Source organism: Choloepus didactylus, chromosome 21 (genome assembly GCF_015220235.1).
Source record: "Choloepus didactylus isolate mChoDid1 chromosome 21, mChoDid1.pri, whole genome shotgun sequence".
In the NCBI taxonomy this organism is placed as follows: domain Eukaryota; kingdom Metazoa; phylum Chordata; class Mammalia; order Pilosa; family Megalonychidae; genus Choloepus; species Choloepus didactylus.
Window position 1 is genome coordinate 20,956,462 of NC_051327.1, and position 134,695 is coordinate 21,091,156.

The following is a 134,695-nucleotide window of genomic DNA, read 5'->3' on the forward strand; positions in this document are numbered from 1 at the left end:
GGCTACCTGGGGCAGGGGATTGCTGGCTGCAGGACGTACTGTGCAGTGCCCAGGACAGTGAGGAAACTGTTTCTCAGGGAAGAGGGAGCATTCAGAACTGTTTAAACAGAGGAATTCCTGGGGCCGCATGGGCATTCCCAAGACCAGGCCCATGCAAAAAGGATCAAGGAGGCCACTATGCTATGGCCTGGAGCTATTCTCCAAACTCCTTGTATGGGTAAGCCCTGAAGGATAGCACAGGTCAATCTGCAGGGACTGGGAAAAGTATTTTCCTTGTTCCTTCTCTTTCTTTCCTTCCTTCCTTTTTTGTTTTGTTTTGTTTTGTTTTGTTTTGTTGTTTTTTGTTGTTTTGTTTGTGTTTTTTATTTTGTTGTTGTTGTCAGCATCTGGCATTCAAGGAAAACTGTCATAAAACTAACTGGATACAAGCTTAAGAAATAGAGGCCTCTGAGTCTGAATTCCAGAGATAACACACTAAAATATTTAAACACACAGGTTTCAACTAAAGTCTACAAAACATATGAAGAAGCAATGGCCCAGGCAAAGGAGAAGACTAAAGTACTGGAAACCATCAATGAAGAGGACCGGACCTGGAAAATTCCACAGACTTTAAAAAAATGGTCCTAACTATGCTTAAATAATTAAAGGAAAGCATGGGAAAAGAACTGAAGTAAATCAGGTAAGTGATAGATGAACACAAAGAGACTATTTATAGAGAGATGGAAATTATGAAAAGGAAACAAACAGATCTGAAGACCGCAATAACAGAAATTAAAAATTCCCTAGAAAGTTTCAACAGTAGACTGAAGCTGACAGAAGAAAGAATCAGTGAATTTGAAGACACTGCAAGTGAAATCATCCAGTCTAAGGAGTAGAAGAAGAAAAGAATGAAGAAAAGTTAACAGAGCCTGAGGAATCTGTAGGACACTATCAAGTGTACCAATATATACATTGTGGGAATCCCAGAAGGAGACGAAAGAGAGAAAGGGGCAGAGAGAATGCTCAAAGAAATAATGGCTGAAAATTTCCAAAATTTAATGAAAGACATGAATATTCACATCCAAGATGCTCAATAAACCCCATATGTGATAAACCCAAATAGACCCACACCACACCATACTGTAATTAAACTGTGGACCACCAAAGATAAAGAGAGAACTCTGAAAGCTGCAAGTGAGAAGCAACGTGTCACATATAAGGGAGTCTCAATAAGACAGTGTCGATTTCTCATCAGAAATCATTGAGGCAAGAAGGCAGTGGGAAGACATTTAAAATACTAAAAATAAAAAAAATTGTCAACCAAGAATTCTGTGTCCAGTAAAACTGTCTTTCAAAGTGAGGAAGAGATTAAGACATTCCCAGATAAACAACAGCTGAGGGAGTTTGTTGCCACTAGACTGCCCCAACAAGAGATGCTAAAGAGAGTTCTCTGGGTTGAAAGGAAAGAACAGTAGACAATAGATCAAAGCTGCGTGAAGAAATAAAGATCTCCAGTGAAAGTAAAGACTTGGGTAAATATAAATGTCAGTACAATTGCATTTCTGGTTTGTAACTCCACTTTTCCTATGGGATCAAAAGGGAAATGCATAAAATATAATGATAAATCAATGGGTTTGGACTCATAACGTATAACCTTGTAATCTGTGACAAGAACTACATAAAATGGGGGGATGAAGGGGTACAGGAACATAGTGAGTGTATACTACTGAAGTTAAGTTGGTATCAAAGCAAACGAGACTGTTATCAATTTAGGGTATTATATTTAAGCCACATGGTAACTACAAAGAAAATATCGGAGACTATGCAAGCTTGGAGGGACAGAAATGAGAGTACAGGTTGGCAGGGGTGGGGAGCAGGGAGGATGGGGAGTAAATCCAAAATGGGTGTAGAGTTTCTGTTTGAGGAGATGGGAAAGTTTTAGTAATGGAAGATGGTGAGGGTATCACAATATGCTGAATGTGATTAATCCCATTGAATGGTATACTTGGGAGGGGTTGAGATGGGAAAGTTTATGTTGTCTCTATTCCCACAATTAAAAACAGAAAGAAAGAAAGAGCAGTTAAAGAGACAATGACAATTAAACAATACATGATCCTGGCTGGGATCTCACAAGGAGAAAAGGCTCAAAGTTACATTATTGGAACATTTGAAAAATTGGCATACAGACCATAAGCTTTATATCAATGTTAAATTTCTTGAACTTGATAACTGCACGTAAGGGGGTTACAGAGGGGAATGTCCCCATTCTTAGGACATGTACATGGCAGTTTGAGATGCAGGATGTATTCAGCTTACACTCAAGTATTCAGAAAATGGAGGGGTGGGGGGAGAGACAGAGAGAAAACAATACAGCAAATGTAGGAAAATGTTAAAATTGGTAGATCTGTGTATCTGGGGAAGTAGGTGTATGTTGGAGTTCTTTGTATGGAGTTTGTATTATTTTGTAAATGTCGTGTACATATTAAAGTATTTCAAAATAAAAAGTTTAAAGACATGCAAAAAAAAAAAAAAAGTTAAATATAGAATTACCATTTGACCCAGCAATCCCACTTCCACATATATATCCAAAGAGAGTGAAAACGGGTTGCAAACTGATACCTGAGCCCCGAGGTTTATAGAGGCATCATTCACAATTGCCAAAGGCTGGAAACCATCAGATGTCTATCAACAAATGAATGGATAAACAAAATGTGGTACATACACACAATGGAATAGTATCCAGATATAAGAAGAAATGAAGTTCTGAGACATGCTGCAACATGGAAGAACCTTGAAAACATTATGGTCAGTGGAATAAGTGAGGCGTATGTTCTGGTTTGCTAGAGATGCTAGAATGCAAAATACCAGAAATGCTTTTACAATGGGGATTTATTAGATCATAAATTTACAGTTCAAAGGCCAAGAAAATGTCCCAATTAAGGCCTCAACAGGATGACACCTTCTCTGAAGAAAGGGATGGCATCTGGGCTTCCTCTGTCACATGGGAAGGCACATGGCTGGAGTCTGCAGGGCCTCTCCCAGGTTTAGCTTCTGGTTTCAGTTGCTTTCTCCAAAATGTCTCTGGGCTTCTGCATTAGCTTCTCTCTCTCAGCTCCTGTGCACCCTTGCTTATTTCCCCCAGGGCATTTCTCTCTAAGCATCTGGAGGTCCTCTCTTACCTTCTCTGGGGCAAACTCTGGGCTTCATCTCTTAGCTTAGCATCTCCAAATGTCCCTTCTGTCCACATCTCCCAGCATCTTGGTCCGTGTTGGCTCTGAGTTCTCTCTCGCTCTCCCTGAGCTCTCTTAAGGACTCCAGTAAACTAATTAAGACACACCTTGAGTGGGTGGGGTCATATCTCCATGGAAATAATCTAATCAAAAGGCCCCACCCACAATAGGTCTGCCCCCACAAGAGTGGATTAAAATAACATAGTCTTTCATGGCGTACATAACAGATTCAAAACAGCACAGCATATAAGGACAAAAATTGTATAATATCACTTATAGGAGATGACTAAGAACAGCAAATTCACAGAAATAGAAAGTAGATTACAGGTTCCTGGAGAAAGGCCAGGGAGAGAGGGGAAGAGAGACTGGTTGCTTGTAAAATAAAAAATAATAATAATAACAAAATAAAACAAAACAAAATACAAAATAAAACAAAATACTTTTGGAACATGGGCTCTAAAAGTAGTAAGATTCTTGTCAAACAGTGTCACCCCTACCAAAGAGAAGGATTAGGTTTCCAACTTTGTCTTTCAGGGAAAAAAAAAAAAAAAGATCATTCTTTGTTCTTTGTGAAAAAAAAAAAAAATGCTCCATGTAATAAAATAATTGCTTGTAAAACTATGAGGGTTCACAGGCATTTTTGCAGAAGACATTTATTCTTTTGGGGGCCATGGCCCCCAAATCAGAGCCCTAGGCTGCCTTACCCTCAGTCTCATCTCCCCACCCTTCAGCCGCCCAACCTTGTACGTTGGTTCCTGGATCAAAGGCTCTAACCAAAGTCTCCTTACATTATTCTGCTGGAAAGTCCTTTAGGGCTCCCTCTTGCCTAACAGAGTGTCCTCAAAGGGTGGGCCACCTCAGAGGGGAGGAACCAGGTGCTTGGAAGGGATGCAGATCCCAGAATAAGAATCTCTGGGGACACAGACGTGGAATGTGCATTTTCAACAGGTGCCCTGGGAGGGGTAAAGGACATTGAGGTTTGGGAGCCAGGAATCCGGATGCTCTGTCAGGGACTGGTCCGCACAGCCCTGCTGGCCCAGCCTGACCCACTGTCCTCACCCACAGTGACCCTCCTGCCACGCCTGCCCTCCCGGGTTCTCCCCGCCACCTGGGCTCCCACCTCCTCAGTGAAGGCTCAGCTCCCCCAAAACCCACCTCATGCACAGCCCAAGTAGAGCCATCGCTCCAGAACCACCACACACCCACCAGTCGGCCCAACAGCCCACCTTGTGAGGTCAGGACGGGGCTCTCCTTCTTCCTCACTGGGCTCCATAAACAGCTGCCGAGAAATGAACCGCTGGATGAGCTCACTGATGCGCAACAATCAGCATAAACAAACTCAGAGCCAAAATCCAGAATATAGGGTAGCAGGGGCTGGGATGGGGATAGGGAATGGGAAGTTAAGGCTTAAAATGTATGGGGTTCCTACTTGGAAGGATGGAAATGTTTTGGTAATGGACGGTGGTGACGGTAGCACGACATTGTGAGCACAATTAACAGCACTGACGTATAGATCGGAATGTGATTAAAGGGGGAAATGTTAGATTGTATATATGGTAATAGAATAAACTTTGTTTAAAAAAATCCATGGAACTGCACTACCCAGTGGACCCTAACTTAAACCATGGTCTACAGTTAATAGTGCAAATATAAAAATGTGCTTTCATCAATTGTAACAAATGTACCACACCAATGGCAGGTGTTAATAATAGGACGGTAGATGGGAATCCTGTTTTTTATGAATGATTGTTCTGTAAGCCTACAACAGCTCTAATAATAATAATAAAACAATGAAATGGATGGAAACTGGAGACCCTTTGGCTGCCTCTGAATTTGAAATGTCCACACCTGGTCTCACGTTCTCCACCATGACCTCCACGGGCCGCCACGGGCCACCGCTGCTCCCCTCACACCTCCACTCCTCGTTACGTGGCCGCTGTGTCCGTGGTGTTGGCTGGGTGCCTGGCATTTAGTAAGACCAAGATAAAGAGTGGATGGGTAAGTTATTCTCTCAGTCACCAGGTCTCATCACCTTGCCTTCCCAGGATCTTGGAGGCCAGCCCCTCCCTCCATCCCCGCTGTCCCTGGCTTGGTTCTCGCTTTCCTTACTGCAGGAGCCTCCCAGCAGCTCTCCCAGCCTGCAGCCCACCTGCCCCAAGCCCCTGCCAGCCTGGGACTATCCTCCCCCCCAGCTGCCCGAGGGCTCTTCTGCAAGGATAGGAGCCTACGTGCCCCCAAACCACCATTTCTCCACCACCTAGAGCAGCATCTCCCAAACAAATACTGGCTTTCAGCCGGGGCATGGGGGAGGCTTTTCGGTGGTAGCTGAGTGAACAGAATACATTTTAATAATTATTATGTGTTTTCATATCTATTAGGGAAAAGTTTTACAAGTAGCACATTAAGCCCTTGGATTTTATGGCTATTATTTCAGAGGACAAGGCAGAAGTTGATGACATCAAAGTGCTCCAGACGCTAAAGCACACCTTTAGTTTCCAGCCTTCAGTGACAGAGCTGTTTGGAAAAGCTGTTTGGGAAAATGTCTGGTGTGGACAATTCAGATCAGTGGTAAGAATTCCCATATACTGAATTTCCACACTCAACTCCTTTCCAGGAACAAGGAAAACACCACCTACTGAAAAGAACCACTCAGATGCAAGGTACATATGTCAATGTTCCTGTGAATTAAAATCAGACCTGTGTTCTCTATTTCTGTGTGGGCCTGGTTGGCTTTTTCTGTGAAACCCATCACAGAACAGTGGTTCAATGTGGAATTTTTAAAGTGTAAAGGAGATGACTGTGATGGAAATGGGACATGACTCAATCAGTAACATGACTTCAGGTATGTGTGAAGATCAAAGAACAAATTGCAGGTGACTTCTGTCAAAGTCTTAAAAGTCACTATCTCGTGAATCTGGTCCTAGGGTCGTGGGATTGAGAACATCTTCTTGACCAAAAGGGGGATGCGAAATGAAATGAAATAAAGTTTCAGTGGTTGAGAGATTTCAAATGGAGTCAAGAGGTCACTCTGGTGGACATTCTTACGCACTGTATAGATAATACGTTTTAGGTTTTAATGTATTGGAATAGCTAGAAGTAAATACCCGAAACTAGCAAACTCCAATCCAGTAGCCTTGACTCTTGAAGACGATTGTATAACAATGTAGCTTACAAGAGGTGACAGTGTGATTGTGAAAACCCTGTGGATCACACTCCCTTTATCCAGTGTATGGATGGATGAGTAGAAAAATGGGGACAAAAACTACATGAAAAATAGGGTGGGGTGAGGAAGATGATTTGGGTGTTCTTTTTTATTTTTATTTTTTATTCTGATTCTCATTCTTTCTGGTGTAAGAAAAATGTTCAAAAATAGATTAGGGTGATGAATGCACAGCTATATGATGGTACTGTGAACAGCTGATTGTACACCATGGATTACTGTATGGTATGTGAATATATCTCAATAAAACTGAATTTAAAAAAAAACTCACCATCTCAAAAAAAAAAAAAATCAAGATAATATGATTTAAAGTATTTGAAGTTTTAACATTCACATCCTTGCAATGAAAGCAAGAATGTGAATGTTATTCCATTGTGTCCTATCATTGGAGACACTCAAAAATTCTCATATAAAGCTCAACTCAGGTCCCTCAAGAATTACCCACAGAATTACCATATGACCCAGAAGTTCCACTTCTAGGTATATAGCAAAGAAAATTGAAAGCAGATACTCAAACAGATATTTGTATGCCAATATTCATAGTGCCATTATTCACAAGAGCCAAAAGATGGAAATAACACAAACACCCATAAGAGATGAACAGTTAAACAATGGAATATTTTGCAGCCATAAAAAGGAATGAAGTTCTGATACAAGCTACAACATGGATGAACCTGGAAAACATTAGAACTGAAAGAAGCCAGACACAGAAAGGTCAAATATTATGTAATTCCACGTACATAAAACATGTAGAATAAGCAAATTCATAGAGTCAGAAAGTAGATTCAAGGTAGCCAGAGGCTGGAGACAGGGGGATGGGAAGATATTTCTTTACAGGGAAAGAGTTTCTGTTCGGGGGGATGAAAATGTCTGAGAATAGAGTGGTGATGGTTACACAACATCATCAAGGTAATTAATGCCACTGATTGTACACTTAAAAATGGTCAAAACAGCAATTTTTTTGTTATATTATTTTACCACAATAAATAAAATTTTTTTAAATGCCTTTCAACTTTCCGAACTTGGAATGAGTGAAATCAGATGCACGGTAGTCCTCGACTCCTGATCCAGCATTTCCTGTGACTATGTGTGCTCAGTTGAACAATCTAAATTTGTCTTTATGAAGCAAGAGGCCCTAGACATGCCAGGAGCAATAAAAGTGAGTAAGATAGAGAGCCCAGGGCAAGCAGGAGTACTTTTACTGACTGAAGGACATGGTCGTGAACTTATCTGAGAGGCTCTTGACTATATAAAAAGGCATTCAAAATTGTGTTGTTGTTGTTGTGTTTTTTAAAAAAGAAAGAAAGAAGAGAAAAACATTCTAGAAACTTCTCCATCTGGCACAAATGACCAGGCTCCTTGAAACAAATGTCACATTTTGGTCCTGAAATACAGTCGATCCTCCTTATTTGTGGATTCCATATTTGCAAATCCACCTACTTTCTGAAATTTATTTGTAACCTGGATCAATACTCGTGGTGGCACTTTCTTGGTTATTTGTGAACATGGGTCTCCCGATACGCCATTCCCAGCTTCAGCAGAAGTGATGCTCAGAGTTGTCCCTGCCTTGGAGAAGGGCTGGGGTCCCTCACCCACACTCCTCAGTGTTAGCCGCTCTGGGGGTCCTCAGCTCTCAGGCACTTCCATTCTCTGAATCGGTGGCAGAGCTGCAGGTGCCAGATGCAAAACCCACTGAAGACAGGATGGGGGGTGGGGGGTGACGCACAAATCTGTAAAAGGGATCCATCCAATTAAGGATGCCCTTTTGACCAAAAGGGGGAAAAGAAAGCCAACAAAATAAGGTTTCAGAGGTTAAGAGATTTCAAATAGTCAAGAGGCTGTCCTGAAGTTTACTCCTATGCAAACCTCACCTAGATATGCCAAATGACCACAGTATGATAAGCCCAAGTCAACAGTAGTCCTGAAAGCCCTAAAGAATACCTGGATGCCTATCTGAGACGCTATTAAAATTTCACTCACTAAGTTTATTCTTCAGAAACTTAAATCCTTCAGAGAGCTGCCATGCCAGCTAAGTCCCAAAACCCAGAGACAATAGCCTCATCAACCAGATGTGTCCCCTCTGCTCATAAAGTCGACACCCCTTTTCAACATGAACAAGTTAGGGTGGTCACTGCCTAGACATCCCTGAAGTTCGGGAAAGTGATTAAACTAGAGGAAGGGGTAGAAAAGACAAGACGGAATTTAACAAAGGATTATGAATGCTGAATCTCTATATAACTTTTCTCTTCATAGTTGCTAGGGTACTGGAATAGCTAGAAGGAAAGAATTGAAATGGTGCAACTGTAACCCATAGCATCCTTTGAAATTTGTTCTACAGCCACTTCTTAAATGATAATTTGAAAGTTATCACTTTTCTGTACATATCTTATATTTCACAATAAAGAACTGAAACTGTAGAACTGTAACCCATAACATTCTTTGAAATTTGCTCTAACTACTTGTTACATTTCACTTGGAAAGTCATCACTTCTATGTATATATGTTATATTCTACAATTTAAAAATATATGATTAAAATAAAAAGGGGGATCCATCCAAAGAGACCCAGATAGAGCATGACATGGCTCCAGGCCACCCAGACCCATCCACATCTCACATTAATTCACTCCGTGTGGAGAAAATATACAGAAGGAGAGTTGGCGTTGGAAACGGCCCCACGGCTCCGTCCTCACCCCTCACCCTCAGCACTTCCCCTGGTGTGGGAGGCTCAGAGCCTCAGCGAGGTCAGAGCCCTTGGCTCAAAGACGTGGGATCCCCATCCCCCCGTGGGTGTTCACTCAGGTAAACGGCTCTCTGTCCATTTGGGGCAGGGCTGAGGAAATTGCTACCATCCACACTTACTGTGGCACCGCAAAGTCCTTCCTTGGGGCACTTGGCTCTCCCCAAGTTCGGCAGGGGCTGGCCCTGACCCAGCTCACATCTGGAAGCTGGGAGAGAGATGGTGACTTTGCATGAGGGCAGCAGCACTAGGCAGTGGCCTTGCATTGGCTGTGAGTCAGGCAACGCCCTCGTGGGAACCATCACTTTGGCCCCCACCGGGGTGGGCCTCCTGGTTGCCATGGCGACCTCATGCCCATTACAATCATCGGGTCCACTGGGCCTGGTTAACTGCGACATCTGGTCACTGCTAACCCGGGGACCTCCCATCCCCGTGAACCCGAGGGGCATCTCCAACGTCAGCCCTGGTCTGTGGAGAACAGACATGACCGAGCTTCTCCAAGACGCCAGCACCCCCTCGCCAGCCCACTCCTCATCTCCCTAGTGAAGGGAGCACCTCGGGTCCCCCCCAAGGAACACGAACAGCAGTGGGGTCTTTGGAATAAAACACATCTATTTTCTCTGGGCCCTTTGATTCTTTCCTCAACGCTTGGCCAAGGCAGTCCCGGCAACTCCAGCTCATTGAACATGGGCCGCCATTGTCCAAGCTTCCTGAGGGCCCTCCCAGCAGCGCATCAGAAGCAGCTCCAGGTGGCACTGCCAGGGCACTGCATCCCGGGTCCCAGGAGTATGCTCCCAAATCAAGGAACCCTCTCTTCTCCAGCCAACATCCCACCCATCCCAGTCCACCACCCTCAAGATCCGGCCCCCAGCATGCTCTCCTGATTACTTCTGGCAGGTATTAGCCTGGTCTTGCAGCTCCTTTGGTCAATAACCCCTTCCCTCCCTTGGCAGGACCAGCTCTTCCCCAGCCAGGCCATGCTGAGACTTGAACTCTGTCACAGGTCTCGTGGTCAGCAGGGGAGGGTCCCAGATCTTAAGGGGGGCAAGTATTGTCTCGAAAGACATCTGCCTCAGTGAGACCTCTTCATTCTCTTCAAGTAGGGGGGAGCAGCCATGTTTAGCAAGGGGAAGAGGGGTGTCCCAGAGGGTTGTGGGGAATCTGGGGGTCAGCGTTCCCAAGCACATCCCACCCAGATATCCCCATCCAAGTTGGAGGGTCTCACTCTTTCCACAGCAGGCCCTGAGTAGGGTTTAGGAGACCTCAGCAGTTCTGCAGCCCTAACAGTCAGATCCTGGCCCTGGTCTTCAGGAGACTTCCCGTGGCTGCCTGGGGGGTGTCTGTCACCCTGTGCCGTGAGTTGGTTACTGTCAACCTGAGCCTGTCATTTTCCCTCATCATGGCACTGAATCTACTCAGCAAAACAATCCACAGTTCTTGTGATCATTTCCCCCATAGATCTCGAGCGCTCGAGGTAAAGGATGAGCCGGGGACCCCTTCCCGCCCCGCAGCCAGTTCGTCAGTTCAGCAGCCGGGGTGCCATCGCCACTCACCACCATCAGGAGCGTCCCTGTGCTGTCTGATGAGTGACGGCATCTTAGAATCCCACCTGTGGGCTCCCCTTCCTAAGAGTGTTTTCAAGGTCATTGTCTGAGGGCAGGTTCCCGAGAAGCAAACCTCAACAGGAGAATTTACGTGGAAGTGATTAATTAAGGAAGTGCTCCCAGGGGAGGCTGAAGCAAAAGAAATGGGACCGGGAAGGAGAGGAAACAGTTAAGATGCAATCCCCAGCGGAGCCCTGCAAGGGGGGGGCTTCACCCTGACCCTGCAGGGAAATGCTGGCATGTAACTGTCACCCCCCAGCATCCCAACCAGCAGCAACAGGGCTGGGCCAGCCCCCTCCCCACACCTGTCTGTCCCCGGCTGAGAGCCCCATGGGGAAGGCGAGTCGCTGAGCAGGGCTCAAAGTGTCCCCAGCACCCAAAATGAGCGGAAGGGGCCTTCAGGCCCCGCAACACCCCCTCTGCAGGGTCATCCAACAATGGCAAACTCACCACCCCCAGCACTCCAGTCTCTACTGAACTGAATCGTGAGGAAGCTTTACGTCTTTACGAAACGTCCAAACTGATCTCGACTGTCAGCTTTATCTCAGCATTAAATCCCCTGAACTTGATAACTGCCCTTAAGGTGGTTACATAAGTGAGTATCCTTGTTCTTGGGAAATGCACATGGAAATATTAAGCGTTCAAGGAGCTTGATGTATACAACCCAACTCTGAAATGTTTAGAAAACAGTTAAACAAGTAGACAGGCAGATGGACACATGGATGGGTAGATAGATGGATAGATGGACTTGATTTGTGAAACGGGGTAAAATGTTAAAAGTTGGTGGATCTGAGTTTCTGGGTGGGGGGCAAGTTGGAGTTCTCTGTCTGGGTTTGGTTTTGTTTTTGCAACTGTCCTGTAAGTTTGAAATTATTTTTAAATAAAGTTAAAAAAAAAAAAAAAACTGGCCTCAAGTGCCTACGCCCTGGTTTTAATCCCCAGGAAGATTTTATTGAATAAGCTCATTCCCCAGCCAAGGGTCCCAGGCATAAGCTGTGCCAGTGCAGCCAGCACGATTTTCCTTAGAAATGAAATCCAGTGGCAAGACCTGAACTCCAGAGGTGAAAACACAAAGACAAGGGATTGACTCATTTTTATTTATTTGTCACTTTCCGTTTCTCGCTTGCCGATGGGTCTGTAAAATGGAACAGGCGGTGGTAGTAAAGGCAAGGCAGGGAGGAAGGAAGAGGTGGGATCTAAGCAGCCACAGGTGGGAGGCCAGGGTGAGGAGGCGGGGCTTGCTTCGGGGCCAGACATGGGGGGACAGCCTCCTTCTCCACCTGCCATCCCCCAAGCCTGGGCAACTGCGGCCAGTCTAACGTCCCCCACCCTAGATGATCCTGAAACTGTCAGGAAGATCATCACTGTTGTTCCCAATTCTTGTCCTCATCTTTCTCCCCTAAGTCTCAAGACCCCCAACCCCAGAGCATCTGAGAAGTCCAGAGCTGGTCAATCCCAGGGAGGCCGCGGCAGGGACTACCCCAGAGCTCCTTCTGGAGGGACCCATCCTTGGAAAGCACTATGCTCGGGCCACGGGCTTTTACTCAACAGCACATTATGGGGCCGCTGTGAGCATGGGAATATGGCAGCAAATAGACCAAGAGTCTGCACCCCTGCATCCCTGCCTCCAGCGGAACCGCTGGCTACCCTGGAGAGAAGGTTTTCCCTTTAGCCCAGAACAGGGCTTCCTGGCACTTCCACTCTGACCCTGTGTTTATGAACACAAACATTTTTTCCATCAGAATTATATCCAGCCTGATGAATTATCATTCCAGAAAGTTATTTTCAAGACAAGTGCCATTCAGGGCAATTTTTTGCCTTGATCAATTTCCTATGTAGTGCACAGAAGTTATCTCCTTTTTTTCCTCCTCCTTGAAATCATTTTCACCAGGATCAAGTCTTTTCCAGGTGAGTTTTACCACCTGCATTTGATTCCCTGGTCAGTGTTCCATCGGTACCAAAGGTCCCCAACAATTCTGCCCCTCTCTGGAGCTTTTTTTTTTTTTTTTTTTTTTTTTTTTTGTGGCTCTCGTTTCTAGCAAGTGCAATTCTCCGAAGGGAAAAGTTTGGCAGATCTCTCATGGGCCATGTGCTTTTCTCTTGTTGATTTGTCCTGGGGGTTATGTAAATGCATGAATCTGCGGTACTTCTCAGTAAATCCAGGAGAAACTTGCAAGGCTTTTCCCAACGATATTCCAGGATTTTGAGACACAGAGAGAGAGAAACCACAAAACGGGGTCAAAACGTCCTGCCCTGCGCAAGGCTTCCTCGGCGGTCGGGAAAAGGGCAGGCCCAGTGGCCTCCGACCCCACCTTCCCAGGCTCTGCCCCTTCCCCAGCCTCACGGTGCCTTGTCCGTGGGCGCCGTGACCACCGCGGCCTGCTCTGGTCTCGGAGGCCCAATGGCGGCCGCGGGCCGCGCGCTGCGGAGCAGGCCCAGGCCCCGCGAGCGGCCGGCGCCGTGCAGCTGGCGCTCGTGGCGGCGGATCTGCACCTTGTGGCGGAAGCGCTCGCCGCAGTCCTCGCAGACGTAGGGCTGCTCGCCCGAGTGCGTGCGCCGGTGGCGCAGCAGGTTGGAGGAGACGCTGAAGCGCTTGCCGCAGTCCCCGCAGGCGTAGGGCCGCTCGCCCGTGTGCGTGCGCTGGTGCTGCACGAGCGCCGAGCTCTCGCTGAAGCGCTTGGCGCAGTAGGAGCAGGCGTAGGGCTTCTCGCCCGTGTGGATGCGCTGGTGCGTCACCAGGTTGGAGTGCTGCGAGAAGCCCTTGCCGCACTCGCCGCAGCGGTGGGGCCGCTCGCCCGTGTGCGTGGCCTGGTGCCGCACCAGGTCGGTGCTGCGGCTGAAGCCCTTGCCGCACTCGCCGCAGATGGTGGGCCGGTCCCGGGCGCGCCGCCGCCGCCGCTGCCGGGCAGGGGTCAGGGCCGCGCTGCCCGCCGGGCCTGGGATGGCCACCACGGCCGATGTGGCCACGGCCGGCAGCACCATGAGCTCCTGCAGCACCACGTAGCCCGGGGGCGCCACCACCACGGTGGCTGGGGCCCCCGGGCCCGGAGCCCCGCCGCCCCCCGCCGCCGGCACGAGCTCCAGCTGCAGCTCCGACGGGACGGGGGTCAGCTCCAGCTGCACCTCCTGCTGCTGCGCGCCCAGCTCCACGGGGGTCAGCTCCAGCTGCACCTCCTGCTGCTCCAGCTGCTGCTGCTCCAGCTGCTGCTGCTGCTCCAGCTGCTGCTCCAGCTGCTGCAGCTGCTCCTGCAGTTTGAGCTGCAGCTGCCGCTGCTCCTGCTGTCGCTCCAGCTCCTGCTGCCGCTCCAGCTCCTGCCGCTGCTGCTCCAGTTCCTGCTCCGACCCCAGGTCCACGGGCATGAGCTCCAGCTCCACTTCCTCCTCTTCCTCCTCCTCCTTTGGCGCCAGTGCATGGGGCTGCAGCTGCTGCTGTTGCAACCGTTCCTGCTGTTGCTGCAACAGTTGCTGCTGTTGCAACTGTTCCTGCTGTTGCAGTAACAGCTGTTGTCGCAGCAGCTGCTGCTGTAACTGTTCCTGTTGTTGCTGTAACAGCTGCTGTTGTTGCAGCTGCTGCTGCTGTAACTGTTCCTGCTGCTGCTGCAACAGCTGCTGCTGCAATTGCTCCTGCTGTTGTAACAGTTCCTGCTGTGGCAACTGCTGCTGTTCTTGCACTTGCTGTGGCTGCATCTGTTCCTGCTGTTGTTGCAGCACTTGCTGCGGTTGCAGCTGCTGCTGCAGCTGTTCCTGCGGTTGTTGTAACTCTCGGTGTTCTTGCACTTGCTGCCCCGGTAGCTGTTCCTGCTGCGGCATCAGCTGCAGTTGTGGCTTCGGTTCCTGATGGTGCCTGGACTGATGTTTTTCCTGCTGCTGCCTGTCTTGCTGCTGCAGCTGCAATTCCGGCTGGTGTCCCAACAGCTGGTTTTGTGGCTGCTGCCGTTGCGGCTGCTCTCCCTGCTCTTGCAGCTCTGGCCGCTGTTCTGACTGCTGCACTTGCAGCTCCTGCTGCCCAGGCTGGGCTTCCCCTGTGACTTCCCTGGGCCCCCCTGGGGCGGAGGCCGATGGCCGTGGTGGGCTGCCGCTGCCCTCCGGAGCCTCCTCTTCCTCCTGGCTCTCGCTCCCTCCGCTGCCACCTGCAGTGGAAATGGCAGGAAGCCAGGAGACAAAGACAAGACAGCTGTCTGGTCCAGACCCCCAGGCTGTCCCCCTCACTCTGCCCCGTGTACAGCCGCTCAAGCTTACACTAACAAGGTCCCAGCAGGGACCCAAAGGCCCGGAATCAACTGACAATGGCAGAAGCTAAAATATCCAGAGGGGTGGGGTGGGCTTAGAAGCATGCCCAAAGGACGCCTGGTCATCTCACTCTGGACCCCGGCTCCCCCAGCCCCCACTCTGGGCCTCCCGCCACACAGGCTCCAGGATCTTACATCTCAGCACTGACACCCACACAGGGGCTTCCCTGAACCCCTCCCCTGCGAAGTCTCTGGTGCTTAATTACCAGCCAGTAGGAATCAGTGAACCAGCCACTCCAAAGGTCGAGCTATCGACCCCGTGCTGAGCTCTGACCTCACACCGAAAATAAATGAAACTCATCTTCTCTGTAAATAATAAAGTACTTTTGCAAAGTTGCCTAGAAGCATTACTATAAGCAATTTCTCAAAGTCACCACAGTAGCAGAGAGGACACTGGTTTGGGGACGGGAAGTCCTCAGTTCGAATCCTACCTCCACCAGTCGGCAGCCGTCCGCCCCCTGCCCGCTCTGAGCCCTGGCGGGCAACCATGTGATGAGACCCACACCTTGAGTTTAACAAGTGGAGCAGGAAGGACCCTGGCAAACTCCCTGGGATCTGGCAGGTGCTTGAAAATCCCTCTCCCTGAAGGTTACAAATTCGTTTGCAAACTAACCAGAAGTCTGGAAATACCAAGTATTCAGCTAGCTCCATTAGAAACAGCCTAAGGATTGGAAATGTTTAAGATTGTTATTCCAGAATGGCAAGGACTCACAGCCCCAAGTCACATGGAGACTGGCCAATTACCTAACCCCTGGGAACCTCAGTTTCCCCATCTGCAAAGGGAGATAAATCCTTTTCAGGGAGGTCGTGAGAATCAGAGAGGATAAATGTACAGTCCCTTCATCGTTCGAGGCACAGAGTAAGCTCTGGGTAAATAGCCATCACGCCACTGCACGTCCCACTATTGGCACGATGCCCACATTCAGCTTCTCATTTTGATCGTTACCATTGTGTTATCAGAAAATCACAGCTCTTGTCTAAATACGTGAGCCTTGGAGACTCTCTCCATTCCCAAGTCTCATTTGAACCTCTGTTCTTCCTACAGCATCTTATTTTCAATTTTGTAATGGAAAGCAATGGCTTGATTTACAAAAGTGTGCTTTATGGTCACTTTCCCAGGAATATACTATTGTACTAAAGCTACAGGAAATATATGTGCATGTGATTTCCTTTTAGGAAAACATTCCTGGTAACCCTGGCTCAGGCTCACTTATTGGATGTCTTTTTCATATATACTCATGCCACTTGGGGCTGTGCAGGTGGTGGCTGAGGACACTGGGAAAACCTGGGTCCCCAGCAAGTCAAAAGCTGGTAGACCCTCCCTTCTACCCTCTCCCCTGGGGTGTGTCCCCTCATTTCTAGACTAGTGTTGGTTTCTTGAGTACCAGCCACTCCTGACTTCCTGGGACAGGCTTTCAGCTTTTTTTATTTTAAACAAAGGTGTTTTCATAAACATATAAGTGAGTGTAGTCTGATGTGTATACCTTTGTAAGATTTTTGCCAGTTAAATAAATTTATAGATCAAAAGAGTCCTCATTTAGTCCACATGCCCTACCCACCCCCATCCGACCCCTCACCCTGCCCCAACCGCTCACTCAGCACCTTAAAAACACGGGGCAGAAAATCAGCTCTGGGGAGTGCAGCCATCTAGATGGATTGTTTTGTTCAGAGCAGGTTGCAGAGGTGCAAACGGGATTTAGAAGTTTCTGCAGGGTTTGCCTCTGGGCATCAGGAAGTGTTGGGGGAACAAAGGAGGACGGAAGGAGAGGGCCAGGAAAAGTGGGTGAGGTCAGAGAAACTCCCGGAATTAGTCTGGAAGTCCTGTGCAGTGGCAATTGGGAGAGGACGGTAAAGCCCACCTGACCAGTGGGGAAACAGAGGCAGCAGGTCCCAGCCAGCACTCATCTCGGGGGCTGGTTGAAAGTGTCAGCACCCCAGGGAGACCCTCACCGCCAAGACTTCAGCATGAAAGAGCCACTCGGAAAATGCTGAGGCAAACCTGCCAGGGTTACTAAAGGCAGCTGTGCTTTGCAGGCAGGAGCTGGTGGGGCCTGCCCTCAGGCCCTAAAACCCCCCGATCAGAGCCTGCAGACAGGAGGCTCCCACCCCCCTAAGGCCCCCTCTCTGCCGCGGAGGCCCCTCCCAGCCCCTCACCTGAGAGGGTGTCAGGCCCCGGGCCCCCATCCTGCAGGCACCGCAGCTCCAGCACGAAGGTCTCTGTTGCTGGCCCTAGCTCCATCCTGGCGGTCAGATCCCGGGGAGACGGCTGTGCTGGAGGCAAGGAAGGGAGCTGATCAGATGGCGCGGCAGTGCTCCGAGCCCACAGCCTGGGGGCACCGCCACCGGAGAGCCCTCCATCCCGGCCTCATGTCCGGCCCAGGGTGGGCAGCTCCACCTCACTGCAAGGGCAGGACAGTGCAGTGCCCGGCCATCCGGCAGTGAGGACAGCACCGAGGCCCAGGGCTGGGGTAGGTGGCAGCAGCGCCTGCACCACATGACCCCTGCATGGAAGCAGTACTCCCTTTCCTGACGATCCTGCAAGGTTCACCATTCAGCCCGGTGCTAGAGGGAGGGTGCTGGGGCAGCCCGAGCCACTGCACCCCTGGAAGCGGCCTGGTGGGAGCCAGCCCCTGGGAAAGGAGAGCTGCGGGAGTCACAGGAGGACTGACTGGGGCAAGCTTGCAGACAGAAGGGCACGCAGCATGGGTCCATCCCACAGCCCACCCCCCACCCCACCCCCGCCCCCCTGCCCAGACACCCTTCAAAACACCTGCTGGTTTCTGGCCTCCCAGGCCACCTGTGTCAGGTGCCACCTCACTACATGGGGATGCAGGTTTCCGCAGAACTACAATCCCTGGAACCAGCCGGGTGCCGGCCTGTCCCTGTGCTCCGGTTTCCCTGAGGTCTGAGGGGATCCCGGGCCTCTCTCCTTTACGCACTGCCCTGGGGACCCGCATCCACCCCGCAGAGGTGTCCCCACGCCCGGTGCCCTCTCCCCAAACGGGCCACCTCTAGCTCCCTCTATCCCTCCAGAGCCCAGCAGCGAGCCTGGGCCCGCCCACCTCCACCTGCCCGCGGGGCCTCACCTGGTACAGCATCTCCCGCCCCGCACAGCCGCCTCTGCGCGGGGGACGGCGCGCCCCGCAGGGGCTGGAAGGCGGAGGCCGGGGCGCTCAGCCCGCTCCCTCCCGCCGCGCCTCCATCCAGAAGGAACCCGGGAGGCCCCGGCCGGCCTCGGGGGCCTTTCTGGAGGCCGGGCGGGGGCGGGGGCTGCCGCCGTCAGGGCTGCCGAGGTCGCCCCGGGAGCGCAGAGGGGCGCGCGCGGAGTTCCAGGACGGGGGGCGCGTCCCAGGGAAGTTGCTGGAGACGCTCGCGGCTGGGCCGGGGAGGGGGGCGCGGGGCTCGGAGCTGCCCAGGCGCGCCGGCGACACCGGTCCCGGGCTCAGCCCAGGTCCGGCCGGCGGCCACAGGTGCCCGGCTGCTGCGCCCAGGGCCGCCGGGGGCCTGGGCCGGGCCGCGCTCACCGGGCCGGGGGGCGGGCGCCCCGGCGGGGCCCGGAGTCCCCCGATCGCTCGCCCGCCCGCGCGTCCGTGTCTGCGGGCGTCCGTCCGGGCAGCGGGCCGGCCGGGGGCGGGGGCGGCGGGGGCCGGCACAGGAAGTCCCCCGGCAGCCGCATCCTGTCCCCCGCCCCCGCCGCCGCCCCGCGCCCCGCGCCCCCCGCCGCCGCCGCCGCCGCCGCTCTAGGCCGCCGCCAGCTCGGTGCGCTTAACCCGTGGCGGCCCAGGGCTGCGCGCGGGGCCGCATCCCCCTGTGCGCAGGGGGCACGGCTGCCCCCGGCCTCCCCAATCGGGTCCGGGCCACCCCCGGGAGGGCAGGCCGAGCCTCAGGGCGCTCCTGGCCCTGGGTGCAGTGGTGGGTAATTAACACTCAATCAAGTGACAGCTAATGATGTCGCCCCATCCTGGGGCCAGCAGGCCCTGGGGAGGCCTCCGCGCTGCACACCTTGAACCCCGCACTCCAGTATCCTCCGGAGGTTGGGGGGTGGTTGGATCTGACCAGTGGGGCAGTCGGGGCCACCCTGGCCCACCTGGCAGAGCTCATCTGGGCCCTCGGTGGCATTTCTGCTCCTTCCTTCCATACACAGGGTGCCACCTCGGAGGCGGGCACCCTCTCTCCAGCCTCCTTGGCTTCTTTCTCTGGGTGGGGGCCTCCCCCTCCTCAGGGAGTCCTGCCTGGCGTCCCTTTCTCCCATCACTTTGCTTTACTGTCCTGGCACATACCTCTCTAATCTGGCCAAGGGTAGAGTCTGGGGATGTCCCACGGATGGGGGACAGAGCTCTCCTATGGTCCCAGCCCACTCCCTTCCTTACTGCCTCTCTACCTGGTCCCACCAGGGCCCCTCGTCCCAGTTTCAGATTCTTCCTTTCCCCCACAAGCGCCAGAGTTTGGAGCATCCCCTTCAGGCCCTTGCCAGAAAAAGCCTGCGCACTGTCCGGTGGCTTCACCCCCCGACTTTCGGAGCTCCAGAGGGCAGAGGCCATGTCTGACTCATCAGGGAACTAAGTGCAGAAAAAGAACTTGGGTTCGCAGGGACCTCTTCCAACCAGGTAACTTTGGGCAAATCTATTACCTGTGAAATGCAGATAGCACCCTACTGGCCAGGAGGATGGGTGAGGCATTACCCTGCTGGCCAGAACTGTGAGTGAGCCTTTCCCCTGAGCTGGGAGGGCCTGGGAGCAGAGCTGCCCCTCTCCCAGCAGAGCCTGAGCCCTTCCTCTAGCTGACCCCACTGCCTCCCCCTTCCTCTTGGGAGACCTCAAGTCCCAAGGACCCCACACTCCTTGAATCATTAAACTCTTCCCCTGCTGGCTTCTTTCCAACAGCATTTAACATCCTCAGGGCTCTCCCATCTTATAAACACGGCCACCTGACTTCTCTCTCCTGCCCTTGGTGGCCAAACTTCTGGAAAAGATTCTCTGCAGTAGTTTCATCATATCCTCATCTCCCTCTTCCTCCTTTTGTGACTGGCTTCTTTCACTAGCATAATGTTTTCAAGGTCCACCCACATGGTGGCATGTATCTGAACTTCTTTTCTTTGCTGGATAATATTCCATGGCCCAGACAGACCCCTTTTGTTTATCCATCATCTGTGGATGGACGCTGAGATGGTTTCCACCTTCTGCTCCTGTGAATCATGCTGCGATGAACATGGGTGTACAAGTATCTGTTTGAGTCCCTGCTTTCAGTTCCTTTGGGTCTATACCTGGGAATGGGATGGCCGGGTCATATGGTAGTTCTATGTGTAACTTTTTGAGGAACTGCCAAACTGTTTTCCACGGTAGACACTTCTAGTTTGCTAATGCTGCTGGAATGCAAAACACCAGAAATGGATTGGCTTTTATAAGAGGGGGTTTATTTGGTTACACAGTTACAGTCTTAAGGCCATAAAGTGTCCAAGGTAACACATCAGCAATTGGGTACCTTCACTGCAGGATGGCCAATGGTGTCCAGAAAACCTCTGTTAGCTGGGAAGGCACATGGCTGGTGTCTGCTCCAAAATTCTGGTTTCAAAATGGCTTTCTCCCAGGGCGTTCATCTCTAGGCTGCAGTTCCTCAAAAATGTCACTCTTAGTTGCCATTGGGATATTTGTTCTCTCTCAGCTTCTCCGGAGCAAGAGTCTGCTTTCAAAGGTCATCTCCAAAATGTCTCTGTAAGCTGAAGCTCCTCTCTCAGTTCCGGTGCATTCTTCAAAGTGTCCCTTTTGGCTGTACCTCCTCTTCAAAATGTTGCTCTCAGCTGCACTGAGTTCCCCCTATCCGTGAGCTCATTTATATGGCTCCAGTGACTCAACTTAGACCCACTCCGAATGGGCGGGGCAACACCTCCATGGAAATTATCCAATCAGAGTCATCCCCCACAGCTGCATGGGGCGCAGCTCCAAAGAAGCACTCAAAGAATTACAATCTAATCAACACTGATAATGTCTCCCCACACAAGATTACATCAAAGATAATGGCGTTTGGGGGACACAATATATTCAAACTGGCACAGACACCATTTTACATCCCCACTAATTTTAATTTTGTGTATCGGGGTAATACACATACAAGGTTGAATAAGTCAAACAGTTCTACCAGCCATTGAACAAGAACAAAAAATCTCTCCTCTCGTCTGCATCCACTCAGGTTGCTCTAGCATTGATTGCCATGTTTCTAAACAACGTGCTTATAATGCTATTATTTGATTTCTCCATTTTAGGTGGTATCTATTGCATCCATTCCACTCTGGAAAATGCAGATTTCACTTTTTAAACCACATCCGTGCTCATTTCCCCAATATGGTTTTATCACAGTTTTGGTTAAATCTGTGTTTACTGTTTTCATAACTACATCTGTGTAAATATTCACTGCTGAGTCCAGACAAGTATTTTTATTAGTTTCCTTCTTGTACCGACTCTTTGTTCTTCCCAGAGTTAATCACTCTCCCTCTTTTGTTTTTCAGTTTCTTTCAATTCTTTCTTAGAATCTCTTGATAAGTCTTTCCCCAACCCACCACTGGTTCTATAAATGCCTCTTGACCCAATTTACCACCTGGTTAAACTCATCAGAAAATCTATCCATTTAATTTTTATTCTTCCCCTGGAGACAGCCCTCCATGCAGGAGATCTGAGGGGCACATTTTTTTGGCCACCATGGCTAAATTACAAGAAGGAATCTGATTGGCTCAGCTTCATTGGGCTGTCTGGTCCACACTGGCCAAGGCTGAGGGATCAGATCACACTGCAAGCGAGGCTGGGAAATGGAATCCAGCCATGTGCCCAGCCAGCATCTTACTTCTATAGAAGAAGAGAATAGCTGGTAATCTCAGCCTTGCGAGGTTAGGAAAACACTGCATCTTAGGGCTCTGGTAGCTCAAGACTGAGGAGGACAGAGGCAGAAGTTCGTGCTCTGAAACACCTAGGTCAAGCTGCACCGATGGAGAAAAGTGTGTTTAACCCCATTTTATGGCTGAAGAACTAGGGCTGGAGTTTAATTAACTTCGAGGCCACACAGCTAGGGGTTCAGAGCTGGGGTCAGATCTTGTCTGTGGGCTTCTAAAGCCCATGCTCTTTTCCTTCCCATTGAACTAATTCCCAGCCCAGGAGTCACTGAGAAAACCCAGGCTGGTGGGACTGAGGTCAACTGGGGTCACTACACAACTGTCAGCAATGACAATTGGAAACACCTTAAAACTTTATTTTCTTTATCTCATTACAAAATTAATAAAGTATGTTGCACACCATTGAAACATTTATTCATCTGACAAACATTTACAGATTGGCTTTCACATGCTCCTTTGACCACTGCTGTCCAATAGGAATATAAAGCAAGCCACGAACATAAGCTTTTTTAGTAGCTACATTTTTAAAAGTAAGAAGAAATAGGTGAAATTCATTTCAGGGATATGTTTGATTTAACCCAATCTTCCATTTCAATGTATAATTGAAATGTATCATTTCAATGTATAATTGATTTAAAAAATTATTAATGAGAAATTTAACTTTTTTTTTTTTTTTGTATGACTTCTAAAAGACATCTCAGTTTGGTCCAGCCACCCTTCAAGTGCCCCATTGTCATACGTGGCTTGTAGTTTCCACCTTGGACAGCTCAACTCCATAATTTAGAAAGCCGAAGCATCTAGAGACAGCCACCCTTAAAAGCTAAGTGCACAGTCTTCCAGATTTTTCCTATATAAATACAGAGATGTATATATTTGTGAATTATTCCATTGCAGGTGAAAGCAAACCAACTTGAACTGGCCTGAGGAAAAGAAGCTGTGTGGGGTTACCTTCTGAAAAAGCCCAGGGTACAGAGACCATGCTGAGGCACGACCAGATCCAGGGCTCAAACATCACCATTAGAACTCAGGATCTCTCCCTCTTGATGTTGCTGTTGTTTTTAATTTTTAGTGTGGGAAGGTATATACAACACAAAAATTTCCACTATAACCATTTTCATGTATAAAATTCAGGAATATTAATTACATTCACAATATTGTACTACTGTCACCACCATCCATTACTAAAACCTTTTCATCACCTCACACAGAAATTCTCTACCCATTTAGCAATAGCTCCCCATTCTCCCCCCACCTCCAGCCCATGTAACCTCTAATCTACTTTCTGTCTTTATGTATTTGCTTAGTCTAGATATTTAATATAAGTGAAATCATACAGTATGTATCCTTTTGTGTCCAACTTATTTCACTCAACATGATGTCTTCAAGGTTCATCCAAGTTGTCGCATCCATCAGCACTTTGTTCCTTTTCCTGGCTGAGTAACATCCCATTGTATGGATACATCCCATTTTGTTGACCAGTCGTCTGTTGATATACCTGGGTTGCTTCTACCTTTCCGCTATTGTGAATAATGCTGCTATGAACATTCATGTACAAATATCTTCCTGAGTCCATGCCTTCAATTCTTTTGGTTATACACCTAAGAGTGGAACTGCCAGATCATATGGTAATTCCATGTTTAACTTTCTGAGGATCTGCCAAACTGTTTTCCACTGTGGCTGCACCAGTTTACAGTCCCACAAACAATGTACAAGGGTTCTTATTTCTCTGCATCCTCACCGACACTTATTTTCTGTCTTTTAGTAATACACATACTAGTGGATGTGAAATGGTATCTCATTGAGGTTTTGATTTGCATTCCCCTAATGGTTAGTGATGTTGAGCATATTTTCATCTGCTTATTGTCCATTTGTATATCTTGGGAGAATTGTCTATTCAAGTCCTTTTGGGTTGGTTGTCTTTTTGTTGCTGAATTGTACCACTTTCCTCATATATTCTGGATACTAAACCTTTATCAAATAAATGGTTTCCACATATTTTCTCCTGTTCTTAAGTTGTTTTCACTTTCTTGATGATGCCCTCTGTGCACAAAAGCTTTTAATTTTGATGAAGTCCAAATTATTTTTCTTTTGTTTCTTATGCTTTTGGTATAAAAGTTTAAAAATCCATTGCCTAACCCAAGATCCTGAAGATTTTCCCCTATGTTTTATTCTAAGAGTTTTATGGTTTGGGCTCTTTTATTTAGGTCATTGATCCATTTTGATGATATCCAGTTGTCCCAGTACCATTTGTTGAAGAAACTATTCTTTCCACGTGGAGTGGGCTCAGTATCCTTGTCAAAAGTCAACTGGCCATAGATGAGTGGGTTTGTTTCTGAGCTCTCAATTTATGCCACTGGTGTTTTTGTCTGTCCTTATGCAAGTACAACACTACTTGGTTACTGTAGCTTCATAGTAAGTTTTGGGAAATCAGAAAGTATGAATCCTCCAGCTTTGTTCTTCTTTTTCAAGATGGTTTTTGACTATTTGGGCCCCTTGACATTCCATATAACTTTGATCACTGGCGTTTCTCTTTCTGAAAAAAGGACTGATGGAATTTTGAGATGGATTGCATTGAACCTGTAAATCAATTTGAGGAGTATTGTAATCTTAACAATATTAAGCCTTCCTTTCCATTAATTTAGGTCTTTTCTTTCTGCAATATTTTGTAGTTTTCAGTATACAGGTCCTTTATATCCTTGGTTAAATGTATTACCAGATGTTTCATTCTTTTAGATACTATTGTAAATGGAATCTTTTTCTTGATTTCCTTTTTGGATTGTTCATTGCTGGTGTATAGAAACACAACTGATTTTTGCATGTTGCTCTTGTACCCTGCAACTTTGCTGAATTCATTAGCGCTCATACTCATAGCTTTTTTTGTGGACTCGTTGGGATTTTCTCTGTATAGGATCATGTCATCTGCAAATAGAGATAGTTCTACTCCCTCCTTTCCAATTTGGTTGCCTTTCATTTCTTTTTCTTGTCTCATTGCTTTGGCTAGAGCGTCCAGTGTTGAAGTTGTTGAATATGTTGAATATATTGAATACGTTGAATGGAAGTGGTGAGAGCAGACATCCTAGTCTTGTTCCTGATCTTAGGAGAAAAAGTTTTCAGTCTTTCACCACTGAGTATCATGTTAGCTATGGATTTTTCACATATGCCCTTTAATATGTTGATGGAGTTCTGTACCGGTTTGGATGTATTGTGGCCCCCAAAATGCCATTATATTTAATGCAATCTTGTGGAGGCAGATTGATTAATCTTTTTGGTTAGGGTGTGACCTTTTGATTGGATATTTCCATGGAGATATGACCCACCCAACTGTGGGTGATGACCTTGCTTGATAATTTCCATGGAGGTGTTGCCCCACCCATTGAGGGTGGGTCTGAATCAGATCACTGGAGCCATATAAATGAGCTGACAGACAGAAGGAATTCAGAGCAGCTGTGAGTGACATTGAGGAGAGCAACTGAGAATGACATTTTCAAGAGGAGCTGCAGCTAAGAGAGGACAAAATGCCCAAGAGCAACATTTTGGAGAACACTGTTTTGAAACGTAACCTGGGAGCAAGCAGACACCAGCCATGTGCCTTCCCAGCTAACAGAGGTTTTCCAGACACCAATAGCCATACTTCAGCGAAAGTACCCCCCTACCTTGGACACTTAATGGCCTTAAGACTGTAACTTTGTAACCAAATAAACCCCCTTTATAAAAGCCAGTCCATTTCTGGTATTTTGCATAATGGGCAGCATTAGTAAACCGGAACAAATTCCCTTCTGCTACTAGTTTTCTGAGTGTTTTTATCAAGAAAGGGTGCTGGATTTTGTCAAATGACCTTTCTGCATCTGTTGAGGTGGCCATGTGATTTTTTCCTTCATTTTATTATGTGCTATTACATTGATTAAATTTCTAATGTTGAACCACCTTTGCATTGCTGGGATAAACCCTACTTGGTCATGTGATATAACTCTTTTTATGGGCTTTTGGACCCAGTTTTCTGTTGAAGATTTTAGCACTCAGGATCTCTTTGTTTCTCAGCCCTGTGTTCCTCTGTGCCAGCCACACTCTCTCCGAGTCCCTCTGCCGGGCCCTCCCCCATCAACTGCAGATTTATATCCTCCCAGCTTCAAGTGAAAGAGAGATTCTCTTTCCAGGAGTTCTGAGTAAAACCTTGGGATTGAGTTTCATTAATTACTCTTCTTGGGCCAATCACAAGGGCTGCAGTGCTCAGCTCTGCCAGATCTGGCTTATGTTCCCAGCCCCCGGTATGAGGAATGGAGCTGGGGCCTCAGTGGTGAATTTGAGTTGCTATTACTAGACGCAAAAGAGGACTGGACATCGGGTGGGCAAAACCAACAGAGAGCCATTGTATTTTAAGCATTGTGGCTTAAAACAATAGACGTTTATTGTCTCACAATTCTGGAGGCTGGACGCTTTAAATCAAGGTGTCAGCAGGGCTTTGCTCTCTCCAATGATTCCAGGAAAAATCCTTCCTCTCCTCTTTCCAGCATCTGTTGTTCCAGCATCCTCAGAGTTCCATGTCTTGTAGCCACATCACGGCACCTTCTGCCCCTGTCTTCACATGGCCTTCTCCCCTGTGTGTCTCAGTCTCTACATCTACTCTCTTGCAAGGACACCATTCAAACTGGATTAAGGGCCTACTCTACTCCAGAATGACCTCATCTCAATACTAATTAAGCCTGCAACAACCTTCTTTCCAAATAAGGTCACATTCTGAGGTACTGGGGGTTAGGACTTCAACTTATTTATTTTTGGAGGTGGGTAGGGGCATAAGTCAACCAATAACAGCCAACATACCCAGAATACATTATTATTTATTTATAATTTATGTAGTTGAGATCATAATTTGCATACTGACTTGCAACAACATGTTTTTTAAACTAAATATATTTTGGATGTCTTTCCATGTAGGACACTGATCTACTCATTAAAAAAGAATTCCCTCTAGCCTCCAAGGGCTAGACCCTACTGATAAATACCTATACTGTTTCCTGTGTTTTGTTACTACGAACATGTTTGTATATGAAATTTAATTCAACTGTGAGAGTTCTTCTGTAAGATATAGCCACAGACATGGAAGGGCTGACCAAGGATAAACAATGCTTTAAATTTTGATGAATACTGCCTAAGGGACACCTGACAGAGTTGTACTGATTTATATCATCACCAGTCAAGAAGGCGAGTGCCTAGGCACCCCACCCCACCCCCCACTCTGCTATATCAATAATACTTTCGGTCCCAACACTCATCTCCTTTAACAAGAAGTGCAATGGTAGGGAGTTGTAGAGTTGGTTAATTCAGTGGCCAAACAATACCTAATGACCAAGGCTCTTCCCAAATTCACAAGAGGATTACAAGATAACCCTGCCTCAGAACAGATGGACCACATCCTCAGCAGCAACGCCCAACCCCAAAAAGTGTGTGTTCCTACTTCTGGTCCTCTGGGTTTAGAGAAAAACTTTCTGGAAACCACCCACTCAGACTTGCCCCCACTTTGGCCAGAAGCACATCCCCTGCCTATTACTAACCCAAACTCAGACCAGAGGGGTGGTGGATTAAAGCTGTCTGCACCCCATAAAAACATGTTTTTAAACTTAATCCATTCCTGTGAGTGTGAACCCATTGTAAGTAGGAACTTTTGATGAGGTTACTTCAATTAAGTTGTGGTCCAACCCAATCAGGATGGGTCTTAATCCTATTACTGGAGTCCTTTATAGCAGAATGAAATTCAGACGCGGAGAGAAAAAGTCACGAGAAGCCAGAAGCTGAAATCAATGGAACCCAGAAAAGAAGAGAAAGACCGAGAGAGATGACCATGTGCAATGCCATGCGACAGAGGAGCCCAGGGCCAAGGATCACCAGCCCCAGAACACCAGTCTTTGGGAAGAAAGCATTGCCTTGATGGGGCCTTGATTTGGACTAGCCTTAAAATCGTGAGCTAATAAATCTCCATTGTTTAAGCCAACCCATTGCAAGGTATTTGCTTGAAAGCCAAGGGAACTAACACAAGACGTGTAGAAGGCCAGTCTGGTTTAGATCAATCACAGTGCACCCCACGGGAGGGGCCTGGCCTCCCCTGAGCGGGTGGCTGTTTAGTACTCGCCCCACCTCAGGTTCTTTATCAAGAAGACGGACATGGATGACCGACAGGAGGAGGCCAGTGATTCTACACACACACTTGCCAACAAAACTTTTTAATAACTGCCAATGTGCTAGGCATAATTACCTCATTGCTTTAATTTGCATTTTAAAAAATCTTACTGGTGAACTTTATTTCATTAGCTGGAAAAGGATTGGTACAATTAGAACACTGTATTTTAAAGTAACTTGAAAAATGCTTTCCTGAGTGTTTATGCTACCAATCCGGATTGGGGTGTTATGGGTCCAATTGTGTCCCCCCAAAAGACACGGGGAAGTCTTAACTCCTAGTACTTCAGGATGTGACCTGATTTGAAATGGGATGCTTGCAGATGGAATTAAGTTACAGATACAGCTGAGATGAGGTCATCGGGGAGTGGGGTGGGTCCTTCATCTGATACGACTGGGGTCACTACAGGAAGAGATCAGACCTGGAGACAGACAGAGCCAGTGAGAACAGAGACCCAGTGAGAACAGACAGAGCCAGTGAGAACACCATGTGAACGCAGAGACACACAAACGGACGATGGCCAAGAGAAGATGGAGGCAGAGAAGAGAGTTTGTGGCCACAAACCAAGGACGGCCTGGGGCCACCGGAAACCGGAAGAAGCAAGGAAAGATGCTTCCCTAGAGCTTTCGGAGAGAGAGCCCGGCCCTGCCGACACCTGGGTTTCAGACTTCTGACCTCCAGAGCCATGAAAGGATAAATCTGTTGTTCTAAGCTGCCCAGTTTGTGGTACTTGGTTACGGCAGCCCTGGGAGACTAAGACATGAGTTAACTTAATTTCTTTCGTTGTTTGGTCTTCCTGTCTGACTTAATTATATTAAACACATATATTGGTCTAAAGTCAAAACACCAAAAAATGGTATATGGTTGTCTTGTCTCCAGTCCTGTCCCCTCACCTGCTCCTCCCTCCTTCCCCTAGGCCACTTCTTTTTATTAGTTTCTCCTTTCACCTTCCTTGGTTTCTAATTATTATGCCTCTTTCTTATGCAAAAGGTAGTACACCATGAACACATCTTTGGGGCTTGCTTTTCCTTTTCCTTAACAATAAATCCTGGTGGTCACTTCGTAGAAAAATATATCTTTTTTTCTTTTTTTTAAACAATGTTCTAATACTCCAGCTTGTGATAAAATACCTATCTGTTCATAAACTTTTGGGAAGTTTTCCACTTGCTATTACACACAATGCTGTAATGAATAGCCTTGGGCATATATTATTTTGTATTTTTGCCAGTGGATCTTTAAGTTAGTCCTAGAAGTAGATCCCCAAGTCAAAGGACTGATGCATATGTAATTGAGCTAAATAATGCCGAATTTCCTTCCAAAGGGGTTGAACCATTTTGCATTCCCACCAGCTCCACTGAATTATTTTAGGTTCCTCTATTTTTTATCTGGATCTTTTTCAAATCTGTTAGGTTACTTTCCATAATTTGCTTTTCCCTGTAGATAATTTCAAACTTGACTTTTATTTCTTTAAACAAAGTAAGCCTAACTGTTTTATAGTCTGACTCATCATTCTGACATTTGATGACTTTGTGGATCTGTTTCTACTGTTGGTTGCATCTGCTGGTTCTTGCTCATGGTGCCTTGCTTATTTTTTTCTGTATACTGTTGTTTTTTAAAAAATCTTTGTGGGGCTGTTCCAGTTTGCTAATGCTGCTGTTTTGCAAAATACCAGAAATGGATTGGCTTTTATAAAGGGGGGTTATTTGGTTACAAAGTTACAGTCTAAAGGCCATGAAAACGTGTACCTTCAACAAAGGAAGGCCAATGGCATCTGATGATCCTGGGTTGTGTTCTAACTCCTCTCTCAGCTCCTGTGTGTTCTTCAAAATGTTGCTCCTGGGGCGTTCTGTCCCCTTTTAACTGCAGCAAGTGTCTGGGCCTGTGTGGCTCTTTTAAAGTACTCCAGTAAATCAATCAAGAGCCACCCTGAGTGGGTGGGGCCACACCTCCATGGAAATAATCTAATCAAAGGTATTACCCACAGTTGGATGGGTCACATCTCCATGGAAACAACCTAATCCAAAGTTTCCAACCTAATCAAGGCTAAATACCTCTGCCCCTACAAGACTGCATAAAAGATAATGGTGTTGAAGATGGCAGCACAGAGAGGAGTGGAAGCTAGTTTGTTCCCCTGTAACAACTAATAAACAACCAGGAATAACTAGTAAATAATCCAGAATAACTGCAGGGGGACAAATGTGACCATCTACTCATCATACATCAACCTGAATTGGGAGAAATGCCCAAGATCACAGCATAAAATCTGTAAGTAAAAACTGCAGATCCAAGCTGGGAGCCCCCTCCTCCCACGGCCCGAGCTGCAAAGCCTCGTGGTGCTAGAGAGCAGTTTTCTCCAAGCAAGTGAATACAGCTCAGCTGAGCTCCAACTAGGGTTTTAATTAACAAGTGTGGACTGCTCGATACAAGCTACGGATCCCCAAAAAGCAGACAGAGGCTTTGGGTGAAGAGTGACCTTGGAGAGCCGGAGGGTCACTGTGGACTAGCCCTGAAGGCAACTTTCTGTCCCTGTTTTGGCTCAGTGGAGAAAGCCTCAGCCATTTTCAGTTCCCAGCGCTCTGACCCAGATAAGGGTGGAGACAGTACAGGCAGAGGGAGAGGGTATTCAAATGCTAATGACCTCTCTCTAGAGGGTCTGTCTTCCCTGGGAGGAGGGAGGAGAGGCCTAGCTCTATTACCCGCCTTCCATTCAGAACCAGACCCCAGAGTCTGGGGGAAAACAGCCACAGTCCACACCTCCTTACAACAGTCTAGAGTTATAGGATGACTGGCACCATCTCCTGGGTGGAAAAACACAATGACCTGAGGCCTTACAGGGTGTACCAATTTTCTAAGACACACCCTCAGGGAAATCAGATACTGAGTAGTTCTTCCTTTTGGGACCAGAGCCCGTTTTGGTCTGGGAAAACCTGATTGGGGTAACCAAGGAAACCATGCCTAGACAACAGAAAACTACAGCCTACACTAAGAAAAACAAAGTTATGGCCCAGTCAAAGGAACAAACTTACACTTCAACTGAGATACAGGATTTAAACAACTAATACTAAGTCAATTCAAAAAGTTTAGGGAAGATAAGGCAAAAGAGATGAACCATATAAAGAAAACACTGGGCGTACATAAGGTAGAAATTGAAAGTTTGAAGAATCTATGGAAATGAAAGGCACGACACAAGAGATGAGAGACACAATGGAAGCATACAACAGCAGATCTCAAGAGGCAGAAGAAAACACTCAGGAACTGGAGAACAAGGCACCTGAAAGCCTACACACAAAAGAACAGATAGAGAAAAGAATGGAAAAATATGAGCAATATCTCCGAGAACTTAAGGACAAAATGAAATGCAGCAATGTACATGTCATGGGTGTCCCAGAAGGAAAAGAGAGGAGAAAGGGGCAGAAGCAATAATAGAGGAAATAATCAATGAAAACTTCCCATCTCTTACGAAAGACAAAAAATTACGGATCCAAGAAGTGCAGTGTACCCCAAACAGAATAGATCTGAATAGGCCTACGCCAAGACACTTAATAATCAGATTATCAAACATCAAAGATAAAAAGAGAATCCTGAAAGCAGCAAGAGAAAAGCGATCCATCACATACAAAGGAAGCTTGATAAGACTATGTGGATTTCTCAGTAGAACCATGGAGGCAAGAAGGAAGTGGGGTGATATATTTAAGATGCTGAAAGAGAAAAACCACCAACCAAGAATCCTATATCCGGCAAAACTGTCCTTCAGATATGAGGGAGAACTTAAAATATTCTCAGAAAAACAGACAATGACAGAGTTTGTGAACAAGATACCTGCTCTGCAGGAAACACTAAAGGAAGCACTGCAGACAGAAAGGAAAAGACAAGAGTGAGAGGTTTGGAAAACAATTTTAGGAGATAGTAGCACAGCAATGTAAGTGCACTGAGCAAAGATGACTGTGAGTATGGTTGAAAGAGGAAGATTGGGACCATGTGGGACACCAGAACACAAGACAATGGATAAAGACTGGGACAGTGTAACTCATGGAAACCTAGGGTGCTCAATGATTGTAATAAAAGGTACAAGTATGTTTAAAAAAAAAAAAAAGATAATGGCATTTTGGGGGACATAATACATCAAAACCAGCACAGGGGCTCTTCTGAGGCCTAGGATGAGTGACTTCCCTCCAGAGGATTTGCATTTTCTTCTGCCAGGGACCTTGGAGTGCTACAAGTCTAGGGATCCCCTTCAACTAAGTTCAAAGCAGGAGGGTCCCTGGAAGAACCTGGAATGCCAGCCTGGGTGAGGACCAGCCCATGTCCCTCACTTCACAGGCACAAGATTTTTCTTTTGCTTTTTCCCACACTCAGCTCAGTGCTAAAGCCACCTTCCCTGCTGTCTTCTGTTAATTGTGACACAGGGTATAGCCCTCGGGGTCCTAGAGCAACCTCGCGGTTCTCCTGTTAGATGCCCACCTTAGACCCTCAACTAAAACCCATGTTTTCTGGGATGGTGGCAAATGCCTTCAGGGTCAACGTGGCTTTGGTACACTTTACTTTTCTAGGTCACTGCCTTCCCTCACATGCGGGTAGCTGAGCTTGTGCCTCGACTTACCAGGCCTGGGCCAGGGGACCTGATATCACCCCCTGGGGAGGGTAGTAGGTACGGGCGTGAGTGCCCTCTGCAGCCCCCCCGAGCCTGAGGAGCGAGGTCAAGGCAGCTCCCTTTTCCTCACCCAAAATGCCACTGGCAGGGGAGGCTTGCCGGAGGAAACCGCCTTTCTCCCAACTGCCCTTTCCCCACTTCCTTATCTTACCCACATACTCCCTTGTGCCAAGGCCACTCCTGCCACCGCCAGTGCGCATGCACCGTGGCCAAAACAACCCCCGCCCGCTGCAATGGCTCCTGCGTCCTCTCAGAACCAATCCTAGCCCCTCTTCCTTCAATATTGCCATTTTAGGCTACTTCACCTCCTTTCCAGCCCTGCCCTTCTTACCAGCCTATATAACCTGTGATCACCCCTGAATAAAGTCTCTTTGGCGCATACTCCTACTGGATGAAGAGTGTTTTTGTCCTTATCGCCGCCCTCCACACCTTGCACGCCTCTCGCCGAGGACCCTGGCCACGTCCTCCGCCTCGCCCTCGCCTCCGGGAAAGAGCCCCCGCCGCCGGTACCCTTTAAGCAGCCCCGAGAGCTGAGGGCTCGGCTACCGGCCGCCACTCCCCCTAGAAGCAGTAACCCCGACCGCACTCACACTTGACCTGCTAGCTCCTTATAGTCTTGTCAGCCCTTCAATATGTCATATTTTTGTATCTTATCCAGTATTTTTAGTTATTTTAAGCCAAAGGTTTGATCTGAATAACCCTGGCCCACCATTACCAGAAACAGAAGTTCTAACCTGCACATAAAATACTAACCTTTAATTAGCAAAGAAATCCATGACTACATCACCCTTATAAAAAAAGGAAAATAGGTGCAATAGTGACTGGCCTGCATGGCAAAAGGGGGCTCCCCTTACTTATGATGGTCAGGGGTAATTCAAGTCTTGGGGCCTTTTATTATGACTCTGAGAAACTTTTTTTTAATTGAAAATTTAAAAAACAAAACTGAAACTTGAAAACTCTACAGATAAGGCAAAGTCGCCTTTGGCCATTTCTCCCATTTCCACTACCTTCTCCAGAGGTATCCACTGTTTTCAGTTTGGTGTTTTGTTTCTTTGTCTTTTTTTTTTTTTTTTTTTTTTTCAAGTTGTCAAGATCTTTAACATGGGATGGGATGGGTGACCTGAGAAGCTACTAAGAAAGGCCGAAGACTGAAGTTTCACACACGGAGCCTTCAACGGCATCAAGAAGCTGCCTCACCCCACCCCAAGGGCCACAGCGGGATGGCACAATTCCTTTGAAGAAAGTGTGGCCCCTACTTTCTCACCTGTCAGGAGATCACTTTTACACAATGATGGCTTTTGCACCTCTAAATGTGACATCTTACCTCAGGTGGTAACTTGTGAAGACAGCTTTTAGTTTGATAATCATACTTCCCACATCTTGCATGGTCATTGGTTTTAACATTTAAAAAAAATTTCTCTTCAAGGATGAAATCCTGAATGTGCAGCGTTGTGGCTATAAAATTAAACAGCTCCCATGTTTCAAAAGTTAATTGGCATGTAACGATTGAGGGACAGATTAGCAATCCGAATTATTTCTTTTTTTTTTTGTCCTTCAATACTCTCTAGTTTTGCCTCCAAACTGAGACTTTACAGACTGTTTTGCAGCCCACTTTTAAAAGCATGTCCCAAGATGCACACCTGTGATAGAACCCAAGCCACGAGAAGCCAGTTCTTTCTGTTTCAACTGATCATCTCTTCCTTTAATATTGAGCTCCAACTCAGGGCTGCTTGCTTCCGGAGGGTGCAGGCCAGCTATTTCCCCAGGGATTGGCTCCTCTGAGGACCTGGAAGTGGCAGGCTCTCTGGCTCAGGAATGCTGCTCTTATTTGGTATCTGGACAACAAGGCTGCTTTTGATTCTGTGCCACCCCAGATGCCACTGTAACATTCCAGAACATGCAGTCTCTCGAGAGCTCCCGAGAGCCCAGCCCCCAGCTTCAGTGCACCTGCCCACCAGCCGCTGTCCCTCCTGAGGCGTGGCCACCGTGGGTCCTAGACCTGGCAACCCCTTGATGTGTATCATTTTTTCCATTTTTCTACACCTTTACATACCTATACACATGCCTCTGGAAATCTGGTATCATTGTGCCTGTTTTTGTTTTTTTTAAGTTGCCTGGTATATAACTCATAACGCTATGCAATTTTTTTTTTCACTTCACAATATTCCCAGAGGAGTTGGGGTGTGTGGTTTTTTGCGGTGGGGTGAGGGTGCTTTTTCTTAAAGTATAATGGCAGACAGGAAAGTACATGTAACGGCACCACTTGATGAATTCTGACAAACTATATATACCAGTTTAACCAGCAACTCGAAGCCTCTAATCACTAGTCACCCTCCACCACTGCTTGACTTCTAACCCCAGAGATTAGCTTCCAAACACGGCTTTTGAAATTAAGAAATATAGCACTTTAAGAAACCATAGTTCTTGTAACCCATAACACTCTTTGAAATTTGCTCTATAGCAACTTGTTAAATTGTACTTTTAAAGTTTTCACTTTTCTGTATATATCTTATATTTCACAATAAAGAACTGAAACTGTGGAACTGTAACCCATAACATTTTTTGAAATTACCTATGTAACTATTTGTTAAATTGTACTTTGAAAGTTATCACTTGTCTGTATATGGTTTATATTTTATAATAAGGAAAAAACTGAAACTATGGAACTGTAACCCATAACATTCTTTGAAATTTGCTCTCTAAATACTTAAGTTGTATTTTGAAAGTTATCACTTTTATGTATATATGCTAAATTTCACAATTTAAAAAATATATTGAAAAGCAAAAACAAAAAATAAACATAGTCTCATCTTCTCTTGAAACCTTGGAAAGCCCCGGCAATGCCTGCCTTGGCCCGAGTGCCCGCACGTGGCAACGGTCGGCCTGTGTGCTCTGTGGTTCAGCTCAGTCCCCCGTCCCTCCTGATGCCTCCACCGTGAGGTTGCACCCATTTAGGTGGCCTGCCGGGCCCTGAGGGGCTTCTGACTTCACAGCTTCTGGTCAGCCAGGCCCCCACTGGTGGCTCTCCAAGCTGTTTCTGGATTTTCCTTATTAAAAACAATATCACACCTGGCATTTCCCACTCTTAGATGTGCGTATGTCCACACAAAAGCTTGGACACAGCAGCATTTTTCAAAACAGCCAGAAAGTGGAAACAATTCAATGTCCACTGACTGATGGGTGGATGGATAAACAAAACCTGGTACTTACAGGCAATGGAGCATCAGTCATAAAAACGAATGAGGCTCTGATACGTGCTGCAACATGATGAACCCTGAAAACGTGCTAAGTGAAAGAAGCCAGATGCAAAAGACCAGAGTCAGATTCTGTTGACTCCGTTTACATGAGATGTCCACAAGAGGCAAGTCCCCAAAGACAGAAAGATCCATGGTGGCCAGGTGCAGGGGAGGAAGATGGGGAGCGACTGCTGATGGCCACAGCCTATTTGCCGTGATGAAACGGTCTCAAATAGATCGTGGCAATGGAGGCACCACTCTGTGATACTAAAAATCACTGACTTATACACTTTAGAAGGCATGTGAACTATGCTAAAGATGCCACTTAGAAAACAAGCGATACTGCAGGGAATATCTCTTCGTTTCCGGAGTTGCTGGGTCACAAGGCCATTTTGGTTTTTCATTTCTCCTGAGTGGCCAAACCAACTCGCTCTACTGCAGACAGCGAGAATAACTGTTTCCCCACACCTTTAGCTACACTTTCTATGTTGCCACCTTGATGGGGGAATGAAAAAAATGGCATCGCACTTTAACTTGCACTTCCCTGGTTACTTCTTAGGCTGAGAATCTTTTCATCTCTGTTGGCCATTTGTATTTTCTCTTCTATGAATTTTCTGGTCATTCCCACTACCTGTTTTTCCTATTGGTATGTCTTTTCATAATTTGTAGTTTTTAAAAATATATTCGACAGACATACTTTGTGCTATATGTTGCAAATGTTTTCTGATAGATCAATTTTTAATGTATGTGAAACATCTGGCAAGCAAGTGCCTGACTTAATTACTAAATAGCAGGTATTATTTTCATTATTAATAAGGAAGAAGGAAATATTGGTGAAGGTGTGAAGTCTACATTTTTAATTGGCTGATTTAATTAACATACTGCTAAAAAGACCTACAATATTTTTCCTTTCTTTTTTATTTGGCAAAATAAAAAAGGGGATTAGATCTCTCCAGCCCCTGGGAACACCTGGTGGTGTCCCCCGAGACAGCAGGAGAACCCCAGCTTGGAGGCCAACTCGAACCACCAAGTGATGTGGGCGCTTCTTTCCCACCCTTTTCCAAAGCACCTGGGCCCAGGGTGAAACGCCAGCACTAATGTCTTCAGTTTCATGTGTGTCCCACAAAAGAGACGGAGGTGGACATTCTGCTTCAGCAGACTCACACATCAGCAAGAAACAGACTCACGCAGGGAAGATGAAATTAAACTCAAAAAAAAAAAAAAGAAAATCTCCTTTAGAGTTCACAGGTTTCAAAAACTCTTTGAAGCTGGTCCCCAGCACTTTTTTCCCACTGCAAACCCATCCCTACGCCCTGGCCAGGGCTTTTGGGACACGGGCTCAGCACCGGGGTGCCGAGGGAAGGCAGGTGCGTGTCACCCGAGGAATCACATGTGGTCCTCCCCGAGCAAGGACGGCCCTCAGTGGGCCTCATCTCAAGAGAAGCTTTACATCCCAGGTTTGGAAAAGAAGCACACACACACACCATCAGGGACAAGGGGGACGGCAGCCACGGTCTGGGCTCCCAGGCCATCGTTTTCAACTAGGAACAGAAGGTAAATAAACTGGCGGGGAAAATTCTTCCCTGGCTCAGCTGGCCACTGCAGCCCCCACCCCAAAGTCCACATTTCGCTGTGACCACCTCTCACGTCTCACATGCGGGTGGGGGTGTCAGAGTGACATGACTACTGATAGCTTTCCTTCCTCCAAAAATTAATTCGTAAGAACAAGGAGTAGAACGCTTCCAATTGTGTACTAGAAAAAAAAACAATTCCCAAGGGCTGTATTTTGTACCTGAGGGAAGAGAGAATACATTCCTTGAGCAAACCTACCCAGAGGATGCTCACATGCCGGCACCCCCAGACGGCCACGGGCTGGGACTTGGGGTCTGTGCTGCTTCTGTCAAAAGAAGTGAGCAAAAAACTGTATTCGATCTTCTTACCATAATCACTGCGGACTGTGCAGAAAACCACTGCAGCTCATCTTTAGAAAGGTTTAAAAATACATTCCATAAAGTGCACAGAACTGTTTGTTTAGAAAAAAATTTATTTGAACATATGAAAGGAAAATTTAGAAGCCTCCATAAAACAGAAGTCCCTTTCCTAGGTGGCTGGGCCCCTCCCGGCAGGTCCCCTGGCCAGGGCCAAGTGCTGGGTATGCAACTTGCAATCACACACGTCAGCTTGGAGCTCACGGAGCTGCAAGTCGCCTGTATTTATTACAGGGACGAGCCACATTCCTGAGGAAGAAGCCAGACAAATGGACTCGGAAGCCTGCTTCTTGTGCCAGGGTCACTCCATCGTAGGCTCCAAGGCTGTGGGTCTCAGCTCGTGGAACTGGTGGGCGTTAAAAGGCCCCATCACTCTGCAGAGGGCTGTGTGCTTCCCTTCTGCACCTTCGAGACTGTGGCCAGGCAGGAGGCGCCTGGGTGGCGGCAGCTCAGAGCTTCTGTACCGATTCGGTCCTGCGGGTGGGGAGGGCACAGGGGCTCCCCGGGTCCTCTTCAGGGAGGCGCCCTCATGCCAGGTGCAGAAGGCACAAGGCCACGGGGCCTAGCGGATGGGCCTGAATGGAAATGTCACGCCCGAGAGGAAGGTGTGCCCGGGATGGGTGGGCAGGGCAGCGTGGGCAGCAGGGTGGGGTGGCACGGCCCCGTAGCCGAGCGGAGGGGTATGGATGTGGGGGTAAAACCCGGGGGGAAGTGCCGTGTGGGGCGACTGCTGCACCGGGCCGGAGATCACCAGCTGGAGCAGGCTGCAAACACAAGACGAAGTGTTAGCGCCCCAGCTCCAGACAGGAAGCTCAGGGGACGAGTGTCCTGCTGGGTTCTGTGCGAGGGGAAAGGGGAGGAGAGAGGCGGCCTGGATGTGGTGGCTGCTCTCAAAGGCATGGACCAGCGGAGGCACCAAAAGGCATGCATCTTTGGTGCAAGGCAGAGAACCAACCCTTCCAGACAGGCAGAAACTGTGAGCACAAAGGGGGTGGTGGGTATTTGTGGGGAAGTGGGGAGGGGGTTGTGGTTCTGATAGGGACCCTGCAGACAAGACCATAAGACGATGCTGGATTTACAACCTATCATTAGTTTAATGCCCCGAAGATGCTAAAATGTTAAATAAAAGCTGTGCACACAGAAGGGAAATATTACAAAGGGATTATTGCAAAAGCGGAAAAAAGTGCCAACTGACACTAACATGGGGACACCCCGGGATTGCCTTAGAGTCCAGACAAAGAAAGGAGGAGCGTACGCTCCCAAGGGAAAGGCATCCTGTGGACATCGCCCTTTTGGCTGGCGCACCGCTGCAAGCAGGCCCGCCCCGCGCCCCTGTGCCCACATTTCCACGCCTGCACCCCCTCCCACGCCTCTGTACCTGCCCTGCGCCACCTGTGCCTGCAACCCCGCCTGCCTGGTTTTCCTGTCTCTCCAGCCGCCTGACCCTGAGCAGTCCTTGTCACAAGACCCCAGCGCAGGGTGTCATGTGCCCCCACCCAGGGCACCAGGACACTGTCCCTCTGGCTGCAGCTCATGGCCTCAGCATCTGGCCAGTCCTCAGGCCTCACGTCATGCGTGTTTCCACCTTGGCCTGACAGGACTGACCAGACCCAACCAGACCCGCTGCACCTGGCAGAGCCGGTGGGCTGGGTTCTGGATGCTGTGGGTGCCCACAGGGCAGCTTCTGCCAGCAAAGCTGGAGCTGGCTCCCGTGCCCTCTGTCTGAACTGCCTGCCACTGCCAGCCAGGGAACCCCACACCCGAGGGCAAGACTGAGGTGACAGCTCCAAGGAAGAACCTGAATAACTCTACCACTTCAACTCAGCTATTTTCAGCCCCGTGAACCCCACCTGCGTGCACATCTGCAGCATCCACAGGGCCCTGCCCTGCCTGGTGGGCATCTCCTTACAGGGTCTTCACCATCGCTCTTTTTAAGGGACACACAGTGTTCGCTCCTTCTGATGTATCACAGCAAATTCACTAAGTATCCCCTACGTTGTGGGACAGTCAGCTGGCTCCCAGTGTTTGCTACTAATAATACTGCATTTGCACAAAACATTCTGTGCACATAGCTTTTTGCTTCTTTTCTAAAGATAGAGTCACAGAAGAGAAATTCCTAAGTTATTAAAATAACAGTAATAGTGACAGCGGCCAACACTTGTTAGAGACTCCACCATTTCCGTTGTTGTTACTCATTTAATCTTCACCAAAACCCTGTGGCAGGGGGAAGGAGGCACAAGCCAGGTACTTGTAATCATGATATTACGGGTGAGAAACTGAGGAAGAGAGAGATTAGGAACCTGCCAGGATCACAGAGAGGGTCAATAGCAAGGCTGGGATTCTTATCACCCTCTGACCGCACAGTTCCTGCTTTTTGCCGCTATCATCACTGCTTCTCTAAAATTGTGACAACCACCACCATTCATAGAGAGATTCCCATGTGCCAGGGACTACACTAAGAAATGTACAAACTTCGCCTCATTTAATCCTCACTACAACCTGTGAAGCAGACAATACTACTGTTCCCATTTTACAAGGGGGGACCCCATGGCTCAGAGGTTCAGGGACTGCCCAAGTGGCAGGACAAACAGCAGAGAGAACTGTGCTCAGAAGCTGGGCCTGCGACGCCCGATACCAAAGCACGTGCTTAACAACACGTCAGGCTGCTGCAGAGCTGTGGTTCTGAGGACTTTCCTAAGGGTCGTGCCAGTTCATGACATCACCATTAGATGGCTGCCATCTGCTCAGTGGGCGTTATGTGGCACTTTCAGTTTGCTCTGGTTTTCTTTCCCTGACTCCCAACAAGGTGGGCGCTTTTTCTTATGTTATTCTCTGCACAGGGTTCCTCTCACATGAGTGAGCCTACCTCACCCACTCCCCTTTGTCATCTGGTCCCCATCTGTCATCTGGTCCTCGAGGGGCTCCCGATGCAGAGAGGCTCTTGGCACTGCAGACCAATGCTCCCCCAGGAAGCCGGCGCAGAGGCTGCCATGCTCACCTCCCCCCAGCCCAGCTCCAAGTCTTAAGTGGACACTTACTTATTATGGGGCAGCCTGGAGCACAGCGTCCTCAGGTCATCTGGAATTAAGTAGATACAGAGTTAAGGAATAGGCTGGAGACAAGGTGAAATGTTCACCAGCTTTCTTTTCAAGAAAGCTCGCAAGATAATGATAGTGCTTTGTACATTTGCCTAGCATCATTTATAAACTATTTCTCTTTTACTTCAACTTTTCCTTTAACAAACTGGGCCCAAGAGAGAACGCCTCACTTAGGAAAGGAGGCTACTCTGTTGGCAATTTCTCCAATGGCTGGAAGCAGCCCAGCGGCAAGGCCCTCTGTAGAGCCAGCATCAGGCTATAGCCCCCAGCCTACTGAAACCTTCAGTTCTTGCAAATACGTTTCCAAGCTAGTCTCAAAAGGGTATCCCACCACTGCCCACTGTTCTCCCACAAAACCTTGAAGAAATGGGGCTGCTGCTTTTGGGTCAAGTAATCAGCTCAGAGTCCAATGGAAAACCAAGAGACAAGAGAGAGAGCTGATTCCTGGTGCCATGATCCAAGTCCAATCTGCCCCACCCAGCACCTGAGGATGGCACCCAAGGGTGTCACTGGCACCGATCATCCTCCTGGTGGAGATCAAGGGTTTAAATGAAGAATTAAAGACCCCCTCCCCCCCAAGGCAGGAAATGGGAATGTCTTGTGCCTTGGTTGGGGCAGTCATTACACTCTGCACTTCTATCTGTGAAGCATTTTATCATAAGCACATTACACCTCCATAAAAAAGGACTGCAGGGAAAGAAAAGGAAGCCCCAAGAGGGAAGAGGTGTCCGCGCTCTGGAGGGGGTCCTGACACCGAGGTAAGCACAGGGGCTGGGCCAGGGTCTTCCTGGGAAAGGAAGGGGGGAGGCCCTGTGTTCTTTCTGACAGTGCCGGGGGTCTGCAAAAGCACCCACCTCTTGTGCACAGCAGGGCGCCGGAGGCCATGGCCACCTGCAGGGCCTGGGCGAGCCGGTCCAGCGAGAGCTCGATCTCCCGGCAGGCGTTGAGGGGGTTCAGTTCATCTGCCAGCCGGCTGATCTCCTCCACCAGGGGGACCATGTGGTCAAACGGGACCAGCCCCAGGCGCCCGTACAGGTTCTTCTCAGTTAAGTGCCCCTGGAGCATCATGAGAACCTGCAGGACGCTGAGGTGGAGCTTCGAGTACCAGATGTGGGCGTCCAGGTCCAGTCCCGCGCCCGAGTCCTTGGCCACTTTGCTGCTGATGTGGCCGTTGGCCATGGCGAGCTTATTCTTCCTTTTATAGGCCAGCGGGGCCTTCACACACCAGCGGACCAGCCCCGTGAGCGGGGTGAGCTCTAAAAACCCGATGGGGAGATTGGCTGCGATCGGGGTATTTAAAAAAGTGATGAGAATCAACCTGGGGTCCTCAAAAATCCAGGTGACTATCATTTCGAGCAAGTCCAAAGGTGGGATGAGATCATCTGCAAACAAAGACCCAGTAAATCAGGAGGGTGTGCAGCCTCCGACAGAGCGCGAGGAGAGACAGCCGTCCAAGCTCATGGCTCTCACCACCTGACATTCCTGTGCAGTTCCCACTTGTTTCTCTATTTTTCTGTCCCCTCTCCCAGAACTTCAGTGCCGTGAGGGCTGGGACCGCCTCAGTCAGTGTCATGTCTCCGGGGCCCACAACTCTGGCCAACAGAGAGGCTAAATAAACATGTGTTAGGTCAACAATCCCCTAGAACTCCATTGTGTCTTGAAGAAATGCCATCCTGTGTGCCCATTTAAATAAAATTCCACTTTTTCTGTCCAACACTACTACCACACGTCACCCCTTCCCTTTCAGTAGGTTTCATCCCGGTATTCGGTGTCTCCTCCATAGTCCCCAGGGACAGCTATGGTGGCCTTCAGAGAGCAGCTCAGAGTCCAGTGACCTGTCAGCTGCCAAGGCCACCCCCAGCCCCAAATCTGGAACCACTGTGTGAACAACAACATGACCTCCCTGCTCCTGGAGACCCGGCACGTTCTAGAACATACACAGAGAACAACGGTAATCAAAACCAATGCTGATAAAGGGGAAGTGAAATGAAACAAAGTAAGATTCCAGTGACTGAGAGATGTCAAATAGAGTCGAGAGATCACTCTGGAGGGCATTCTTATGTGCTATATAGATATCCCCCTTTAGTTTTTAGTGTACTGGAATAGCTAGAAGGAAATACCTGAAACCGTCTAACTGCAACCCAGTAGCCTTGATTCCTGAAGACGACCGCCTAACTATGCAGCTTACATAGTGTGACCGTGTGATTGTGAAAACCTTGTGGCTCGCACTCCCTTTATCCAGTGTGAGTAGAAAAATGGGGACAAAAACTAAATGAAAAATGGAGTGGGATGGGGGGAGATGGAATGCTTTGGGTGTTCTTTTCTACTTTTATTTTTATTCTTATTTTCATTCTTTTTGGAGTAAGGAAAATGTTCAAAAATTGATTGGGGTGATGAATGTACTATATGATGGTACTGTGAACAGTTGATTGTGCACCATGGATGATTGTATGGTATGTGAATATATCGCAATAAAACTGAATTTAAAAAAAAAAAAAAAAAAAAAAAAACAACCCAATGCTGAAATTTATTCTGTTTATAAGAGCCAGGCACTGGCCTAAGCCCTTCACACAGAGGAACTCGTTTAATCCTCAAACAGATGTACTATTCCCATGTAAAGAATGAGGAGACTGAGGCACAGTGATGACAAGTATTTGCCCAAGGCCTCATCGGAAGTCTCTGGTGGCCCGGCTCTGACGGCAGGCAGCCTGGCTCCAGGGCCAGTGCTCTCCATCAGGCGGCACCATCCAGGGGCAGTGAGCGATGCCCTCAGGCGGGCTGCGTACAGGGGGCTGAGTCTTAGCTCCTGTCTCTGGACTGGCCCCCCACATCTCCTGGAAGAGCCAAGGGTGACAGAGCCCCTTCCCAGCTGCAGAGGTGATGCAAAGCCGAGCAAGAAAATAAAGTGTGGTGTGAGCGAGATACCTGTTGGTGTAAGGTTTCCCACTGCTGGTTCTCAGGAGAGTCTGGCCCTTAGTCCTGAGTCACGTCCCATCTACTGTTCTGGTGGGAAAACCTCCCTTCTGCCATGAAACGATGGCAACAGGAGATAGCAGTCACTGTCCACAGTCCTTACTTGACAAAATACAAGTGGGCAATCTGGTGTGTGACCCTTGGTTCTCCCTGAAATGTTTCTGTCCAGGAAGCACCACCCCTCTCTCACCCTCTCCCCATCTAGACTGGGTGTCCAAGAGCCCAAAGGCAGCAAGTGCACATGTGTGCACACCCTGTGTACATGTATACCCACCCATGGGTGTACTCTGAGTGAGTCCTCAGTCTCTAGAACCTTCCTATTCATACACCCGAGTTCCCTGCACCACTTGGGCAGGAGGAGGCTCTGGTTGGCTGGAGGAGCTTCTTCCTTTGCGAGGTCTGGAGGCACAGATGCCCCAAGAATGCTCTCCTGTTCCCAGAAGCACCCAGCAGGAGCATCAGTCCCCATTCTGACAGCGGCTCCAGGCCAAGCCTTCTAGGGCCACTGCTGGGAGCTTGTGACTTGAGAAATCACCACCACAACAGGACCAATAAATCACCTTAGGAGAAAAATGCCATGTCTCATATCTGTGCTAGTGTCTCAGTGGTATTCCCTGAATATGATTTCCTTTGCCACATGTTAATTCACCCATTCTCCACATGAAGGCCAATTTCTGTCCGTGTTATACTGGAATAACGGGTGACTTGAATGGGCAACCAGGAAGCTGTAAACTGGGTTTAAGTAATCTTTCTGCTGGAAAATGAAAGCCCTGAATACCATCCCCAGCTATAATAGCTCTTACAAAGCCTTTGCAAGAGAACGCCTGGAAAAATCCTGTGCTGCTAGCCCAGCACTGCCACACAGTGCCTGCTTACCATTCCAGTGGCAAGTGCTAGGAGAAAGCATGACTTTGGCATGCAAATACGGTACACAGTTGCCAAACTATTTCCACGCTTATTTTTTCAAGAAAACTAAAAGGTCTATCAACAAGGAAAAAAAAAGCTACAACTAAAAAGAGAATCAAATATAATCAGGGGGCTGGTGGGAGACACTACTGGGCTGGTAGGAAACGTCATTTCGGGCTCTCAAACTCCTGCTCTAGCTACCGCCCAGGATAACGCTAGGGACTATTTGTCGGCCCTCTGAGTAGCAAGAGCCAAGGGCAGAGAAGGAACCTGGGACATGGAGCACACCAACCACTCCGAGTCAGGCAATGAGGTATCGCGAGGGAACACACCCTTTTAGCAGACTGCCTAATGGACGGGAGCCCTTGCCTTTAGATTTGGATCCAAAATAAAAACACATTTCAGAGAATGCGAGGCCAAAACACTCACTGGACATTTCACCCGGGTGTTCAGTGGAAAGAAAAGTGGCAATCTGCTCCAGCTTCTTGAATGGCAACACCCTGCTGAAAGTTTACCTGATGACAGGTCATAAAGCGCAGTGACGGACGTTATGAACTGGCAGCAGAAGCGAGGGCTGGCACTGAATATCTGCTTCAGCGTCTGAACGGATCCCGGCACCAAACAGCAGTAGTCATCCACGAGGGCCCTGGCTAACCTCACACAGTAAACCACAGGCGTCCGCTGCAAAGAAGCCATAGTCCAGGTAACTACAGGTTTTGTGAGCTCACAGACAAGCACCTAGGTATCTACAGGGAAAACCACCAGAACTGGCAGAATCACTTCCAAGAGGAGAAAGGAGGTTAGCCACTTACTTTAAAGCAGGGGTCAGCAAACTAATGCCCCAAGACCAAATGCATCCCACCATCTGTTTTTGTCAATAAAGTTTTACTGAAACACAGCCGTGATTGTTTGTTTGCATGCAGCCTATGGGCCTTTCTTGCACCGTGAGGGCAGCATGGAGTACTTGTGAAAGAAACTGTACCACCCTCAAAGCCTAACATATTAACTATCTCTAACAGAAAAAGCCTGCCAACCTGCTTTAAAGTTTATTTAGGACAGACTGTTTCTGACTTCAAGTGAAGAAATGGCAACTTCTGTAACTCTACAGGATGCCATGTGAGATCCCACAGGTAAAAACTAACAGCTGCTACCACCGTGAAGATTTAGGCGAGCTTGAGAACTATCACACAATTAAAATATTTGTTTGGAGCAGAACTTTCTACATTTCTCTTATAATTTTATCCTCTTCAAAAGGTTTCTATAATACTTTCAATTCCTATATTATCTATTATCTCCTTTCCTTTTTCCCTTCCATGCATATGCTAATCTGTAGTTCCTGCCACATTCAACAGATGCTCAGGGTGCTTCTGCTCCAGGGCCCCCACTTGGTCCCTTGAGAGAAACTCCAAGGAGACATGCAGGCCAGACTGTTCACTCAGACCGTCATCTGCCCCCACAACACCAAACCAGTCACTGAGAACTCCAACTTCTCTACCTTTGCTCAGGAGGAAGCTGTAACCTCTCACCTCAGCATGGCAAACCCTGACCCAAACCACTAAGACCCTTTCCTGCCAGTGACACTGGCTTTCATTTCATTTTGCCAAAATGCCAGCACAACTGTGTCACAAGAGATAACTGAAGAATAATAAGATGAATTAGAAGGTGCTAAACTCAGTTTCAATAGGTTATTAAGGAATAAAGGTAATCCTGAGGTTAACTATGATACACATGATCAATCCAGAAACTGGATTGGTGAGAATTAAGGTACAGACAACACTGAGACTTTCCTATATACTACAAATAACAAGAGACTTTCGCTAGCCAAATTTTGAGGATAAAACAAGATTACAAAAAGAACACTGAACTAAATTGAAAAGAAAAAAATCTGTTTGAGTCCTTGGGAATGAAACACATCTGTGCAACTGAATGTAGAGAATTGTTAGCTTGGTTGAGGAACAGATTAGTCAAAAATTTTTGGTTAATAACTCCTCTGAATGGATTACCAATTTTTCAGAGATTTTGAAAAGGAAAAAAGCAAAACAAAATGAATCTTCCACAACAGCATCGAAAACTAAATCTATTGTATATATAAATTATTTCCGTTGACACTTAAGAACAGTCTAGAAGGCCCTTCTTATATCCATTAAAATAGCCATCAACTTTATGGCACCCCGGAACAATGCAAAACAATAACACAAAATGACCTACATGCTTTCTGACCTAAATGGAAAGAAAAACAGCTTCTTAATAGCAGATAAGCTTTACCACAATTTGATATATAATGACCTCTAAAAAAAAATTCTATCTTTCAGACTGCATGCAAAGCTGTTTAGCTGTTTTCAAAGTGCTACCTTATTTTCACATAAGAAAAAAATAAAAGATTTCACTTGTTTTGAACATGGGGGCTTTTTCTTTCTTTCTTTTAAATTCATTTACCATTACAAATTACTGTTTTCTCAAGAATGGTTACCATCCTGTATTCAAAGTAAGCCTGGGGTCCAAGCGTCAGGACACAGGCCAATGACGACCAAGAAGATAACATATATGGAAAGAGCCTCTTCAGAAATCCAATTAAATGAAACTTCCCAACAGTAACCAGAAGGCGCTCAGGAGGAAGACTATTTCCAGAGCTGTACCTGGAGCCAGGAGGCCGCACACTCCAACACTGGGACTCGACACACAGCCACTGCCATGGAGACCAGTTTTCCCAACAAGCCCATCCGGCTGTCATCGGCTTTGTTCCCCTGGGGACTGAAAAGGGATGAGAAAATAATCTGCCGGACAGAATCCTTGGTTTGCTCCTGGAAATAATTGCACATGATTTCAAGAAGCTGAAGTTCCTGGAGTGAATTCAGTCTCTGTAAAACAAATCCAGGAGAGGCTGTAAGAAATTTGGCTTTAATACACTCATGAATCCATACAGTAAGAAAACAGGAAACATATTATTTTATTCATGGTACTTTTCACCCTTCTGAAGCCCAGATCCCAGGAAGTAGAACGCTACTGTTTGTCTCAGAAAAAGTCATTATACAGCATTATACATCATCCCTGGAGAACTGAGGACGATCCACAACGGTTTGGGGCTCTCCGTAACAGGAAGACACGTTTTTGGTGAGGTTAGTGGGCTGTCCCCAAAGTCTCCTCCTTTAGCACCATTGAGACAAGACTGTCACACTCCCTGCAAAACAGGCACAGGCAATGCCGCAGGACTCCAGAGAAGACAGCTTTAGGCGCAAGGCGATGAAAGCCTCAAAAAGTCAAGGGCGACAACCAAGCCCCCCGACACGAAAGGCGCTTTGGGTTTGACAAATACCTGTCACCGCCAGGGCCCAAAACAAACAAAAAACCCCAAGGCGCGCCAACTTGCGGAACCGGGACAGAGTCCGCGCAGTCCCCCCGGGGCCGGCCCCCGCCCGCCCCGCGCACCTTGGGCTGCGCGCCGCGCTCCTTGGGCACCTGGAACACGAACTCCTCCAGCAGCTCCACGGGGCCCTTGTCCACGATGGGCAGCGGCGCGCTCTGCAGCTGACTGCTGAAGTAGATGTCCAGGTGGTAGAGCACCTCCTTGGCGGCGCTGAGCGCGTCGCGGCGCAGCAGCGAGTGGCGGATGTCGCTCATGGTGCCGCCGCCTGTGGCCGCAGCGCCGGGAGCCGGTCGGGACTTCCGCCCTGGAGTCCCGGGGACGCGCCCGCCGCCCGCCGCCCGAGACAAAGAGGCCGCGACCCGGCCTCCGCCCGCCCAGGCAGCGGCGTCCGCCCGCCCACAGCTGCCGGCTCCCGGCCCGCTCAGGAGGCCATCGCCGCCGCCGCCGCCGGCCAGCGGGCGCCCGGGGAGTCCAACTACCGCGCCACAGAGAGCCTCGGCAGCCCGACGCCGCCTGCCCGAGAGGTGGCTGAATGCCGGGGCGGCGACGGCGGCCCGCAGGGGCCAAGCGCAGGCCGCGGCGAGGGCCTGTGTCGGGAGGGCGCCACCTGGCGGCCGGCCGCGCGGGGGAGGCGGAGCACCGCCCGGCCGCGAATAGGCCCCGCCCCCGCCCTCCAGGACGTGCTCCCCGAGTCCCCTGGCGCGGAGCCCGTCCCCGCGGCCCAGCTGGGGTATCACAGCCACCAGGGGCCGTTCGCGCTCCTTCTCCACCAAACACCCTGAGGCTCCCCTTGCTTCCTCTGCGCGGCGTTCTGAGCCTCCACCATTTGACTTCACCGCGCTTTTCCACCGGCTTGGGTAAGGAGGGGGCGCAGGGTGCTGGCCGGGGCGGCAACTCATCTTCAAGATAACATCTGCCTCTGAACTCAAAGGGCTGCTGTGGCACTGAAGGGGTTCCCTGACCCCGACTCCCAGTAACTCTTGTCCCCACCTCCTCCAGAGCGGCCTGGCCTCCCTGGACGCTATAGCTCCTCAGCCTCGCCTGGAAGGGTGTGGGAGCCGGCCTGCTTCCCGCTCCTGAAAACTCTCCCACCCTAAAAACTTTATAAGAACCTCTTTTCCGGCATTCATCTTTCTGCACTAAACCACAGGGGTTTTAGTTTTGGACATTAAAAACTGGTCAGAAAAGACTTGAGAATGGCCAGAAGAAGTAGAAGGGAAGTGGCTTGTGTAAAAGGGCTATGCTGGCTGGAAGGAGGGCTGGGTGAGGATGTTTGAGGCGGTTAAGGAGACGAAAAAGAAGCCCAGGCCTTCCCCTGGGGGAGATGAAATAGAGAAAGGGAAGGGCATGAAAGAGGATGACACCAGATATGACCCAAAGGCGGTCACTGGCACGCAGCCGTGAGGCCCCTCCTGTCCAGGAGTCTGGAGTCTGGAGTGGGAGCCCAAGAGGTCAGCGTCAGCTGGAGCCTCTGGGAACTCATCTCTAGATCCCACAGCCCAGGACTTCGGAGGTGCTTGCTTCAGGTGCTGAGTGAACAGAGGAGCAAGGTGGATTTCTACCAGAGGATCAGGCACAGCACCCGGCAAAGGTGAGGCAATCCATAACACTGGTTTTCCCTTCCCTTCCTTACCCACTGAAAGCTGATCTCTAAACACATAGCAGAAACCAAAAAATCAAACAATGCGTGGAAAGTATCCTTGTGCATATATAAATGTATACCATATTTAAAAAGCAGTAACACTCTTTCCGTGCTTATTTGTTCTTCTCATAATGTGCAGCAGGTAGGAAGATCTCACCCAGGTTGCCCCAAACCCCGTGGGAGTAAATGTTCCGGCAGACTCGGTGCTTTGGTGACAGGGGCCCAGCTGGGCGGAGGTAGTGCTGGCACTGGGCCTGGTCCCCCCTGTACCACTCGTTAGTGGTCCGGTTGGTGATGGCCAGGTACAGAGCAAAACACAGGTAGCCTCCCAGGAGGAAGCTCAGTATCAAGACAAACCCCAGCATGAAGACAATCCTTGGAAAGGTCAGGAACAGGTACTAGGGGCAAAGAAGAAACAGCACCATTAGGCAGGGAGACAGTGACATACACAAAGGCCGGCACCTGCCAGCCCAGCTCCTGCCCACAAGCACATCAGGGCTGCCTCAGCTCACTCACCTGTGTACAAGTCCAACCCACTAAACAAATCAGAACATATACAACAATGACAGACAGCAGTGACAAGTCCTAGTGGGTATGAGAGTTTAACATGTGATAAATGAAGTGTTCACATCAAAGGGAAAGGTTATTCAGGAAATGGTACTGTGACAGTTAGCTATTTATAAAAGAAACAAATAAATGCAGACACGTCATAAATCAAAATAAAATCCAGAGGTATAGAAGAGCTCAATATCTTTCCTAAAACAGTACAAGTATAAAAATTCATGTACAACAACGATCATCATTGCATTGATTTTTTACAGTCTCTCCCCACAAAAGAAACAAATTAAATGTCCATTCACAGAGGAAAGTAAAATAACCTGTGGGGTATTTATACTTTGGAATAATGAGCCATTAAAATTGAGGTCAATTTACATGTACTAATTTGGAAAAGATGTTTGTAACACATTGCCCAGTGAAAAAGGCAAGATAATACAAAATAATGTGTTCTTAGTTGGGTAAGAACAAAACAAACTGACTCTGTGAAGGTATATGGCTATATGAATACATATAGGGAAAAAGCCTGGAGATATACACACCAAACTGCAAAAGTGGTTACTTCTGGGAAGTGAAACTGTTTTGGGGGAGGAAAGGGGTGGGAAATAACTTCCACTTTTCACTTTCAACATTTCCGTATGGCTTGAATTTTTTAAGTTATTTTTGACAAAATGAATTTTAGAAAAAGTTCAGTATTTTTAAAAGTCAGAAGAAAATAGAAGCAATCATTTATCAAAACTCTTGATGGGAGAGGCTTTCTAACTGAGGTTATAAAGAAAAGAGGGATTGCTTTAATGAGGAAGAATGTTTAAAGCTTTTTTATACCCAAAATTAAAAAAAAAAAGACTAATCCATGTTCAAAAGATACACAAATAGAAAACAAACATCACAAAGGGTTAAACTATCATCAGTATGTAAAGAACTCAAGCAAATCAAATGAAAAGCTAAAGGACAATTCACAAAAGAAGACAAACAAATGACTGTCAAACAAAGGACAGTAATCAAAAGTAATCAAAGAAATACAATTTTTTTAAAGGGCACCCTGTATTGTCCTATCAAACTAGACAAGTACCCCCATCTACAGGCAGCATCAATGTCTGTACTGGTGCAGTGTAACTAACACACACTGCTCCAAGCACAAGCTTTTAAAAAGCAATTTGACAATATACGTTTTATGAAACGCCTTATAAATGTTGACAATCTTTGACTCAGTATTTATATATTTTAGAACCTATCTTAAAGAAATAGTCCTAAATACAAAAACAAAGCCATATGCACAGATGACTCATTGCAAAGGAGAAAATGGACTTGTCCAATGGAGAGACCTGGTCACCTTCACTGATGGATCAACCTTGGCTTCACCAATATTACGTTCCACCTGATGTAATGCAATATGAAATACTCACGGCTAACCTATGAAGTATTTTTGCCAAACATATTTAATCCGAATCTAATCAGGCCTCTAGAACTAACTTCCAGTTTACACTAATATAAGGGGACAGGGAAAAATTAGATGACACCATTAGGAAACAGACAAATCTAGAACACAGGGCATTCTAAAAGACAACTAAGCTTGAAATTAATGTCATGAAAAAAACCGGGGGCAATATCTTAGACTAAAAGAGATCGAAAAGACATAACATTCAAATGCAACATATATAAAGTGAATTCTGGTTCAGGGAGGTAAAGGAGCTTTTAAAGACATATTTGGAACAATGGGGAAATTTGAGTATGGACTGGATCATATTACAAATTGATTGTGAACTTTTCTTAGGTGGGAAAATAGTACTGTAGTTATGCTGGAGAACACAGACATTCTTAAAAGATGTGTGCTCAATTATTCATGGTGGAGTAACATGATGTCTCCAGTTATTTCTAATAACACAGAAAAAATATAAACCTATATAGACTGAAAACAATAAAACAAAACTGTTCATTGCTTATCTAGATGGAGGACATATGGGTGGCAACATTTCAATTCTTTCAGTTCTTCTGTGCCATGGGAAATTTTCACAATTGGAAAAAAATTTCAGAGTAAAAATCACTCAAGGTTCAAACAAGAGTGAGGTACTGCCACAACATGTCAGAATGCTGGCAAGGATGCGGAGATCTGGATCATTCATGTATGCTGGTGGGAATGTAAAATGGCACATCTGCTCTTGAAAATAATTTGATCTTTTCCTTTCAAAACCGAAAATGGACTTACCATACAACCCAGTAACTGCTGTCTCAGACATTTATCCCAGGGAAATGCAGACTTATTTTCATACATAAACTTGTACATGAATGTTCAGTGCAGTTTTAATTCATAATGGCCAAAACTTGGAAACTACCCAAATGCCCATCAAAGGGTGAATAACCAGTTAAACAAACTGTGGTGTCTCTATACCATGGAATACCACTCAGCAATGAAAAGGAATGGACTGTTGACACATGCACAACCTGGATGAATCTCAAGGTAATTATGCTTAGTGAAAAAGCCAATCTCAAAAGGATATATACTGTATGACTATTTATATGACAATCAGGAAATAACATAATACTAGAGATGGAGAAGAGATTCGTGGTGGCCAGGAGTCAGGGGTGTGGGGAGGTGGGTGTGGCTACAAAGGGGTACAAGAGGGAGACTTGTGATGATGGTACAACCAAGCATCTTGATTGTGGTGGTGGTTACACAAGGCCACAAGTGGAACAAAATCGCGCAGAGTTACACACGCACGCGTGCACACAAACACACATAACAAATGAGCACATATATAACTGGTGGAATCTGAATCAGCTCTATGGATCATGCCAATGTCAGTTTCTTGGTTTGTGCATGGTATGTGGTTGTGTGGGATGTTGGCATGGGGGAGGCAGAGGTGGGGAAGGTGTGCATTCTCTATACATTTTTTTGTGACCTCCTGCAAAGCTGTAAGTATTTCAAAAAAGCAGCTCAAAAAAAAGATACTGGCTGTAGGACTAAGGTGTGTGTACATGTAGGCATTTTGTCATGTTAAGAATATACCTGGTTTTTTTTTTAAGTGCTTTAAAAATGGATGGATGTTCCTAAATACATGGAGCCTAGAGTAGGGAATGAGATCTTGTTATTCTGTATAGCTTAATGTAATACCCTGATACATTCCAGAGTATTTGGGGCAGAAAATTAAAAAGTATTTGCAAAATCCCTTGAGGGACTGCAGAAAAAATATAGAACTATTAAACTTCCCCACCTGAGAAATTCCTGATATTCTCTCAAGCATTATGAACTCTCTATTTAATAAGTCAAGACCCCGATCTTGAGACTTGCCCTTATGAAACTTATTTCTGTAATGGAGAAGCTAAGTGCACCTATAGTTATGCCTAAGAGTCACCCCCAGCGAACATCTTTTGTTGCTCAGATGTGGCCTCTCTCTCTAAGCCAAACTCTGCAAATAAACTCACTACCCTCTCCACTACATGGGCTATGATTCCCAGGGGTGTAAGTCTCCCTGGCAATGTGGGACATGACTCCCACGGATGAGCCTGGCCCTGGCATTGTGGGATTGACAATGTCTTCTTGACCAAAAGGGGGAAAATAAATGAAACAAAATAAGGTTTCAGTGGCTAAGAGATTTCAAACAGAGTCAAGAGGTCATTCTGGGGGTTACTCTTATGCAAGCTTCAGCCAGATATTGCAAATTGCAACAGTATCCCAAGCCCCAACCAACAATATTCATGAAAATCCTAAAGAATACCCTGGGCTCTATCTAGGACTCTGTAAAAGTTTTATTATTAAGTTTGTTTTTTTGGAAACTTAAAACCTCCAAATTGTTCCTATGCCAGATAAGCCCTGAAACCCAGAGGTACCAGTCTCTCCAAGAACATCAACCAGTTGCATTCCTCTATGCCATAATGTCAACACCCCTTTTCAGTATGAAGAAGTTAGAATGGTCATTGCCCAAATATCCCTGAAGATTGAGAGAATGATCAAATGTGAGGAAGGAGTTATAAAAGAGATGTTAGGATTTAACAAATTATCAATACTGAATCATTATATGGACTTTTTTTTTTTTTTTTTTTTAGTTTCTAGTACATTAGAACAGCCATAAGGAAATACCTAAAACTGTTGAACTGCAACCCAATAGCCTTGATCTTTGATAATGATTATATAACTATATAGCTTTCCTCTTGTGGCCGTGTGATTGTAAAAACCTTGTGACTGATACCCTCTTTAACCAGAGTATGATTAGATGAGTAATAAAATAAAGACATACATGGGGGAAAAAAGGTAGAATACAGAGTACCTAGAGATAGACAGAAGATAGAGAAGGGGAAGCGGTTACCTAATATGTACAGAATTATTAAACAAGGTTGAACTTAAATATTTGGGAATGGATAGAGGTGATGGTAGCTCATTCTTTGGATTATAAGAAATAGTAATGTACTGTAGGTGAATTTGATTGAAAGTGGTTGTTTAAAGTAACGTATGTAAGTAAGTTCTTGCACGAACCACTACAAATGTAAAAAAAAAAAAAATAGAGGGGTATATTGGAAAAAACATAGCTATTGCAAACTATGGACTATGGTTAACAGTAATATTTTAATAATCTTTCAACAGTAGCAAATGTACTACACCAATATTATGGGTCAACAATAGGGGGCTAAGAGGTATGGGAGGATTTGGGTTTTATTTTTTATTCTTATCTTTGTTCTGGAGTAATGAAAATGTGCTAAATTCCATCACAAGGATGTATGCACAGCTATGTGATGATACTGTGAGTCAGTGACGGTATACTTTGGATGGTTTGTGTGTCTCAATAAAATTGGAAAAAAAATGTTTTAATGAATGGATGTTGAATTTTTTTTTTTAAAAGCTTTTTACCATCTATGGAAATAATTATGCAACTCGTTCCTTAAATTTCATAATATAGCATATGACATTAATCAATTTACTAATGTTGAGCCAACTCCTGGAAGACAGTCCACTTGTTTATGGTGTATAATTTTCTTAAAAACAAACCAAAAGAAAAGAAAAGAAAAAAATCAACCCTTCAAGGAGCATTAGAGCAATTACCTGAAAAAAAACAACTGCTCATTTGCTATTTTCTATAAATGAAGTAGAAATCTTCTAGCAACTAAGTGGTTTTTAAAAGGAATGGCTTCAACCCTTACATTCTGGTAAACTGATTGCAACAAGAGTGCCAGAACAATTTATTAAGGAAAAGTATTTTCAACAAAGGGTTCCAGGACAACTGGATAGCTACATGCTAAAAGAATGAAGTTGGGACACCTGCTTCACACCATACACATAAATTAACTCAAAATGGATCAAAGACCTAAATGTAAGAGCTAAAACTATAAAATTCTTAGCAGAAAACATAGGTATAAATCTTCATGATCTTGAATTAGACAATTCTTAGATATGATACCCTAAGCACAAGCAACCAAAGAAAAGTCAATAAATTGGACTTAAAAACTTTTGTGCTTCAAACAAAACTATCAACAAAGTGAAAAGACAACTTTTCCTTTTTACAAAGGAAAAAAATTTTGCAAATCATATATTTAATAAGGATCTATTGTCCAGAATATATAAAGAATCCTTAACACCTGAGAAATAAAAAACAGTAACCCAATTTAAAATATGAGCAAAGGATTTGAATAGAAATTTCTCCAAAGAAGATATACAACTGGTCAGCAAGCACATGAAAAGGTGCTCAACATCTATGTCATCAGGAAAATGCAAATCAAAACTATGAGAAATTACTTCATACCCATTAGGATGGCTATAATCAAAAAGATGGCGCTTTGAAAAACAGTTTGGCAGTTCCTTGAATGATAAACATAGCATTACCATATGACCCAGCAATTCCACTCCTAAGTATATACCCAAGAGAAATAAAAACATATGTTGACACAAATCTGTACATGAATGTTCACAGTAGCATTATTCCTAAGAGCCAAAAAGTAGAAATACTTAATTGTCCATCAGTGATGAATGGATAAACAAAATGTGGTCTATGCATACAATGGGATATTATTCAGCCATCAGAATGAATGAAGTACTGATTGCTGCTACAGCATGGTTGAACCTTGAAAACTTTATACCAAATGAAATAAGCTAGTGACAAAAGACCGTAAATTATATGATTCTGTTTATACAAAATGTCCAGATGAGGCAAATTCATACTCAGAAAGTTGATAAGTGGTTACCAGAGGCTGGCGAAAGGGAAAAATGGAGAGTAACTTATAAGGCTGGGATTCTTTTTGGGGTAATGAAAATATTCTAAAATTGATTGTGGGGATGGTTGCGCAACTCTGTGACTATACTAAAACCAGTGAATTGTATACTCAGATAAGGTATACTCAGATACGGTAACTGAAGTATATCTCAGTAATTTTTTAAAAAACGAACAGCTCCATGTTATCACTGGGAAAATAAATGCCCCTCTTTCAACCTGGAAACCTGAAGTCTGAAATGGAGGCCCACAGCACAATTACCTGGACAAGAAAGGTGATGTCAACCACTTGTGGGTGTCCGAGGTCATCAATGTAGGTCTCCAGGTACAGATCCGAGAGGATCGCCAGCTGGACCAGGAATGCAGCGCTCACAGCAGTCACACTGGCAGCCGCAGCCGTCAGCGTCGAGAGGTAGATGAGGAAGTACCCGGTGTTCCAGGCCCCGATGCAGTTGTTCACCCAGACACAGTGATGGTCAAAACGGTGCACACACCGGTTACACACACCTGCACAGACGTGGGGGAGTGGTGACCTGGGGTTGCTCCTCGGAGAGATCACAACACCGTGCACACTTACTGACTGTCGTATTAACTGACCACGGGCAGCGTCAGCTGGTAGAAGGGGCAGCTGCTGCCACCAATCTTTTAGAACCGCACTGTCCTGCAGACAGCCACTAGCCACATGAGGGTACTCAACACTGGAAATACGGTCACAAGAAAAATCTGAAAGAATACTTTGTTGATATTGATAAATTCAGAGTTGCTTTTCAATTTAGGCCATACTCCTTTGAATTCAATGTGAATAATAATGAGGTGACTCAAAAGTTTGTGGATTTACTTAACTTGGATATAATTTTGAAACTGATGTTTTTGCTTCAAAGTCAAATCAATTCTTCTAATAAAGATGAACTGTTCCATCAGTGCAATATGGATAGTTGAGGAAAAGGCATTTTTGGCACTTGATAGTGTTATTGGAAAACTTAAGATTATGTTTGGAGTAGCTTGGGTATGTGAATTTACTTTTCCAATTGCAAATTTTATGAACTCTAAATACAGATCAAATATGAAAATTTTAGCTTCTGAATTGAGATGTGCTGTAGATGTAAAATACAGCCCAGATGGCAAAGACTTAGTATGATAAAAAGAATATAACCTACCTCATAATTAATTTTTAATTAATTACAAGTTAAAATGATATTTTGAATATTTGGGGTTAAATAAAATATGTAAGTAAAATTTTACCTGCTTTTTTTTTTTTTTTTACCTTTATGATCTGGCTACTAAAAAATTTAAAATCACATATGTGGCTCACGTTATGTTTCCTTTTGGCATTCCCCAGAAGACTGAACTCAGCACGCACAACAATCCGCAGAAACCTCCCTTGGGCAGCAAGCCCTGCCATCTGGCAAAGGAAGGGCTGCTACGCCCAGCACTGAGGGTTACCCAACTACACCAGAACACAGGGCCTCACCCCAGGCCCCTGAGGGAAACCACCAGCCACCCCTAGGAGCAGGGGCCGCCCCCACCTGTGGGTCAGTCACACAAAGCACATGCGAGAGGGTGCGGCTGCAGCAGCAAGATCTACACTTACTGCAGTGCTTGGATCGAGCTGGTTTCCTTAAATCACAAGTGGGACACCTCGTGTTCTTCAGAAACATCACTTCATCGAATTCATAAACTTGCAGCAGCAATAATTCATTTGCTTTTGTTACAGTCCCTAAGAAAGTAAGGACAAAGGTCAGCATCTAGCAGTACTGCAGACTGTATATTCACAAAACCTGTCCTGACACAGCAGAACTAAAACTACTGTATTTAACATTTTCAGTAACTCACTTTTTATAACAGCTTGATTGAGATATAACTGACACACCCTGATTCACCCATTAAAGTATACAATTCGATGGCTTTGAGAATATTCAGAGTTGCGCAATCATCACCACAATCAATTTTAGAACATTTTTGTCTCCCCCAGAAAATCCACAACCTTTAGCTGTCACCCTTCATCCTTCCAAGCAGACACACCCCCAAGCCCTAAGCAGTCCTCACTGTGAAAAGGAACTCCGTACCCGTGCAGCCACTCCCATTCCTCCCTGTCCCCAGCCCCTAGCAACCATTAATCGATGTTTTTGTCCCTATGATCATATAATACGATCCCATTTATATGTAATGTACAGATTTATGCTACAATATGGATGAACCCTGAAAACATTATGCCAAGTGAAAGAAGCCAGACACAAACCAACTAGCTTCTTTCACTTAGCATAATGTTGTACCATGAATCAGTACTTCTTTTATGGCTAAACTCTATTGCATTGTATGATATGCCACATTTTGTTTATCCATTCATCAGTTGATAGACATCTGGATGTTTCACCTTTGGGCTATCTCAATAATGCTGCTATGAACATTCGGGTACCAGTTTTCATGTAAACGTATGTTTTCATTTCTCTTGGGTATGAACCTAGGCATGGAATTGCTGGGGCTATGTTTAATCAGTTGAGGAACTGCCAGGCTGTTTTCCAAAGTTAGTGCACGCAAAATTTTACATTCCCACCAGCAACGCATGAGGATTACAATTTGTCCACAACCTCACCAACAGTTGTTAATATCGGTCTTTTTATCACCTGCACACCACCTGTCAACTTACCAGGGTTGGTTACATAAGTTAGGGCGAAAAAACACAAGTTTACAAACAGCAGCAGATAGGGCAGAAGAAGGTAATACAAGGAGAATTCCAGCTCTCGACAGTAGCCAAATATTTCCCAGGTGTATTCTGTATAAACCATTCCTTGCAAGATGAGATGCAGGATAATGAAGGCGTGGTTTCTAAAAGGAAACAGGTACACCGCTTGCTCACACAGACTTCCCCCATGCAGAAAATACTAAGTAACCAATGGCCCGCTACTTCCTTAGGGCTTGAGATAATGGTAAAAATTAAATAAGAAACTATGTGAAACGCTTCACAGATAATAAAACATCTTTCTTTGGAACTGAGGTCTCAATATCAGAATACATTTCTTTCTGTAAAAAGAAATACATGTCAATATTTTCCCACTCTTCAAATATAGCAATTTCAAAGTAGACATATCTAAACCCCAGTCAGTGTTATCTTATTTTTGTGCATCTCTTTTAAGGGTTTACCATACAAAATCTGGGCATCCATAAGCAAACCCCACCATAGGAAAGGAACACTGGACAGCCACCGTTTGCCTGACAGTCACCATTCAAGGGGAATTTCAGAGTTGGAAGACACCCCAGAACAATGTAGTGCACAGAGTGTTTTGTTTCAGCTCCAGTCATAAATTTGAAATATCACATAGTTTTTCATGTTGATGCTACTTAAGAAAACATTTAATACAATTTCCTCTTTTTTTTTTCCTAATGAGAAACAGGTCCTAAGAAGTTAGTTACCTTGGCCTCAGCTGCAGAGTTTACACAATGGCCATGTTGGGCCTGGAAACAATCCCTTTTTGAAAATATTACTTAAATGAAGCAATTTAAATGGGTAAAATTAAACACATCTGGCATTTGATATGATGAAGTCAGAATGCTCCCAAATGAAATAATGCAGATAATAACCACAATTTTTTTTTTCAAATATCTCAAATCTTTGGGGGCAAAAACTTAATCCAAGGCAAAGGATGTGAATCTCTGTGTTCGGTGTTCAGGAGCACACCAGCAAACCGACAGTAGAGCTTGCCATCGGTTACCCCTCTTCCCCAGCAGCCCTGGTGTTTCCCCATGTTGGTCATCTACAACGTGGAAGAGAGTGCCCACAACCTCCAGCCGGCCCCACCCACAGCTGCCGGCCCTGCCCACTTCGACACCCACACATAACCTCATCGACACCCACACATAACCTCATCAGCACCCATCAGAGGCACAGGGCCCATTCCCTGTGGGGTCTAGAGACAGGAGGGGTCGCTCCAGGCCGAGTGGACAGACTGGGTGCCTCCCTGCCATGGCCAGCTCTGAGCTCCCCAGCTGGCCGTCTCACTCCGAGGTCTCAGGACCCTTCTATCCTTTCCCTCCCCCAGCCCCACCCTGTCCAGGTCACCTTGAACCCAAGGGAATAGGAGGCAGCTGGGACCCACCTTGCCATCTCATTCCAGAGGCTGGCCTTTCTCCCTGGACAATCAAAGCCATAGCCCAAGACTCCTTCCAGAATGAAAACTTGTATAAATCTCAAAACCTGCCCGGACTCACCCTGCTAATGGCCCATAATGCCCTCCCCCCAGCATGGGGTCCAGGGGGTGGGGCACTCTAGTCTATCCCTCTCCTGAGAGCTGGAATGGACCTTGGAGCATCTGATCATAAACATATGATCACACCTATTGGCTCTGTGAAAGTAACACAACTTCTGTAGAGCAGCCAAATGCTTAGCAATTTCTTAGGGGGGCACCACTTCCCTCAGAAGTCACAGGAATGGGGTTCCCCACACTGCAAATGGTTCAGCACCCAGACTGGGATTTTCAGTTACTGACTGACTGTAGAATTGAGCACACTTTGGTACCTCAAGTGAGGTGTCTAAAAATGTAGTTCCTTTCAAAGTTGTTGAGAAAGCTCAAGAACATACTTGAAGGTGAACTACTAGGGCAGGAGGGTGAGAAGCGGGGCCAACAGGCTGAAAGGCGCAGGAGCTCTGCAGACTGCAAAGAGTACAGTTGTAGTGGCAGAGAGAGGGAGGGCTCCCCTCTCCTCTTGCCTACTTCCCTCTAGCTGTCCTCACCCCTCCCTGCTGGGCCCCCCTCTCCCCCGGCTGCCCACCATCACACCCTGCTGGGCCTGTGGCATTACAGGAGGCAGGAGGACCAGGGAGGAAAGGGAGAGCAGTGACGAGGGGACGCAGTCGGGATGAGGAAAGCCAGCCCAGCCCCAGAGCACGTGGTGCTGCAGGGTCATGGACGGCCATTCAGCTGCAGCTACCCAAACCCGGCTCAGGTCTCTGTTGCTCCTAGGTGGCATCATGGCCAAGGAGGCCACAGGAGGCTGCAGAAAGCTGCAGCCCAAGATATGAGCCTTTTTTTCCCTTGGTCAATGCACATCCATCTGAAAATAAATAGTGATTGTCACACTGGAACTTATACAATCACATTTGCCCTTGTTTCGGGAAGTGCTCAAACGACAGTGATGATGTACCCATCTCCTCCCCGTCTTCCAGAATTAAAGGAGATGATAATACATGTAAAGCACATTAGTATCCGTAAGTACTTATTCTTTCTCATTTTCCAGCACATTTGCCTTTGTTTCGGGAGGTGCTCAAATGACAGTGACAATGTACCAATCTCCTCCCCGACTTCCTGGATGTCTCTACTGGGGCCTCCAAGGTGATCTCTCCTCTGGTGTCAACGTGGGTCTTGTCACCAAGCATGGACCTGAATACCCCTCTGCCTGGGTCAGCCTGCCTGTGCCATCAGTTACACTGCCCTAATAACGCAAGGCAGGAAAGCTGCTCCTCCACTGCGCAATGCAAACAGGGCAGAGTAACAGGGCTTTACAGCCCAAAGGGCACTTCAGAAATCCTCATGTCACCCCCTTCCCTCGCCTCACAGCTCAGACAATCAAGCCCCATGAGAAGTGAGTCATCAAACAGCTGCACAGGGAACAAGAAAGGTTCTAAACCCAGGACTCACCATCCTCTCCCACGGCCTTTCCCCTACTGAGCTAGTGGATAGCAGCAAGTGACAATCAAACAGAAAAGAGGATGATATTTAAACTCTGAAATATAAATACCGCGTATGCAAGAAGTAATGGAGCAATCTCTGTATGGCTCTCTGGAGGCATTCTGGAATTATACAGGAAAAAAGCTGAAACAAAAGAGGAAGACCCAGTTTTATTTTTCATTCTCCCCACTCCCAAACCCACTAGATTTTCCATCCACAGTTTGATAACACAAAGACCGGTTTCAGCACATGGGCAGAAAGGAGATCTAGGAGGCAATAAAGAGGATGACTTCCTCCGCTGGGCCTGCTTTTGATGCCAATGCCTCCATTTCCAGCCTGAGCCCAAAGAAGGCACATTGTTAGTCTTCAGAGAAAGGGAGGTGAGCAGAGGGACGAATCAGGTAATGCTGAGTGAGTGCCGTCCTCCCCTGCCCTGGGCTCAATCCCAGCCCCAGAGCCTATCCCAGGTTCACTGGGCATCGTCTTGTCTCTCCCGAGCCAATCCCTTCCCAAGGGCTGCTTCATGTCACTCCCTTTGATCCCCAAAGAAAGGTGGGTGGCCTGACCCTCAGCTCTCTGCTCACACATACCCCAAGTTCACCCATCAAACCAGGGGTCAAACAACACTCACATCCATGCCCGATGACAGGCATCAAGTCCAGAGGAAAACAGCCAACCTTGAGGATGCCATCTCATAATCTCAAGGCATCACTACAAGAATACTTAACAGTAGTAACCAAAAAAAAACGAGTGCCTTTCGAGTATACCACAACTGCCATAAATGAAAGAATAAGGCAACAAATAAATGCAAAGATCATCCCATTCTTTGTCCCATCAGGAAGAGTGGAGGAGCTGAGTGGGTGGACAGTCAGAGATGCCCAAGCCTCCTTACCTGTGCTCCTCCCCACACCAGGCCTTTCAGGCTGCGGGTTTTCGAACAGATACAGATCATAACAACGCCAATCGGCATCAAAGCCAGGTAGCACAGGAAGAGAAATAGAAAGTCCATCCTGGGAGTTACAACAGAACAGAAACGGCATGACTACGACTGGGGGATTTATTCCATGCACACATTCTTGGCACCAACTCCCTAAATGCCTGCAAATTCCAAAATAAAGTGGGGAAAAAAATGCAGCCACCCTCCCTCCCCCCAGCAATAAATCATTCTTTTACTTCCTTAAATATAAATAGTCACATAGATATTGATACAGAATGTACCCAAATGACTCTGCTGACAAAGTCATTGGAACAAGCATCCCCTAGGGGTAGTCAGGGCTCCCGGGCCCAGATCAGGCATCGTGTCCTACGAAGCTTCCCTCCAGGACAGCGGCCACAACCATCAGGGGTCACCCACGGGGAACAGAGTCAACAGAATCCGGAGCAAATTTAGCCTTTGCATCCCCCAAATCCAAACATCACCACTTTCACCCGAGGCTGCCCAGGAGCTGATGGCTGAAAGGCTGACCACCACACACTTGGTAACTTAATGCAAGTTTTTTGTTTTGATTTGTACCAGAAGCACTAACATGTCTCCAAGGGAACATATGAATTCTCCATATACCATGGTACTTGGGAAATTAGAAATGGTTAATTCGGACCTTAGCAGATGAGACTACGGGCAGGAATTCCAATCGAGATAACCAAACCAGAGACTATTCATGGAATTACAAGGCAGAGGAACCAAAGTAGGAGCGGCAATTCTCAGGGGGCGATCTGGGGTCCCCAGCCTACACAGTTCTCTTGGTTGGCTAATTTTCGGTCGGAAACTCCAGCATTTCTTCTCCCAGTAGTCATGGAGAACTCAGGCAGCACCTCCTCCTGCGCAACGCCGAGCACCTGGCACTACGCGCGGCTCCCCGAGCGCCAGGAGACATGGTTCCCCCAGGAGGCGGGATCTGGCTGGAGAGACGGATCAATTCAACACTCACAGGAGGCGGAGGAGGAGTCAGAGGCTGGACTATGCGGCGGGAAAGGTCAGGAAGTCGGGGTGTTGACGCCCCACAGGGCAAACGGGTGAGGAGACTGGCAGAACAGCTAACTGGGTAGAAATAAGCCGCGAGCCTTGGGTCGCCGTGCCCATCCCTCTCTCCCGGCCTCCCTGAGGCTCAGGCGGGCAGGGCCTGTGCCGGGGCTTTCTCCGGGGGCTCGGGTGGGAAGCGGGTGCGGCAGGCTCAGGGGGCAGACCTGGCCCCGGGCGGGGTGGAGGTGGCGCTGTGGTCCCACGCGGAGCGGGAAGAAAGGGGCAGACAAGGAGACGGGCGTCCCCGGCCCTCCGGGGGTCAGAAAGCTCCGCGGCGGAGACTTCCGGCGGACGGTGACCCCGGCGCGCCGCGATCCGAAGAGACCGACTTCCGGCGGAAGTGCGCGGGTCCGCCGCGGAGTGCCGGACTGTAGGCGTCCCGCGCCCTTGTGGATGCACCGTGTTAACTTCTGACCATAGTCCGCGCTTACGGTTTAGAGAGTTCGGATTTTAGATCACCGTCGCGCTAAATTTTACGAAAGGACCGTCTGGGCCTAGGGCGGGCGAGGGCGGCGGTCACGCCCGAGCAGGGGGTTCCTGGCTGGCCCAGGGCGGGCACACTGCGGGGGACTCAAAGGCTGTGTCTTCGCGGGGGGCAGAGTTTGCTTTCAGCCGGCCAGGCCGTTGGGATCGGTCCGAACCGTGCCAGCATCTTGCACCGCAGCGGTGGAAGGCACACCGTGTACCCGTCAGAGTCGGAGATGCCGCTGCAGTGTGTCTGCTCCTGCTGTCCCGAAGGGCTCTGAACATCCTGCTCCTGGGGCAGTGACAGCGGCTGGACCACCAACCCTGAGGATAAGAGGGAAGGCTGTTTAATGACGGGCGCGCCTGGGATGAGAAGAACTGCTTCCAAACATAGGTTGGAGAAAACCCCTGTGGAGTGTTCCCTCGCTCTGGATGCCTCAGCGCCTCTGAATCGCTGAAACCAGTCTATTCTTGACGCCTCTGAAAATCTCTCTGTACCTGAGCCAGGCCTATCCGCCCTTTGAGGGAAGTGTCTGATCTCCAAACACATAAAGCTCTTTTTCTATCTCATTTGGCTACCAACGCCAGCTTCTTGATTCCTTTTCTTTTGCCTTAAAAACAAAAAACAAAAAACAACAGTTTCTTACCAAGCTGGAACCCTCTCCTGTAGGCATTGTGTGGAGGGTCTTCCTGAACTTGTGGACACAGAATGGAGGTGGGGAGAGGGCGCTGAAGAGGTCATGCGACTTGAGAAGACTGTGGTTATGGAGAAAACTCCATCACAAATTCTGCATGGGCTGGATTTCATCAGTGTCTGTAGCTGACTCACTACCCAGCTGTTGAATACTGACTTGGTGGTATTTTGAGTTAGCTTTTTTGGCTCATAAATTCAGAGCTTTATTTTTATCACCATTCATTTTTTTCTGGATGGTTTCCTTTGAGACTAAATTTGTATCTTGGTTAGATTAAATTTAGAAATTGCCTTTCTTTTATTTTTAAAATTTATGCAAATAATACAATATTACATTCTTGCAAAAGAGTCAACCGATACAAAACAGATGCAAAAATCTCCCTTGACCATGAACCCTCCCATATGCCAGTCCCTTGACAGAATTAACACTCTTGTTTGATGTGTATCCTTCAAAACCCTCTTCTATATATTTATATTCATTCAATAAATATGTATTGAGTGTCTAATATGTGCCAGCCACTGTTCTAGACACTGAGAACGTAGCAGTGAACAAAACATGAAAATCCTGGGCCTTAGGGAGTTTATGTTCCAATGCATAGATACAAATATATAACTTTTTGTTTTTCAGAAATGTCATCCTATTATACATATGGTTCTGCATCTTGCTTTTTTTTCACTCAGTAACATGTCTTGGTGATCTTTCCACACTACTACGTATAGGTCTAGTACATTGTATTTACCTCATTATATGTATTTTATTACTTAACTGAGCCATGACTTATTTACCAGGCTCCCAAACTCAGGTGCCTGTGGGGGCTGTGCAGGTAATATAAATGGGTGATATGACAAACCAGAGGGGCATGCTTTGTCCTGAGCAGATGTAGCTACTGCACACCCCAGCTATAGGGCTGGGCCTTGACTGGTGTTAGCCATTTGTGATAATCCTGTCCTCCTTATCACAGTGAATTTTCAAAACAAAAGCCAACCAGGGCATGGCAAGCCTTGGACAATTAGAATGAAACTAGGATTCAGTGGTTGTGAAAGAAGATGCCTCCTGTCCCAGGGATGTGAATAAAGGTGTTAAAGAGGAAGCGTGTAGCCTCACTTCCCTCGTCTTGGGACCATGGGGAAGCCAGCCTCAGGATGAAGCCAACACACCAGGAAGGGCCGACCTCAGGGAGGCAGAGAGAAATGGAGCCAGAGCCCTGAGTGAACCGTGCCTGAAGCCTGTCCCTCTTGGGGGCTTTTCACTCAGATGAGCCAAAAAATTGTCTTTATTTTTTAGATCATGCTGAGTTATGTTTTCTGCAACTCGCAACTGAAAATATCCTAATCCTAACAGAAACATGTAGTTACTCTGCTCTTCTTCCCCATCACGTTTTTCTTTTTAAACTCATTTTACATTTTATAGAAATATCTACAGAATAGCGAAGGAAAAACACTCTATATCTTACCATTGTGACTATTGCTTCATTGTTGTGTGTTTCTGTATACATATGAAAATGTGCATTTTATATTCATTCTAAATGTTTGCAGAGCTCTTAATCATAGTGTTTAAACCATTTTGAATTTTTACTTAGCTTTCCATAAAGTGAGTTTCATCTATCTAGATAGTCTTAATGATTAAATTATCCAGGGCTCAATATAATGAACTTAACATTCTCTTATTATTGGACATTTGCGTTATTTCCTACTTTTTCATATTATAGATAGTTTTGCAGTTAACACCTTTATAGCTTTTTCTCTTTTTTTTTTTCCAGTTGAAATATTTTCTCAGGATAAATCTCTCAGCGGTTGGTCAGTTCCTGAAACTCATGTGGTTCTGGTATTTTATTTTTTCCCTCTGTTCTTCAAAAACCTCCAAGCACAAACCTTGACACCTGTATTTTATAAATGACACAGAAGACAGTATTGAAGTCTAAAACCAAAAATTTAATTGAAGTGTGAGACAAAGGATTGTATCACCTGTGAAATATGCAGCAAATAATCCCTCCTTAGAGCTTTCCTAAACCGTGCTGTCAGCCCCTGAAACTGGACCTGTGGTGTCAGTTTTTTACCTGCTGCAAGATCAGTTGACAGGATCAACCACCTTTTACACCGTCATCTCTTGTCCCCAAGGGAATGACTGAGGCAAGTCTTTGGAAATGGGATACATGACTTCATCGCTACTCTTGCAGTAGGCGCATAGCATAGGATTCTTGTTTGTAATCAGTGATTTGTTGGTTGTGCTGAATTTCACAATGGAGAAACAAAGGAGAAAAAAAACACAGCAAAGGGATTTTTTGTTGGAGGGCAAGGACTGGGTCTGTGTTTGCTTACTGTTGTATCTGTAGCAACTATTTTATTGCCTAGTTCATGGTAGATGCTCAATGAAAATGTGTTGAATGAATGAAAGATGAATTATACCTGAAGAAAATCTATATCCTGGATAAGATTAAAACAAAAATTCCTCTGGCCATTAGGTGGGGCCATCTTGGAGCGTAACGCATGTGTGGACAACTTACACTTCCAAATTTACAATTATCCTTTGCTACTGTGGTTGCTGCCCCTTAAAGCAACTGTGCTCAGGCTGGGCACCGCAGCAAAGGGGATCACCAGGGCAGAAGTTCCATACTCGCTTCTGAACTGGTCTTAACCCAGCACGCGGCTCAGCTCTCCTGACTCCAGATGCAGGGTGGCTTCCGGAGACCATCTCCGCAGTGCACCATCAGCTGTGGTATCTCTAGAACTAGAGTTGCCAGAGAGAACACAGGTATTCTGTCTTATATTTATACCGAAAAAAATATTGTTCACTGTTTATCTGAAATTCAAATTTAACTGGCCATCTTATATTTTTTCTTTGCTAAATCTGGCAATGCCATTTTAATGCATCACAACAGAGATTCTAGCTTTCTACCCTAGGTCAAGAATTAGTCTTGCAGCTCGACTCTGGCCACCCCTCAGCTAAGCAAGAGGAGCTTCCAGCCCTGGACATTAAGTTGGGGCTGGACTGTGATGATCAATGAGACATTTTCGTAAAAGAAAAGCCAGTTGACAACCTGGAGAAAGAGCAGAAAAGCAAGAGATTTGGGGCTGACCGATAGAGGATGGTCTCTTCATTCGTATAAAGTATATACGATGTGTGCTCCACTTGTTTGTTCCGCAAGTTACACAGAAAGAGGCTGAGAAAGGACAGGGGACAACACTGTGATCACCATGCTTGGAGATGTGGGGAGGAAGTCAATGGTGATATCTGATTAGGGTCCCAGGGTCATATGACTTTCTTGTTAACATTCCTGGGACAAGTGAATCAGGACTAACACTGGGCTCCATTAAGGGCAGACATGAATGTAAATCCAAGAAGAAATTCCGAATGAAAATATTGGATAGGAAGCCATGTTGGGGAGGCGAGGTTAAGAGTGTGAACTCAGGAATCAGACTGCCTGGGTTCCAGGTCAGGAGCCACCTCTTCTAACTGTAGAGCTTTGAGCCAGTTACTTAATTTCTCTGAGCCTCAGTTTCCTCATCTGTAAAGTAAGGATAAGAGAATCTACCTCAAAAGGTGGTTGTAAGGATTGAGTGACAGAATGCATGTAAAGGACACTCAGTAAACGAGCCACTAATATCATGGATGAAATCCTCAAATTTAACAAATGTGCTCATTATAGAAGAAGAAACCAGGAAGTATTTCTGGTGCAAGAGGTTTGGGGTATCAAGATTCTTTATGTTGCAAGTAATGTAAGCCCAACTCAAACTGGAATAAACAGTAAAGGAGACTTCTTGGCTTCTGTCCCTGGAATGTTCAGAAACAGGTCTGGCTTCAGGAATGGTTTGACTCAGCAGCTCAGTGACATCATCAAGATGTTCTTTTCATCCTGCACACTGCTATCAGAGTATCAGCTTCAACCCCAGCTTTCCTCCTGGTGGTAGGATGGCTGCCAGGCACAACTGGGGCTGTATGCTTCCACATTCACATACAACAAGGCAAGAAGGGAGGTCTATCCCAGCATTCCCAGTAGGAGTATTGAGAGTCACCTGATGGTGCTGGCTTAGCTCCTAGACTCACTCCTAGACCAATTACGGGTCTAGGAGAGTGGAATGCGCCATTTGACTTGAGTTAAGATGCCCTGCTGAAGCAGCAGGAGTGAACATCTTCCCCCAAAGCACATGAGCTACTCAGGGAAGGGAAGCTTCCAAAAGGGAGATCTGGGGCATACGAGGAAGGGGCATGGCTGCTAGGTGGGCAACCAACAGTTGAGCCTCTAATAAGTTGTTGTATCTGGAATGACAGGAGGAATGTGTCAAAAATGCCCAAAGATAAGATAAAGGCTAGGAAGAAGGAAAACATGGGATGCTTTCCTAAGAGTCTGTATTAGTCAGGGTCCTCCAAAGAAACAAAACTGCTAGGATAAATGTATATATACTCTAAGAAATTGGTGGTAAGGGATTGGCTCATGCAACTGTAGGGCTGACAAGTCTACAATCTGTGGGGTAGGCCAGCAGGCTGGAAATTCAGGCAAGAGTTGATATAGCAGTCTTCAGTCCAAAATTGATAGGGGTGAACGACAGGCTAGAAACGCAGCCAGGGGTCCATGTTGTAGCCTTGAGGCAGAATTCCTTCTTCTCCTGGAAACCCCAGTCTTTTGCTCTTAAGACCTTCAACTCAACGGATGAGGCCCATCCACAATGTCAAGGGTGATCTCCTTTACTTAAAGTCAACTGACTGTAGACATTAACCACATTGACAAAATATCTTCATGGCAACAACTAGAACAGTATTTGACCAAACAAGTGGACACCATAAACTAGCCAAATTGATGCATGAAACTAACCATCCCAAGTCGCTCTGGAGAATATGCCCACATATAAATAGAGACACAGACTCACTCCCCACAGCTGATTTCTTTGGCAAGTGGGAAAAGCATCGCATGAGGAAGGGGTGTGTAACGAGCTCTGTGCAGAGAACAGAGGCACGGCAACAACTCGTAGATGTCCTTCATTTCCCAGACTCAAAGGCAAATCTATTAATAAAATTCCTCCCTGGCAGCCATCTCCTGGTGCAGGTTCAAGGAAATCAGTATTCAGAGGAAGCGGGGAGGAAATTTTAGCCACAAAGCCGCAGCCACACAGTTCTGCAAGGTCACCCAGAACGGACGTGATTCCTTAGGAAGAGCGAGGAAGTGTAAAGAGAGAAGGGTCCGAGGCTCTCCAGCTGCACGGAGCTGGCAGAAAAGGGGGAGCTGGCAAGGGGGGCCAGTTGAGGACGGCTGAAGAAGTAGGAGGAGACCCAGGAAAGAGGGGCACCACGGAAGTCCAAAAGAGGAAGTGTCCTCTAATTTCCCCAGGGATGCCCAGGCAGGTGAGGCCAATGGGGGTGGGGGGTGCAGTGGGGCTGGGAGTGAGCCCCCCACAGACTCCACGATGTCCCCAGGGAATGCGAGGCACCCCCCCCATCCCCTCTCCTGGCCCCCAGTGGTGACCGTGGACCAACCTTCCAGGTTCTGCTCACCTGGGTGCGCCCACCACCAGGGCAACCACTCCTCGGAGCCTGCTTCCAAAGCTGCCTCCCGGGCTAAGGGGCTCCAGATCTGCTGCAAAGGCCTTGGAAGCCGCACTGCCCAGGGGAGGGGGCACCCTGAGCCTGCAGGGTCGGAAGTGGTTCTGCACATTGGTCCCAAGTCAGGGGACCGAGGGGAGAGGCGTCTGGGATGACCAGCACATCCTCCAGCCCTGGCGACAGTGCCTCTGGAGTGCAGGGTAGTTTATGGTGTCTGCTTGTTTGGTCAAATACTGTTCTAGTTGTTGCCATGAAGATATTTTGTCAATGTGGTTAATGTCTACAGTCAGTTGACTTTAAGTAAAGGAGATCACCCTTGACAATGTGGATGGGCCTCATCCGTCGAGTTGAAGGCCTTAAGAGCAAAAGACTGGGGTTTCCAGGAGAAGAAGGAATTCTGCCTCAAGGCTACAACATGGACCCCTGGCTCCGTTTCTAGCCTGTCGTCCTCCCATATGAATTTTGGACTGAGGACTGCAATATCAACTCTTGCTGATAAGAGGCCACGCAGCCCCCAGGCTGGCCGTGCCCGAGTCACCTCCTTCATGCACCCACAACAGACGTCACCCAGCTCCCGTGACCAGACAGGCCGCCCCTCCTGGCCTCCCTCCTGATTGTCCTCTCCCTGCCCACTGCTCAGGCGCTCGTTTCTTTTGGGTGTGAAAGAGGCCCTTGAACCGCTGGCTGGTGCCCACAGCTTCCCTCTGTGGTTTGTGGTATGAACCATAAGCTTTTGCAATACATTTTTTTTTCTTTTCCAAATCCCCAGCTTTTACATTGAAACAAAATAGTTCGGCTTTCAGAGCCTTGTCTTAACAATAGACACACCGAAGTCTACTTTAGGAAGTTGAAGGTCAAAAAGATGGCTCTTTTTAGTCTAAATCTTCCCCACACACACCCCATCTAAAGTCAGCTTAGCACTGGGGAAAGAGCAATGAGTGTAAGGAACGGACAGGGTAACTGCACAGAATTCCAAACTGTTGTCCACGGTGTTTGTTGCTGTCACACTGACCTATTCCAGGCTGGACTGAGGATGATTCACATAAGCATATGAAACAAAATAAAATAATGATAAAAATGAGTAAAGGGGAAATAGGACAAAGGAGAAATGAGCACAAGAAAGACAAGGTAAAGCCAGGTGCGCCAGTGGGCTGATCTCACGTCTGTCGTGGAAGTGTGGGTGCTGGGAGAGGCTGCCACCCACACCTGGGCTCAAAGGCCAGCTCTCCGTGAACTTCAGGCTGAGACCTGCGCGGGCTGCAGTGAAGGCTCAGGCCCGTATTTTGCTCTTCACTATTGTGCTGTTAACACTTCATATGGTTTGACAGTGGGATTTACAATCCAATTGCCGTTCATCACTTTACTCTCTTCCAAAAATCCCCTTCCCAAGCCGCTCCCCCATTAGTTCACACCAGATGCACGGCTAAGTAAGGCCTCCAACTTTGGCCCTGTTTGCCACTAAGCCAACCTTCCTGCTACCTTATAAGATTGAGGCGATTGTCCCAGCCAGGCTAAGTGCCCTCTCCGGTGTGTTCCGGCACATCAGCCTGTGACCCAGCATCTCAACACTCGCAGGCTCGCTAGCCCCTTTTACTGTCCTCCTCTGTGGTGGGGACGACATTGCTGACTGCATGTCCCGTCTCCCTCAGAGTTTGTTCTGGCATTGAAAGGTGGGCAAAAGAATTGTAAGTCACTTCTAGTTCTGGCTCTGAAAACCTCTGTGCACAATCGTCAGGCAAACTCTTCCCCTTCTGGAGCCACATGTTTATGATGCCAGTATCACAAGGTAGAAGGAATCTAGAAACCCTGAGTCTTTTCCTGGAGGTAGGCGCTCCCAGGAGAGCTGCCCCACCCACACCAGCCATGATGTAGGTGATACGTGAAACTTGTTTTGCGTTAAGCCACTGAGATCAGGGGCTGTTTGTTGTAACAGCTAACATGGATCACCCTGACTAATACACCATCCAAGCTGACTGTAAAAACTGTAGCCTGGCCCAGTGCTGGTCATCCAGCCTGCCCTCGAAATGCCACAAGTCATTGGTCACCCTTGGCTCTCACAGGATGGTCAGTCGTCTGGACAGACCTCCCTCACTCCCATCCAGGCTGTCACCCATCCCCCTCTTTTGTCAGAAGAGGGCTTAAGGGCCCAGAGCAGATACACTCAGAGGTTCTGGGTGAGAATGCAGGGCTGCAATTATCAGCCCCCAGTGTGGACCCTGCTTCCTTTGTCCAGAATGGCTTGATGTGTCAGGGAGGCCCGTGTAAAATCAATGGGCATGGAGAGAGTGAGGTGCCAGCCAAGTTTAAACCAGTGTCCGGGTTTTCCCGATCAATCCCTCTCTGCCCTCATTTGCTCTCCTTACCCAGGGGCTCAGAACCTGAATGAAGAGCCTTTCAGCCATAGTCTGATAAAATGTCACAATGACAAACAAGCTGTGCCCAGACTCAGCGAGATCAGGGAGGAAACCAGAGTGGAGGTCACCCTGCCAGCAGGGGTGAAGCTGGGGCTGCCCGAGGATGCCGGCCACTCCCTGGACCATGGCCGAGGCCGTCCACAAAGGCAGAGAGAACCGCAGGGCCCAGCCGGGCTGTGATAACTCTTGTTATAGCTCTTTGGATTTAGCCACAAGAGGTTGGCGTCCACGGGCAACTCCGCCCTGACGTGGACACAGGTAACAGGGACGTTGGGCAGACAATGTGTGACATCCAGATGTGTGACGCTTCCTTCTTCTTTCTGAATTACAATTTTATTTTAAATTATTTTAACTAATTTTGGGGTAAAGTGATATTTTACTCAAAAACCCCAGATATTCCACGCTTAAAGGGGAGATGGGGAGGGGGGCCCCTGACAACCGAGTGAGGTACACGGTGTTTCGGGTGGTGAGGATGGCGATGAAGAAACAGAAAGCAAGGGAAGGGAGGAGAGGAGTGCTAGGGGAGGACTCTCGGAACAGGGGACATCTGAGCAGGACCCAGAAGAAGGGTGGGAGCACTGGCTCGAAGAGTGTCCCCCAAATCCATGTCCACCCTCAGAAGGTGACCTTATTTGGAAACCGGGTCTTGGAAGATGGAGTTAGTTAACAATCTCAAGATGAAATCCTCCCAGATTTAGGACGGGCCCTAAATCCAGGGCCCAGCGTCCTTCTAGAATGAAGAGAGGCCACCGAGAGAGGCCCAGGGAGGACTTGAGTGACGCAGCTGCAGCCAAGGGATGCCAGGGGCTGCCTGGGGCCACCAGGAGCTGGCAGAGGCCAGGAAGGTTTGTCCCTGGAGCCCTCAGGGGAATGTGGCCCCACACATACCTTGATTTCAGAATCAAGAGCTGCGAGAATACATTGCTGTTGTTTTAAGCCGCTCAGTTTAAGTCATTGTTACCCTAGAAAACTAATACAGAGGAAGAGCAGTGTGCAGATATCCAGGGGAAACCCTTCCCGGGGGAGGGAGGAGCTGGTGCAAAGGCCCTGGGGTGGGTCTGTGCAAGGACTGAGCATGGGGTGGTGTCGAGGGGGAGAAATCAGGCAAAGGCAGGGTGCCCGCTGGGAGAGGCCTTGCAGGCCACTGTGAGGACTTTGGCCCTGAGGACAATGGGGAGGCTTTTGAGCAGAGGAGTGACAGGATCTGGCTTTCGCTTCAACAGGACCATCTGGCTGCCTTGTTGACAGTGGGTCACAGGGGACAAGGGGAGGCTGGGGGTAGGGGGGGTGGCCCAGGCACCGGTCCAGGAGAGGCAGGACGGTGACTGGGGCCAGGGTGGTGGCAGCCAAGCAAGGAGAAAGTGGATATGTCTCATTATATTTTGGAAGTGGAAGGTAGAGTCAGCAGGATTTGCCGGTATTTGAATTTGGGATGTCAAATAGAGTCAAGGAAGCTGGCCCCTCTCAGCAGCAGCCACCCGGGATTTCCAGGGGTTCTACTTTCTTTTCCTGTTGACATCCCCCAAGGAAAGCCGGCTAGCCTGGGCCTGGCCCCACTTCCTCCTCCTGCTGGCACCCCCACAGCTTGGGCAGCACCCACCTCTGGCTCAACCTTCTGAGATTGTTAATGAAAGAAGACAGAAGAGCATCACCGAGTAAAGCCACCCGTGTGACCCACCTGCTGTTTATGTCTAACAACCGTGCAGCACAGCAGTTCTGCAGCCTGGTACACAGTGGGAGCTGTGCTCTAAGAGGTATTCAATCGCAACATCCGATGCTGCTCTCCCTTGAGCTGGGGACATCCTTGTTCACGCACGGTTGTGGTTTTTCAATGACAGTGTACCATAAGCTCCCCCTAGCAGAGAGTTTATAATGTATGTAAGAAGAGAAAGCACACATAGACACATCACATGTGCACGCACACATACACACACATAGAGTAACCTGGAGAACACCCTCAAAGCAGAGTCTGGAGAGCATCCTGCTCAATCATGGAGCACTACGAGTATTTTCTCGTCTATCTTACCCCCCTCCTGCCCCTTGAGAAGAGGATTTTTAAAAATAAACTCTAATTTTAGAATTGCTTTAGGTTTACAGGAAAGTTGACAATAGTACAGAGTTCCCACATGCCCCACTCCTAATTTCCTCTGCTATTGAAATCTTACAGTACTCTGGTACATTGTCACAACCATGAACTAATGTTGATCCACTATTATTAACTAATCCAGAGTTCCTTTGTTTTACCCTATTGCCCTTTTTATTTGTCCCAGAATCCCACATTCCATTTAGGTTGCCACGTCTCTAAGGCGCCTCCGATCTGTGACGGTGTCTCAGACTCTCCTTATTTTTTATGACCTTGATAGTTTTGAAGAGTATTGGTTGGGGTATTTTGGAGAATTTCCCTTAATTTGGGTTTGCCTGATGTTTTTCTCCTGGTTTTGGGTTTGGGGGAGGAAGAACACAGAGGGAAAGTTCTGTTCTCATCACATCAGGTCAAGGACACAGGCTGTCAACATGACTTTTCACGTTGACCTTGACTTTGATCACTGGGCTGAGGTGGTGCTTGTCAGGCTTCTCCCCTGGAAAGTTCTCTTTTGAAGGAAGGCACTAGGTGCAACCCATGCTTGGGTGGGTGGGGGGGTCTGGTTCCATCTCTTTGAGGGGGATTATCTCCACAAATTATTTGGAATTTTTCTGCATGGGAAATTTGTCTCTTCTCCCCCATTTGTTTACTGATCCAATCAATCATTTATTTATATCAGTATGGACTCATGGCTATTTTCTTTATTCTTTGGGTTATAATCCAATGCTGTGGTATTTATTTTGTTGCTCAAATTCTTCCAACCTTGACAAAGCTTCATCACTGCATATGTGTGTGTGTGTGCGCGTGTGTTAGCACGTCCTTACTTTCTCGAACTATAAGCTGCTCCAGGCTCATCTTGTATATTCCCTGCCCTTGTCCTAGAATCAGTCACTTCTCCAAGAACCCCTGGTTCCTTTTATTGGAGAATGGGGTTAGAAACCAAAGTCTGGGCTCTGGGTGTGGACATTGCTACTGGGGTGTCCTTGCTTGAAGGCCCTTGTTGCTGACAAAGCAAGCAAATGTGTGTGCACATACTAACCCACTAATATCCACGGATCTGAAATATTTCTGCGTGCATCCATCTGTATCTACATCACGCCAAACATGAGTTCATCCTGATGTCATCACATGCATCATTCCAGCCCCGCCCACTGCCTTGCTCCTCTGTAACCTCCCATCCAACAGAGGGGAGCCTGGCTCCCACCGTCCGTTGACTTAATGGTTCAATTCCAGGACACAGGTACAGCGACTGCAGACTCGCCAGCCTGTACCCCATGGGAAGCAACTTTACCAGCTAGAGCTGTTTCTGTGCTCACTTCCTCTTGCCTTCCTGAGTCTCCACACATTTCCAAAGTCACTTAGTCAGCATCTTTCCCCCCACCCAAACCATTTTTATTTTCTGGCGTGTCCTCCCCTTCTCCGTAGCAGGAGGGGGTGTCCTGCTACGGGGTCCTCTGTGGGGGCCAGATCCTCTTACCATGTAGGGTCTCACCAGACCCACCTGCCACCACTGCTCCTACCCGGCCGAGTGACACCCCTCTCCCCGAAATAACCCAGTTGACTCCTCTCAACCCAGCGGCCAAGCTCGGTGGTATCCTGGGAGGACCCAACCCCAGGCCAGCTCCAGCCCAAGCCCAGCCCAGGGGCACAGGGAATAGCCCTCCTTCCTGCCTGAGGCCTGATGCCACAGGGGCCAGTCTCCCTGGGCCCCGGCCAGGCCGTCCAGCCGTCCCCCGGTTCTCCTGGTAACCGGGGCCCTCTCGGGTTACTCAGAGGATCGCTTTGCCTTAGAGACTCCAGCTGTCACCTGGGGCACATCAGTAACCGGTAACGAGGTCCTGGGCGGCAGAGGGTTGGTGACGAGCAAGTATCCCCCAAAGCATCCCGTGGGTGCTGTGCTCTGTCCTCTGCGGCCACTGCAGCCATCAGTGAGGAAGGTGAGCAAACCCAGGGCTGGGGGCGGGGGGCAGCACCCAATAATCTGGGATGGGGGCTCCAGGCTGCTTGTCTCTCATGCCCTGAGATACCCCAGGCACCCCATCAAGAGCCTGGATTTCAGTATCCAGATGAAGGTGTGGATGAGAGCATGGCCCAGACTGGGAGCACTTGTGGGGTGGGAGAGAGGGGGTCCATCTGCGGTGTTTGGGGCACACTGGGGGGCTCTGACATGGTTCAAATGCCCAGTGGGTCTAAGCACTGGCAGCTTCTTTGGCCCTGTGGGCCCCACAGGTTGGGTGTAGCTGTTTTAGGACTTACCTGTGCTGGCCTCTGACCGGCAGCTCTGCCCCAGGTGTACTGGTCAGAATAGATGGAGGGGGCAGGGAGGGAACTGTGTGCCCCGGGCTCTGAATCCAGAGTTTCCATTGGCCCCTCTTTGATGGTGGAGGAGCTACCGGCTTCTCTCCTGGTTCAAGAACTGGCCTCAGACCCCTCTGAGACTCGGCAGTGCCCCCTACCCAGCTTGGCCCAGTGGACACAGGGGCCCAGTGCTCTGCCTCCCAGTGATGGAGGAAGTATCCCTGTGGCTCCAGGCCGCGTGGCCTGCACCACCAGACTTCTGTAAGGAACCCCTGCTCTCAACAGACAGACAGACAAACACAGACTACTCCATCCAGAACAGTCTGTCCTCATCTCCCCAGGTTGTGTGTCCCCAGTCCACCCCACCAGCCCACATAATCTGCCTCAGTCGTAGGATAGAAACTTTCTCCCTCATTGCCTGTTCTAGAGCCAAGATCCCAGAGATCCCAATTCAGCCACACCATGCTTCCCCAGGAAGGCCAAGGAGAATTTTACCACTCAAAAGGCAAAGCCCACCCCAAAGTCAGTATTAAAGGAGACAGTACTTCCATATAAGACCCCTTGTCATTTCCTCCTTGCCTAGAAGTTTATAGCCCTCTGTATCCTATCAGTTGCAAGTGACAGAAACCCAACTCTAAACAAACTTTTAAAGAGGAAGAAGAGAGAAGTTTGTGTACCTCATGTCACTGGGAAGTCCTTTTGTGACATGGCAGTTGTGTGGATTTCAGGCACAGTTGGATCCAGGATTTCAGGCCACCTTGTAAGAACTGACCCTCCACTTGGGGGTAAGATGGCTCCCGGCAGTTCCAAACCTGCATTGTCCTTTGGCTCTTGGGCCCAGAGAAAGGAGCTCTCTCTCTCTCTCTCTCTCTCTCTCTCTCTCTCTCTCTCTCTCTCTCTCTCGGCCAATGTGGCTAATCTGAAGGGGCTCTGACCACGTCCTTGGTACACACAGGCTGGGACAAAGTGATTGGCCAGGCCAAGTCAAGGCCCACCCCTGCCACCAGGGTTGTACAAGGTGAATGTTTGTTTTTTCCCCTAGAATCCCAGGACAAGGGAGAGAGAGAGTGTGCCCTGTAGCCAGCCCAGCAGGTCTCCTACACCAAAAATGAGGGCAGCCCATGGGAGCATCCTTACGACAGGCAAGAATCCCCTGGTCCCAGGCTTTGTCTGAGGTGGACCAGAAGGCGGCGTGGTCCTTAGACTGAGCCTTGGGTGGGCAGCACAGGATGGCTGGCCCTGCCGCCCCCAGCTGGGGGACCTTGCGCAGACACTCCACTTCCCTGGGTCCAGGGAGGGGTTTAGAACCTCTGCCAGGGATATGAAGGGTCTCTGGGACCTCTTCTGGTTTGACAATTCTGGGCTTCTGGGAGTTTGTGATTTGTGCAGGCCCCTGAAGGGGGATTTTGGCAAATGGAGAGGGGGTAAGGGGAGGGATTCAGGTGGAGGGGGTGGTGAGGAAAGAGGGTGATGGACGCTAGAGTGCACCATCAAAGGCAGACAGCCAAGCAGGCACATGGGAAAGTGTCGCCTCATTGATTAAAAAGTCAATGAGCACAAATTAAGACTAAAGGAAAGGACACTTGTCTTTTACATACAGAAAAATCTTTGTTTTTTTTTTTTTTAATTACGAAGTCCAGCACTAATAATTTAGAGAAATGAGTGGCTATCTCCAGAGCCTGCCCACCTTAGCCTTTCATGCCCCTTAGGATATTGAGGTAGCAGCTTTCAGCCCTCCCACTGCCCCTATTCCTGAAGACCACACATCCCAATCACTGTCCCTCCAAACTGAGGACCCCCTCAAAGCCCCTGTAGTCTGAGACCCGGTCTTTATCCAGCAGATGTCTTTCCACCGCCCTTCTGCCCCCCTACCTCCCATCTAACTGGTCCCTCTAGGACCCCAAACTCAGAGAGACTGCCCTATTCCTCCAGTTGTTTGGAGACAAACAGGTGGAAGACTCGTGTCCAGGCAGGCAGCTGAATGGGGAAGGGGGAGAAAAGGCTGACAGATGGAGGGGGACCAACAGAGAGATAGTCAGAGAGAAAAGACAGCGTAGAGGCCCAGAGAGGCGAGGCTGCAACTCTGAGAGACATGGGGTGTCGCAGGCAGGGCTGCAAGAAATGCCTGGGCCTTCTCTCTCCCTCTCCAGCTGAGAGCTGCTGCTGTCATGCCGGATACCAACGAGGGCTGGCCCGAGGACTTCGGATTCCGGCTGGGCGGCTCGGGCCCCTGCTTTGTCCTGGAGGTGGCTGAGGGGAGCAGTGCGCACGCCGGGGGGCTGAGGCCTGGGGACCAGATCCTGGAGGTGGAGGCGCTGGCCGTCGGCGGCCTGAGCCGCGAGCGCCTTGTGCACCTGGCCCGGCGCTGCCCGCGCGTGCCACCCAGCCTCAGCGTGCTCCCGGGCCCCGACGGCGGTCCCGGCCCGGGATCCAGTTTCGCACCCACGACGGCAGCCTGGCGGCCCGGGCGCGGCGGCCACGGCCTACTTGTGGGCCGCGAGCTGCTGCGCCTGGCGGGCTGCAAACGCTCGGACACGGTGCACCGAGAGTGCAGGCGCAAGGCCCAGGAGTTCAGCCGCAAGGTAGGGTGCGCGGGGCGGGGCGCTGCAAGATGGGGACTTGGGGTGGCGCGGCGCAATCGGGGCTCTGCAGGAGTCGGAGGCAACCCTCCAAGGGCCTGGAACCGGGCCTGGAGCCGGGCCTGGAGCCGGGCCTGGAGCCGGGCCTGGGACCTGAGGCTCCCACCGGCAGGAGCAGAGAACCCTTATAAAGGCAGATTTACCAGAAATATAATGGCACTCAAGTTTCAAGAGTGTACCTAATTTTGCAATTTTTATTTATTTTATGGGAGGTTTTTTTTTTTTTCTTTTGTTTTTGAGGTGTGACATACATACAGTAAAATGCATTGTGTAGGGCTCGGTAAATTTTGCATATGCCTACACACTTGTTAATATGACCACGATCAAAATGTAGAAAGATAGAATATAGGTAATAATAGAACGTAGAATATAGAAAATTCCATCACCCCAGAGGGTTCCCATGTACCTCTTTCTCCATTTATCTACCCCGGCCCAGAGGTAACTGCTGCTCTGGTTTCCATCGCTCTAGATGACTTTTGCCTGTTGGAGATCTTCATATCAATGCAACTATCTAGTCACACTCTTTGGTGCCTGCCGCCTTTTGCTCTACATTGTGTCTGAGTCTCCTCCATGCCATGGTGTGTAGCAGCAGCTTTTTCTCCCTCTTTCCTGGCTTACCAATGTAGGGTTCTTTTTTAAAAGAGCCGCACTTGTTTCAAGACCCCGTAAAACCAAGATCTGGACTGCTTTTCATGGCAGTGTGGCTGACTGGAGGGACCCTGGTTTGGGTCTCCTGAACCTTCCAAGGGCATTTCCTGCAGCCGCTGGCACAAATGGGCTCTGAGGAGCTGCAGGTGGAAAGTTAGGGCTGGGTGTCCGGCTCCTGGGATGGCCAAGGCGTCTTGTCACAAGAGGAGCCCAAGGCCTGAGTGAAGACCTGGGGGAGCAAGGGTGCCCTCAGTAGGGGTGAGGTATGTCTCGGGGACCTGGGAATGGGAATTTGACCTCAGGGCAGACCCCGTTCCCTGCAACACCTGATTTGCAAAAACTTGGGCTGTTTACTGGGCAAATCCAGGCAAGCCCCGGACACCCAGGATGTGGGCACAGTTACGGAGGAAGAACTTGTCTGGTATGGTCGCATCTGCCTCCAGCCACAGCAAGATCTCCATGCAGCTCCCACCTCTGACCTTCCTTCCCTGTGTGTCTGACCGTCATCCCCAGGACCTCATTTGGCTGAGACTAAAGCAAAGCCAACGAGCCTGTGCATGTGTCTGGGAAACAGTCTGGAGCCCAGATACCCCCACTCCCTATATACAGTTCAAGCCCCACATGGATGCCAAGCCCCAAATCCCAGAAATTCAGTATCTGTTTGGTGACTGGACCTTTGGGCCCACAGATACCTCTCCTTGCCCTCGGGGGAAGGACAACTGCTCAGTCCTGACTTTGTTAGGGCTTGGCCACAGGGCTTAGGGGGTGGCAGTGGAGATCTGGAAGCCCTGGTGGAGTTTGGCTGCTGCAGAAATGGCTCCCAGCCCACCTCCCAGGTACCAGCTCCCCACCCACTCCAGACTGCTCCAGCCCCCAAGTTTGATCCAGACCTCACGCCTCCTAAACTGACCCACCTCCACCCCTCAGGAGTCTCACCTTGCTAGATGCACCCCAGTACAAGTCCCCGTCTGGGCAGGAACCCAGCTTCAGCCTTTGAGCCCTAGCTACAGTTCTCCATAGCCAATTAGACACAGTCACACAGCGCAGGGGACTCACAGCTCTGGGCCCCCGAGGTCACCAGTGACCAGCTTCTCAAAACATGTGGCTTTCTTCCTTATGCCCGGAAGAGGCTCTGCTGCTATAACAGATAGCATCGGCAGCTTGGGGCTTCACACCACAGAGGTTTATTTTCCACCCACACAAAGTCCCCTGAGGGTCCAGGTGGCTCCCCAGCATGGCTGACTTCTACCTGGGGACTCAGCCTTCCAGACCCCTCCTCAACACAAAGCTTTGGGGTTCCCCGTGTAAGAGGAAGGGAGAGTATTGGATTAAATTGTGTCCCCCCAAAAAGATAAGTCTGGATCTTAACTCCCCCACCCCATGAGTGTGACCTTATTTGGAAATAGGGCCTTGGAAGATATAATTAGTCAAGATGAGGTCAGACTGGATGTGGCTGGCTCCTAATCCAATAAGAAGAGAGAAATGGGGTCACAGAGAAGGAGAAACGGGGGAGAAGCCATGTGACGATGGGGGAGGCAGAGATTGGAGTGACTGATGCAGCTACAAGCCAAGGAGCGCCAAGGATGGTGGCACCACCAGAAGCCTCCTCTCGAGTCCCCCGAGGGAGCATGATACCACCCACACCTTGATTTTGGATTCTAGCCTCCAGAACAGTGAGAGAATAAATTTCTTCTCTTTGAAGCACGGGAGTTTGTGGTGCTTTGTTACTGCAGCCCCAGGGAAATAACACAGAGGGCATGCAAACTGTGCATCGGCTCTTAAGAACTTCAGCCTGGAAGCAAACTACATCACCTCCAGTCAATGTTCATTGGCCAGAACTAGTCACATGGCTGTTCCCAGAGGGTGCTGGGAAATGTAGTCCATTATGTATCTAGGAAGGGGAGGAGGACTGGAAATATTGGTGAGCCCCAGTGATGTCTGCCATAATCCCAAATCACTTGCAAGGAACCAAAGGCCTGGAGGGTCACATGGGGGGTGGTCAGAGCCCCCAGCAGGGCACAATGGGATCTCACAGGCTGCCCGGGCCAGCCATGATGTGTTTTCTGGCAAAGGGTGGCAGGGAGGGATGGATTCTGGTTAGAGCTCACCAAGCACCCCCAAGAGCTGAGTGAACCCCCAAAAAGAAGCTGCCTTGGAGAAGACTGAGGGCCAGTAGTTTACAGTAATTAGTCCCTGAGTTCTCATCTGCCCCCTCCCTGCCCCAGTTTTTCATCCTTAAAGTATCAGATATTTAATAGAAAATCCATTAGTATCCCGTGTTGGCGCCGCATGTTTAGATGTAGGTTGAGAGCAGCTGGGTAATAGCTGACACCAAAATCGCACAGTGGTGCAGGCCCCAGGAGGGAGGAACTATTTTTTCCTCTTTCTTACGTAAAGCATCTTTCCAGCTAGCCATGTTCTCCTTTGAATCAAGGCTGCTGCCGACTTTGATTTCAAAGCCACCAACCCTCCTCGGCGTGGTGGAGGCACGAGGAGGGGACGCCTGGTACTGCTGCCTGTCCCTGCTCAGCGGGAGGGACACAGAGGCCAGTGGGGTCTGGCAGGAGATGCACAGAACAGCCAGCCACTTGCGGCTCTTCGGTCCAGTTCCCTAAACATTCACAGGCCCTGGGCTGCGACTGCCCAGGAGTAAGACTTCCCGCCTGGGCCTGGGCCTCGGGCCAGCCTGTCCAGTGGTGGGGAGACAGACAATCATACAACCTGTGGGGTGCATGTGGCAGGACTCAGACATACACAGAAAGTCGCCTCTGGCTGGATCCCCTCGAAGCCACCTGCTAATGCCTGCTCATCCTGTTTGGGGTCACCTCTTCTGGCAAGTCTTCCTTGGCCCATTATGGAACCATCCAGAAAGCAGTTGGATACACAGTCCTGAAGCTCAGGAACAAGACCAAGATCTGGAAGTCACCATTTAGAGTCCTTGGCCTTAGCAGTCATGTGGAGGGCTGCAGGTGGGAGGTGGAGGGTGGACCGAGTGGGTTAGGAAATACCAAGTGTAGACAACTCTGGCCTAGGAAAAAAAGGAAGAGAATGATAGGTGATGAGGTTCAAGAAGGAATTCATTTATTTAGAGCTCAAACCTTTGTACATGCCGAGGGGAAGCAGGCAGCAGAGACACTGAGAGCCAGGCATTTAACAGCTATTGATTATGGATCTGCTACGTGCCGGGACTGGAGAAACAGCTTTAACCAGATAGACAAGGAAGAACCTGCTCTCTTGCCACCAACATTCCTGTCAGGAAGAGGCAGCAAGTGTAGACAAGTCACCTATTTCAGATAACGATGCCTGAAGTGAAGAAATGAGCCGGGGGAAATGAGAGAGTGAAGGAGGCTACTTGGACAGGGTCAGCAGACAGGGGTGAATGTGGCCTGGTGGGCTGGCCTTGACCAGGAAGGGGGTCCTCACCCTCCAAGAGTGACGCGCAAGGACGCAGGTGTCTGTTGAGAGGTTTGGAGGTGGGCGGAAGGTGGGTAAGGTGGTACCTGAGAGTTGAACCCATAAGCCCCTGAGAGAGAGAGACGAAGGGCCCACCCACCCAGCCTGCCGCCCCTGCCTCAGTGTCAGCTCAAGGCAGCACCCAGAGACACACCAGGCCCTCTAACGATGCCAGATGCAAAAGTCCCCATACAGTGTGACTCCATTTGTATGAAATGTCAAGAAGAGGCAAATCCATAGAGGCGGAAAGTTGCTGAGCAGTTGCCAGGGGCTGGAGAGGAGAGGGGGATGGAAGGGACTCTTCCCTGGATTTGGAATTTCTGTTTGGGATGATGAGAAAGTTCTGGAATTAGACAGGGTGATGGTTGCACAGCTTGTGAATGTAGTTAATGCCACCAAACTGTGCACTTTAAAAATGGTTACAATGGCAAATGTTATATGTATTTTACCACAATAAAAAAAAAAGTGACAATGACAACATACATTCCTTAATCTAAATGTGTAAATCAGATAAACTCACTGTAGAAAAAAATGGCAACCACTGAATTATAAAAAGCAAACAGATGGGCTATGGTTAATAGTACAATTATTCAAATGTTCTTTCATGAATGATAACAAATGTACCTCACAAATATACAACGTGTTAGTAATAGGGCCGGATACGGGAACTCTGTATTTTATATACTTTATGCATGCTATTTCTGTAAACCTACATCATCTCTAACAAAAAAATTATTAATAAAAACTAATAATTTTTTAACAAAAAAAAAAAAAGCAAACAGAACCACAAACCTTGAGACAATCACTATAAAACTCAGTGTACATTTCCTATGCACATACGTATGTGCAATTATAAATGAATAATTACGTAACGCCATGTGTCACATTTGACAGCCTTCTCTTTTCAACTTGACAGTATATTACAAACACCTTTCCATGTTTTTAAATAACAGATTTAGTTGAGATATAATTCTCATACTATACAATTTACCCATTTAGAGTGTACGATGCAATTGTTCTTAATATATTCACAGAATGATGCAGCCACCACCACAATCAATTTTAGAATATTTCCATCACCCCAAAATGAAATCCCATACCCATTAGCCATATTATTCCCCATTTCATGTTTTTAAATATAGATTGACAGCATCATTTTCCCTGGCCAAGTAGTACCACGCTGTATCAAATCTAAAACACCATCAATAGCAAAACACCTCTTTGTTTTATTTACCACAAAGAAAGAAAAAGCACTGCCAGTTAACCTATGTTCCATATCGCCTTCTTATCACTTAATTTAATAGAGGACTTTTGGACTTATTTAGACACATTTAGTGCTAGCAATGTGTATTACTCAGTTGAAAGTGACAAAATGAAACCTATGACCAAATTCACACGTGCGCAAGAATGACGACGAGCAAGAAGACACATCCTGATGTCGGAGATGCTAAAATATGAAAAAAATGTTCACCCTAAAATCAAAAGTATCAAGTATTGCATAGCATGGAGTGTACTTGGCTACACAGCAACTGAAGCTGACTGTGAAAAAAAGGAATTTGTGGGAGGGACGGTTCACAGAATCAGCATGGGGACTGTCCCAGTTTGCTAATACTGCCTTTATGCAAAACACCAGAAATGGATTGGCTTTTATAAAGGGGGTTTATTTGGTTGCAAATGTACAGGTCCTAAGGCCATAAAAGTGTCCAAACTAAGGCACCAGCAAGAGAATACGTTCACTGAAGAACAGCCAATGGCGTCCGGAACACCTCGGTCGGCTGGAAAGGCACGTGGCTGGCATCTGCTGGTCCTTTGCTCCTGGGTTCTGGTTTCAAAATAGCTTTTTCCAAAATGTCTCTGGGCTTGTCTCTCTTAGCTTCTCTGGAGCAAATTCTGGGCTAGCATCTCCAAACATCTGCAAGCATCTATAAGCGTTAGCTCCCAAGCATCTCTCCAAAAGTCTCTCTCAGCTGCTTTTGGGGCATTTTGTCCTCTTAACTTCTGCAGAGCAAACTCTAGGCTAGCATCTCAAAGCATCAGCAAGCGACTGGGTCTGGTCTGGCTCTTTTAAAGGGCTCCAGTAAACTAATCAAGACCCACACTGAATGGGTGGGGCCACACCTCCATGGAAATAATCTGATCGAAAGTATCACCTACAGTTGGGTGAATCACATCTCCATGGAAACAATCTAATCTAAATATCCCACAAGGTTGGGTTAAAACAAGGCTTTGGGGGGGACGTAATAGATCCAAACTGGCACAGGGACCCAGGCATAAGAACCAAGAAAGAACTGGCAACCAGGAGCACAAGTTGTTGGAAACACCCTTCAGGAAGAGTTTGATCAGGACACACTACGGGGCTCTGCCATTGCCATGAATAAGCTCTGCTTTCCCCAGCATCTCTGCACCATTCTTTCAAGAGTCAAATTTCTGGGCAATTGCCTCTAGTGGACCAAGGGTACAACATAACCCCCAGGGTCATATGCCCCATACCTAATTTGGGATTTCCTCCCTTCTCAACTGGATAACCAAGAAACTACAAATACTCCCCACAGGGATGTACAGCAATTTTGTCAGATATTTATATCTCTTCCAATATTTCATGCTCTCGATCGCAAGATGATCATACTTTTGTTCTGTTATGTCAAGATATGTCTAGGATAAATTCCTGGATGTGAGACTGTTGGGTAAAAGGATGAGCACAATTTTAAGCTTTTGACACACTGAACAAGCTGTACTCGAGAAATGTTGTACCCATTCGCACATTGAAACTGGAAAAACCCTGTTTCTAGCAGCCGCCAAGATTCCTCTGAATACATGTGTCTTGATCAACATCAGCTGCTTTCTACACAAAGAATAAGAAAACAAAAAACCCAAGGGAGAGCGGAGGGAGTCAAAATTCAGGGCGAGAAACATACACACCAGGAATTTTTGTGGAGCCAGAGTATTCTCTGTGGGATCTCTCAGCTCACAGTGTAGTGGAAGCGAGCGTAGTATTATAATAATAGTAACTAGCAATTATCGAGCGCCTGGCACATTTTACAGCTCTTTACTTGGACTGATTCATTTGCTGCTCACAATATTCGTTAGAAGGACTGTCTCTGGGTTTGAATCCTGACTCCGTGACCTTGGGTGAGTCGCTTCGCATCTCTCAGACCCAGTTTCCTTATTTTTGAGATGACTATGCTAGCCACGCCCACCTCTTAGTGCTTTCCTAAGGTTTGAAGTGACGCCATAAGGATAAAGCGCTCCCAAGTGCTCAAGACGGGGTCCTAATGTCCGTTCCCCTGTGGAGGTAAACTGAGGGAGGTAGGGAGGCAAGAGAGCAATGCCCCGTGGTTCCAGCCTTGGCCCCTTTTGGTAATTTGCTGGACCCCTTGTCATAGGTTGTCAGAGTGGCCGTGACAATCCCACACCGTAGGCTGGCTTCCCAGTGGGAATTTATTGGCTTCTGGTTTCAGAGGCTAGAAGTCCAACATCAAGACACCAGCAAACCCATGCTTTCTCCCCAAAGTCTGTCACATTCTGACGCCAGCTTGCCACAACCTTGGGGTTCCTTGGCTTGCATTTGGGCCTCCTGTCATGTGGGGCTCTCCCTCTCCTTGTATCTACTCTTCTGGTTTCCTCTAACTTCTGGCTTCTCCCTGTCGCTTTCTGTGACTCCGGCTTCTGGTTTCTTCTTTCCATGAGGCCACCACTAATTCGGGCTAAGACCCACCCTGATTCAGTCGGCCGCACCTGAACAGGACCTTCTAAGATCCTGCTCACAAATGAGTCCACAAGGAACTCACCTTGACATAATCTAAGGTGCTATTTACAGATGGTTTTGCACGCACAGGAAGGTGGATTAAGAAAGAACGTGCCTTTTCTTGGGGTGTGTAACTCAGGCTACCACACACACACCCTCGCACATTTATAAGGTGGACGAAGCCCTGGGGGACCAGCCCACGGCCAAGGAGCAGGTATTCCTCGCCCTGAAGCAGTTTGCCGCCGAGCAGCGGGTGGACGACCTGGTCTGGGTGCTGACCCTGGCACTGCCCCGCGAGGCCCGGGGACCACTCCTGGACAACCTCAGGTACCTCAGTCCGGGGGGGGATGGGCAGGGAAGGTGTGTGTCACTCAGGGTGCTCCCTGCCAACCCAGGTGAGGGGCCGTGGCCTGCTCCTGAACTGGAGCCCCAACACCCCTTGAGGCCCAGAATAAGGCTGGGCCAGTGTCCCCAAAGGCACACCCTGGGACGGGAGGCTGTTGGCTCTGCTGGGGACATCACCTCAGCCAGGCAGGCAAAGGGGACCCAGCTCCTGACCTAAAATCAGTCTGCCCTGCTCCATCCCAGAACATGGATCATAAAAATCTCAGACAGGAGGCCAAGATACTCCTAGCTCTTTCTTGAGATGGAGCAGTGGCACAATTTGAAGGCCAGGGAGCCTAGGACTGTGCTATGTGGGTCCCCGAACCCCCCCCCCATTCCACTCTGCCTTTGGTGATGCCGCCTGCATGCCAAGGATCACTCTCTCTCTGCCTCCCCCCAGCACTATTATCCCCAGTTCACAGAGGCAAACTGAGGCTCAGAGAGGTTAAGAGGCTACCCAAAGTCACACAGCACAAGAGTGGCAATCAAAGGAGGGTGAACTGGGTCAGCCCTGCTCTAAAAGCTGTGGGCTTTCTGCTCTTCTGCCCAGCTTTGAGCCCTCCAAGTTTATTCTTTAGAAAGAAAAAAATAAAAATCTCACGGTGGGTCCCCCGCAGAGTGGCCCCCTAATGCCTCACGCCCCCGCCCCCACCCCATCCTGCGAGATCACAGCCCACACAGCTTCTGTCAGCCCCCTCCGGCCTGAGCGATGTCTTCCGGGCCCGGATCCTGCGGGGGCGGTGACTCCCGCCCCCCGTGCCCCTCCCCCGCCCCGGCTCAGCCCGCCCCCTCCCCTGGCTGCCATTCACCCCGCAGCCTGCCCCTCCCTCTGGGCCTGGCCAATGTCAGGGACCGGCCGGCCACGCTCCCCCCAGCCCAGCCCTGGCGCCGCGCGCTGCAGCCGAGCCGCGGAGGCCACCGAAAGAGGCCACCATGAGCTGCCTGGGGTGAGTCAGGGGTCCGCCCCTCCAGGGGAAAATCCCGAGAGAACAAAAGTTATTCTAGAGCTGAAGGGGCGCTGGCGACGATGCGCCGGAGGCTTCCCGGGGAGGTGATGGCTGGGCAGCCCCCCGCCGGGACTGGGCCAGGGCTGGGGGTCTGGGGTGCAGGCGGCTCAGCTGGCCTCCGGGAAGTTGGCACGCTGGTCTCGGGGCTCCTGGCGGCCGGGCTCAGCCCGAGGTCCTCTCGGTGTCCCCCATCTGCCCCCGGTGCCTGTCGTCTCTCCCCGGCCAGTCTCCCTGTCTGCCTCCCGGGACAGCCCCCCATGCCTGCCCTTCCCAGTCGCAGTTTGGCCCCTGGCGACCGGCAGCCATGGCAGCAGTCAGGAAAGGCGGGGATGGGGGCACCCCCTTTGGCGTGCTCCATTTCGAGCCGGTACACCTGGGGGTGCCCGGTCCTGCAGCAGCCCCTGGGGAGGATGAAAGAGCAGCCCCTGTTGTCAGCGCGCGTCAAGTGCGACAGGAAAATTGGGGAGGCTGCCGGAGGAGGGGGCGGCGCCCAGCTGGGCTCTGTCGGGAGAGGGTTACCCTGGCAGCCAGCTTCAGCCACCCCCCACCCCGCAGGCTGGCGAGGCGCCCGTGGCCCGGCGGAGCGCTGGGTGCTGGGGACGCAGTGGTGATCTCGGCGCAGCGCCTTCCTGAGAGAGCTCAGAGTCGGGGACACGGAGGCTTCCCAGACACAGTTAGCTGTGATCCCGTGGGCTGAGTGCCAGCGAGGGGCGGCGGGGGGCTAACGCAGCCAGGCAGTCAGGGAAGCCTCCTCGGAGGCTGTGGCTCGCACAGGTGTGGAGGTGGGAGGACAGCCCCAAGGAGTGTCCCTTGGGGCCAGGCGTCCAGCTGCAGAGGTCACTCTGTGTGCCAAAGTGGGGGCAGTGCCATACAACAGTGCCCTGCTGTGAACCACCCGGCATGGGGTGGGGGGCCTCAAAGAGCCAGAGCTCTGCCCCTAGGATCCCATCCTTCAAGCAGCCAAAGGATGCATGAGCTGCATACGTCAGAGCTCAGCCCAGGGGCTGAAACCCACCCAGATCACAGGGTGGCCTCCGAAGGGTGGTCCCTGGGGCCAAAACGGAAGGCGTGGGGAGACAGCGAAGGAGCAGTGAGACCGTGAAACTGGGCTGCCCAGCATGGTAGTCACTTGCCACATGTGCCTATTTAAAATTAAAATGGAAGTAACATTAAATAAAATGTAAAATTCAGTTTCTCAGCATCAGGAACCACATTCAAGTGCCACATGTGGCCGGTGCAGATACGGACCATTGCCATCGTCACAGAAAGTTGCCCTGGACGGTGCTCCACGAAGGGCGGTGAGATGTGGGTCAGTGGAGAGCTACTGGAGCTGTGGCAGGCAGTGGAGGCCAGGGAGGCCAAGGGTCCCACCTTCCGTTTACAACAGCAGCTAATCCTGTTGCTCAGAGCCTAATTTGGGTCTGTCCCCAAAGGGATCTCAGTTTGATGAAGTGAAAAAAAATGGCTTTCTAATTAGGACAGGACAGGCAGTTTGGAAAGTGTGACTTGGTCAGGAGGGAACAGGAAAGCCAAGCCAGCCTTCTGGTTCATCGATGTTTCAGGAAATACCTAAGAAGGGGTAAGAGGTAGGTGGGAAAGCAGCTGAGATGGGGGAAGGAGCTGAGATTTGGAATCCAGCAGATCCAGCTTTGAACCCCAGGTACTCTCGCTGGCTATGTGACCTTGAGTGGGTTAATCGGCCTCTCTGTTCCCAGCAGAGTCCTTGGTAGGAAACTACAGAAGTGATCCCTGCCAACTGTAAGCAGAATAGGGATTCATTGAGAATCTGGGGGTGGGGTGCAAGGGCCCATCTGCATGCCCTTGCCCTCTTCTGTTCTAATGACAATTGTCCGGGACACTGCAATACAGAGTAATTGGGAAAATTAGATGAGACTGCATAGGCAGAAGTGTCAGGCATGTAGCACGTGCTCAATTAACAACAGTTTCCCTAGAGAAAGTCTTTCTCCCCAGAGCAGGGTTTCTTAACCTGGACACCACTGACACTTAGGGCCCAATAATCCTCCGTTGTGGGGGACGGTCCTGAGCATTGTAGGACGTTTAGCAGCATCCTTGGCCTCTACCCTGCCCTGTGCCTGTGGAGGTCTGGCCCGGGGCAGGATGGGCGCTGCTGGCTACATCTGCCCTGGAGCATGAGCTTGGCTCCACGCCTGCCTCTCTCTGCCCACAGCGAGGTGGAAGGTCTCTGCAGACCTGTGGGCCTGCCTGGTCCTGGGCCATTGCAGCCGGGACAAAACACCCAGATGGCATATGGCTGCGGCTCTGCTGCTGTCCAGGAGCTGCACTTTGTGGTTTTCAGACACTTCTCTCCCTAGCAGGGCTGAGAGGTCCCTCCTGCTTGGGCTCACTGGGGTCACAGGAATGTGGGGCTGCTGTGTGTTGGGGAGCTCGGCCTGGACAGAGTCCCAGAGACTCATGGGCACATCTGCAGGGTCCCCCGGGGACGGGGCTGCGGGGACTTGCAGGCAGGACCATGAGAGACGTTTCTCTGAAATTGGGCTTTGCAGCCTGCCTGGGTGGCGGCCGCCTCCTGGCAAGGCCCCAAAGAGGGAGTGGAGGGCCTTGGGCTGGTGTCCCCATTGAGGTTGCCCCTCCCCCAGGATGCTGTGGGACTGGCTCCCCAGCATGTCGTTTCATCCTCAGGTGTCAGATTCTTGCAAGGGGAGGGGTGGGGTGTCAGCTCAGCAGAGCCCCCCTCCAGCGGCAGTCAGGACTCGGGTCAGTGAGAAATGGCAGGGCAGAGTGGGGACTGGGTCTGCCCCTCCCTGACCTCCAGGGAGGGGCAGGCCCCACGCAGAAGAGGGGTCCAGGCCCCTTTCCGGTTCTCTCCCCCTCCTCCCCTTTAGCTGCTCCTCACCTCCTCTCTTCCAGAAGCAATGCCTATCTCAGGGAGGCCCTCTACTCCGGGCCCACCCCAGCTCACCCCCACTTTCCCTCACTGCCTCCTCTGCGTTTTTAGAATCTAGCCACTTTTCCCGCGCGGCCACCCCTCCCTGGATCCCCTCCCAGCTTCACCCCGCCCTGTTGTACCAAACCTTCTGGGGTCCCCTCCACTTACCCTTAAATCCAAAACCCTCCCAAGGCTCCCCAGGGAGGGTTGCAGCTTCTGACCAGGGCATTCGAACCCCCCCCCCGCCCCCAACCCGAGCTTCCCGCGGTGTAGACAGGCTTTCTTCTCGCTGCGGACTCCTGCTGAGCCCCGAGGCCCAGTGCAAAAGCCCCCTCCGGAAAGCCGCGCCCTGCCCCCCAGTCGGGGCGTCCTCGGAACTGTCAGGTCCGTCTCCACTGCGGATGGGTGCCGGGGACTCGCGGGCGGGCGGGGAGCGGGGCACCGCGGCCCAAGGGGTGGCAGGCCAGGCGGGGTGAGCGGGAGTAATCAGGGGGTCTCCCGGGTCCCCTCCACCGCGGCGGGGCGGGGCCACCGCGAGGGGGCGGGGCCGCGGGCGGGCTGGCGCGGGGCGGGCGCGCGGCGGCTGGACAGAGGCGCGTGGAGTCGCGGCACCCTCGCTCCGCTCCAGGCTCGGCCACCCCTGCCCTTCGGCACCTGCCGCGACGCCAACCCCGGCTCCAGATGGGGAAGGACCAGGGCTTCTCCCGGCACTTTCGGTAGCTTCCCCAGCGCGGCCCCCGGCACCGTGCGCCCTGGGCGCGACGGACGCGCTTCCAACCGGGCTGAGCCGGGTTGGAGCTGGGGCTAGGGCTGGGGCGTTTGGGGGCTTCCTCGCCCTGGGTGGGCACCCACCGAGCCCGGCCGGGGTCCCGTCGCTGGGGAGGGTGGAAATAAACCGGGGGAGGAGGGGCTAGGAGGGTGGTGAGGACCCCGCGTTGGGGGATCGGAACCCGTGTGCGGCCATGGAGGGTCTGGGGCGGGCCGTGGGGCTGGGATTGAAAAGCCCCCTTTCCTTCCTACCACTGGGCTGGTCAGAGGGACAGGACAGAGGGCCGAGGCCGGGGTTGGGTGCCCTGGGTCAGAATCTGGTGTGTTCCGTCCAGAGTTTGGAGGGCATGACCGCTCTTGCTGACCCCCACCCCAGGCTGACCCTAACCCCCTACCCCAGGCATCCTCGCCCCCTCCCCACCAGTTTGCCGATCCAGGGCAGGCTGATGATGAAGGGTGAACTGGAGAAAGCCAGCCAGGACAGGGGCTGCAGTGTGGAGAGGACCCTAGGGGAGCCCCTGGTAGGAACACCAGGCTGGACCTAGCCCCAGCCCAGGCAGACCCTGTGTGGAAGGTGGCTGTGTGCCCCCCAGGGGCACCATGTGGTCTCAGAGAGGGCTCGGAGCAGAGGAGGGGCTCAGAAGACCAGGGGCAGTGATTGCCTGGACAGCAGGGTCAGAGGGTCAAGGTGGGCTGCACTGGTCCATGAGGCCCCCTGTGCCTGGTCTTGCTGGGTCATTCCACTGGGAGCAAACCCAGGACTGGGTGCCCGGGCCAGGCTGAGCTGCATGGAGGGCCCACAGGAGCCAGGAAGGGCGTCTGGCTGGCCAGGCAGCCTTGGCCTCTGGCTCAGCCCCAAGTACACTGAGCAGGGACAGGGCTGCTCCACCTTCTCACACCCGTGCAGATGGTGACCCACCCTGATCCCACCACCAGAGGGGCAGGGCTTTGCCTAGTTGCCAATGGAGGGTGGCACTGGGATGGCCACCTGGTTGGAGGTGGGGATGAGGGGTGGGGGCCAATGTCTTCCTGCAGCCTGGGAAGGTGTGGGAGACGTGTGGGCCAGGCAGATGGAGCTGGTGGCTTCCCAGAGGCCCCTGGTGACAGTCTGGAGAATGAGGCTGAGGCTGGAGATTTGCAGAAATATGGTGGGTGGCAGGATGCTCCGGGCAGTTGCGCTGGCCATTCATTCTAGCCTGGCCGCCCGGAACCTCCAGACCCCATCCCCCCACCCTGCACCCTTACTCCCACCTTCTCACCGCCATCCATACCTCTTGCCTCCCTCCAGGCAGCTTATTCTTCCTGCCTGGCCCCCAGGGAACTGAGTGAGGGCTACTGAGGCATCTCAGAGATGGTTGTATTTCAGCCACCACTCTCCCCACCCCCCTCCCCACCATGCCCTTGGCATTGGCTCCTGGTACAAAGAACAAGGAAGGATGCAGCCAGAGAGGCCTTGCTGGCAACCAGAGGTCTTGCCACAGTGCCCAGGCCTGGAAGGCTGGACTCCAATCCCAGCTGCACCAGAGGCCGGCTGTGTAACCCTGGAAGGGCACAGAGCCTCTCTGTGCCTCGGCATCCCCTGCCATGGACTGGATGCCACCTGCTGCCATTATTCAAAGGGTAGTCTGGCTGCAGGCAGACCCTTCTCCGAGCCCATCCATGTGTGAGCCCGGGCTGGTCACTGGTGTTTACAGCCAGGTCAGCAGGCCCTTTCCTCATGGGGCGGCCAGTCTCACAGAGGAGACCAGCGGGCACTGAGCAGTTGTCCTAGGGTGTGCCTTGCCCAGGGGACCAGACAGGCCTTCCAAGCTGCCTCTCACTCCTTCCGGGGTGCATCCTTGGAAAGCAGGAGCCACAGTCCCTTCAACTTTGAATCCCCAGTGTCTGGCTGGCACAGGACCTGGCCCAGAGAGCAGGGGCTTGCTAAACACATGGAGAATGAGACAGAAGGGAGGCCAGAGGGACTGGGTGTTGAAGTTGCCCGGTTTAGCTAAGGAACCAGAGAGTGTATACCTGGCAGGGGCTGCGGCCTGGACAGAAGCTAAGGGGATGGGTTGAACATGCAGGGGCAGTGTCCAGGCGAGTCCTGAGCAGGCAGTTGCAGAGGAGCCAGGAGGAAGGTGGGGGTGCGGTGCGGGTCTGAGGAAGTCTGATGCTGGGCAGATTGTGGCTCCCAGTTTGCTCCAGCCAAGTCCTCTGGGAACAGCTGGGAGAAGCTGGATAGAGGAACTGGATCCCTGGCTGGGGCTTGGCATGGGATGACGGAGGGCGGAAGGTGGAGTGGGCCTCTTCAACTGAGGGGGAAGACCAAGAGGCAGGCTGGGGGTGGGAGGTGCCATGGACTGGCTCTGGGGGGCATGAGGCCCCGTGGAGGCCAGGGTAATGGGGGGTGACGATCTGAATGTGACTTTTCCGAGATGGAGCCAGCAGGGCACCGCGTCCTGGTGCTGTGGCTCGGGACCGTTGGGGCACAAGGCCGGGCATCGAGGGGGTCCTGGGGAGCCACCTGCTGGCCCCCTCAGGGGCGGGAGGCCGGGGGCGGCGCCCACGAGGAGGCGCCTTGGGGCGCATGGGCATGATGCTCCCGGCGCCATGTCCCCATCGGTGCGCTCCCCCGACGCTGCCGTCCCCGCTGGCAGGATTTTCATCCCCAAGAAGCACCGGGCGCGCTTCGACGAGGTGGTGTCGCAGGGCCTCCTGGGCAAGCTGTGCCGCGCTCGACGGGCGCAGGGCGCGCAGCGGTTGCGCCGGAGCCACAGCGAGGAGCGGCCCGAGCGCCTCCTGGTGTCCACGCGCGCCAGCGCCGCCCCGCGCCGCCCCGACGAGCCGCCCCCGCGCAAGGCCGCCTCGCTGGTGGGGGGCCGCGTCGGCCCGGGGGGCGCGCGCAGGTACCGTGGGGCGCGCGGGGTCGGGTCTGGACGTCTTCTTGTCGGTGGGCTCCGGGAGGGAGACCTGGGCGGAGGGCACGGAGTCGGGTCGCGGACACGTCGCGTCGCGGGGTGGCGCGCAGGGGAGCTGAAGAGGGAGCGAGGCCCGGGACTTCTCCTTCCCCGGCGCCCCCAGCGCTTCCCCTCCCCAGGGCAGCGCCCGCTGCGGGTCTCCCACCCCTCTTCTTTCTCCCCAGGACCGTCCGCGTCTATAAGGGCAACAAGAGCTTCGGCTTCACGCTGCGCGGCCACGGCCCTGTGTGGATCGAGTCTGTCCTGCCTGGTGAGGGGTGGGAGGGCTTCCCAAGAGTCCCCAAGACCCAGGAGGAGGTGGAGGCCCCTGTTGGCGTTCTCCCGGGTGACTCCACCCACATCAGCTGCTGCGACCCCCCAGGCACCAACCCCCTATCCCCTTGAGTGTCCCAAGACCCAAATCCCCCACCCACCTGACAAGCTTGAGCCCAGAGGCTTCCTCTGCCTGGCTTGGGGCTCATCCTCTCCAACGTGAGTGTCACTCCTAAGCCAAGTGGGAAGGGAAATTTTCATCCAGCCCTCCCTCATGTCCACCGGGAGGATTGGGGTCCCTGCCCGGGTCTCTGGCCCGCTCACTGGAGCAGCCAGGGCAGAGCTGCTGTTGCCCAGACTGGGCTCCAAATCGCATTCCCAGTGCCGAGTGCCCACTGTGACCTGGGCATTTACCCTCCTCCCACCCAGCCTGCTGCTGGAGTTGTGGCATCTGGAAGGAGGCAGAGCTTTCCAGAGCAGAAATCCCTCCTCCTTGCCCCTTTAGTGGGGGAAAGTGGGGATGGGGAACTCGTTTCCTTCTGAGGCAGCCCATCCCATCATGGAAGGTCTCGGTGGGACAGCTGAACTTTCCCTCCCTGGGATACCACCCACAGGGCTGTGTCACCTGTTGCTCTGTCCTGCGTCCGTCCCCTCCCAGGACCTGGGCAGGATGCTCCTGGTGATGCATGCCCTCAGTGCCCCCTGCACCACCGCCAATGCTGAGTGCCCTCTATCCTTCTGCATCTCACGTCTCCAGTGCACAGACTCGGGAGATGGGCCCCGACTGACCCCTGCGAAAGCACCGGTGCCCCTGTGTCATTGTTCCAGCCTCAGATGGTTCTGAGATCTAATCCTGATAGCTGGCCTTGTCCAGTTCTTCCTGGATTTGTGTATCCGGAAGTTGTTGGCCCCGGTGTCGAGGGGAACAGGCCCAAAGGCTGCTCTCCAGAAACCTTCCTCTGAAAATGATTCTTCTTTCCTCTTGGGATTGGCTTGTCCCACTGGGCCACCTCCTTCTCCCTGCCTCTCCCATATGTGGAGCCAGAGATGCATGGGCAGGGGCCAGCTTAAAATCCAGCCATGCCGTGCTTTCCACCCCAGCCTCCAGGCTGTAACCACATGCCTCGTTTGTCACAGGCAGCCAGTGGCAGAGCCAAGTGGACGTGCTTAGATGGGCACTTTTACAGATGGGGAAACTGAGGCCTAGAGGCTCTGGCAAGTCAAGAACTAGAACCTAGGGTGTCCCCTGCTACAACCCCTCTGGTCCTCCCACCCTCAGCTGGGCTCAGCTTCCAGTCAGGCCAAGTTGGACTGGTCAGCACCATCATCCTCTCTCCTTTCCAATCCCAGGGCAAGGAGCTCCCCCCATCCCGCCTCTTCCAGGAAGCCTTCCCTGATCGTTCCAAGGCTCTCTGACGAGACACTTTCCTTCCAATCCCCACAACCTCGAGTCAGAACCTCTCACAGCCTAAGAGAGTACATTTTATTTAGCCATTTGTCATTCCCCCACCCCATACCCACATGCTTCCAAATCAAATTTTTAGTGACTACAAATAAAAGAAGCCTAAAGAAAAATATCTGTATATACAGGAGCAGACTTCCCAGCCCATTCTTCCAGGTGTTAGATGCTGACTTAGATCTGACCCTCAGGGCCCTGGGGGAGGCAGAGAATGAGATTCAGGGGCTCACATGCTTCCCAGTCTGGGGGAAGAGACCATCCCCAAGTCAGACAGCTTTTTCCCTGATGGTAAATTCAAAGAGGAACAAATGACTAGACCTTATACAAGCCCAAGAACCGTGGATTGAACGGGACCTTCTGTCTGGGGTTTGCGGAGGATGCAGAAATGCTGCTCTCCAGCACGTCCCTCGTTTCTGCTCTTCTCCAAGAGCTGAGGGCCTGAGGGTCTGTGCCGACCCGAGCAGCTGCTGTGCCCCCAGGGACTCCCACCCCCACCCAGGGGGCAGGGTCTAGGCAGATCACTCCCTCCTTAGAGCAGCTGAGACCAGGGAGGCCCTGACGTCTAGTTCAGGGGTCTGCCTAGCTGAATTTGGCTCTCCTCTGCCGCGGACCCCTAAGAGTCTTTGGGGTTCTCTGCGTCTCACCTCCTCCCTGTACAACAGGAGAACAGTGTCTGGCTGGTGGAGAGGGTCAGGCGCCCTCAGGTCCAGGGTGGGTCCCTGCCCAGCTGGCCAGCGTGTCCTCTCTTCTTGCCCCCAGGGAGCCCGGCTGACAATGCGTCCCTCAAGTCGGGGGACCGGATCCTCTTCCTCAACGGACTGGACATGAGGTCAGAGGCTATTGGGGACCCCAGAGCTTGGTGACGGACCATCCCCAGACCCCTGGCCAGGGCCCCGATCTCCTCTGGACAGTTGGGTACCCAGGGCTGGTCACCTTCCTGTGGGGACTCTTGAGTCTATCCCCCCACCCTAGCCAGGACCTCAGGTTTGTCCTTCCAAATTACCCATGGGGTCCCCCTCATCCCAGGTCACATGATGGGGAGGCCCTGCCTAGGGGTGACAGGGGCTTGACCCCCTTTGTACGCAGACAAGCCAGGCTGGGGCAGCAAAGCTAGGCCTGGGGCTCCCCCTGCAGAGCAGATGAGTGAGCGGGAGGAGCGGGGTCTCGGGCTCCCGGTCCTGGCTCAGCAGTGGACTTGCTGAGTGGGGACATCTGGCTGGTGGCCGTGGATGGGGCTCATCCAGGTGAGGCCCTCCTGGGCCACCTCTGCTCGGCAGGAACTGCTCCCACGACAAGGTGGTGTCCATGCTGCAGGGAAGTGGCGCAATGCCCACGCTGGTGGTGGAGGAGGGGCTCGTCCCGTTCGCCAGCGGTGAGACCCCCACTCCCAACTGCCTTCCTTGGCCCACAGAGACCCTGCTGGGGCCCCTCTAGGGGGATTTGTGAGACCCCAGAGCATCTGAGGTCTGTAGAGGGCCCTGCTCTTCTCCCAGGACCGCGGCTTCCCTTCTCAGGGCCCACCCCCAGGCAGTGCTCAGCGCCCCGGACGCCTCAGCCTCAGGGGTTCGCCTGTCCCCAGTGGTAGGCGGCCGGCGTGTCTCCCTGTGCCACAGCCCAGGAGGTCCCCTGTCCCTGGCTCCCGGGAAACCTCCCCTGGCCTGGGCTCGCTGGCTCACCTGTGTCCCTCCCACCCATCTCCCTGCAGACTCTGACTCTCTGGATTCCCCCAGCTCGTCCTCGGCGCTCACCTCCCTGCAGTGGGTGGCGGAGATCCTGCCCTCCAGCATCCGCGTGCAGGGGAGGACCTTCAGCCAGCAGCTGGAGCACCTGCTCACGCCTCCCGAGCGCTTTGGGGTCTGCCGGGCCCTTGAAAGCTTCTTCCAGCACAGGTGGCCGGGCCACGTGGTCGGGGGACCAGCCTGGGGGTTGGGGAGCTCCAAACCCCACCTCTTTCTCCAACTCGGTCTACCTGGGGGTCTCTCTGGGGAGGCACTAAGGAGTCAGCAGCTGGAACCAGGGGCCGGGGGCGGGGTGTGGGGGGTAGTTGGGCTGCCCTGCAACAAAGCCTGACCCCTCACCTCCTGGCCGTGTGACCCTGGGCAAGTCCCAGCAGACTCTGCTGTGAAATTAGGCAGACCGTGAGACACCTGCTGCGTTGTTGTGGGACCCTCACTCGCCCCGGGTCTCTCTTTTTGGCCCTCTACTGCAGCAGGCTGCTTTAGCCCTTTCTGCAGCCCACGGGCTCAACATATGATTGGGGCAAAGCCCCAAACTTGTTCATCCTTGCCCCACCTTTTTGAAAATATCTAATTGAGATATAATTCCCCTACCATCCAATCCGCCCATTCAGTGTGCAATTAAATGACTTAGTGTAATCACAGATCTGTGCAACCATCGCCATAGGTAACTCAGAAATTCTCATCGCCCTCTGTCCCGCATCCCCTCCCTGAATCATGCTGCATGTGAGCTTTCTGTCTGGCTTCTTCCATTCAGCAGAGTGTTTCCAAGGTCCACCCAAGTTGTAGCGAGTGCATCGTTCACTCACTTTTAGGGCCCAGTGACATTGCCCCGTGTGGGTAGAGCACATGTTGCTTATCCACTCATCACATGTCGGACTTGGGTTGTTTCCGCCTTCCCTCCCCTCTTGTCCCCCTCTCCATTTCCCGCCCTCCGAGGCCGTCATTCTGGTGAGTTTAATGGGCGCCTTTGGCAACCTTTGGTTTGAAGTGGGCATTGGTGTTTTGTATGGGCCTTTCTGTTTTACGTCGACCTAGTGTTACATGTTCTGTTTCTGACTTTTTTTCCCCGCTAAGTGCTATGTATTTAAGATCTACCCTTGTGGCTGTGGGTACGTTTAACACATTGGTTGTAAGTGACAGCCGATTCCCATGGGTCACGGCCACGTGTCTTACCTGTTTGCCCTTCCAGTGATGGACACCAGGTTGCCTCTGTCCTCTTCCATCGTAAATAACACTGGGATGAAGATCTCTGTGCAGAGTTCCTTGCATACAGTTGGTTTGGAATATCTAAGAGCGGAATTGCTGGATATTAGGTGTTTCTTACTTAATTTGACTAGGTAGTGACAGATTGCTTTACAGAACACCGTCCTCACTCCCACCAGCGATGCATGAGAGCTCGCTTACCTGCACCCGCCCCGTCCCCACCGTCTTTGAGCATTGTCATGTTTGCTTGTCTTTTAGGTATAAAACGGTATCTTGCTATTTTAACGTGTTTTTCTGATTGCTAATGATCTTAAACATCTTTTAACATGCTTACCTTTTTCAGATTCTTCCTCTGTAAATGACCAGTTTGTCCATTTTTGTTTTACTGGGCTTTTTGTTCTTGTAGGAGTTCCTTGTATTTTCTGGCTATGCATTCCTTGTTGATTTTTAGATGTTGGAAATATCTTCTCCCATTTGTTTCTGCTAGTATTACTTCTGTTGCATCATATTAATGTATTTAAGTTGTGCTTCTTGGAACAGATATCCTAAACTTGAAAGTTTAAGAAGTCCTTTCCCTTGCCTGTAGGTCATAGGATAGTTTCCTGCATTTTCTTCTCAGTTTATAATTTTATCTTCCACACTTTGAGCTTTCATCCATCTAGAGTTTACTTTTCTATGATATTACGTAAGGATCCAGTTTTATATTTTTCCATATGGAACAGAGGTCAACAAACTGCTTCTGTAAAGGGCCAGATAATTTAATAATTTAGGCTTTGCATGTCACATGGTCTCTGGCCCAAATATTCAGCTCTGGTGCTGCAGATCAAAAACGGCCAGATGGCTATGGTCATGTTCTAATAAAACTTGCTTGACCAAAACAGGCGATGAGCCACATTCTGGCCCGTGGGCCCCAGTTTGCTGATTCCTGATGGAGTGAGTTTGTTTTCTCAGTATTCTCCATATCTATTCATCTTCACGACAGCTCTGTGCGGGTCGGTGCTGTCCTTCTCCCCATAATACAGACGGGGAACTGAGGCAGAGAGAAGTCAAGTAACTTGAGAAAGGCCACTCAGCTGGCAGGTGGCAGAGCTGGGACTTGCAGCCGGGCAGCCTGGCCCCAGAGCTCGCATTCCCACTCACCTCTCTGTCCTACCCGGGGGCCGGGGTAGGAGGCTGAATTCCATGGCCTAGAAGCACCCGCCCTCCCACCGATCATCCTCCCCATGGTGACCCCCTGGGTGACGGACCACCTGCTCCCACACTGCCCCCCTAGGAATATTGACACCCTCATCGTTGATGTCTACCCGGTGCTGGACACGCCTGCCAAGCAGGTGCTTTGGCAGTTCATCTACCAGCTGTTGACTTATGAGGAGCAGGAGCTCTGCCAGGAGAAGATCGCCTGCTTCCTGGGGTACACGGCCATGACGGGTGAGCGTCCCCCCGTCCACCCCAGCCCCAGGGTTCCCCAGGGAAACAACAGGCAGGACAGACACATAACATATACAGACATAATAAATATAATAAATATAAAGATTTATTTTAAGGAATTGGCTCTCACAATCGTGGGAGCTGGCGAGTATGAATTCCGTGGAGCAGGCTGGAAACTTGGACAAGAGGTGATGTTGTAGTCTTGAGGCAGACTCCCTTTTTCGCTACAAATTCCTCCCACAGCAAACATCTAGGCCAGTGGTTTGACCAAACAACTGGACACCTTTTCCAAGGCAACTTGACACATAAAATTAACCATCAAAGAGCCAGATACCTGTTCTTACCTGTGAGGTTCCAGAGCCATCCTGGGTCCAGGTGTACACACATGGCCAGGCAGAGCCACACCAGGGTTTGCCCCCACACTGGGGCCCCACGGACGTGCCTCCCGGCTTGACCTTTCTGTAGCACGTGCATCCTCACATCACCTGGCCTCCCCGGGTCTCGTCTTCCTCACTCACAAAATGGGGCCGACCACAATCCCTGATCTCTTGCTGCACCGTGGAGAAGGGCAGAGGCTGCACCTTGCACCCTGGGAAGTGTGGCAAAGATCACGAAAACCCCTCAGTGGCTGTGTACAGACACGCCAGCTCATGTTGCCTGGGTCACGAGCCTTCAGTCGGGTCACACCTGGCTGCAGCAGCCCACCCCGCAGCCCCCACACACACACACCTCGGTCAGTGGGGCCACCAGCAACCTCAGCTTCTGCCTGCTGCTCCCCTCTTCCCAGGGGGCACAGAGAGAAGCCCTCCCAGCCCAGCACACTGTGCATCCGAGAAAGTGCACCTACTATGAGCCCACAAAACCAGGCAGTTCCTGTTTCACACTGTGTGAATGGAAGATGCACCAAACTCTGGGAATTTACCGTGTTCAAGCCACGCTTTGCCCACTGTGTCAAACCCTGTGGATGTGCTATGCACTGCCCCGGGAGAGCTACTGTCCCCTGTCCCACAATTTGCTGGAGGAGGACCGACGGTAGAGGCTGGACAGCAGGTGGCCCACACATCCTAAGCCTGGAACCCGAACCTTCCGTTTTGCCCCTCGAGCCCCTATGGGCATCTGTGACTAGGCCTGGTCTGAACATGGGGTGTTGAGACCATGAGAGGAGGCCTGTGGGGGGTGGGCTGTGGTCACCCCCATGCCCTCTGTGCTCAGGTGCCCCTTCTGGCCCTGTTTCCTGGTTTCTGGCCCCTCAAGAGCTGTCCTAGAGGGAAGGCCCTGTGGTCTGGGGTCTTCTGCCCTCTCTATATGTATTTTCGGGGGCTCCTCGTCTGGCTGAGAGGACAAAAGGGAACCCCTTTCCTCTGCACATCCCACAGCAGAGCTGAAACCCACGTCGGAGCTGGAGCTGGAGTCCGAGCCGGAGCCCGAGCCCGAGCCGCAGCCCCGGAGCTCCGTGCGGGCTGCCTCCGTGTGCCGCCGCAGCCTGCGGGCCCAGGGCGTCGAGGCCAGCCTCGGCTGCGGTGAGCGCTGGAGGCGGCCGGGGAGGGTGCGGACTGGGGCTTGGGGACCTGAGAAACCCCCGGGGCAGGGGGTGAGCAGGGCCGAGCGGTGGCCCCTGGGTGCCCTCCCGGGCTGGGGACCCGACCCCCGTGGCAGACTCTGCCCCGTCCCCTGGCAGGCCCCGGTGACCACCCTGAGATGCCCCTTCCTCTGATCCCAGGCGAGCGCCAGGCAGGTGACGGCACGTCCCTCCCTGAGACCCCGAACCCCAAGATGGTGAGACCTGTTTCTCTCAGCTCTCCGGTTGGGGGCAGTGGGCAGTGGGGAACGGGCTGATCCCCCGGGGCTGCTCCAGGCTGGGGGGTGCGGTGCACGTTGGGGGTGAGGGGTGGGGGGTGGCTGTGCTCACTCTCACCTCCCCCCCAGATGTCTGCTGTCTACGCGGAGCTCGAGTCCCGACTGAACAGCAGCTTCAAGGGGAAGCTGGGGACCATGTCCAAATCCCGGGCCTCCCCACCCGTGCCCAGCTCAGCAGGTCCCACAGGTAGGGGGCTCAGCCCCGGTGCCCAGGGGCAGCACTGGCCGCTATCCTGGCTGGCTGGGTGTTGTTTCCCTGCCACCACTGCCCACCCCCACCCTCCACCCCTGCACGCAGTGACCCTTGGCGCATCCCCTCTGCTCCTTGGCCAAATTGTGGGGACCTCAGAAACTTCCATGGCTGGGGCCAGCAAGGTGAGGGGCGTCTCAGCCCCTCCCTGTTCCCTGTGATCCTCACCCCTGCTCCGGATCTAGAAAAGCTGAGAACTGCTCCCCAAAAAAGTCCCCCAGTTAGCATGTGGCTTTTGGATAAACTGTTAAGTGCATGCATTGCTCTGTGAATGGCACAGCTGGGAAGATAGTGGCTCATGGGACACACATAAAGGTTCCTCGGCAGTTCAGAAGGTGGGACCCCACAGCATGCTTCCGTGAGCCCACGGCATTAACCCAAGGCCAAGGGCTTGCTGGGCACGACCCTTGGTCTGGGCCCTTGGGGGTGTCCAGTGGGTGTGTGAGCCTGAGCCAGGTGCCCAGCGGGACCCTGACTCCATTCCAAGATGAGTCCGGGCCTCGGCTGCCCTGGGGTGAAAGACAGAGTCACCCGAGGTCTTCCTGGGCCCCGAAGGGGTGCCCAGAGCAGGAAAGGACACAGAGCCCCCTGCCCTGGGCCTCTCCCCTCCAGCCTCCACCTGGAACCCAGGTACTGGCTGAAGACGGGTCCTCACGCTGCACCCCCCACCCCAGGGCCCAGGACCCTGTCCAGCGTTTCGTGGCCCAGCGAGCGGCTCCTGCCCTCCCCCTGCTACTACCCGCTGTGCTCAGGGGGCCTGGCCTCCCCCAGCAGCTCCGAGTCCCACCCCTACGCCAGCCTGGACAGCAGCAGGGCGCCCTCCCCACAGCCAGGCCCTGGGCCTGCCCGGCCCGACAGCCCCCCCAGCCCGGACCCTGCCCGCCCGCCCAGCCGCAGGAAGCTCTTCACCTTCTCCCGCCCGGTGCGGAGCCGAGACACGGACCGCTTCCTGGACGCGCTGAGCGAGCAGCTGGGGCCCCGGGTCCCCGTCGTGGATGACTTCCTGACCCCTGAAAACGACTATGAGGAGGTGGGTGTTCCAGCAGGCGTGGGGGGTGAGGGGGCGAGGAGCAGTGCTACCCCCAGTCTGTCCCATAACCTGTCTCATGCTACCCCACTCAGGCCATCACACCTCCTGTCCCAGGCTACCTCATCCCTGTCCCAGGCCATGCTGCCCCTTGCCCGAGGCTACCTCCTGTCTCAGGTTGCCCCATTTCTTGTCCCAGGCTACCCTACACTTTCTCAGGCTGTCCCACCCACAGTCTCAGGCTAACCCACTGGGCTATCCTATCCATGTCCCCAGGCTATCCCACCCCTGCCCTAGGCTATCCCCTTGGCACAAGCACATGCCTCGCCCTCCCCTTTGCTCCGCCTCCTTCAGATGAGCTTCCACGACGACCAGGGCAGCTTTGTAACCAATGAGCGGAGCAGCGCCAGCGAGTGCGTCAGCAGCAGCGAGGAGGGCAGCTCCCTGACCTACTCCTCCATCTCCGACCACATCCCCCCGCCCCCGCTCAGCCCCCCGCCACCTCCTCCCCTGCCCTTCCACGACCCCAAGCCCCGCTCCCGCACCCCTGATGGGGCCCGGGGCCCGGGTCAGGCACTGGCCAAGCCCCACACCCAACTCGGCCACCCGGTCCCTCCCCCACCCCCACCTCCCCTGCCCCCACCCGTGCCCTGTGCGCCCCCCGTGCTGTCCCGAGGCCTGGGCCACCGCCGCAGCGAGACCAGCCACATGAGCGTCAAGCGCCTGCGGTGGGAGCAGGTGGAGAACTCGGAAGGCACCATCTGGGGACAGGTAGGTGGCCTGGGGCCCGAGGGCGCCCTGTGCCAGGGGAGGGTGGCCTGTGCAGCAGTGTTGAAGAGGAGACCCTCTTCCAACATCAGCTGGGGCACCCCCACCCCGAGCAGGAGATGGATGGAGGCACAGCCCATGGACGTGCCCACGCTAGTGGTCCACCCGGGCATGGAACCTGATCCCCTTCTTACCTGTGAATCATCAAGGACAGTCTGTGTCCCTGAGCCAAAGACACACTGGGGACGCTCACCCTTGAAACCTATCAGTCTTGAGGCCTGACTGGTTCCCTTAGGCTCTTAGAGACACAGAAGGACATCTAGTTAGAGACCCATGGCCCTCAAACTGTCCAATATTCGGTTCCTTCACAGGAGCCAAGCCTGAAGGATTCCTAAAGAGCAGCTGGTCCCCTACATACCAGCCTCTACCATCCCACTTTGTTGCTTGAATTTCCTCTCATACAACACTGTCAGTATATACTTGAACACTCTCACCGATGGGGAACTCACTACCAGTCAAGGCAGCCCTTCCCTCCCTGGACAGTTTTAACCATGCTTCCTTGATTTTCTCTGATATCTTGTCTCCCAAAGACCCCCAGACCTTGCTTTCTGTCCTGGCCCTCAAAACCAGGCAAAGCAAGTGCTTTACCTTATCCACAGACCAGCCTGGCAGACAAATGAGGGTCTACCATCCCCCTTTCCTGTTCTTTAGATCATTCTCCAAAGCTGAGTGGCCATATTTGTCCTATCTAAGGGCAGGTTCCAACTGGAACAGTGGGGCTTGACCAGTTCAGAGAAAACAGTGTTCTCACCTCTTTTGACCTAGGCACCATACTCCTTTTAATATGGCCTGGGATCCCTCCAGCTTCTGGGGCTGCCCTATCCCAGTGCTCGGTCCCCCATCATCCTCAATCCCAGAACCTTCTTCATCTTGGAACCAATGGCATGCCCCACCCTGCCATGTAGCCACACTCTCCTGGGGCATGCTGGCCATTTCTTCCGGGTGCCATGTCCTGGGTCTCAGAGCTGTCTCCTGCCCTCCCAAGTTGGCATCAGCCCATCTCTCCAGGGAACCTATCATGTTGCTGATAAAGATGCAGGAGAAGGTCACAAACAGGGACCTACCAGATCCCCTGGAGATTGCACCCCTACTAGCCTCAGATGAGTCTTCGAGCCTCACTTCACGAAGCAGTCCTTCCACCAGTCTCCAAAGCTGGATACAGGGACACAGATCACACATCTGGCTAAGTCCAAATGCACACCCTGCCCTACAGCCATGTTCTGAGACGTTTTTTTCTCCATCTTCCCTCCCTTTGGGATCTCCCTGGGCAACTCTGCCATCCTCACTTCCTGTCCAGGCCCCAGATGGCCATTCATCACAGCCACCATTGTCCCCTGTCCACCTTCCGGCTCGTGGCCTTTCCCTGATTGAGTTCCCCCAGCACCGGCTCATTCTGTCCAGGGAGCTCTGGTGAACTCAGTCCCTGCCAAGGAGGCCCCAAAGCAGGGCCAGACCCCCCACCACCTCCCCAAGCCCCCTGGGCGGCTTCAGCCCCTGTGTAGACACATCACCTCTGTCCATCCTGCTGGCTTCTTTCTGCGTGGGCTGTGGTCCAAGTGTGAGTGTGTCATTGCCTGTAAAAAAAACAACAACTTCCCAGCTGATAACCCTGATGATGTAGCTTCTCCTGCCCACAGGTTCACACCAGGGCCTGATGGGCTCATCCTGAGAGGCTGGTATGGGGGGGTGAAGGAGGGCAGTCTAGCCCCCACTGCTCCCCCTCACCTTGAGTCTCTTCCCTCCCTTGCAGCTTGGGGAAGACTCTGATTATGATAAGCTGAGCGACATGGTGAAGTACCTCGACCTGGAGCTCCACTTTGGCACCCAAAAACCTGCTAGTGAGTGGCCAGAGGGCCGCGAGGGGACCCCAGACACCAGGCCCTCTGTGGCGGCCCACCTGCTGCCCTCGATGGCAGGCCAGGGCTTCAGGTCCCCCAGTTCTGCACTGACCGTTATTTACTTACTGTGTGTGTGAGTTATTCAGCTTCTCGGAGCCTCAGTTTCCCCATCTCAAAATGGAGATGATTTTGTGCTTACCAAAGGCTAGGCACTCTAAATTAATCCTTGTGACAACTCCAGGAGGGAGGTGCTGTGCTCACTCCCTCTTCCTGACGAGAAAGCACAGAGAGGCTAAGTAATTTGCTGAAAGTCACACAGCCAGAACATGGTGGACAGGAGGCATCCGCGAATGGCTCCTGCAGTCCCCCTCCCCCCTCCTGGGTGTCTCCCTGTGGTTGTTGGGCGAGGGTCCCGGTGGTCCCGGGATGGAGGAGAAGGCTCTGGCCCAGCCAGGACGCACCTGCAAGGTCGCGAGGTGGTTGGTTCCGGTTGCTCCGCCAGCGCAGTGGTTGCTCCGCCAGCGCAGTCCCGGGGGCCCAGGGGAGAAAGGACACGTCAGAGGGTGGCAGCGGGGGGGACAGACACGTGCCGCGCACGCCAGACCTGAGAGTTCGCGCGTGGGAGGTTGAGGAATGAGGGGAGTGTGGACACCTGGAGCCGATTCCGGGAGGGCTGCGGCCAGGGTGTCAGCCCCTCGGGAGGGCCCCCCGGATAGCCCCAGCCTCGCTTCCCCCCTAACTCGTCCAGTCTCCCTCCTAGAGCCGGCGCCCCGGCCCGAGCCCTTCCGGAAGAAGGAGGTGGTGGAGATCCTGTCCCACAAGAAGGCCTACAACACCTGTGAGGGGCCGGGGTCCCGGGGGTGCTGCGGGACGGGGGGACGGAGATTAGGCCGTGGGGTCCCACCTGGGCGAGGTGTCGGCCTTGGCCCCGCCCCTCGCTGGCCCCGCCCCTCCGCCCTCGTCTCCCCAGTCCTGGCCCCGCCTCCAGCCGCATCCTCTGCGCTCCCCCTCGCTGGCCCCCCCTCCAGAGACCCCACCCAGCTCCCAGGGCTCTCTCCTGCAGAACCCCACCCTCACCCTTTAATTGGTCCCTGGAAGGACCCCCGCCATGTCCCCGGCCCGCCCCTGCCCCATCTCCACAGTGTGCCCCGCCCCAGTGCCTTGCCCCCTCCCCAGGCTCCACCCAGTCCCCGGGGCACATCTCGAAGGCCCGGCCCCGGCCCCGCCCCTTCGAGCCCCGGTCCAGCCCCACCCCTCGGGCCCCGCCCCGGTCCCGCCCCGCCCCGCCCGCCCCCTACTCCTCGGGCCCCGCCCAAGCCCCGCCCCCGGGACCCGCGCGGCCCAGGCCCCGCCCCACCCCTCGGGCCCCCCCCCCCCGCGGCCCAGGCCCCGCCCCACCCCTCGGACCCCCCCCCGCGGCCCCGGCCCGACGCCCCGCCCGCCCGCCCGCAGCCATCCTGCTGGCGCACCTGAAGCTGAGCCCCGCGGAGCTGCGGCAGGTGCTGATGAGCATGGAGCCCCGGCGCCTGGAGCCCGCGCACCTGGCGCAGCTGCTGCTCTTCGCGCCCGACGCCGACGAGGAGCAGCGCTACCAGGCCTTCCGCGAGGCGCCCGGCCGCCTCAGCGAGCCCGACCAGTTCGTCCTGCAGGTGCCGCGGGGCCCAGCTCCCACCTGCGGTCCCGGGAGGGGGATGAGGGCGCGCCCTCGGGGCTGTTCTCCCTTTGCCTAAGGGCGCCCCCGGCCCCGGCGGCCACCCAGGCGGGTCTCCTGGCGGGGCACAGATGGGTCCTTGCCCCGCCTTCGTGGCAGATGCTGTCGGTTCCCGAATACAAGACCCGCCTGCGCAGCCTGCACTTCCAGGCCACCCTCCAGGAGAAGACGGAGGAGATCCGGGGCAGCCTCCAGTGCTTGCGCCAGGCCTCCCTGGAGCTCAGGAACAGCCGGAGGCTCGCCAAGATCCTGGAGGTCGGGGCGCACCCCTTGGGGCTTCCCGCCCGGAGGCCCACCCTGGCAGCGGGGCGCGGGGCATGCAGGGCCCCGGAGGACCCACCTACCTCCTCTCCACAGTTCGTGCTGGCCATGGGCAACTATCTCAACGACGGACAGCCCGAGACCAACAAGACCACGGGCTTCAAGATCAACTTCCTGACCGAGGTGAGGAGGCCGTCGGCAGCACCCACTGGCTTGCCCCACCTGCGGGGTGGGGGTGGAGGTGGGGGTTGGGGCTGGCTCCAATTGTGGCAGAGGGAATAGAGAGCATTGCCCCGCGGGAGGATCCCCCTCCCCTCCAGGAGAGGAAGCCCCGCTGTGACAAAGGTTGGAGGGCGGTGAAGCATGGCTTTTCCAAGACAGGAGTCAAGCTAGAAAAATGGAGTTGGGGTTTCGGGGGCGGTTTCCTGGAGGAAGGAGAGAGTCGATCCCACCTGCCAGGTTCTGTGTCCCCCCTCCACCACTGTCAAGCCAGCCTGCCTTGAGTGATCTAGGATCAGAGAAGGGACAACCTGAACACCCAGACTTCCCCAGTGTTTGAGAGACCCTTCTCCAGGATGTCCCTTTGTAGACAAGAATGGTTTAGGGTGTCTGAGGCTCAGATGGGCCACAGATGGTTTCAGAAAACAGCAAGAGGGAAAACATATGAAGGGGTCCCTGAGGAGGATTAAGTGGGGGTCATTTGCAGCTGAACTCCACCAAGACAGTGGATGGGAAGTCCACCTTCCTGCACATTCTCGCCAAATCGCTGAGCCAGCACTTCCCTGAACTCCTGGATTTTGCCCAGGACCTGCCCACCGTGCCCCTCGCTGCCAAGGGTATGCCAGGGGAGCAGGTGGGCTGGGGGGAGGGCAGAGGCACAGCTGTCCTGGGCTGGGAGCGTGGCCCCCATAAGGTCAGTGTCCCATCTCCTGCAGTGAACCAGCGGGCCCTGACCAGCGACCTGGCTGACCTCCACGGCACCATCAGTGAGATCCAGGCCGCCTGCCAGAGCATGTCCCCCTCCAGCGATGACAAGTTTGCTGTGGTCATGGCAGTATCCTCCAGTGGCCTGTGCCAGTGCCAGGGTGGTCTCTGAGGGAGAAGGTGGAGGTCGGGGAGAGGTGGCTGTGGTTCCAGCAGCTGCCACAGAGGCTCCCGAGCACCCAGGCTCCTGGGAGAGGGCCCATCCCAGGTCATTGAGAACCCACGTGCTGATGCCAAGCCTGGTGTGACTGAGGCAGGGGATCTTCTCTGAGGGTCCCTGGGCACAGATGCTCAGGATAGGGGACGTTCCCACTGAGACCAACCTGCAGGGCTTGACCAGGGACAGAGACAGGCCCAGTCTGGGGGTGGGGGAGAGAAGGGCACATGACATGGCATCTCTTCTTGCTCCCCTTCTGTGGCTCCAACACCCCTTGAAGGGGAAGACAGGGATTTCCCTGCTGGGCTAAAGCTAGTAAGGAAGACAGTTCCAGGAGCTGTGCGTATGGGCCAGGGTAGTAGGTACCTCCCCCCCAAAAGTCCCTTTCGGGGATGAGTGCAGGGACAGAAGTTGGCATCAGGTTTCCCTTTCCTCTCAGAGGGATTGCCAACTAGCGCAACTTGCAGACCATCACTGAGCAAATGCCAGGGTCTGTGCAAAGTGCTTGTCAACCTCGTCCACTTTCACCCGCATGACACTCAGCTATTCTGCAGATGTGGAAACAGAGGCTGTTTGGGTAAGGGTCAGCCCTACTTCTTGCTGCCATCCCTCAGTCCTAGGGTGCCTGCCCACCTCCTTGGCTTTGGAGGAACCCAGAGAGAGGATGATGGTCACCAAAGGGCAACATCTGCAGAGGGGCTGGGCCTGCTGCATGAGACAGGCCTGGCCCAAATCCCGATTCGGCTGCTTACCAGCTGAGTGACATTGGGCAAGTCACTCACCCTCTCTGGGCCCTGGTTTTCTCATCCATAGAAAGACCGATAAAGCCAATCCCTATCACAGGGGGCTGTTGTGTCATTAACTGATTCTGATGCAGATGGTTCAACCCTGGCTCTGACTCTGCATGCTGTGTGACCTTGGGCTAGTTGCTGAAGCTCTCTGTGCCTCAGTTTTTTGACATGTAGAATGGGGATAACCTACCTCATTGAGTTGTTATGACAATTTCATAAGAACGTGTGGAGGACTTAGAACAAAGCTTGGCACAGCCTAAGTGCTTAAAGAAATGATAGCAATTCAACCACTAAATATTTTTGAGGACCTACTATGTGTCAGATATTGTCCTAAGCACTGGAGATGCCCATAGGGACCAACATAGGCGAGAAGTCCTTGCCCTCACCAATCTTGTAGCTAAGAGACAAACGAGGCGGTTCCATATAGTGACAAATACTATGGAAAAACAGAGTGACAGAGAGGGCAGCTGTAAGTGGGTGTATGGGGCAGTAGGGAGCAGTGGCGTCCCAGCAGAGCCTCCAGGGAAGAGAGCGCAGCAAGCAAAGGCCTGAGGCTGGGTTGGGTTGGTCAGGTTCCGGGAGGAGCCTGGAGGACAGTGGGGCTGGAGCTGGGCACAGGGACCCATTGCCGGCTGAGCACAGTTGCCCTCGGGTGGACTCTGACACCAGGGAGCTGGGGATGCTCAGCCAGCCGGGCCTTTTCCTGAACGGAGGCCATCAGTCCTTCCTGGAGACGGCGCAGCCGGCGCTGCGGGTGCTGGACGGGCTGCAGCGCGAGGCCATGGAGGAGCTGGCCAAGGCGCTGGCCTTCTTTGGGGAGGATTCCAAAGCCACCACCTCCGAGGCCTTCTTCGGCATCTTCGCGGAGTTCATGAGCAAATTCGAGGTGAGCCCATGTGGGGGAGGCCTGAGGGAACACTTAGGAGAGGTCGGGGCCAGAGGTCAAACGAGGGGGGTCCTCCTTGAAGCCCGCATCGGGAAAAGGCCCACAGTGAGTGACACGGACCCTCCCCACCCCCACCCCCGACGGGGCGGGCCACACCCCGGTGGCAACCACAGTCTATTTGGCTGGGGTGGGAAGAGGCTCCTGGCCAAGCCGAGCCACTGATGCGTCCCCACGTGTCCCCTTCCTCCCCAGCGAGCGCTCACTGACCTGCAGGGCGGAGAGGGCACGCGCAGCTCGGGGATGATTTCGCCCCTGGCCTGGTGACGGGGGCGACCCCGCAGCCCCGGCGGCCTGACTCGGTCCGAGGCGGAGACCCGCGCCTCCCCCGGGGACCTGGGGCCGCTGCGCGCCCAGTAGGCACGGCCGGCCCAGGGCGATGGGGAAGGGCCTGGCCGCGGGCCCCGGCGCCCGCCTGCGTCTCCACTACCTCAGCCGTCGAGCTTCAGGCCGGCTCAGGCCGAGACGCCCCCACCCCCACCCCGCCCCGAGAGTCAGGAGCGCGGCGTGGCCCTCCAAGGGACGCTGAGGCCCGGGCCAGCGTGGAGCCGGCGGTCGGCAGGGACCTGGAGGAGCTCAGCCCAGTCCGCAGCCCTCGGCTTCCCACGTCTTCCCCTACCTCGCTCCCAGGCGCATTGCAATAAAGTGCTGGCTGAGGGTGCCCTCAGGATGTCGGGGTCTCTCGGCGGGGTGGGGAGGGGGACTGCAAGCAGGGCCACCAGGCTGTGGGTGGATTGCGAAGTGGCCACTGTCCTAGGGCAGTGTCTGGTTGTCTCCTCTGCTCGACCAGAGCATGCACAGGTCCCGTGAAAGGACGTCCCACCCCTGCTGCAAGTGGGCCCCAGGGAAAGCAGAGGTGGAGGGAGCCGGGCTTGAGCCGGCAACACCAGTGGACATAAGGTCTGCAGGTCCCCCAGCAACCCGGGGTGCCTCCTGGTGTGTGGGGTCGGGGTGTCAGGCAGGCAGGAAGGAGAGCCCAGTGTACAGGGCGCCTGATGCTGGTTTTGGAAGCTGGGGGGAACTATGGATGGCTAGAGGAGGGGGGCAGTCAGGAGGGAGTCCCAGAAAGACTGGATCACCCTTCATGTCAGACGGCAGCATCAACGTTCCATTCCAGTGGGCAAATTCAAATCCAGGCAGGCAGAGCTATCAGGGTGCTGGGAGTGGATGCGGATTGTCACGGTGGGGGCAGAGAGAACCAGAGATGTTTAGGCTGTGCATGAGCAGGATTTGGTGGCAGATTGCCAGGTTTCTCACCTAGATGGGTGGGGACAGTGGTCCCCGGGTAGCTCACGTGAGCAGAGCAGGTTGGGGATGGATGATACAATTTGGGACATATTTGGAATCCTGGTGTTCCAGTTTGCTAACACTGCCGTTATGCAAAATACCAGAAATGGATTGGCTTTAATAAAGGGGGTTTATTTGATTACAAAGTTACAGGCTTAAGGCCATAAAGTATCCAAGCTAAGGCATCAACAATAGGGTACCTTCACTGAAGGATGGCCATTGGTGTCCAGAAAACCTCTGGGAAGGCACATGGCTGGCATTTGCTCACTCCCAGGTTGCATTTCAAAATGGCGTTCTCCAAAATGTTGCTCTTAGGGTGTTTTGTCCTCTCTTAGCTGCAGCTTCTCTTCAAAATGTCACTCTCAATTGCTCTGAGGTCCCTCTGTTTGTGAGCTCTTTTTATAGGACTCCAGTGAACCATTCAAGACCTACCATGAATGGGCGGGGCCACATTTCCATGGAAACATTCAATCATGAGGTCACACCTTAATCAAAGGTGTCATTCACTGTTGGGTGGATCACATCTCCACGGAAACAATCAATTAGAAGTTTCCAACCTAATCAACACTAATACGTCTGTCCCCACAAGATTGCATTAAAGAATATGGCTTTTTCTGGGGGACATAATATATACAAACCAGCACACCCGGAGACCATTTTATAGGTGCGTCTGCAGCCCTGGGGAGAACTGGGCTGGAGATAAACCAGGGGGCAGGTGGAGCAGTGAGCAGGGAGGGTGTGTCAACTAGTTTCACCCTTTCCATGCTCCAGTCGGCAAATCCCTGCATCAGGCAGCTTCCTCTTAAATTGCCTCTTCCCTTAATGTTCTTATAGAGAAGTCTGAAATGGGCCTTAAACCTGTCTCTTGGATTCTTTTTGTTCCCAACAGTCAAATCACTACTGTTGCACCTGGGCAGTATTTGTAGGACTCACTGAATTCTTTAGAGTCTTCTACAGACTCCTATTTGAGGGCATATATGATCCTTTTTTTGTCTCCTATTTATTCACAGTCACCATAAAAAATGTCTAAACCAAAATGTATAATTTGGGGTGGTGGGGGGAAAGCGTATACCCAGATATGGTTCATTTCTTGCCAGAAGCTCAAGTTGGCTAATTTCCTTAAGTTCCCACAGTCTGTGTCAGCAGATCTGTTAAAATCCCCATGTGAGCTCCGTAGAGGTTATAGACCATTGGGCTGTGAACAGGCATGGTCCCTGGGCCCCGGCCAGCCCATGTGGCACCCTCCTGCACATTAGATCCCCATGCTTTCCAGGTGGGTGTAGCACTAGCTGGCTTTCCTCCCCAGTATGCCTTGTATGAGTTATCTATTTGCCACAACAGTGCTGTGTAACAAATGCCCCCAAGACTCTGTGACTTAAAACACAATCACTTACTACTCACTAGTCTGTGGGTCACCTGCCCAGTTCTGAGCTGAGCCAGCTCTTGGAGTCGCTCAGCTAGGACTCAGCAAGGCAGCTGTCACTCACACCTGTGGCCTCGGCTGGGGTAGCTGGGATGGCTTCGTGGGGTCTCGCGTCCTCCAGCCGACTAGCCAGGTTCACGTGGTGGAGGCAGGGGTCCGTGAGAACAAGCAAAGGCACAGAATGCCCCTTGAGGCCAGGCTCAGAACAGGGACACCAGCCCTTCCATTGCATTTTATTGTCAAAGCAAGTGACAAGTCCAGCCCAGATTCAAGGGCAGGGGAAAGAACTGCAAATTGGGGCCATTTTTGCAAGATGCCTGCCTCAGCCAAGCACCCTGGTGCAGAACACAGCTCCCTAAAAACTCCGGTTGCCCATCACCATCACTCCTGTGGGGGGCACACTTTTCAATCCCTCGCTCCTAGTCACCTGTGATACTTCCATTCCAATGGGCAACCTGCCTGGCAATCAGTCTCCCTTTTGCCAGAAAAAGCTTCCTGTTTTTTCCTAGAGGAAATTATCCCTTCCCTACTCCCAGGTCCTGGATCTGCATTGATTGGACAAGGATGGGCTCATGACCCTCACCAGGTGGCAGAAAGTCAATCCAAGACTTAATTCATTCCTCTGGATGAACTTCTGAGTGTACAGAGCATGGGAGCCTGGAGGGAGCTGCCGAGACCACCACAGGGTGGGGTCTACCCGAGTGTACAGCAGAGAAGACGAGCTCAATAGATGTCACTTTGTGCCTGAAGTAGACAGCCGAACCTGTCAGTTCCTGAGCCAGCATCTCCCCCTTCCATTCGTAAAATTTTAAAAATTTATTTGAATGTTTTGGCTTAGGCTGGTTTGAATGGGTTTCTGTCACAACCCCAAAAAAGCTGATTAAAACGCCCATCAGTGGATGCCTGAAGGTACACATTCTTTGAATCCTCTCAATGAGCTCTCTTCATTCATAAAATGTATTCATTATTACGTGTGACGCTCACTGCTAGATACAAACATTTTATGAGTCAGCCTCTCTGAAGATTATATTTCATGGAGGTTCTACCTCTGAGTCATATGTGAGCGGATTTATGAGCCATATGCCCCCCCTCACCAAATGACAAGGTGTAAACACGGACACTTTATCTTTCAGTAACACTATCAAATTAACACAGGCTACTTATACACCACGTTCCCAAATTATGGTAATACAAGTTAATGTTCACTAGCTGGTAAGCTCAACGTTTTTACATTCATTTCATTTTACTTTCATGACAACTCTTTGAATTGGGTTTTATCTCCTTTATACAAAAAAAAAAAAAAAAAAAGAAGTCTGAAATTCGGGAATGTTCTGTGACCTGCTGGACCTAAAGCTGAGGTCTGACTCCAATGCCCATCATCTGAGTGGAAATATCTTCTTTGTCTTGCTTAGTACAATTATTTCTTTCCTCTGTGTCAGCATTCCAAAAAAAAAAAAGAAAAGCATTCTTTTCTCTTTTCTTACCACCTCCTTGTTCTCCCTTATCAGGTGCCATGTAAGTTATATCCCAGATCCTAGGAATTCTCCAAGATCTCTGGGTTGAGCTGATGCTTCACAGAGGAAGGATTCCATCAGGCAGGATTTTTCCCCTACAAACTTCTGTGCACTTGCCCCCAACCTCATCCGCTGGAGTTCAGGCCTTACTCTCAACTCCTCTGGTTCGGAGCTAATGCTCCGTCTCTGCTATATACCCCCAGGGGTCTCAGTCCGTCAGTGGCCACAAATTCTCTTCCACCGTCTCTTTCCCTTCACCTGTAAACAGCCCTCCTTCTAAGGATGGTTCTAGACCCTACTGACTGTTGCTCCTTCAGTCCCTGCTTCAGAGCCAAATTTCAGAGCTATTGTCTACACTCGCTACCTCTGTGTCCTCACCACCCTCTCACCTCTCAGTGCACTGCAGCCTGGCTTTCTCTTCCCTCGTTCCCCAGAACATGCTATCACCCCCCACAGGAAGCCACGGGGAGAGCCTTTTGTCTGTATCTTACTTGACCTCTGAGCAGCCCTGGACACTGTTTACCCTCCCTTGGCAAATTTACACACACCTAGGCTTCAGCTACCAGGTGTCGACTCGCTGATAACCCTCTCCTCAGCTTTATTTCCCCTTGGCCTGGCTGCTCTTAGCCTTTGCTTGCAGCAAGTGCTCAATAAATGCCCATTAAATCAAACAGAAATAGCATCAAGATAGGGAGCTATGAATTTGTTCAAGAAAATGGCTCATGTCTATAAAAGTTTGGTGATGTGTACTGAAGCCCTAAAACAAGGGTTGCAAACTAAAAGTCTGCAGAGGCCAAGCACAAGTAATGCCATTTGATGCAGTCATACTACTCTGGGGTACAGTGGGGTATTCCCCCAAAAATATACTTGAGTCCTTTTTTAATTTTACCAAAGGAATGATATTTAGGCCTCTCTGACAGTTCTGGATTCTGGATGGAAAGATGCTGATTTCTTAATATGAAGATACCCTGTGATTTAGGGAATTCACCGACGGGCCCTCCAGTCTCAGGAAGGCAAGGCCCATGCTGGGTTCTTGGGGAACCCTGTGAGGTCACTGTGAAACCAATTGCCATCCCACAGACTGAAGGGTTTCTGGTCTGTTTAGCACTGCACGTTAGCTCTGCCTTTATCCTGAGAGTGCCTGAAAGATTAGGAAAATGTTTTCTCTAAAGAGAAATTTCGACTAGCTTGTTGGCATGCCCAACAATTGAATAAATCAGACTTGGAGGAAAACCCAGTGATTGTGCTTTCTTGGACCATGGGGCCAGGCAGCACCCTGTGAGGCTAATTGGGGGGGGGGGGTCCCCAGAAGGAAATGGAAGTCCCCATTGTTGATCATCCAGGGATGGGAAGGACTCTGTGGTGAAACAAGGGACAACCCTTTGAAGTGGAGCTGGGACTCCCCCATTAGTGGGAGGTGAGTAACACCTCCCCAGGGGGGCTACAGGTAGAGGAGAGCAGATGAGACCCCCAGGTAGGGTCCCAGGTCATCAACCTGGCAGAACTTAAAACTAAGACTTTATCTCGAAAGCTCTTGAAAAGAGTAAAATGAAATTACAAATCGCCTTGTATGACCATGTTAGTATCAGCCCAAGTGCTGTAATTGTTACCAAAAAAAAAACCTCACAAAGCCTCCTGTTTGCCAAAAAAGATAGACACCTACTATACCCAAAATGGAGAGAGAAATGAAAAGAGGACAACTGCCAAAGTATTTGATATTTCATTGTTTAACTTTCATTGCCCTGGTAGAAAGAAGGCTGCTTTCTCTTCTAAGACTGAGGAGTACTTGTGTGCTTTGAACCTTTATCACTTACAGAAAAAAAAAAAAGGAATGAATGTAGCCCCCTGGTCAAACTGCTGGAATACACAGGTAGACAGTGTGTATAAATATGGATATAATTTGGCAACATCTTAGATAATAAATCAATTTATTTTGCAATGTTCTCCTTGCTGATGAGAGGACCAAAATCTTAAGAGTAGTGTCAGATTTTTACCTCTTCTCAGTTGGTAGAAATATTTAAAATGTGCAAGACTTGTAGAAAATACAAACTTAATTGCTCTTTTAGTTTCCTTGGCTGCTCAAATACCATGCAATGGGTTGGGTTACATGATGGGAATTAATTAGCTCACTGTTTTGCGGTGAAAAAGTCCAAATCAAGGCATCATCAAAACAATGCTTTCTTCCCAAAGACTGGCTTTCTGGGGCTGGCTGCTGGTGATCCTTGGCCCTGGGCTCCTCTGTCACATGGCAATGCACACGGTCATCTCTCTCAGTCTTTCCCCTCTCTTCCGGGTTCCACTGATTTCAGCTTCTGGCTTTCTGTGACTTTCTCTCTCCGTGTCTAAATTCCATTCTGCTTATAAATGATTCCAGTAATTGGATTAAGACCCATCCTGATTGAGGTGGGCCACTCCTTAACTGAAGTCATCCCATCAAAAGGCCCCACTATTTTGAGTTCACATCTACAGGAATGAATTAAATTTTAAGAACATGTTTTTCTGGGATACAGATAGCTCCAAACCAGACCCAGTCTAAGGGTCCCAAAAATAAAGATTTACACTCATATCAAGCATGTAGAGTTATTACTCATTTGCTAAAGAAATTCATTTGAAAAGCTTGATTAACCTTTCCTTATACTAAGTACCAACTGCTATTTGTAAAACATGCTGGGGAAGTGGACAGTAACTAGTAAAGCCACTTCAGGAGCTGAATTACTGAGTCAAAGTGAGTACTGGTCTAGGAGACTTTTTATTTTGTCAGTTTCTTTTCATGCTTAGTGGAAAACTCCATTCTGGGGAGCAGTCAGCCTCACTGTCCCCTGGAGGCAAAACATCGGCTGAAGGAAAGGTTGGCTGCTGAGTTCTTGTGTTTTCCTGAGGTTCTGGAAGTTTCTACCACTTCAGGTCTTTTATCTTCACACATTCTAAACCATCGTCCCTTCTTGCTTCTCATACCTTCCTTCCAGGATCATTTTTGTTCTTCCTCAAGTACATTTTTTTACTTTAGCGTGTCCTGTAGTGAGGCTGTGTTGGTAGTAAATGAATTCTGTTTTCGTATCTGAAAATGTCTTTTTATCATCCATGTTCTTGTAAGGTAGTTTTACTAGGTATGTGGTTCTAGGTTAACAGTTGTACTTTCTCATCAATTTGAAGATATTATTCTACTGGTTTCTGACTTCCGTTTTTGGTCTTGAGAAGTCAGCTGTCAGTTTAAGCATCATTCCTTTGACAAAGGCAGGTTATCAGAATTTTCTTAGGGAGAGGGGCCCCTGCCACTGAGATTTCCCTGCGGTCGCAGTTGACTCGTCTGGGGGGGGGTGGCGGCCGGTTGCTAAATCCTAGGCTCTCAGGATTGCTCGGAGGGTACCGGCGGCGGGGGCTCTTTCCCGGAGGCGAGGGCGAGGCGGGGGACTTGGCCAGGTCCCCGGCGGTGGCGTGCAAAGTATGGAGGGCGGCGAGAAAGGAACAGACGAGACACGTTTCTTTTAGGGTGAAGAAGCCAAGAGAGTTTATTAGGGGAGAGTACAAGCTTATATCGGGCGGTTTAGAGGGCGGGGTAGCTGTAGAGGTTAAAGGCTTGGATTGGTTCTGAGAGGGCGCGGAGGTTGTCTTTGGTTGTTGGGTGTTGCACAATGATTGGTGCATGCGCACTGGCAGTAGGGGACGTTGCATTGTAACGGAGGGGTTGAGTGGTTAGATGAGGGAGGCGGTCTTACCCGGCAAGCTTCCTCCAACGGTTGGTTTTGGGTGAGGAATTGGGGCCTGCCTCCGGCCTCACCTTCTCAGGCCCGGGGGGCTGTGGAGGGCGCTGTCACCCGTACCCACTACCCTCCCCAGGGGTGGATCCGGTCCCCCGGCCCAGGCCCGCCAGGTTGAAGCACGTAATCAGTATCCCGCATTTCCCGCCCTGAGAAGCTGCTGGGGCTGCTCGTTCCTGGCAGGTTCAAGGTGTGGTGGGCTCTTCCCTTAGACATAACAGCTCCCCCAGGCTGCGGAATGGAAACACACCGGAACATCCGGGCACAGGAGAAAAGGAGGTCGGGGGTGGGTGAGGGCTGGGAGGGGGCTGCTGAGCCCGTGTCCCCGACACCCCAGCAGGGGTGACGCGTCCGCTCAATGCCACTTCAGCTCGAGAGTAGCCAAGCTCTCCATCAACTGTGATTATCTCTAAGTTTTAAACTTACAGGTGATATTTTTCCCCCTTATTTTTACCTTTTTATATTTTCAAATTTACTATAGTGAGCATGCATTCCTTTATTATAAAAAGGATATAATAAAAGATTAAAAAGCACCTGTGGAAAAAAGTGGTGTTTAAAAGAATTAATGATGAGAAAGAAGGGTAATAATTTTTAAAATACTTATATATTTATTAGTACTATACATTAATATATATTAATATATTTCTATAATATAAAATATATAATATATGTATATATTGATTATATTAATTATATAACATAAAATATATATTAGTTATATATTAGTACTATATAGTATATGCTATATAGCATATATATTTATATGTATTGTGGATATATGGTATGTGTATTAGTTCATATATAAAATACGACTAGACAAAATAGCTCCTAGGAGTATGTTTACCATGAATCAAATAAAGTTTAAGATACAGGGTGCCTCATTCACACAAGCCAGTTCCAAAGCCCTGGGAGGGACCATAGCAGTGTATTCACATGATCATATGTTTTTTAAAAATTTTGCCAGAGTAAGCTGTTTTCCCCACAATTGGCTAAGACCACAATCTCTTTGTACCCCACTTGCCCTCCCTCCCATGCCCCTCATGATGGGAGTTCACAGAGAGGCCACAGGTACTTTCATGGTCTGGCTAAGCAGAAGTTGCATCGGGGACATGTTTGGTTTGAGGTTAGTGGGAAACATTTATGGGGTCCCCGATCACACCCAGGAGCCTAGGATGTGACTGCCAGCTGTCCCAGTACAAACGGCTTCCAGGAATACTTCCTGCCGCTCACAGTGCCAGCTCACCTGGTGGAGGTGCAAGGCCGGAGGTCGTATCATGATACGAAGGTGGTCTGCAGCAGCCAGCAGCAAAGCTGGCAAAGTGTGGGTGCTGCAGAAGCAACACTAGGATGGAATGAGTAAGAGGTTTGTTGGGGATTGATACCTGTGAAAGGAAGGGGAGAGACCCAAATCCAGCTAGAGGGAGAAGTCAGATGCTGATGTAGGTCTGAAACGGCCGCAGCCAACCTGCCGGGAAGCTCTGGAGCAAGGGCTGCCCATTAGAGTGTCCACGTTGGCTTCTGTGCTCAGTTCCTGGAAAGGATATGACTTAGGGGGAAGCAACTCTCTGCAACTGAGGCAGACTCAAGGGACTGACTGCTTGAGCCTGCCCACACTCCCCACAGCTAACCATGGCTGCCCACGGCTGGCCACACTCCTCGTGGCTGCCCACGGCTGGCTACATTACCCATGGCTGACCACACTTCCCATGGCTGCCCACGGCTGCTCACACTCTCCACAGCTGTCCACAGCTGGCCACACTACCCATGGCTGCCCACGGCTGTCCACACTCCCCAAAGCTGATCATGGCTGACCACACTATCCAGGATGGACAGCAAGTCCTGTTTGAAGGGGGGCGTCTTGGCAGTGCATCTCCATGTGTCTAAAGCCCACTTCTTACATAGCTCATATACACCTCTCTCTCTCTGTCCTCTCTCTCTGTGTTCTCTCTCCCTCTCTTTCACCCTCTCTCTCTCTCTGTCTTCTCCCTCTCTTTCATGTATATATTTGGGGTGTTGGTCCTCCAGGATTTTAGTAGCCTATCTGGGCCACCTCCCTCCTCCATTCTAGAGCCTTCTGGCCTCCAGCCTCTACTTCTGCCGGCCTCAGTACCCAAGACCATCGCTCTTATATGCCAACCAGGCTGGGCCATGGAACCCGGATGTACAGTCAAACACTCCTCTAGGGGCTGCTGTGGGGGCCTTTGGCCGATGGGTAACATCTACCAACCGCTGACTTTTAGTAAAGGCCATGGTCCTTGATAACAGGGTGGGCCTCATCCAATCAGCTGGAGGCCTTAAGAGCAAAAAAAACCTGAGGCTTTCCAAAGAAGAAATTCTAACTCAAGACTGCAGCTTCTGCAAAGGAGAGGCTAGGCCTCCCTATAATTGTGCCTAAGAGCCTCCTCCCGAATGCCTCTTTGTTGCTCAGATGTGGCCCTCTCTCTCTAGCTAAGCCAGCTTGAAAGGTGAAATCACTGCCCTCCCCCCTACGTGGGATCGGACACCCAGGGGAGTGAATCTCCCTGGCAACGTGGAATATGACTCCCGGGGAGGAATGTAGACCTGGCATCGTGGGACGGAGAACATCTTCTTGACCAAAAGGGGGATGTGAAAGGAAATGAAATAAGCTTCAGTGGCAGAGAGATTCCAAAAGGAGCCGAGAGGTCACTCTGGTGGGCATTCTTATGCACACTTTAGACAACCCTTTTTAGGTTCTAAAGAATTGGGGTAGCTGGTGGTGGATACCTGAAACTATCAAACTACAACCCAGAACCCATGAATCTCGAAGACAGTTGTATAAAAATGTAGCTTATGAGGGGTGACAGTGGGATTGGGAAAGCCATAAGGACCACACTCCACTTTGTCTAGTTTATGGATGGATGAGTAGAAAAATAGGGGAAGGAAACAAACAGACAAAGGTACCCAGTGTTCTTTTTTACTTCAATTGCTCTTTTTCACTCTAATTATTATTCTTGTTATTTTTGTGTGTGTGCTAATGAAGGTGTCAGGGATTGATTTAGGTGATGAATGTACAACTATGTAATGGTACTGTGAACAATCGAAAGTGCGATTTGTTTTGTATGACTGCGTGGTATGTGAATATATCTCAATAAAATGAAGATTTAAAAAAAAAAAAAAAAAAAAAGAGCCAACAGAGATGCTGACACTTGGAGATGCAGACAGATGGATATTTGGAGATACTAAGCTAAGAGATGAAGCCCAGAGTTTGCCCTGGAGAACCTAAGAGAGGATCCCCAAACACTTACAGAGAAACACTCCAGGAGAACCAAGCAGGGGACTGAGAGAAGTTAAGAGAGATAGAAGACCAGAGACATTTTGTTGAAAGCCATTCTGAAATGCAACCAGGGAGCAAAGGACCAGCAGATGCCAGCCACGTGCCTTCTCAGCTGACAGAGGTGTTCTGGATGCCATTGGCCCTCCTTTAGTGAAGGTATCCTCTTGTCGATGTCATAAAAATTAGGGCACTTTTATGGCCTTAGAACTGTAAATTATAACCCAATAAATCCCCTTTATAAAACCCAAAAAAAAAAAAAAAAAAAAAAAAAAGACTGCAGCTTCAATTTCTGGCTGCGTTTCCAGCCCACTGGCCAGATTTCAGACTTGCCAGCCCCCATGATCCTGTGAACTAATTTAAATAAGTAAATAAATCCTATTACGCAGATCCTGTTGATCCTGTTTCTCTGGAGATGCCTCACAGAGAGATTCAGTGGCTAACCTGGAGGCAGGACCCAGGCCCTCATCTCCGAAGGCCTGCTCTGTCCCACTCTGGCTGGGGCTGCTGTCCCTGTCCATTCAGTCACACCAGGTCAGGGCACATCAAGAGGCTCCCAAGTGGCTCACCTGGCTTCTATAATGCCCCCTTGTCCTCCTCATGTAGCAGGAGCCCCCCTGCCTCCTGATAATGAGGGTCAAATACCCTGCCTTGACCGTCACTCTCTTCTCACCTGCTGGCCCTTGCACACAAGAAGCCCAAAATGCCCAGGCAGGTGCCATGGCTTGTAGGACCCTTTCCATGTCCTTCGGTGGAGGTGTTTCCCCTTTGGGGACCAGCCCGTCTAGCGCCACAGAGCTCAGAGTTGCAGCAGCACGGATGATGGGGTGTCCCTTCTGAGATGAGGTTACAAAAAGTCCGTGGCTCCTGTCCTGAGCATTCTCTCACGCTCCCTTACTCACTTGCTCTCGGGAAGGCTGGCTGCCATGTTACAGGCTGCCCTATGGTGAGGCCCATGTGGCAAAGAATGGACGTCTCCAGCCAACAGGCCCAAGGTCCTGAGGTCAGTGTCAACAACCCCGTCAGTGAGCTGGGAAGTGAGTGGGGAGCAGGTTCTCCCCAGTCGTCCCCAGGCATTCCCTGAAATGACTGCAGCCACGGTCAACACCTTGATTGAGAGACCCCGAGCCAGAGACCCCCAAACTAGAGGCCCCCACCCAAGCTGCATATAGATTTCTGACCCACAGAAGTATTATTTGTTTTAAGCTGCTAAATTTGGGGGTAACTTGTTACGCAGCCACAGATAACCAGTACATAGCACCACCCCTGCTTCCACCCAGGACCCTACAGAGGTCTCTGATTTAGGGCAAGGATGATGTCCTGGGGGGTGGCAACCCAACCTTGCAATGCACTGCCTTGAGCTGGAGTTGCAGCCATGCCTTTGGTGGGCTGTTCTGACGTTCTACCCAGCCGGCAGCTTCTGGGTGGTGTGGTGTGCCATATACCTAGTGGACCTCGGGGTCGTGGGCCCACTCCCCAACTCCTTTGCTGGAAAGTGGTCCTCCAGTCATTTGCAATCCTATGTGGGCTCCATACTGGTGGGTCAAGCCCTCGGGCAGCTCTTAGTGGTGCTGGCTGAGACGCTGCCTGCAGGAAAAGCTGGAAGAGCTGAGCAGCAGCTCCTTGCCCCAGGACACCCGTATTCTTGAGCTGTCTCCATAATTCTCTACGGATCAGGCCCTTTAGCTCCACACCACCCTTGCTGGCCTCTACAATAAATGCGACCCCCTTCTTCCAGCTTCTGGCCTTTCTTGCCGAGTCCTGTCCTCCCACTGCTTTCAGCGAGCCCAGCTCGCCTTTGGAGGAGAGCCGCCATGGGAGTGTGTAAGTGGCTCTGGTGCCCCTCTCGCCAGGTCGTTCCTCTGGAAGTAATTCTCAAAGTTTGGTCCCCAGATCAGCATTAAGATATCGGGCCACACCCCAGACCTACAAAAACAGAAGCTCTGGGGATGAAGCCCACCAATCTACAAACCTGCCAAGTGATTCCAATGCCCACTAAAGGGCTGAGGAGCTCGGAGTTAGGACCTTGGCAAAGGGTATGTCTTGTACAGAATATCAAGATCACATTCCCTATTCTAGATTCCATGTCAAATAAAGCTGAATGATGTTGTTTAAATAAACTGATCAGGTAAGTTAAATCAGATAGTGTGATAAAGAAAATTTAAATTTTGGACAAAATAAACCTCTCCTTCTTTGGTCTCACACAGAAATTAAAGTCTTAAAATACAGACAACATCATGTCTTAGCCTGTATTCCAATTTACTTTAGTCCTAACCAGATCAGCCTCATTCGCTTCCCTAATTGAAATCTGATCTCTTTTTCAGCTTCTTTAGCATTTGCTGTATGGTGTAATGCTGATTGTCAGAGCTGGAAAACTCTAACTCTGAGTCTCAGGTGTCACACGGACACCCAAAGTTCCAGGGAGCTACCAGGTTATACACAAACAGCAGAACATCTCAGAATTTAGAAATGAGTTAAAGCTCAGGAATAAATGTGACTGCTGTCAGAGCTTATCATCTAGGCCCTAATTTCCTCATAAGTATTTTCTAAATGAAGCTCTTTTCAGAAATAAAAACACTTGACAACTGGCTTATATTGGTGACGGCAACTAAAAACAATAGCAGAAGTTTTGTCCTGTTTCACTTTTACACATTTACCAGAGTTATGGTAATTAACAGGTAGAACATAATTTATATACTTGCCTTGCTTCTCGTTTAAAGCCCCTTTTGGTGAAGACGAAGTTCTGACTTGTAGCTGACCACATATACTTTTTTTTTTTTTTTTTTTTTTTTGGCTTTTATAAAACTGGGGTTTATTTCACTACATAGTTACAGTCTTAAGGCCACAAAGCGTCCAAGGTAACACCTCAGCAATTGGGTACCTTCACCGGAGGATGGTCAATGGCGTCCGGAAAACCTCTGTTAGCTAGGAAGGCAGCTGGTGTCTGCTCCAAAGCTCTGGCCTCAAAATGGCTTTCTCCCAGGACGTTCCTCTCTAGCAAGCTTGCTTCTCTTGAAAACATCACTCACAGCTGCACTCCGTTCCTTCTCTTTGAGAGAGCTCATTTATATGGCTCCACTGATCAAGGCCCACCCTGAATGGGTGGGGCCATGCCTCCATGGAAATATCCCATCAGTTATCATCTACAGTTGGCTGGGGCACATCTCCATGCAAACAACCTAATCCAAACTTTCCAACTTAATCCCCACTATTATGTCTGCCCCACAAGATTGCATCAAAGAATATGGCTTTTTCTGGGGTACATAATACATTCAAACCAGCGCATGACCACATATAGTTTTAGAGAAACAATAGAGCAAAGTAGAAATTTGGCTGTTTCCATGATCTGTAAACTTCTTCTAGGAATAATTAAAACCACAACTAACATCATACTGTTGTCTAACATCATACAGATCAGTATCAGATTATAACACAGAGAGTGAGAACATTGTCAAGTCTTTAGGAATTTTAAACAATCTATAAATATATGAATAACATGTCAGCTATACAAATTTAACAGAAGTTTAGAAAATCCCTTTTGATTATTATAGTAATTAAACAATAATTATTATATAATTAAATATTATAACAATTAAATATTGTTTAATATTATATAATTAAATTATATAATAATTTAATTATTCAATTAAATATAATTCAATTCAATTATAATTATTCAATTATATATAATTATTTAATTATATAATCAAATATTTAATTATAACAATAAATATTATTTAATATTATATAATAATTATTTAATTATTGGTTAATTACTAAATTATTATAATAATTAATAATACTTATATTCCCAAACACATCCTATGTAATATATTAAACTATTTTTAGCACTTCATTTTATAAGTGAAAGAACAAATACTTTGCAACCGTTTGAAAGAAAAAGATATCCTTTAGAGTTCGACTTTGGGAGGGCAAAAGTTGTTAGGTTTGAACATTATGTTAGGAAAATGGGTTACTGTGAAACAATATTTGGTTCCTTATTTAACCAAAGTGACAAAAAAATGTGAAATAGGAGTTGATATGATTGTAAGAATATACTTAGTTCCTTTTAAAGTGAGAAGACTTGTCTTCTAAAATAAAGGATAATAAGTCAATATAAGCATTATAAAGGATATTATTCTGATATGATATAGACTTTTTGTCTTATAGACAGAATACTCAGAGCTAAGAAAAGCTTTTTAAAACTTTGCATTAAGAGCAGACCAACGACCCGCATTATTTTAACAGAGAGAAAATTAAACTCCAATTTTGTAGGCATACATAGTTTTTCACAAACACTCTTAAAAATATTATACACAAGCCTATCAGATTTTTGGTCAGCATTGACTATGACAAACAGAAGTCACTTTCACAAACTTCTACAACTTTCCATATCCATTCAGGTGTTGTCTTACATATTAACACTAGACATTTTATTTTAGAACAAAACCATATTCCCTTAACCATATTCCCTTAGACTAAAATTATCAAATTTTAGTCAGCATTGACTCTCATAAACAAAATTCATTTCCACAAACTTCCAAAACTTTCCATATTCACCCAGGCTTTGTCCTACACATTCTCCAGGACAAAACTACACACCTTTCCTTAATGAAACACACCTTGCATACTTTACATGCCCTCATACCTTAAGTTACCAAAATGATCTTTGATACTGCCTTTAAACTCCTACAAAGCATAATTAATTAAAAAAAATAGTTTGTCAAAATAATAACTTAATTTCATTAAATACAAACTTACATTTTTCACCCTCTCAAAGACCTAACAGATATAACATTAGCTTATTTTATCAGTAAACTTGCATAAATTTAGGGAGAATCAAATTTATCCAAGTAGAACAAAATTGTATTTGTTTGCTTCAAAAGTCATCACAAAAACAGGAACAGGATTCGACTTTGTCACTGCATTTTTGCAGCTGTACTTGCTCCCCCTCACCCGTCAGAGGTTTAAAGAAAAATCTCTGTTTTTGTAATATCTTAAAATTATGAACAACTTCAAAAGCATACTGACTATCAAACACTGGAAAATATACTATAATTGTTTAATTTGGCCCAAACAAAAATCCAGGAAAAACTTTTCTATAGCTCCCAAGGACCTTTTCCTTTACTTATTGGAGCTTTTAAATTGGTAATGGATTTTATTCAATTACCTTCATCCCAAGTTTTAATAATGATTTGTCTTCTGTGGCTACTATGGCAAAAGTATTTTTAGGAAACAAATTAATAATTTTGAATTGGAGAATTACAGGACAAACGACACAAAATGTGGCCTACTCTGAAACATTCTTTAGGTCCCTATCACTTCCAATCTCCAGACCCAGTGGAAAGAATTCTTAAGCCAAAGTTACAACTCTCCCATTTTTTCTGCACCCAGCCCTTCTCCTATAGCTGCCCCTACAGGTTCATTCAAATTCTGCCAAGGTTTCTGAGGCCCTGGGGTCAGCGATAGGTGAGACAGAAGGAATGAGGCCTGGTCTGTTGAATTTGGTTTTAAAGTTTTAAATGAGGGTGGTAGGATTTAAGACCCCTAAGGTGGCCTCAATATTAATGCGAGTTCTTATGTCCTTCTTTTTCTTCTTTTTTTAATTTAAAAACCACTGAAACATTTATTCATCTCCCTATTTCAAGTCCATGCTCAGTTCATTCACAATATTCTTTCTGACGATCAGTGAAATTCATTACATACTAAAAGTAACACCATACTTATGTACAAATAAATTCATTTTCCCAGTAAGAGCTCATCGTCTTTTAAGATTTCCCACATATTCATAGTACATAACATCACAGGAAACCCATATTTAGCCTAAATGTTTCTGAATTGTGGTAGTCCACCGTGCCTGATAATTTGATTGAGTTTTGCCCAAATGTCTTCCCGAGTTTGGATGTTGCAAATAGTGTGCTCTATTGTCCATCTTCCTCTGTAAAGAGTGTGCAAATTTAGTGCCTTTAAACTATCTTGCAATTTTTTAAATAAAGGAACAATATTTTTGGTACAATTACTGCTGGGAATGGAAATACTCCAGGACCTCTTCAAGTGCTGTTTTCCTTTCTCTGATCATTTATTTATATTTCCAGAATTAGTCTTTTCATTCAGTGTGTAAGTCCAAATTAAGTGCTTCTTTTTTTTTTTCCAAATTAGGTTGAAACTCCAATAGATCTACCGTACAATCATAACTTTGTGATTTGACATCATGTTCTGAAATGGTTAAGTACCATTTCACGTCTTTAGCTGCCTCTCTAGAAATCATAGGTAGTGCTCTTTTAGGTTTGAGAGGAAATCTGGATCTACCATGTAGAAACCAAGGAATAAATCTTGATAGCAGACAAGTAGGAAAGTCTTGAATTGCTTTTTCTGCAGTTTTTGGCAGTTTTGTGGGGTCGCTCTCATATGGTCGATAATGTAGTATTACTTCTGTGGTCATTCTACAGTAATCCAGTTACTCTTAATGAAGAGAAAACTCTTAGGTGGGTTCCTCAAGCCTAGAACGTAATTTATAATTACAAGACTGTCTCTCCAAATCAGAGGGAAACAGGGTCTCAGTTATATGTTGTAATACAATGTATTTCAAAATCCTTGGCACTGTTGTCACACAATAGTACACTAATTTTACAGATGTAGCTGAAGCCTGTAACTTCATCAGTGCCACACGAAGAGACACGTGACAACGAAAAACCACTTTTGATGCTCACTGTAAATCATCCTGGTTCACAGGGATCTCACTGAGCAGAGTCTGTACATCAGCTTCTGTGGTTAAATTCTGCCTGGCAAAACTTTCATCGCTAGCAGGTGCTTCTGTTTGAGGAATTCACTTCCATCTTGACTGTCACTATGGATCCACTGCCTAAGGGGGCTGAGGAGGATCTCCTATGCCCTTCTTTTGACTGTTTCGAATTAGTAGATCTATTTTGCCAAGAGCTGTGACCTGGACAATTGGAAAAGTCTGTCCTTTCAGAGGTAGCCCTCTGCTGCCTTCGGGAAATTCTAGGTTTGTTTACAGTAATTACAACTACTAAGACCTTGAACCCTGATGCCCAGAGGGTTTTTTCTTTTTCCTTTTTCTCTGGGACTGCAGGAGTACTAATTTCTATATATGCACTTATTTATCTTTAAGCAGTTCGAATAGAGCTCTTTGAAGAATTTTTTGTTAATTTGCTTTACCATACGGAGGTATGAAAATATACATTGATCAAGCAAAGAGACATAAAAAGATAGACACACACAAAAAACAGAAATACAGAAATATATTTTTGAGAGGGACAAATAAAGGATTGAATATTCATCATCCCATTACATTTCGGCTCTCTCTTGCAGAAGAACTCAAACTATGATACAGTGTCCCTTTCTAAGGAACCATTTTCAGGCCATTTCCTTCCTGATTCTAAATTATACTGAGGCCAGTCTGTGTTACAGAAATAAACAACCTTTTTGTTTTTTACATAGGCTCATAACTAAAATCTTCTAATTTTTCATGTATACTCCAAAGGACTACATTCAGGAATGCTATTAGAATCAGAGTTTCCTATTTTAAATAATTTCAGTAATCAATAACCAACTAGGAACACTTGAACAATACAAATGCAGTATTACACCAGCTAACAATTTGAATGGACATGAACACTTAATTTCATTAAATACCAATTAACTGCTGGATTACTTATTTTTCAGGAGTATACTCTACAGACAGAAAACAGAAAAGGTGTAGAGGTTAGAGTAAAGAGGGATTGTTCTGGAATCAGGACCCAGGTCTTAAAACCCAGCTCCAGGAGACTCGAACCACCATACTGAATTCCCGATCCACTCTTACCTTGGTGACCCACTCTCCAAGCCAGATGTCCAGACCTGGAATTGGAAACTGTTTCCCTCTTTGAAGCTTTACAGCACCAAGGGCCTGCAGTGCTGCAGGGCAGGAGAAAACCCAGTTACTAGTGGCTGCAAAAAGCTCGATGACCGGACTTACCTGTCCTTCTGGGGCTCCAGAACTTTGGGCAGTCGGACTCCTCACTTCTTAGGGATCTTGTCCCCCCAGAGTTGCCAAATTGATACCGATCAAAAGTGGGGGGTTCTCTGCCCAATATGCACAAATGACCAATTCCTGAGACAACAGGGTTTCAAAGAGAGAAAGAGTTTCTTGCTAAGCACAAAGCAGGAGATCAGATGGCCTATCAGCCTAAAAATCTGTCTCTCCAAACTGCAATAACTCTGATAGTTTTATGGTATCAGAAGATGGGCAGGTTTCAGGATAACACGGACAATGGCTCGAGATGATGAAATAGGACATGATCTAATTATAGAGTATGCACAGATTGATTACCTGCTTAGTCAGGCAAGCCAATTTTGGTTAGATCCAACTTTGCCCAGTAAGATAGTTTAGGAATTGGGGTGGGTTAGTTCTGGGCTGACTCAAGTTCCTTCATTAATGAATATTAGAGGCTATCTTTTGTGATCATAAGACTCTAAAGTTGAAAAACAGGATGAGGGGGTACAAGTGGGGCCTGTCACAAGGTTATACAATCACAGGATAAAGATTATATAGTTATGCAATCACTATCAAAGATTGAGGCAGCTGGGTTACAGTTCAGTAATTCCAGGTACTTCCTTCTGCCTGTTCTAAGATACAGGAAAGTAAGAAGAGTGTCTATGTAATGATTCAGTAATCAAAATTATTTCTTAATTCTTAATTTCTTGGTTACAATTGGGTTGTTTATTTTCTGGATTTTGTGAGGTTTGTGCTGCTTGTCAGCGGAGCTGGTTTCATGGGCCTGTGACTAGTGCATTTTCATAGAACCCAATGCTCAGAAGGCCCCAGGCCCAAGATTTAATGCTCTGAGGTCGCCATCTTGAAATTCTTAATTTTATCTTTGAATTTGTGTTTTATTGGTGAAGTCGAATGGGACAGTGGAGCAGCATGCACTTGGGCGTGGAGCCTCAGTTCACACATGGTCCCCACTCTTGCCACCTCCTTTCCTCTCCAGGAAGGGTTCTCTGCTGCCTGCACCCACACTCCCTGGCAGCCTGACCTCACCCTCTCTGCCTTATCCAGAGACTGCCATAGCCCCCGCCCAGGTGCAGGCTGGGGGCAGGTGTGGAGAGGGCAGGGATGGACTTCTGTGCCCTGTGGCATCTCTGGACAGGGCATGGCAGTGGCTGTTCCCCCAGGGGTTGGGGTGGTAGTGCAGGGTAAGGGGACATGACATACCTGACTCAACCTCTCTTCTGGAGCCGAGGCAGCTGGCGGGAGAGGGAATTGGCAGACATCAGGCCCAAGTGGGCATTCAGTGGAGTCCCGGAGCATTTGGGGTCTGCACTCGTCCATCCGGTACCCCCAAGCCCCAAGTTGCGCTCTCTTGACCTGTTTTGTACCTGGGGGGCCTTCTCTTCCTCCTTCCAATCTTTCTGTGTCTGGTTGAAACTGAGAAATTAAGATTTAACAAATAACTATGGTGACTGAATCAATACTTTCTAGTATACTGTAGATTAGCCAAAAGGAAATACCTGAAATTACTGAAACCCACTGAACTGCAAATTTTAAGAACCAACTTACTGACCCTGCTTGTACTCCTCATTCTCTTTTACAACTTTAGAATCTTATAATCACAAAGACGACTCCCTAATATTAATGAAGGAACTTGAGCCAGCCCAGAACTAACTGCTGACCACAAGTTTTTATACTTATGATGCTGTTTATCCTAGCTTTGTTCTAGCTTAGCTCCACTCCTTTACATTGGTAAATTGTAGTTGTTTATACTTGTTATTGTAATGGTAACATCTCCATCTCCCCTTGTTTGAATCCATAAAACCCTAAACTCCTTAGTATTCTGGGAGACAGATTTTAGGCCCATATCTCTTCTTGCTTCAAGTTACAAAAAACTCTTTCTCCCTTTGAAACCTGGGTGTCACAGAATAGTTGTTATGGCCAAGAACCCTGTGTTTGATTGGTATGGTGGTCTGTGTTCATCTCTTCTGGCCAGCTTGAGGCACCCTCTATGGACAAGCTATGAAATAGGAATTGTGTACTATCAGTGATTCCAAGTCCAAGTTAAATGCTCTGATATTTGCATTTAAAACTGGCAATGCCCAATATAAAGATCAATGCAGAATTCGTGATGATAATTTAAAGTTTTAATTTTCCTTTACCCAGAATATTAAATGGAAAAAAGAAACAAACAAAAAAAAAAAACAAAAAACAATTAAACAAAAAACCCCACCATGACAAGTCAAGAGAGAGACAGAGAGAGAGACAGAGAGAGGGAGAGAAAGGGGAGGAGGGAAC

General features: G+C 49.7%; 4 protein-coding genes and 1 pseudogene across 15 annotated transcripts; 1 reads left to right on the forward strand and 4 right to left on the reverse strand.

Annotated features, from left to right (window-relative positions):
• Positions 1-3,102: 3,102 nt before the first annotated feature.
• On the reverse strand, positions 3,103-18,977 carry ZNF853 (zinc finger protein 853). Of its 7 annotated transcripts, none has more exons than XR_005213630.1 (4): positions 18,148-18,167; positions 17,216-17,332; positions 5,058-5,171; positions 3,103-4,488 (listed from the first exon to the last, which is right to left on the reverse strand). XR_005213630.1 is itself a non-coding variant. In XM_037814839.1 (3 exons), exons 1-3 carry the CDS (start codon positions 18,157-18,159, stop codon positions 13,113-13,115), a joined length of 1,914 nt encoding a protein of 637 aa, XP_037670767.1. In that variant the 5' UTR covers positions 18,160-18,977; the 3' UTR covers positions 12,764-13,112. The 7 variants fall into 7 exon arrangements, 5 of the variants coding, with proteins under 5 accessions (XP_037670767.1, XP_037670768.1, XP_037670766.1 ...); XR_005213631.1 differs by lacking the exon at positions 18,148-18,167 and adding an exon at positions 17,457-17,466; XM_037814839.1 differs by lacking the exons at positions 3,103-4,488; positions 5,058-5,171 and adding an exon at positions 12,764-14,902 and having other exon boundaries at positions 17,216-17,327; positions 18,148-18,977.
• A 19,046-nt stretch (positions 18,978-38,023) lies between these two features.
• On the reverse strand, positions 38,024-48,896 carry C21H7orf26 (chromosome 21 C7orf26 homolog). 2 transcript variants are annotated; one of them, XM_037814433.1, is made up of 6 exons: positions 48,389-48,896; positions 47,599-47,820; positions 45,478-45,643; positions 41,938-42,465; positions 41,024-41,063; positions 38,024-38,749 (listed from the first exon to the last, which is right to left on the reverse strand). In XM_037814433.1, exons 1-6 carry the CDS (start codon positions 48,578-48,580, stop codon positions 38,548-38,550), a joined length of 1,350 nt encoding a protein of 449 aa, XP_037670361.1. In that variant the 5' UTR covers positions 48,581-48,896; the 3' UTR covers positions 38,024-38,547. The 2 variants fall into 2 exon arrangements, with proteins under 2 accessions (XP_037670361.1, XP_037670362.1); XM_037814434.1 differs by having other exon boundaries at positions 47,599-48,140; positions 48,389-48,517.
• Positions 48,897-50,021: 1,125 nt separating this feature from the next.
• Positions 50,022-64,696, reverse strand: ZDHHC4 (zinc finger DHHC-type palmitoyltransferase 4). Of its 3 annotated transcripts, none has more exons than XM_037814437.1 (7): positions 64,568-64,696; positions 64,115-64,282; positions 62,454-62,527; positions 59,368-59,546; positions 58,312-58,437; positions 56,983-57,227; positions 50,022-50,366 (listed from the first exon to the last, which is right to left on the reverse strand). In XM_037814437.1, the coding sequence occupies exons 2-7, from the start codon at positions 64,175-64,177 to the stop codon at positions 50,082-50,084; spliced, it is 972 nt and encodes a 323-aa protein (XP_037670365.1). In that variant the 5' UTR covers positions 64,178-64,282; positions 64,568-64,696; the 3' UTR covers positions 50,022-50,081. The 3 variants fall into 3 exon arrangements, with proteins under 3 accessions (XP_037670365.1, XP_037670363.1, XP_037670364.1); XM_037814435.1 differs by adding an exon at positions 63,276-63,400 and having other exon boundaries at positions 64,115-64,669; XM_037814436.1 differs by lacking the exons at positions 64,115-64,282; positions 64,568-64,696 and adding an exon at positions 63,276-63,463.
• A 15,362-nt stretch (positions 64,697-80,058) lies between these two features.
• LOC119517560 (Grid2 interacting protein) lies at positions 80,059-114,539 on the forward strand. Of its 3 annotated transcripts, none has more exons than XM_037814383.1 (22): positions 80,059-80,472; positions 88,548-88,702; positions 96,082-96,330; positions 96,567-96,652; positions 98,873-98,942; positions 99,391-99,485; positions 99,819-100,002; positions 102,329-102,489; positions 103,860-104,003; positions 104,162-104,259; positions 104,410-104,527; positions 105,265-105,620; positions 105,972-106,388; positions 108,196-108,283; positions 109,044-109,121; positions 109,736-109,932; positions 110,094-110,249; positions 110,352-110,438; positions 110,962-111,091; positions 111,191-111,309; positions 112,909-113,073; positions 113,326-114,539. In XM_037814383.1, exons 1-22 carry the CDS (start codon positions 80,059-80,061, stop codon positions 113,395-113,397), a joined length of 3,639 nt encoding a protein of 1,212 aa, XP_037670311.1. In that variant the 3' UTR covers positions 113,398-114,539. The 3 variants fall into 3 exon arrangements, with proteins under 3 accessions (XP_037670311.1, XP_037670310.1, XP_037670312.1); XM_037814382.1 differs by having other exon boundaries at positions 102,329-102,483; positions 103,863-104,003; XM_037814384.1 differs by lacking the exons at positions 80,059-80,472; positions 88,548-88,702 and adding an exon at positions 89,689-89,706 and having other exon boundaries at positions 102,329-102,483; positions 103,863-104,003.
• Positions 114,540-130,102: 15,563 nt separating this feature from the next.
• Positions 130,103-130,846, reverse strand: LOC119517492 (annotated as a pseudogene).
• Between the last annotated feature and the right edge of the window lie 3,849 nt (positions 130,847-134,695).

Bases quoted from the DNA above. Each gene is read 5' to 3' on its own strand.
- ZNF853 (XM_037814837.1), bottom strand. From the start codon at position 17,612: ATGGTGAACCTTGCAGGATCGTCAGGAAAGGGAGTACTGCTTCCATGC. The intron at 17,328-17,456 runs GTGGAGCTGCCC...CCTCCAGCACAG, and splicing joins TGTCCTGCCCTTGCAGTGAG to CCGTCTCCCCGGGATCTGAC. The intron at 14,903-17,215 runs GTGAGGGGCTGG...TTTCCACTGCAG, and splicing joins GGGGCCTGACACCCTCTCAG to GTGGCAGCGGAGGGAGCGAG.
- C21H7orf26 (XM_037814433.1), bottom strand. From the start codon at position 48,580: ATGAGCGACATCCGCCACTCGCTGCTGCGCCGCGACGCGCTCAGCGCC. The intron at 47,821-48,388 runs GTGCGCGGGGCG...TTTGTTTTACAG, and splicing joins AGCGCGGCGCGCAGCCCAAG to AGACTGAATTCACTCCAGGA. The intron at 38,750-41,023 runs GTAAGTGTCCAC...TTGTGTTTGCAG, and splicing joins TCCAGGCTGCCCCATAATAA to CCTGCTCCAGCTGGTGATCT.
- ZDHHC4 (XM_037814435.1), bottom strand. From the start codon at position 63,392: ATGGACTTTCTATTTCTCTTCCTGTGCTACCTGGCTTTGATGCCGATT. The intron at 59,547-62,453 runs GTATTTATATTT...GTTTCCTTTTAG, and splicing joins CATTACTTCTTGCATACGCG to AAACCACGCCTTCATTATCC. The intron at 58,438-59,367 runs GTAAGTTGACAG...TTACTTTCTTAG, and splicing joins AACTTATGTAACCAACCCTG to GGACTGTAACAAAAGCAAAT.
- LOC119517560 (XM_037814383.1), top strand. From the start codon at position 80,059: ATGCCGGATACCAACGAGGGCTGGCCCGAGGACTTCGGATTCCGGCTG. The intron at 100,003-102,328 runs GTGGCCGGGCCA...CTGCCCCCCTAG, and splicing joins GAAAGCTTCTTCCAGCACAG to GAATATTGACACCCTCATCG. The intron at 105,621-105,971 runs GTGGGTGTTCCA...CGCCTCCTTCAG, and splicing joins CTGAAAACGACTATGAGGAG to ATGAGCTTCCACGACGACCA.